The sequence below is a fragment of the Carassius auratus genome, chromosome 16 (genome assembly GCF_003368295.1).
Source record: "Carassius auratus strain Wakin chromosome 16, ASM336829v1, whole genome shotgun sequence".
NCBI lineage: Eukaryota > Metazoa > Chordata > Actinopteri > Cypriniformes > Cyprinidae > Carassius > Carassius auratus.
The window spans coordinates 18582905-18726651 of record NC_039258.1 but is presented as its reverse complement, the minus strand read 5'-3'; the positions used below and the strand labels follow the sequence as shown (position 1 = coordinate 18726651).

General features: G+C 36.9%; 8 protein-coding genes and 1 long non-coding RNA gene across 19 annotated transcripts in view; 7 read left to right on the top strand and 2 right to left on the bottom strand.

The window, feature by feature from the left end:
* The window catches only part of LOC113116450 (uncharacterized), a 10741-nt gene extending 233 nt beyond the window's left edge, over positions 1-10508 (top strand). The window contains exons 1-9 of one of the 3 annotated variants that reach the window (XM_026284626.1): positions 1-209; positions 282-1224; positions 4443-4597; positions 5007-5144; positions 5255-5279; positions 5468-5500; positions 8388-8493; positions 8641-8684; positions 8867-10508. The exon at positions 1-209 is cut by the window's left edge and continues 233 nt beyond it. In XM_026284626.1, the coding sequence (XP_026140411.1) occupies positions 1155-1224; positions 4443-4597; positions 5007-5144; positions 5255-5279; positions 5468-5500; positions 8388-8493; positions 8641-8684; positions 8867-8919 (624 nt within the window). In that variant the 5' untranslated portion in view covers positions 1-209; positions 282-1154 and the 3' untranslated portion in view covers positions 8920-10508. Of the gene's footprint in view, positions 1225-4442; positions 4598-5006; positions 5145-5254; positions 5280-5467; positions 5501-8387; positions 8494-8640; positions 8685-8866 lie in introns of all 3 variants that reach the window. The other 2 variants (XM_026284627.1, XM_026284625.1) reach the window with 2 other exon arrangements.
* Positions 10509-23407: 12899 nt separating this feature from the next.
* Positions 23408-50265, bottom strand: LOC113116449 (uncharacterized). Of its 2 annotated transcripts, none has more exons than XR_003294019.1 (3): positions 50127-50265; positions 41654-41851; positions 23408-24214 (listed from the first exon to the last, which is right to left on the bottom strand). It is a non-coding gene; the product is annotated as an uncharacterized LOC113116449 (long non-coding RNA). The 2 variants fall into 2 exon arrangements; XR_003294018.1 differs by lacking the exon at positions 50127-50265 and adding an exon at positions 48075-48765.
* A 192-nt stretch (positions 50266-50457) lies between these two features.
* Positions 50458-51539, top strand: riiad1 (regulatory subunit of type II PKA R-subunit domain containing 1). The gene is made up of 4 exons (XM_026284624.1): positions 50458-50596; positions 50805-50881; positions 51087-51133; positions 51424-51539. The coding sequence occupies exons 1-4, from the start codon at positions 50516-50518 to the stop codon at positions 51486-51488; spliced, it is 270 nt and encodes an 89-aa protein (XP_026140409.1). The 5' UTR covers positions 50458-50515; the 3' UTR covers positions 51489-51539.
* A 129-nt stretch (positions 51540-51668) lies between these two features.
* On the top strand, positions 51669-66132 carry otoa (otoancorin). Its single transcript, XM_026284622.1, has 30 exons — positions 51669-52475; positions 53610-53700; positions 53803-53894; positions 54524-54545; positions 54964-55000; positions 55118-55247; positions 55878-55946; positions 56145-56335; positions 56465-56625; positions 56841-56921; positions 57241-57365; positions 57525-57667; positions 58366-58474; positions 58568-58789; positions 58866-59027; positions 59171-59311; positions 59390-59445; positions 60103-60223; positions 60314-60432; positions 60567-60702; positions 61514-61707; positions 61931-62021; positions 62411-62576; positions 62686-62885; positions 62996-63148; positions 63775-63917; positions 64022-64158; positions 64260-64357; positions 65286-65496; positions 65663-66132. The coding sequence occupies exons 2-30, from the start codon at positions 53646-53648 to the stop codon at positions 65740-65742; spliced, it is 3645 nt and encodes a 1214-aa protein (XP_026140407.1). The 5' UTR covers positions 51669-52475; positions 53610-53645; the 3' UTR covers positions 65743-66132.
* Positions 66133-71424: 5292 nt separating this feature from the next.
* On the bottom strand, positions 71425-83444 carry znf687a (zinc finger protein 687a). 2 transcript variants are annotated; one of them, XM_026284621.1, is made up of 12 exons: positions 83360-83444; positions 80540-82607; positions 76818-76896; positions 76622-76706; positions 75413-75597; positions 75124-75315; positions 74826-74988; positions 74515-74742; positions 74211-74323; positions 74068-74099; positions 73991-74037; positions 71425-73028 (listed from the first exon to the last, which is right to left on the bottom strand). In XM_026284621.1, the coding sequence occupies exons 2-12, from the start codon at positions 82590-82592 to the stop codon at positions 72447-72449; spliced, it is 3759 nt and encodes a 1252-aa protein (XP_026140406.1). In that variant the 5' UTR covers positions 82593-82607; positions 83360-83444; the 3' UTR covers positions 71425-72446. The 2 variants fall into 2 exon arrangements, with proteins under 2 accessions (XP_026140406.1, XP_026140405.1); XM_026284620.1 differs by having other exon boundaries at positions 73991-74099.
* Positions 83445-88037: 4593 nt separating this feature from the next.
* Positions 88038-100993, top strand: setdb1b (SET domain bifurcated histone lysine methyltransferase 1b). 4 transcript variants are annotated; one of them, XM_026284612.1, is made up of 22 exons: positions 88038-88143; positions 89504-89735; positions 90424-90587; positions 90682-90725; positions 90935-91232; positions 91371-91572; positions 91643-91716; positions 91956-92146; positions 92317-92446; positions 93363-93498; positions 93595-93726; positions 94061-94349; positions 94658-95010; positions 95409-95525; positions 95656-95825; positions 96066-96308; positions 96854-97018; positions 99055-99227; positions 99397-99484; positions 99704-99942; positions 100072-100160; positions 100539-100993. In XM_026284612.1, the coding sequence occupies exons 2-22, from the start codon at positions 89506-89508 to the stop codon at positions 100654-100656; spliced, it is 3645 nt and encodes a 1214-aa protein (XP_026140397.1). In that variant the 5' UTR covers positions 88038-88143; positions 89504-89505; the 3' UTR covers positions 100657-100993. The 4 variants fall into 4 exon arrangements, with proteins under 4 accessions (XP_026140397.1, XP_026140399.1, XP_026140395.1 ...); XM_026284614.1 differs by lacking the exon at positions 88038-88143 and adding an exon at positions 88224-88560 and having other exon boundaries at positions 96066-96257; XM_026284610.1 differs by lacking the exon at positions 88038-88143 and adding an exon at positions 88225-88560.
* Positions 100994-101236: 243 nt separating this feature from the next.
* Positions 101237-106282, top strand: LOC113116443 (uncharacterized). Of its 2 annotated transcripts, none has more exons than XM_026284616.1 (9): positions 101237-101739; positions 102143-102457; positions 102571-102873; positions 103180-103227; positions 104188-104274; positions 104605-104633; positions 104728-104802; positions 104967-105035; positions 105253-106282. In XM_026284616.1, the coding sequence occupies exons 1-9, from the start codon at positions 101679-101681 to the stop codon at positions 105355-105357; spliced, it is 1092 nt and encodes a 363-aa protein (XP_026140401.1). In that variant the 5' UTR covers positions 101237-101678; the 3' UTR covers positions 105358-106282. The 2 variants fall into 2 exon arrangements, with proteins under 2 accessions (XP_026140401.1, XP_026140400.1); XM_026284615.1 differs by having other exon boundaries at positions 102565-102873.
* Positions 106283-121456: 15174 nt separating this feature from the next.
* Positions 121457-124568, top strand: LOC113116444 (contactin-3-like). Of its 3 annotated transcripts, none has more exons than XM_026284618.1 (6): positions 121457-121547; positions 122645-122959; positions 123063-123368; positions 123826-123885; positions 124064-124121; positions 124252-124568. In XM_026284618.1, the coding sequence occupies exons 1-6, from the start codon at positions 121487-121489 to the stop codon at positions 124310-124312; spliced, it is 861 nt and encodes a 286-aa protein (XP_026140403.1). In that variant the 5' UTR covers positions 121457-121486; the 3' UTR covers positions 124313-124568. The 3 variants fall into 3 exon arrangements, with proteins under 3 accessions (XP_026140403.1, XP_026140404.1, XP_026140402.1); XM_026284619.1 differs by having other exon boundaries at positions 124071-124121; positions 124252-124567; XM_026284617.1 differs by having other exon boundaries at positions 124044-124121; positions 124252-124565.
* A 5115-nt stretch (positions 124569-129683) lies between these two features.
* Positions 129684-137095, top strand: LOC113116778 (contactin-3-like). Its single transcript, XM_026285105.1, has 4 exons — positions 129684-129875; positions 130490-130804; positions 132791-133087; positions 136980-137095. Exons 1-4 carry the CDS (start codon positions 129815-129817, stop codon positions 137093-137095), a joined length of 789 nt encoding a protein of 262 aa, XP_026140890.1. The 5' UTR covers positions 129684-129814.
* Positions 137096-143747: the final 6652 nt, after the last annotated feature.

The window sequence follows — 143747 nt, the reverse complement described above, 5'->3', positions numbered from 1 at the left end:
GTTTTCAATATTTTATCTTTAAAATATCAAAACAGTATTTATTCATTTATAATTGCATGGTTAAGGTATTCCATATCCCACAGAGCTGCATTAAACAGTGTGTAAATGCATCTAAATGACACTTTAGATGCAGCTTCTGTTTTCTCTGCATTGCAATGATCAGTTTTGTTGATACTGATTACATTTGCTTGGTAACAACCCAAATACAAGTATTTGACCTAAAAGATGGTGCACAATTTTAGAAGAAAATGGCGTAAAGATAAACATAAAAAAAATAGGAGTCAGCTGTCAGTACAATTAGAAATAAGATATGAGCATAATAACACACTCAGCTAAATATTGTCTAATTACTGTTATCCACAAAATCCCAGAAATCCCAGATACTTCTTTTTTTCCCAATATTGCAAACCCTTATTTTTTTCTCTTTATTTTTATATGCCACCCCAAGATTTACTGTGGCCTCATCTGGCCACCCCTATAAAAAATTTCTGGGGGTGCCACTGGTTGTAATACTACAGAATACATGGGCATCAGTTTTGGACATGCTGATCTGTTGACAACAAACACCCGCTTACCCCCACTGAAAGGCTTGGAAGAGCAAGGACAAATTTTAATATAACTCCAGTTGGATTCGTCTGAAAGAAGAAAGACACATACAGGATACTTCAAGGGTGAGTAAAACATAGACACATTTTCATTTTTGAGTGAAGTAACCCTTTAAGCTCATGAATCATTTATGTAACCTGACACCAAAAGTGTTTCTGTGTCATCTATTATGTGTTTAACACTGTACATTGCTACTTTTAGCTCATCTTGGCTCATCCTGAATGTTGACTGATATACAATGTGGGCATGAGCAGGGCTGTGACACATCAATATTAGGTTGTCATGGGAAAATAACTGGCAAGGTCAAGGTGATAATTAAAATAAAAGTTATTTATAACACTTATTTAAAAAATAAATAAATAAAAAACAGTATGTGACTATTAACCAGTATCAGAAAACACTGCATAGCAAATGTGTTGTTACAATGACATATATACTTCAAACATTAGGAACTGCTTCAAGTAAATTTTTGTTTATTCTGGTTATTTTACACCAACTACGCCTACATTTCCTATGGGGCGTGGCGGCACGTGTCTCGAGCTGCCGGTATGATGACAAATGAAATAAGGAAGTCAATCCTGTCAACCGTCAACATGAGAAGTAGTATAGCTTTCCTCGGTAAGTTTTTGATAACAGATTATTATTTTTATATTATTTTTTACATCTCTGTGTACATCTTTTCATCTGTAGTTCTGCGTGAAAATATCATTTGACCTGCGGTTTAGTTTGTCGATTGATCGGTTTATGTCTGCAGATAGTTATTGTTATATAAACGTCACACTGTGAGATACAAGTCACACTTAATATATATAAAGTGACGGTATCATTATTGCTTTTTTACTCCGAGGTGGAATGAGTTCACTAGTTTCATTGATTAGTATCCACCCAGAACTGTTAATAACCCCAATATGTCAAGATATCTATTTTTACTGAAAGTTGCGTCTTTTATATTTAACGTTACTTGATGTAAATATATTTGATTCTGTCCTAAGGTGACTTTACCGTGTGTCGAATTATCTGTTTGGGAATCCCCCTCCAGGAAACCCTTCAGGCAATATTATCTGTAGCCTACTCAGGGTGAAATATCAGCACAGTTTTCTGTTGATTAAAAAACGTTTTGTTTTTGTGATTGGATGCAATAGTAGCTTGTGAGGCAATGTTAATGTGATAATGAGATATAAGAAATTGTAGCAGAACTAATAGCACTAATAGTATACTGTTTTGGTAGTATATTTTCATGTGCCATGGGCTTGTAATTAAATGCTTAAAAAGACATGGCATAGAAGTGACTGGGTTTCTTAAAAAATTAGGATGGATGGCTGACAGTAACATTTACCATCATCAGAAAGTGAATATATTATGTAGTAGAAGATGTGCCCAACTTTAATTTTCTTCTTGACATAAATCTCAATGCATTTATTGAAGGGTTGCACTTCTTCAGTCTAATCTGTTAAATACAAAAGTTTGAAAGACTTGTACTACAGAAAAAAGTAAGCAGTGTTATACAAAACCAACTGTTTCCTCTACCAAAGCAAAGCTGTTACTGTTTCAGATCATGTTAAAGCCCTGCATGGATTCACACACAACAAGGGAAAACACTTCCTTATCTCTGCTCTGGAAGTGATTTTTGTGAATCAGAGAAAGTGTAAAGTTGTCTTTCAGAAAAAAACAACGTTACCCGTGTGAGATGAAAATCTCCTGAGGGTGACTTTGTTGAACACTAAACTGGGGATTCCCAAACAGATAATGTTTGGTGCTGGGAAGTGGTTCACATTAACTGACCCTGTTAATCTAAGATGTAAGATGCAAGTGAAGGGTAAAATAGAGAGGCCTTCTTAGTCCTAAAGAAAATAATGTTTCATCAGGCATTCTAATGAGTTTATCTGATCTTTTACTTACTATTGAGGTTATTTGAAGTAGTTCAGCATGTGAGTGTTTTCCTTTTCTAAGAGAATGGTGACTAACACTTTTCTGTCTTCTCTGTTAATGTGCTTTTTATACAAACAAGGTCCCCCATTGCATTAAGTTTAAAATGATGCCATTACTTTTCCTCTGTTAGTAGTTCATTTTCAAACAGAGGTAACCCAGAGTTCATCCAGAGCAGTCAAAAATGTCTCTGTTGTGTTGCATCATGTTTGAAGTAATGACAGTTATTGAAAAAAATAAGGTAATGTTTCCTTTCTCTCTCTAAAATGGCAGTGAAAGTCCTAAAATGGACGTCATTTCCTCTGTCTTGCTTCAGCCCATGGTAAATAGTTCAGCTTTGTTTACATTCATAAATTATTAGAAAAGCATATAATCTCCTCACACCTGATCTGAGATATCTTCATTTAAAGCTAACCTTTAGAAGAGGTGTGTCATGTTTACATGCCTGGTTAAATAAACATTAAAAGACAAATGGGTTTTTCAGTAGCTAGTTTACTTTAGATGTTAGAGTTCTTTTCTTGGTATTTGCTTTTCTAAATGACTAGTGTCCTTTTAGAGTATTCATGTATTGAAACAGTATTGTGAAACAGTATCGTTTCTCATGACTAATTTCTGTGTTAATGTGTTTATACCATATCTGTAAATATATCTGCATTTGATGTGTTAGATACAGTTATATTCAAAGTCTTATATGAAATGTAAATGTGTATGACATGGCATTATTATAATTATCTTAATAACAGTAAATGGTGTTACAAGCAGTGCCACACAAAGTAGTAGAACTCAATATTGTAGTTCTGATGAAAAGCCTAGTTTCTTTCTTTCACATCCTCAGGAAATCGTTCAAAGATATTTTGTCAAATTAGTTATCTCTCTTTTTATATCTATACTTAATGACTAATAATGTCCCTGTGGATTACGTGGCCTGTAGTCTGGGCTTGTGTATTTAAACACTACTGTATGTACATAACAGTTACTCATCTCAATTTAACCTTTGTTTGTCTAATCACTTTATTTATGCTCCATTGACACAATCAGCTTTTTCAACTTTATTGTTGAAATGTGTATTACTATATAATAGAATATATAAGAGGAAAATCTGTTTGGTTTAAAATTCATGATTTTTTAAGTACAAGTAAAATGATCCCTAGTAGTAGATTTTAAATGGAAGAGGAAAGTAAGTGTGGTTTGAGGGAAAATAAATGTTAGTCATGGCTCGGTATGTTTAGAAAATCTTTCTTGATCTTGTATTAAATTATGTTTATCCGTGTCACAAAACAAGACACAATGTGTTTCTGTGTTTGTCTTGTACATGTCAAAATTGAGAAATTGATCTCTTTAGTCACGGAGGTTTCAAATGAATATTTCAGAGAAAGTGTAAACAAAAAAGCTTTTGTTGTGAAAACTAAATTATTTGAATTAATTTAATATTTTCCAGATACTGTATAATTAAATTCTAAATCTATTTCATTTGGCTTTAATACAATAAATACTGCTAATATTTATTTACCGTTTTATAACACAGTATATGGATCTTAAAATATGCGAGGTCTTTGTGGGGGGATCAATGACATTTGGGGGGTGTCTGCCATCAAAAAAGTGTGTAAAACCCTGTGTGTTAGACTATGATTTGTCTTATTAATGGTGGGGTTGACTCTTTTCAGTTTCAAAGACTCAAAAGTGTAAAAATGGATGCTGAAACAATTAGTATTCGATCAACAAAAGAACAAAAATAAAAAATCTGAAGGCATTTTCTCAGTTCATACACTGTCATACTTTCTTCATGATTCTTTATATATATGTTATTATTTTATTTTTTTTATATAGAATATATATATATATATATATATATATTTGCATCTGTTCAAATGAACCCAGTATACTAATTGTTTTGTACATGTCTCTTTCAGTTGTGGCCGTGCTGTTATGCATCATGCTGTCAGCAGAAGCATCGGATGTCCTGCGATGCACAGGGGAGAGACTGAGCGATGGCCAGTTCTACTTCAAGATGACATTTGATCTTAAAGAGGGTGTTGATGACTGCGAGACCCAATGGGTCATCAATGTAAGTATTTAAAACACTGAGTGATCATTTACAAGGCCGTCTGGAAAATTAAGTGTAATAAAAAACAGTAAATGTAAAAGTAATAAACCTCTGCTTCATGATTTATTCACAAGATATCAGGAGAGAGATATGGTAGTCATGTTAAAAAGTATGGGATGTTTATGTGCCCAAGCCTTTAAATAATAAAAGGAACATAAACTTACTCTTGCCACTGTAATTGTCTGTAAATGCCAGGTATTAAATCTTAAACTGTTTGTTAAACTATACTGTTGTTAGCCTAAACATAAATGACATGGCGTTATAAACAATACTTTGCACATAGCTTCGGTGAAAATGTAAATGTTTAAGCTTATTCTTAACCCTGCCCTCCTGCCATCCTTTATTCCTTGTCTCTCCATTTCCTGATTAGGGAATTGTGGCAGGATTTTCTGAAGCTGATGGACATACGGAGTGCAAGCTCCCTCTTCTAAATGCAACAGCAAACACAGCTGTCTTACAGACCTGCGATGAAAAACTGGAATGTTTGCTCATCTGCCCCTCCGCCAGTGTAAGTGTAATACTGTTTATGTGTTTTAGGTTTTATGGTCATCAAATGAATTGAATGGCATAACTTTGCACTAACATGCTTTCATTACGGACTTTTTATTTGGTTTTCAGATCAACAAAAGGGAACCGTGCTCTTGTAAGTAACTGACTTGCTAAATTATAATATGACAGACAACATAATCTTTCTAAACATGCCTAGTTATGTGTTTAATCTTCAGTACACACAGTTTAGCACATACTAATATCAAGTGATTAACTATAAGTTACTAAATATATTTTATTGCCCTTCTATGTGCAATAAAGTGAAATAACATTGTTTTGCAGGTGCTACCACTTCTTCAACTACACTTCCTGAAGGTAAAGTCAACAGCACTAACTTGTATTAAACAATTAACACTCAAGTTTGTACATTCACACATTTTCTGTTGGCAAAAATAGGCTTTATAGGCCAGCAGCTAGTATCCTGTTTCAGACAACAGAATGCTATGAAATACACATGCTTGCTTGTTTTCATTTTTGCAATTTTTTTTGCTTAGAAAATGTATAACCGTTTTGAACACGACACAAGCAAACGTCAGGATTTCTGTTGCTCCTTCAAAAGTCCATTCACCTAAATCTGTGACACTTGACATACAGTCAGAATTCGTGCTCTGCAATTAACCCATCCAAAGTGCACACACACACTGAACACACACACAGTGGGCAGCCATTTATGCAGCAGTGCTCCGGGAGCAGTTGAGGTTTCAATGCCTTGCTCAAGGGCTCCTCAGTCGTGGTATATTTGGCCAGAGACTCGAACCAACAACCTTAGGGTTAGGAGTCAAATACTCTAACCATTAGGCCACGACTTCCCCTTAAGACTTAAAAAGAGATTTAAAAACAACAAACAGTGTTTTCAACATTGCATTTTGTGCACAGAAGCTCAAGCATACTTGCTTGATGTGCAAGAAACAGTATGGTTAATTTTTGCCTGTTACACAAGCACATTTCAGCTTCTGCAAGAACCAAGGATCTTGTCCTCATGCGTCAATCAAGAATGATTGAGCTTATCAATGTTTATATGTATATAAAAGCAGAAATTAAACTTCTTCATGATGTAAAGCAACCATGTCTCTTCAGAAGACTTGGATTAATATGTTGTGGTTTTTTTGAAGCATTTGAGTTTTGGGTGAAGATACTTTCAATTGTGGGGCAGAAAGCGGATTTGATTAAAAATATCTTAATTTGTGTACTGAAGATGAATGAATTTTGGTAACACTTTTGGAAATAAGGAACACATATTAAGCATGAATATTTTCCCTGAACATTCTCCTAATTTGCTGCTTATTAATAGTTATTAAGGTAATTGTGAAGTTTAGGTATGAGGTAAAATATGGTCATGCAGAATAAGGCATTAATATGTGCTTTATAATTAATAATAAAATGCTAGTAATATGCATGCTAATCAGCAGCTGGTTAATAGTATTTAATAGTAAGTAAGGTAGTTGTTAGGTTTAGGTATTGGGTAAGATTAGGGATGTAGAATAAAGTCAAGTAGAATAAGGCATTAATATGTTCTTAATTAGCACCAATACATGGCTAATATTCTAGTAATATGCATGCTAATAAACAACTAATAGGTGTGACCTATTCTAAAGTGTTATCCAAATTTCATTTTGGAGTTAACCATCCTTTTAAGACTGTAGACAGATGCACATGAATGCGTGGCTTACAATGATTTATGGAAGTGGACTGTCACCACTGAGCTGTTTTGGCTGTTTGTTCTCTATTCCATGGTAAAAGTCTGTGGTTAGTGTAGTTGTTCACTGTAAATATACCTCAGTTTTATTTTCTTAATCACACATTAAAATTGCATTAACATTTAAGCAATCAGGTATTTTATCATAAAGTAATTTATATGGTAAATGAATGCTATTTTTACATCTGGAATTGGACAGCTGTTCTATGTTTCATCAGGCATTGTAATGAGTTTATCTGATCTTTTTCTTACTATTGAGGTTATTGGAAGTAGTTCAGCATGTGAGGGGTTTCCCTTTGTAAGAGAATGGTGACATTTTTGTACTGTACTTAAGGAAGTGGCTAACACTTTTCTGTGTTTTCTCTGTTAATGTGCCTTTTATACAAACAAGGTCCCCCATTGCATTAAGTTTAAAATGATGCCATTACTTTTCCTCTGTTAGTAGTTAATTTTCAAACAGAGGTAACAATCATCCAGAGCAGTCAAAAAATGTCTCTGTTGTGTTGCATCATGTTTGAAGTGATGAAAAAAAGAAAAGAAAAACAAGGTAATGTTTCCTTTCTCTCTCTAAAATGGCAGTGAAAGTCCTAAAATGGACGTCATTTCCTCTGTCTTGCTTCAGCCCATGTTAATAGTTCAGCTTTGTTTACATTCATAAATTATTAGAAAAGCATATAATCTCCTCACACCTGATCTGAGATATCTTCTTTTAAAACTAACCTTTAGAAGAGGTGTGTCATGTTTACATGCCTGGTTAAATAAACATTAAAAGACAAATGGGTTTTTCAGTAGTTTAGATCTAGTTCTTTTCTTGGTATTTGCTTTTCTAAATGACTAGTGTCCTTTTAAAGTATTCATGTATTGAAACAGTATTGTGAAACAGTATCGTTTCTCATGACTAATTTCTGTGTTAATGTGTTATACCATATCTGTAAATATATCTGCATTTGATGTGTTAGATACAGTTATATTCAAAGTCTTATATAAAATGTAAATGTGTATGACATGGCATTATTATAATTATCTTAATAACAGTAAATGGTGTTACAAGCAGTGCCACACAAAGTAGTAGAACTCAATATTGTAGTTCTGATGAAAAGCCTAGTTTCTTTCTTTCACATCCTCAGTCCCTCCACAAAGATTTCAGAAGTTATTTAATTACAAGCAAATTAAGTAATGAAAGGCTTGTGTGTATATTTGTGTAAAAATATCAGTAGATTGTAAATCTTAAATCAAAAACGTTCTTCGTTGTCAGTGTGTATTAATATGATGTATATATAAATGAACAGTAAGAAATGTTTTAACTAATGCATTATCTAATTAAGTTAACTAATAAATGTAACAGAATGGTATATTCGGCACACTCATAGACATGAGCAGATATATACTGAACACACTGATTCCGGTTTCACTGGCTAGTTGTTTCCTAACCTTTAGGAATCTGCACATATGTTTTTGCAGGGTTCATCAGATGATCCGAAATGTTCTTATGTTTGTTTTTTTCAGTGGGTTTGCCTGACTGGAGAGCTGGTGTTTGGATTGGAGTGAGTGTGGCTGGGATAATGTTGCTGTCTCTGATCGTCACCATGCTTTATAAGAGAAAAAAAAAAAGGTGAGGCCTTCTAAAAAAAAGTGTGAATATTAATTCATATACAGTGTTTTATTAAGTACTGGCATAAAAAAAAAAAAAAAAAAACATGGATTTGTATAACTATGTCTATTAATTTTTATGTAACCATGGATAATTGTGTGCTTCTAGGTCAGAATTTGCTCTTAGTGGCCCATGTCCTGATTCTGATTCTGGTATGTACTGCAGCATCAGTAGTATTCTATACCATAATGTGGAATGATGTGTAACAATTCCAATCATTTTTTTGGCCTTTTTAAAAAATACCACATTATACAGTATTAGGCAGTCAATTACAGCACAGACAGTGGTGAGTTCTTGCTAAAGCATTTCCCTTTCCTTTCTTTTTTAACCACAGAAGCAGCTGCATCATTGCACCTGGGCGTTCTTCAGTCTTCACACATTCATTAGGATATGCCTTCTTTTTCTTTTCTTAACCATGTCTTAAGCGCTGGAGGGGGTGGGCAAAATTTTTTAATGAAGGAATTAAATAAATGGGTAAAGGTATTTAAGTGAATAAATGTACATATATATATAAGCGGCTACATAAATCACGATAAGAAACTATAGCCTATATTTTCAGTTCTGAAGGTGGACTCGACTGAGACTGGTGGTTAAAGCCTCATTATAAAGCATTAGCTCTATGTTTGTGCTGAACATATTTAGCATGTCAGGATTTTATAGCTTTCATGATTTTGTGTTTGTCTATTTAATGAAATTATGATCATGACTCTTAACTCACCTAAATTAAGCTTCAGTATAAAATAATAATATTATTAAGTTATCTACTACAGAATTTTATATTTAAATATAAATTATGAAATATATTTTACACTTTGTGTCCTCTTTTGGGGCACAAATAAAAACTATTGAAATAATTTTATCATAAATACTTGTGTGTCTGTTATGCAAATGGACACATTCAGTATATACAAGTCATAAGTATATGCAATTATATCCATAAATAAAAATACATTTTTAATTATATTGTAATATACAACATACAACTTAGTAATATGAATTTATAGTATATACATTTAATTATATTATTTGTATTATTAATATATCTATCACTGGTCCAGTCAGTCTGGGGGAAAGAACTTGGTGGATTGCATGACGTTATAGTGAGCATAAAATGTGTGTGAACATAAAAATAACTGTATGTCCAGGGCATGTATTTTTCGTAAACTACTGCTGTGGAAGCAAAATTATATGAAATGCTGTGCCAGTGAGTACACACAACAAATATTATTACTAATGAAATCAACTCAGCACCTGCCACTGCTTCAGATCCAGTGTTAAAGATATATATATAAAAAATTATGTAGTTGATCCACAATAACTACATGATATGCATGTATTAATTTACATTACCAGGGTGTGAGGGGCAAAGTTTGAATAAAAATGGTATGTTATCTTTGGATAAAGTTCTTTCCCCATTGTACTGTAGCCACTGATTTATATTCATACAGAGTCCACTATTTCTTTGTGGGAAAAGAAAATGTCACTGCTAGATTTGAAACAGCGGTAACACTTTATTTTAGTGGCCAGTTCTCACTATTACCTAGTTGCTTATTAGCATGTCTATTATTAACATATAGGTTGTTTATTAGTACTTATACAGCACTACCTTAACTATTAATAAGCAGCAAATTGGCAGTTTATTAAGGCAAATTCATAGTTAATGGTTTGTTAATAGTGAGAATTGGACCATAAAATAAAGTGTGACCACAGCAAATGTCTGTTTAAAGCATTACACATGTCATGAATGTTGTTTAATAATATTTGCTTAGCTATTGTATTGCATTGAACCACTATATCTTCTTTGTGATTACTTCTTTCTCTTAAGCACTTAAACCCCTTCTGTCCAGGTGCAAAATATTTTGGGGTTATTTCTATTAATAAAATGCTGCACCACAATTTTGATTGTGTACCTGATTTATTTTTCAACAAATATTTTTCAAAAAGCAACAGCTGAGGAGAACTCTTTATATAAGTATTTAATTAGGGCCCGAGCACCGAGGTGCGAGGACCCTCTTGTATCTGCTTTGTTTTTTATTAGGGCCCGAGCACCGATGGTGTGAGGACCCTCTTGTTTCTGTGTTGTTTATTATTATTATTATTATTATTATTATTATTTTTCTGAAACTTTCTCGAAAAGTCATGAAACTTGGCACACACGTCAGAGCTGGAAAAATATTAGGTATGCAATGGTTTGCTAAGGTGGGTGTGGCAAAATGGCTCGACAGCGCCACCTATAAATTTTCAACGAAGTGCATCTTGAGCTACGTTTCACGTACTTGTATGAAAATCGGTACACACATGTAACACACCAATATCTACAAAAAAGTCTCTTGGTACGAAATCCAAATTCCAACAGGAAGTCAGTTATTATTTTTTTTCTCATCCAAAATTTTGTCATTTTTGCCATTTCCGGAGGTTGTACTTTAACGAACTCCTCCTAGAGATTTATTCAGATCAACACCAAAGTTTGTCAGTGTAATCTAAAGGCCTTTGCGATGTTAAATTGCGAAGATCTAGAGTTTTCGTTTGAGGGCGTGTCTGTGGCGGCTTGGTGAATTTCGATGTTTCGCCATGAAAAATGAAGTTGCTATAACTTAGACATAAAATGTCCAATCTGCACCAAACTTCACATGTTTGATAAGAATCCTGACCTGAACAGATCAACATTCCCAAATTTAGTTATAGTCATAGCGCCACCTGCTGGCAACAGGAAGTGAATGCCTTACGCTGCAATGAACTACTCCTAGAAATCTAATAAAATCTAAATTGTGTTATGGTCAGTTTAATCTAAAGGCCTTTGCGATAGTGAATTGTGATTATCTTGAGTTTTCGATAAAGGGTGTGTCCTTGGCGACGTGACAAAGTTTGATGTCTCGCCATGGGAATAAAATTTGTAACTCAGGCATAAAATGTCTGATCTTCCCCAAACTTCACATGTTTGATAAGAGTCCTGGCCTGAACACAACTGAAGGCCAATATTCCATTGGGTGTGGTGAAATGGCTCCATAGCGCCACCTATACATTTTCAACGGAGTGCACCTCGAGCTATGTTTCACGTGCATTTACAAAAATCAGTACACACATGTAACACACCAATACCTACAAAAAAGTCTCTTGGTACGAAATCCGAATCCCAACAGGAAGTCGGTTATTTAGAATTTTCTCTGCAAAATTGGCTTTTTTTTTGCCATTTTCAGGGGTTGTACTTTAACGAACTCCTCCTAGAAATTTATTCCGATCAACACCAAACTTGGTCAGTTAAATCTAAAGACCTTTGCAATGTTAAATTGCGAAGATCTTGAGGTTTCGATAAAGGGCGTGTCCATGGCGGCCTGACAAATTACGATGTTTCACCATGAAAAAGGAAGTTGCTGTAACTCAGACATACAATGTCCAATCTGCCCCAAACTTCACATGTTAGATAAGACTTCTGCCCTTAACAGATCTACATGCCCATATTCAGTTATAGTCATAGCGCCACCTGCTGGCAACAGGAAGTGACATGTTTTATACTGCCACAAGCTACTCCTAGAAATCTTTTGACAGAAATATAATTTTTTTGTGGTCAGTCTAATCTAAAGGCCTGTGCAATGTTAAATTATGGAGATCTTGAGTTTTTGTTAAAGGGCGTGTCCATAACGCCTTGGCAAAATTTGATGTCTCGCCACAGCAAGAGAAGTTGTTGTAACTCAGGCATAAAATGTTCGATCTTCCCCATACTTCACATGTTCGATAAGAGTCCTTCCCTAAACACATCTGAAGGCCAATATTCCATTAAAATGATAGCACCACCTGCTGGCAACAGGAAGATTGGAACATATATGGAATATAATTTGATATATTCCAATTATATTTATGACTTTAAATGCATATTTCTTGCCGTTCACCTTTTTACTAATGTCACTCGCTGGCGGGGAGCCCGGGTGCGAGGGCCCGTTCATCGCTGCTTGCAGCTTTAATTATTATTATTCTTCTTCTTCTTCTTCTCCCGAATGAATCGCATTTTTGAGGGCTTTAACATGCTCAAAAAGTCATGAAACTTTGCACACGCGTCAAACCTGGTGAAAATTTTCGTCTGATATAGGATTCAGAAGAGGGTGTGGCAAAATGGCTCGACAGCGCCACCTATACCAAGAAAATCAACAGCCTTCCAGCTATGTTTCACGTACATGCACGAAAATTGGCACACATATGTAACACACCAATACCTACAAAAAAGACTCTTGGAGCGAAATTCTAAACCCAACAGGAAGTCGGTTATTTTTAATATTATGAGCATATTTTGTGTAATTTTGGTCATTTCCATGTGTTGTATTTTAACGAACTCCTCCTAGAGAGTTCTTCAAATCAACACCAAATTTGGTATGCCTAATCTAAAGGCCTTTGCGATGTTAAATTGCGAAGATCTTGAGTTTTCGTTGAAGGGCGTGTCCGTGGCGGCCTGGCGAATTTCGATGATTCGCCATGAAAAATGAAGTTGCTATAACTCACACATACAATGTCCAATCTGCCCCAAACTTCACATGTTTGATGAGACTCCGAACCTGAACAGATTGACATGCCCATATTCAGTTATAGTCATAGCGCCACCTATTGGCAACAGGAAGTGACATATTTTACGCTGCGACGAACTACTCCTAGAAATTTTATGACATCAATGTCTTTTTTGTGGTCAGTCTAATCTAAAGGCCTGTGCGATGTTCAGTTGTGAAGATCTTGAGTTTTCGTTAAAAGGCTTGTTCATGGCGCCGCGACGAAGTTCGATGTCTCATCATGGGAATAAAAGATGTTATAACTCAGGCATAAAATGTCCGATCTTCCCCAAACTTCACATGTGTGATAAGAGTCCTGGCCTGAACAGATCTGCAGGCCAATATTCCACCGGGTGTGGCAGAATGGCTCTATAGCGCCACCTATACACTTTCAACGGAGTGCGCCTCGAGCTATGTTTCACGTACATGTACAAAAATTGGTACACACATGTAACACTCCAATACCTACAAAAAAGTCTCTTGGTACGAAATCCGGATCCCAACAGGAAGTCGGTTATTTTGAATTTTCCCTTCAAAATTGGTGTTGTTTTTGCCATTTTCAGGGGTTGTACTTTAACGAACTCCTCCTAGAGATTTATTCAGATCAACACCAAACCTGGTCAGTGTAATCTTAAGCCCTTTGCGATGTTAAATTGTGAAGATCTTTAGATTTCGTTAAAGGGCGTGTCCATGGCGGCCTGACAAATTTCGATGTTTCGCCATGAAAAAGGAAGTTGCTGTAACTCAGACATACAATGTCCAATCTGCCCCAAACTTCACATGTTGGATGAGACTCTTGACCTGAACAGATCTACATGCCCATATTCAGTTATAGTCATAGCGCCACCTATTGGCAACAGGAAGTGACATATTTTACACTGTGACAGACTATTTCTAGAAATTGTATGACATCAATGTCTTTTTTGTGGTCAGTCTAATCTAAAGACCTGTGTGATGTTTAGTTGTGAAGATCTTGAGTTTTTGTTAAAAGGCGTTTCCATGGTGCCGTGACGAAGTTCGATGTCTCGTCATGGGAATAAAAGATGTTATAACTCAGGCATAAAGTGTCCGATCTTGCCCAAACTTCACGTGTGTGATAAGGGTCCTGGCCTGAACAGATCTGAAGGCCAATATTCCATTGGGTGTGGCAAAATGGCTCGATAGCGCCACCTATAAACTTTCAACGGAGTGCATATAAAAAATTCAATGGAGTGTGCCTCGAGCTATTTTTCATGTACATGTACAAAAGTCGGTACACACATGTAACACACCAATACCTACAAAAAAGTCTCTTGGTACGAAATTCGAATCCCATCAGGAAGTCGGTTATTTAGAATTTTCTCTGCAAAATTGGTGTTGTTTTTGCCATTTTCAGGGGTTGTACTTTAACAAACTACTCCTAGAGATATATTCAGATCAACACCAAACTTGGTCAGTTAAATCTAAAGGAATTTGCGATGTTAGATTGCAAAGATTTTGAGGTTTCGTTAAAGGGCGTGTCCATGGCGGCCTGACAAATTTCGATGTTTCGCCATGAAAAAGGAAGTTGCTGTTACTCAGATTTACAATGTCCAATCTGCCCCAAACTTCACATGTTAGATAAGACTTCTACCCTTAACAGATCTACATGCCCATATTCAGTTATAGTCATAGCGCCACCTGCTGGCAACAGGAAGTGACATGTTGTATGCTGTGACAAACTACTCCTAGAATTTTTTTGAGATTAATGTATTTTTTTGTAGTCAGTCTAATCTAAAGGCCTGTGTAATGTTAACTTGTGGAGATCTTGAGTTTTTGTTAAAGGGTGTGTCCATGGCGTCATGACAAATTTTGATGTCTCGCCACAGCAAGAGAAGTTGTTGTAACTCAGGCATAATTTGTTCGATCTTCCCCAAACTTCACATGTTCAATAAGAGTCCTGCCCTGAACACATCTGAAGGCCAATAGTCCATTATAATGAGAGCACCACCTACTGGCAACACAAAGATTGGCACAAATATGGAGTAAACTTTGATATATTCCACTTATATTTATGAGTTTAAATGCATATTTCTCACCGTTCACCTATTTACTAAAGCCACTCGCTGCCGGTGAGCCCGGGTGCGAGGGCCCGTTCATCGCTGCTTGCAGCTTTAATTTTATTTACATTTACATTTAGTCATTTAGCAGACGCTTTTATCCAAAGTGACTTATAGATGAGGACAGTGGAAGCAATCAAAAACAACAAGAAGAGCAATGATATATAAGTTCTATAACAAGTATCGGTTAGGTTAACACAGTACACGCAGCATTGGCTTTTAAATAATATAATAAATAAAAAGAAAGAAAACAGAATAGAAAAAGAATAGAGCAGGCTAGTGTTAGAGGTCTTATATATACACACACACACACACACATAATTGCATAATAAATGAAAAAAAAATAGAATACAAAAAGATTAGAAAGGTAGTTTGATTTTTTTTTTTTAAAGAATAGAATTAGAAAAGTGAGTGCTAAAGTAAGAGGGTCAAATAAAGATGGAAGAGATGGGTTTTAAGCATTTTAGTATTTCTAGAATTTACATTAAGAAATGTTTTAAGCGTTTATGACTATATTAACTAATGTTAATAAATTGAACATGATGGTATAGCCTATTCAACACACAAATAGACAAGGCCTGATATATAATTATATATACTGACTAAACGCAGCGCTTCCAGTTTCACTGACTAGTCACAGTACAGGAATCTGCACAGATGGTTTTGCTGGGAAACTGTTGATCAGATGATCAAAATGTTGGAGTTCTGTTGATTTATGCATTCCCATCAGATTTAGCTGTCTCCCATTAAAACAATAAGAGCACAATTTCACATTACAAAATCAGATTGTGCTTTATTAATAATCACACCACCTTCTACTTTCTCCTCGTACTACATTTCTAACTAGCAAACAATTTACCAGAGGAAACCCACTCAACTTTGTGTAGATGTTGACCTGCATACTCATTACATTTACCCAGAGCCCTTAGTGAGTGCATCTTCATTTTCTAAGTTCTCAGTTACCATAATGTTCTGAAACAAAACTCTAATAAGACACTTTTGAGCTTACAGTTCACAGTACAAGACTACATACACACTTCATTGTCTGTGATTATTGCATTACCAGAAATCATGCTCTAAACTGAACCTAAATTTGGCTAATATTGCAAATGTTGAAAACGCAAAAAACTCCACTTGCCAGTGCTGAATAAAAAGCTTATAAATCAATCATGTATACTTATTTTATTCTAAAAATGTCCTACATGCGAAAGCCATTTGGATTGATTTATTGATGCAGTGTCAGCTAAGCTGCATGCATTACACTTTATGCTTTTGTAATACTCCATTAGTATCTTATCTTAGTAGCATCACTACAAAACCTCTGCCTTGAAAGCAATTAAACTTCTAATTAACTCACTTTTCTATGCCTCAGATCGTTTTACAAAGTAAGTTCTTCCTAAGGAGAAAATACTGATCATCCTCCAAGTACTAGTCACATATGTATGAGTCATATTCAAGATATTGTTTTCAGTTGTTTTCCTCGCTGGGCGTAACGTGCAATAAACCATTCAGAGTCTCATCTTCCATTCCCTTTAAGAGCCAGTGTGCTCGTGCCATGACACATTTGCTATTTACACGGCGGAATTTGACAAGCACAAAGAAAGACAGCACGCGTCTCCGAGATTAAACGGAAACGGAGCTGTTCGTGTGCGAGCAAATAGATAGCCTAATTCTCATGATGACATGTAGGCATATATATATATATATATATATAGCCTGCAAAAAAAATGCATTGCAAACCTTGAATTTGTAATATTTCGCATGTTTGTGTGCTGCTGTGCCTCCCTGTGTTTAATAAGCAGCGTGTACGCTCTTTAAATAACAAAGAAAAACATTGTGCCAGACTTTAGACCAGGTTTGAGCTGGTCTATGGCGCAGTCTGTTTTCAGCTCCTTAAAATAGCATTGCGCCAGAACACACCTCTTTTTAAGACCAGCATGCCCATGGGCACACAAATGAACGCAAATGCATTTGCTAATTAAACGACGTGGTGCTGGACGGGAAAATGCAAACGGCACCGGACTGAAACTACTGTAGCAAACACACTTGCATGGCGTCGGGTGTATTATAGGGCCCATTTTCAGGATTTTCTGTGGGCCCCTGCTGTGTTCAGTATACCAAACAACTATTGGCTGTCACATCTTAAAATGTACAGGTCTTCATTTCGTCTGTCTGAGAGTCACATGAGATTGCTCAATACCTCAGTGTATCAAAATAATGTTACACAACTTTAGTTTGTTGTTGAATGCATGTATATAATAACAATTAACAAAACATTGCCTAACTGTCCCTGCCGAAAACCAGGGCCCATAAACTTGCTAAACCTTCTGTTTTGTTACCTAACCCCTGCTAAAGGAAGGTACTTTCCAGCTGCCTTTAAAAATACACATACACACGCCCAAAAAAAATTAACATTCATTATTTCTTAAGAGTTTTGTAGATCAAAAGAAGTTACATTATACCAGATTGCAGTTCCCTTCAGACCAATTTGAGGTATAATATGGGTGTAGTGAACAAATAACAAAATTTAAATTCAACCACAAAACTTCAGAATTTACTGTCCTGTACTGTACTGATGAAAGACCTAACAATAGTTCAGTAATTAAGGCAATCAATTGTAATGGCTTAAAAATGTAATATAAGCATAATTCTGAGTGTGTCAGTGTGTGAATGGGTAACATTATGATGTATTAACATGTCATGGATGGATGGAGAATGGATGACTCCCATAACTATGCAACACTGTATTTGTATTCAAATGGCATGTGGTTAAATATCAGTGACAGGATCTTATTTTTATAATCTATACATGGTTCTGATGTAAAAAAGAATCATATTGTAGGGCTATTTAATATCCTATCAGCCTGTCACAAGCTGAATCCCTTTGAACACTCTAGAATCGTCTGTGTATGTATTTTGTTATTTTCCCAGACTGGGTTCTGTCTGTATCATAAAGCCACAAACAAGTTATTGGAATGGTTTGGCCTACAGTTTTAGGGCATCAAATTTTTGTGAAATCAATCAACTGTGTATGTCTAAAAATGGTATAAACTTAAAAATACATTCACACTGTGAGAGATTGAGTCACACTTACAAGAAATAAAGTGTCTGTTTCAGTTTCTTCATTATTTTTCCTTTTTGTTTTCAGTTGTGGAAATTGTCCACATTTGCCAGCACATCACAACAAAATTTCACTTAAATAAAAGTTGTGTCGTTTTGTATTTGATCTTAATCTATGTTCAACATATGTCGAAATGTCTTCTGGAAAGTCCCTCCTGACAATATCTGAGACAGGAAAACCAGCCTGGCCCCTTCGACAAGCAGCTGATTCTGGTCAAATATCAGCGTGAAATACAAGTGAATATAGGAAGATGTACCGCTTGACAATAGGTGCAATGAAATATAATCTCTACACATTTATTGAAAGGTTGCACTTATTTAGTCTAATCTGTTAGAAACAGAAGAAAACTCTAAGAAGTGTTATTCAAAAAAATGTATTTGCACTTTTAAAACTAGAACTAAAACCAGATAAAGTTGTTGCTGTTTTAAATAATGCATGGATTCTGTACCACCTTATGTTTTTTAGTTACACATCAAGGATAAACAGTTCCAACTGCTGCATTTGGAAGTGATATTTGTGAATAAGAGAATGTCAAGTCATTCAGAAAAACGTGTGATATGTATCAGATGGAAATCCCCGAGGACAGGAAGCTGGCCACCCCTCTAGAACAGGGTGCTGCACAGTGCACATGAATTCTTACTTCATTAAAAGCTTCAAATAACTGACACCAGCACAAAGGCCACGTACACACAACTGAATCTCTTTACCTCTGCTGCCTTCTTACTGTTGCTCTATTGTGTAGTAATCAGAAACAGTCCAGCATGAGAGTGTTTTCCCATTGTAAATACTGAAATATGTTTTGTTGCTGTTACTGAGTGGTATGTAAGAATAAAAAAGTGGATTGTGGTTTCTGTTTCCTTTGCTAATGTGACTTTATTGAGTTCTCTCTTTCACAGAACTAAAAGCAATTAAAAAAATTATGGCATTCATTTTTCTTTTATTAGTAGTTGAATTAGCAGACATGGGTAGAAAGCCGTTTAAAAATCTCGCTGTTGTGTTACATCAAATGTTTAAACTCTTGCCAGATGTTGATAAAAAAAAAAACAAGCCAATGTTTATTATCGCTCCCAAAGATGACGTCGTATGAAAGTCCTAATATGGACGTCCTTTTCCTCTGTGTTTCATCATATCTGGGAAAATGACTCAGTTTTTTACTGTAGTCACGAGTTATGGGAGGGTGTAGGTCGAACGGGTGGCAGATGAACTTTTTTGTGTTTATTAGCATCAGACAGTGATGAGACCAGATAAAGACTTGTAATTAAAGTAAGCATATAATCACCTCATAATTGATCTGAGATATCTGAAACTTGATCTGAAACATCTTCTTCTAAAACTTAACTTTAGAATTGTAGTGATTTGTTAGTATTTCAAGAACCAAGAGATGTGTCTCTTTGTTTACATGCCTGGTCAAATAAACATTAAAAGCCAGTTTAGATATTAGAGTACATTCCTTGAGCTTTTGCCTATTTCTATTTGCCGTAGAAAAAAGATGTTCAATATGCAATCACTGTCATTCAGTTTCACCTTATTTAATTTGTTGGTGATTTATGTAAATTATAGTGAGAGTATTATGCTGAGAGTGTTGTGTAGTGAAATCAGGATCATCAAAAAGAATCATGAAAGGAGTGCATTGTTACACTTTTCAATTGGAGTTAGAGAAGAATTAGTTTTTTTTTAAAATGCCTCATGTACAGTAAAAACAGTTTTGGTTTACATGACTGTCATTTCTATGTAAATGCATTTTGGGTTAAATAACCATATTTGCTTTTTAAGATTCAGTTATACACAATTTATAGTATAAATAACACATGTTGGTAAAATGTTCCCTTTTATGGACATGGTTTAAGCCTTACCGTAACCTAGCAACAGCATTGCAAACACAAACAAATTGGTGTGGTGAACAGAGTCACACCTGTTTAATGGAAATAGGATGTATTCAAAGCAGACAGTAGGGGAAACTCATCTTCAAGTTTCTCTTATAACCAATATTATGAATGAGAAATGAGATACTATATATTATTCTTGGTTATAGGCATGCTAGTTGAATAAAATCCATATAATGTAGATAGATCTTGACTCTATACTTTTATATCATGGACTTTAAATATGAAAGTGTATACCCTACACATGCCCATACTGATGCAGCAGTTATTTGTATCTGCCTGCATGTACGTGATTGTATTACCTCCATTTGTTACGTGGTGTCTGTTGTCAGAAGCTGCTACAGCTAAAGAAATTTGATATGGTCAGTAAAAAAAAAGTGTTCTAATACTGAGTCAAGTGTAAAGAATAGCTTGTTGTTTCATAGTAAACATTGTATTTTGCACTCATATCTGTAATCTGTAATCGGAAGTCTTTTATCTTAATGTGGCCTGACAGAGATGTCAAAGCATACACCTAAACAAATATCAGCAACCAAAGAAACCCCACACTATAATAAAATAAAACATAACTTGTATATAAAAATAAACAAACAAAAAAAATTATAAGGTATAACTGGTCTAGCAACACTATTATTTCTGTTTGTTTTTATAAGAATATATATATATATATATATATATATATATATATATATATATATATATATATATATATATATATATATATATATATATATATAAAACATTTTTTGAGAAATAATAAATATAATATGTTGACAAGCATGCGTAGAGTATCTCCTTGTTTAACTTGCACTCATTTATTATTTTTCATAGTCATCAAATTAGTGGTATTTTTCTATGGCTGCTTGCATGTGTAGGCCCTCCCCATTCTATAGGCTTGCAGCTACAGATTATGTCAAATACATTATGTTTTCAGTCAGGCTTATGTTATTGTTTTACACCCTACAATGGCATCAATGTTTGACTGATGTCAGTTCAGTAGGTCACAGTGCGTTGCTGTTAAAGCGGAAGCCTTTGTTCTCATGTAAGAGGATAAGTGTATCAGCAGAATACTGTTAAACTGAGGAGACTATAGTACACTCTCGAGGGATTAGTCTAATGGATTTCTATTAGGCTTAAACGATTCATGTCTGTTCTACTGCAAAAGAACTGACAAGAGTTGCCTAAACCACAGAAATGTTTGTTTTTGTTGAAATTTTGTTGCTTTTCTATTGAGCTGATGATATTTTATCTCCTCAACCCTCTGTGGGAATATTTGGCCCTACAATGTAAAGTTTGCACTCACACACATTTTACACTGTCCTGGTTACACACATGATATTATACCATAATAATTCACTTTTTGTGATCTAATTATTGTAACAGTAAATTTTTATAAGCAGCACTACACAGAAACAGAACTCATTTGTGTTGCAGTTATATGTTATTATGCCGACAGTTTTATAATTTAAATATATTTTGTCAGCATACAAATCTGTGTTTTCCTAAGTTTATAAAAGTGATGTTTCATAATCATTCGTAATACTCATGTAATTCATGAATTATTATGTCATAAGTAATCATGTGGATTACTTGATTATAAGCAGTATGTAAACAACATTTATTCATTTGAAATGAACCTCTATTTACTTCAGTTTCTTGAATGCAATTTTATCTGTCCCTCATTGGCACAATCAAGAGGAAAGAGAAATGTTAAACATTTTTGACATATTATAAATAATATCAATAATTTCTGATATTATTATAAATATAATAATAATAAAAATATTGAATTAATTATTTGAATTAAGTGAACAATATTAAATCTAAATATTTATTTTGGCATAAGCAGAATGACATCATAAAGGGCAGGTATTTCATTATCTTTTTAACATAATTTCTCACACAGTATAAATTAATCTTGAAATATATAGGCTAGTTAACTTAAAGGAAAAAAATCCTCCATTGTAGGTGGGGATCATGTCATCATTTGGCATAAGAAAAGTTTGAAAACCCCGGTCTTAGATCTGTTCTGTGACAGGTGGGTTTGGCAATGTTTAGATTTAGAGCAAAAGTGTGAGTTGACATAAAATAAATATTAAATCAAAAAACATTCTTTGTTTCTGTGCTATCATAATTCACACTTTGCATTTTGCCTTTATAGAGCATCATAGGCCTCTCTCAGATTATTTCTACAACAGTTCATTCAACAGTTCATTCAACAGTTCATATATTTATGTATTTGTCCTAGTAACTTCTCCACAAGCTAATTTGAATGATTTAAGGAATTGAGATTTGGAGTGTGGGTTGCTCAGGTGCCGTGGTTTTCATATAGGCCTAATAAGAGCACACAAGACCAATGCTTCAGTATTTTGTTTAAAGAAAAAATGGCTCAGCAACCTTATTCTAAAAATCTTATTCTAAACCTTATTCTATCCTAAAACAGTATTCTAAAGTGTTACCGGCTATTGTATTGTGCAGCATCAGCATTGTGCAGAAACTGTTGATCAGAATGCTTGGAAATAGCTCTGTTTACAAGTTACCAGCAGCAACAAAGATCAACTGTATAAATGTACTTTTGTTGACACTACTCCCGTGACCCTGCATACATGCTTAATATTTTATTTATGAAAGGAATATCACGGGCCATAAATACTGAAACAGATATTCTCTTCACACTTCTTATACTTTGTCATAACGGCAGTAGACATTCTTCACTACACTGTATATAGGAGTGCTGGGAATCCCCCATGCACAAGAGGTCACAGAAGGCTGTCTGACTGCTGGTGCAGCCAATCATGTGCCAGTAAGATCACCTCATATATCTCCAGCATGAAATGAAAAAGCATTGGCATAACAAAGCTTGGAATGTGTTGTTGGCACTGTGGTGTTTGCATGAAATTTGCTACAATTGTCAAAGTGACTTCTAAAAAAATACATGTAATGTTTTTAATTGTTACTTTTTGATCCATTTAACATTTTGTTTGCTGTTTTAAAACATTTCCTATACTATTTGTACTGACAATGATAGAGAACACATTTAAAATAATAGAACAGATTAATTAATCATCCTATTTTCTAGTCAAGGGTTTCAATTATGTTTACAATATTATTATTCATTACAGCACTGTAAATGTGTTTTATGATCGGCTGATAGAATTGCAAACATGCAGGCCAGTTTAGCATTGTAAGCCACGGAGAAAGTGAGCAAGCATTCGCGCACCTTAAATAAGACGAGAGGATTGAAAAGACGGAGCCCAGAAATGTGTGAACAGGCTTCTTTATTCTGTCCCTTTACCTTAGCGATGACTGCCATTTTAAAGCCAAAATCTCCACCTCTTAATTGATTTTCTCATAATTAACTCAGTCTGCTCATCGATTTTTGGCCATGCTGAGGCTGCGTGATGGCATTATTACAACGTCGTTATCAATGATAGGCCGCCAAACAAATATCGACCAGATTGATTACAAAGCTTCCCAAAGGAGTAAACAGCATGTCAAGATTCACAAGTAAGAGAAAAAGACAGAAGATGCACACCTATATGCGTGTAACTGCGCACAATTAGGCAGAAAGTTTAGAGACATGGACATTACATCATGTTCAATGAAAGCACAAACCAAATTAAATTAAGATTATACAAAAAAAAATAATTTGAGTTTATTTAAAAAGTCTTGAAGGTGGTTGCTTTAGGTTTTGAGTTTTCTTAACTTTTATTAGACAACTAATAAAAATTACAACTTTTAAATAAATGTCATGCATTAAGTTAGTACTTCTCAGTTGAGCTTTCAATTGAGTAAAGATAAATGCACTGGCCTGTTAATAGCACTGATATGGAACAGGATATTGATACTTGAATACACTAATGTTGATCAAGTCAAATGTTCAATAAAACTTACTATGCTGGTGTCAATCTTTTTGACAAGTACAGTCCATAGTTTTCTTCATCCAAACAGCAAAGTAATTCACAGTTAGGGGGAAAATAAAATATAGATGTTTTTTCTTTTGCAGCTCCATGATATTCAACAGAGTTGCACAAGATCTTCAAGCTAAACTGCAGGTTCCAAATCCAACTGAAAAATAAACAACAATGAATAGCATTAGCATTACAGTGAACCATATGTGAATGTCTATAAAATTGTAATACAATATATATATATATATATATATATATATATATATATATATATATATATATATATATACCGTATTTTCCGTATTTTCCGGACTATAAGTCCCACTTTTTTCATAGTTTGGCTGGTCCTGCGATTTATAGTCAGGTGCGACTTATTTATCTAAATTAATTTGACATGAACCAAGAGAAATGAACCAACAGAAAACATTACTGGCTATAGAGAGGGCGCTCTATGCTGCTCAGTTCTCCTGTAGTCTACCCCTGAGCAGCGTAGAGCGCCCTCTCGCGGCTGTAGACGGTAATGTTTTCTGTTGGTTCTTGGTTCTAGATGAATGCGATTTATAGTCCAGTGCGAATTATATATGTTTTTTTCCTCATCATGACGTATTTTTGGACTGATGCGACTTATACTTATATACAAGCTAGGAAAATAGAACTCTAACAATTGGCCACATCCAACACAAATATTTTTTGGTTAATTCAGATTCATTCAGAGACTTAAGAAAGGGGAAATAAAATTACTAAAGCCTCATATTTGCTGACGTTGGTTTACATTTTAACAACAAACAAGTATTATTATCACTCTTGGTCACCTGATTGGCTTTTACTCTATATTTAGCTATATTATACAAAATATTTTGCTCTCTAAAGAGTTAGTGAAAGATTTAAATGAACCATTTTCTTTTATTTCAAAGAACTTTGTAAAACAGGATGTGGCCCCATATTTTTCTCTCTCTGCTCCTGTTAGGGGTCACCACAGTGGAAGTATCCGATTAGATATTTGGTCTGTATAATCCATTTGTATCACTTTTGGATGTAAAGATTAAAGGTATAATTTTTTTCAAAGGAACACAAATCTGAAGTGCCATGAGGGGGAATAAGTGATAACAGAGATTTCATTTTCTGTGTGAACTTTAAACTGGTTTTTCATTTAGATCTTTCTGTGGTGACTTGCAGCCCACGTTCATAATGCAGCGGAACACAGTTATATACAGAAATCTTACACCTGTATATTTTTATGACTCAGAACCACACTTTCTCTCAACCCCTGCACTTTGGAACATAGTTATCAGCCACATTATACAATGGACAGGGCTGGATTTAGCTTGAATTGACTCACAAAAACAGGAGTTACTGTTAGCAGACATAAATGTACCTTAGCAGATATTAATAGACAAGTGATTTGTTTTTTGTGTAATGCATCCAGTAACATCTAACAAAACATCACCTAAATGACCATTTTTATATTAGAGATCTTTAACTTCCCCAACTCTATGAAAGGTACTTTCCAGTTGAAGACACTCACACACACACAATGACCAAGCAATATGACAAAATGATCACAAAGACATGCATTTTCCCTTCACTTAAAAGCAAATTATTTTAGAGATGGAAATGGATGTTTGTATTTGCTTTTTTTAAGAGCTGCATTTTTAGTTCATTATAGTACAATTCCCTTCAGACCAAGTTGAAGAAAAATCCATTAGCCCCAATATAAAAAGGAAAAAATAATTATTTACAAAAAAAAAGAATAAATGTAAATGTAATATTATAAATATATTTATTTATTTATTTCATACTAGTTCAAATCTATTAACATATTTACTGTCAGATAACTCAAGATTTACCAATTTAAAAATGATAAATAAACTACTGCTGCACAATGCACATTTCTTAATATTAAGTCTAAAATGTATTTTAATGTCACTTTGGATTATGATTGTATGATCTTTAAATATTTTGCATTTAAGGGCCCTATACATACGGCCGGCGCGACGCAAGTGTTTTTTGCTAGTTTCGATGCAGTTATCATTTTCACGTCCTGTGCCACGTTGTTTAATAGCAAATGCATTCGTCCCCATTAGGCGCTCATGAGTTTGCTGGTCTGAAAACAAGATGTGTTCAGGAGCATTGCTGGTGCAATGCTATTTCGAGGCAAATTAAATAAAAGAATAATGTTAATAATGTGTGAAAATGAATAATATTTATGTTTTTCAGAAATATAGCAGACCTTTAGTACTGATACAGATCTTCAAAAACCTAATATTTCTCAGAACATTAATACAGATCAATGTTACTGCACTACAGAAGGACACTGGGAATTCCATGTGGTTTCAGCTCATCTCAACTCCAGGTTACCAAATTAACATCATGATGAAACACTCTCCAACTATGAAGCCGGCCATGTGCTAGTGAGTTTACCTTAGCTTTTCACCTCAGAAAAGGACAAGAAAGTGTGACCTGCAATAACCCTCAGGTCATTTGACAGTTGTGTCAGCCACTAATATGCCAGAAAAACAATCACACCACTCTTTTGCTCAAGAGGAAAAGGGTGTTATTAGTGATTGCTCTGCTGCCTGGCTCCTCCTTTCCTCTGTTTGATGTAAGGAATGGCATCTTGTTTCACCCTCACCATTTTGCTGAATCATCCGTCATTTTCATACACTCCACCTCCCTCTTCACAAACGGCTCTACTTGTGGGTAATTTAATGACTTCAGAGAAGTGTTGGCTATTCCTACATAGATCGTGAATCTCAAGACATGCAGTTTCTTTGCTTGCTGAATGTTAACGTTTACTTTTAGCTTGAGCACTCAGAGCACCTTCATTTTCCAGTTTGATTTTTTTTGTTTAATTATTTTTCAAGAAGACAAGACATAATGGTACGTTCAATGAAAAATAATCAATTACAGATTGTCCCAATTTAAATCCTAACCCCACTCTACATGCAAAACAAGTAAATTAGCCAATGTTGTATTCAAGATTATATTTATCAGCTGACCATTTTATAATGTTAACCTCCTGTCTGTTCAAATTTTACTTGAAATTTAAAATTTACTTGAAATTTAGTGTCAGAGTCAGAATTCAGTTTTGATCACTCCTTCTCTTGGCTCTTGCCTTTGGTTTTGTTTTCTCGTCTCCTCTCTCCTCTTGAATTCTCAGCTTCCAATACATACTTTTTTCTTTGTTGTTTGTTTGAAAATGTGAAATTTGCTTCTTATGCTTGCAGAAGCCTTTCTTTCAACATGTCCAGTTAACCCATCTCTTATGCTAGTCTAGTTATTGTTTTGTTCATGATCCTTTCCTCTGCCTGTTAGTGTTGTGTTTACTGTTACAGTGAATGAACTGCCCACCACAAATCTGACTCTTGCTCTCATCTTAGGCCTCGGTCAAAGTTTGCTGAACTAGCCATGTTTGATATTTGTTCACCTCAGACTGCAACAGTGAACACCACAATAGATATACAAATGTACAAGAACTGTTGAATCAACTACTGGTTCTGTAGATCTCCATTTAAAATAATGTATACAAAAATCATATTTGCTCAACTGAGGTGAATATCTTTTTTTATAATATTATAATGACGACATGCACATGTACCCTCAATACACCCTTTTAGGTTATGTAGTTGCACCCACAAAACAATGAACGTTAGTCAAAAAGAAAAAAAAACTCCCATATCAAGTCACATGTTCTTCTGTGTGCACAAAAAGAGATTGGAGTTTTATGTACCAAATGACATCAACACAGTAATCAAACTAGCAATCCTCCATCTAACCCATTATTAAAACCCTAAAGATAGCAGTTTTAGAGGCACAGTCATGGTAGGAATGGGGCAGGCTAACCACAGAACTGTAAAGCAGACGGGCATGTATTGTGCTGCACGTGTTTAGCTCTAATTAAACAAATCTCAACTAGCTAAGAAAAGTATTTGGGAAGACGGGAAACTTTTAAGTGAATGTGTTTGGTCAGACTAAAGCTCAAAACTCTTTGGCCTCCAGAAACAGGATAGAACACCTTTGGTTTAAAGCATTCCTGTAGCATTACTCAATCGTTTTCCTGGACTACAAATGTGACATACTAACACACTAACACACCTGTTTTGCCCCATTAGTACTCTATTAGAGCAGACAGTCATTTTATCATGGGTGTGTCACATGGGTGTAAGCACTGCTTTGACTGCTTAAATGATAATAGTAAACACTTGCACTGTATCATGTATGTGGAATATTGCGTTTATCTTTTCCTTGATCATGTGACTAAGCCAAACCTGAGACGTTCAACCTAATCATTCTTGAAATCAAGAATCATATATAATACTTTGTGAGACATTACTTAAATGAAAGCTGCTGTGTTTTTACATTTATCAGGACAGTGGACAGGACATTTTCCACAACAGATGTACTTTCACCAAAGGGAGAATAAATCCAGTCAAGGATTGTATGTAACGATATGTGTTATTGTTTGCTTTACTGTCATCCCCACTTTCTCGTGCGGTCACACCCAGCACCATCCAACAAATTGATTGTTATGTTATGAGGGTGAGACAAGGAGTTACTTTACCTCTGTAAGTCTAAAATGCTTTAGCTATAACCTATACCCCATTACCTGGGTGCATTGTAATACTATAGAATACATGTACATCAGTTTAGTTTTTGCACATGCATTTATTTTCTTAACCAATATTACTTGTTGCAGGTAATATATTGAATACAAATTAAAGTTACTTTCAGAATTTTCAAATGCCAACTTATATATTTATTTCAGTTATTTATTACAGTTTATTTCTGCCTGTCCTACCCCCAGGTTCCCGCAGGTCACTGTGAGCGGGTGTTGTGGGGGGGGGGGGGGTATAATAGAGGGTGATGGGGATATGTGACTAGTGGGGAGGGGCCGAGAGCCGTGGGAACGTAGCGAAGCCGGTGGAGTAACTGGAAATGGGCAAAACCTGCGACCAGAGCTGGGTAGTAACGGATTACATGTAATCTGGATTACGTAATCATATTCCAAAACTCAAGTACTTGTAAAACTACATTTTAAAATACTCGTAATCAGACTACGGTTACTTTTTTATGGATTACTTTTACATTTTATTTACACAATGGTAATAAATCGTTCACAATTCATTGATTTTCCTAAGTGTCTTTTTTTTAACGTTTATATTTTTTCCTAATAAACCTGCTACTTATATACGTTCGTGATTCTTCGAGTTTTTCCGGCGGAGAGCAGGAGGGGTGTCAGAATCACACTCAGAAGAAATCAGCAACAGGATAATGTTAAATGGAGGGGAACCTGTTTTTATACAGTCTATGAGGGGAACGCTGCCTTTAATCACTGGATGTTCAGACATCATTTCATTTTTAAAGACTTCTAGTGTTTTTTTTTTTTTTAGATTAAATATTCTACCTAGTAGTGATATTGCTGTGAATTTTATGTTTTTCAATATTGGTTTTCTAAATGTATTTTATTATAAGTAAAAATATGTTTCAAAATCATAAAATGTGATTTTGTTTAATTCAGCGTTACTAGCAAACACTAACCGCAACTAATGTTAACTAGTTTTTTTTTTTCTTTTTGGTGAATTAAATTTTTTTTTTTTTTTTTTTAAATCACAAGATTAGGCTAACTGAATATATGTGATATCAAATAGGGGTTAGCACAAATGTAATCTAAATGTAATCCAAAAGTAATCAGATTACGTTACCAAAAATGTGTAATCTATGAGATTATATTACTGACTACAATTTTTTTAATGTAATCTGTAATCAGTGACTGATTACAATCCATAAGTAATCTCCCCAGCTCTGCCTGTGACACTCACTGGTCTCGAGTGCCACGGAGGAGATTGGAACTGTTGTAAATGCTGACTTATAAGTGCATAACCAACACCTATCTCTCAAGTGGACCATTGGCACTCCTAATTGAGATTGTAGATAGAGTGTCTATGGTCCACTTGAGACACAAGAGGTGGTAATGCACTTACAAGTCTGGATCCACCATAAAGCAAGAAGAAGAAGCCTCCTCACATGCCTGCTGCTAAGAGCACACTCAGGAGAGTTCTTACAATTCAGACATTACGTGAATAAAAAAATAAATAAACAATATAAATACTGTTCAGTTTCTTGACAGATCATTTGTGTATTTACACATCCATGTACTGTATCATCACAAGCCGCAATGGTTTATTTAGATTTATTTTTTTGATTTTTGTTATTTGTATGTTTTATTGAATGTTTTAGCAGTGATTCCGATCCACTTTCATTATAAGACTAACAGACTGCAACGGTTTGTGTTAAAAATCTTGGTCTGTGTTCTACTGAAGAAACAAATTCACCTACATCTTGGATACCCTGGGGGTAAGCAGATAAACATCAAATTTTTATTTTTGGGTGAAATATGTAATTTCTGTCATCACTTTATTTTTTCTATATCATTATTTAATATTTTTGTTTATCTTTTGCCTTTGCTATCTAGTTGTCTTGTTTCTCTTTTAATAAAATCTGATTGTGAAGTAAAGTTTTACACTTAAAACTGTAATGCATGCCTGTCTTTATTAAGAACAAATTAAGAAATTAAACATGTCTTACACCCACTATTTACATCCATACACCCCAATTTCTTCTTGCATATTAAGTTATTTTTAAAGATATCTATGATCACTCAAATAAAATAACAGCTGGGGATAAAAATCTTAATGTTCTTATACTGTTTGCTGTAATGGGGTTAGTGTTCTTGCTTCTCAAGGGACAGAAGCAAAACTACAAACTACACTTCAAAACTACTTTTAAAATAAATGGGGTTTTGACAAATTTAAACTCCCTGCCAAATTATTACTGCCCTGGTTGAAGCTCTGATCACTTAATCCTGACCCCAATATTAAGGAGCGAATCAAGATGCATGTACAGTATATGCAAGAACTAGTGGTATTAGTGGATTAGTGGTAGATATTGTCACATTCAAGTTTTGTAAAAATAATTTTTAAACCCACATTTAGAAAAATGTTCCTTTCTACAGTAGTTTTCATTTGAATTGCATTTGAATTAAAAAAAAAAAACTTTAAGATTCTAAACAGAACAAAACACAAACATGGGTGTGGTTGCCTGGACAACAGCTATGTCAAAGCAACACCCATTTCCAGGAAATGGGATGAATTAAAAGAAAACAGTAGGGGAATCAACTCTTCCGCTGTTGCGTATCACCAGTATTGTAAATAAGGAGCGAGAAACCATCTGACATTATTCCTGGTTATAGACATGTGAGCTCAAATACCATCATATCATATTACATCATAATCAACACAGGGCCAGCATTAAGCAACATATCTGAGGATCCGTTTAACTGACTGCCTATATGTAAACTTCTTTAAGCTTATTAGTTAGAAGTTATTTACTACTTACTCTGCACTTTAATATCACAGACTTTAAATATATGTATATACACTATACCTATACTAATGCAGCTGTATACATCTGCAGCAATGACATCTCGGTTTCTTTCTAGTTATTTGTATCTGTCTGCATGTACATGATTCTATTCTTCTGTTTCTTATGTGGTGTCTATTATCAGAAACTGCTACTAAATACATTTGAGATGGCCAGTTAAAAACAATTCTGATTATGACTCTGAAATTCTAATTAGCGAGTCTAAAAAGCTTCTTGTTTCATCGTAAACAATATTTTGCACTCAAATCTGTAATCAAATATGTGACAAAAGTACATTTCTAGATTTTTTTAATGTGACATGGCCTGACGCAGATGTGTGGCATATCACGAAAGCGTCAGTCAAAAATATGAATTGGTCCACCTAAACAGATATCAGTAACATATTCACTTTCTGTAAGGAATAATTGAACAACCAATACTGTATACCCTTATGAAAAATAACCATGGTTTTATTATAGTAAAACTGTAGTAACCCATGTGTTTTTGGTGTGTTGACTACCATTTGTATAAACACAGATTTACTACAAATACCATGGTTAAACTATGGTTGATATAGCAAAACCATGGTTAATTTATGGTTACCATGGTTTACCTATAGTAACCATGGTTTTCTGGTTTTATTTATAGTAAAACCATGGTTAACTTTCATAAGGGTAATATCTGTATGTAATGTGGGGGGAGGGGGGGTTGTGCGTGTGTGTGTGTGTGTGTGTGTGTGTGTGTGTGTGTGTGTGTGTGTAAGTAACACGTGTTAGCCCCTCCCCATACTACAGGCTCAAGTTTTGACAAGAGGGAAGTAACACATCTGGCAGAAAGTGCAGTAGTAAGAGTAAGACTATAATCTATTCTTCAGTTCAACATGAAAGCTGTTATGACTATGTTCGGTAAGCTTTTTAAATAATTAATTTCTATGTATGCTACTGCTTTACATTTTTTGCGGCAACAATACGTTTTGTTAAGCGAAATAGTGTTCCGTTGTTGTGGTTTTGGTAATTTTTGATCTGAGATGAGTCTTAAAAATCTTGAATAAGATAACAGATTTAGCTTCATTACACCAAATACGTCAACCACATTTTCACTCGGCGTTTTATTAATGTTTTATTGTCTAACTGAAACTAAGAATCCAAACGCGAACGCCACTTTTCTCTGTATTCTCTGGCTTTACTGTATCGAGTATCAGAGTTCCCATTCAAATCATGATTATGACACACAAACACACACAGAGAGAGAGAGAGATGGCAGTACTTTTTCATGTTTATTTTAATATGCTAGATAATGTTAAATTTTCATCACTGTGGATAACACAACTAGTTTGTTTACTTGAGTGTTGTTTTCCAATGCTGTTATTTTTGGACGAGGAGAAAGCCATTTCCTGTGGTGCGATTTCCTTTTGTCCTGCATGATTGGCTGCAGTAATCGTATGATGCAACATGTGACTTATGATATTTGATGAGTCATAGTATTAATAAAGAGGATGTTTTGAAAAGGAAGTTCCCCGAGTGTGCAGAGTTACGTCCTCGTGCAAGTGTATGAACATAGACTGAGGAAATGCACTCAGTAAAGACTCTCATAAAGATTGACATTTCCATAAATGTATGATAAATATAGGCTCAGATAAATTAATAAGCCAACCAACAATAAAAAAATGTTCTGCTGGCCAGTGGTTTTGGTTGCTGTTGTTTATAGTGTAGCTGTAATCTCCTGGAATGCTTTTGGAAACCGCTCGATTAAAGGGTGTTTAAACATGATTAGCAGTAAGCCGCTGTTGACAAAGCTTATCATTGTAGCAAACTGGTACTCTTTTTATGTGTAAACCCTTGGGCTGTAATTTAACTCTTATCAAATGTTGATAATACATGTGTGTATGTGTGTGTTCTGGTTTACATGGTCTATAGGGACAAATGTGAATAATAATGACATTGGTGCTACAATGTAAACATGGTTTATGAGGAAACTTCATGTGTCTCTATTAACCAAAAGGCTTAAACAAACCACTAAATGGTGTTTTATGAAATTCATAAATGGACAGTGTTTTCCTCCTGTAACGGTTAGGTTTTAGGTGTAGGACGATCGAAAATACAGTTTGTAAATATAAAAACCATTGCAAATGCGTGCAGATGCATGGTTTTGCCTACATACACTGAAGGGAACTTGTTGCTAGCTGTGTTTTCAGCCTCTACCGCCTCAATATATAAGTAAATAAATACATAAACAATCTCTAGAGCCACTCTGAGAATCACTTCAAGAGCATTTTAACATTTATTTTGAGAAGAACTATCGTTATATCATGTACAAACAGAAACTTTAAAGTCTTCACAGAAACCTGTCAAAATAAAAGTTTGGTTGCTTAAAGAAGCTGTCACTTAGGCCCTTAATTTAATGATTATATTATATTATATTATATTATATTATATTATATTATATTATATTATATTATATTATATTATATTATATTATATGAAATCAGCTTCTGTCCTACGTTGCATTGAAGCATATAGGCTTTTTTTTTTTTTTTTTTTTTTTTTTTTTTTTATGAACCAAATGAACAAGTTTACTGATTGTTTTGTGCATATCTTTTTCAGTTGTGGCCATACTGTTATGTGTCGTATTGTCATCAGAAGAATCTGATGCGCTGAAATGCACAGGGGTGAAACTGAGTGATGGACAGCTCTACTTCAGTATGCCGTATGAAGTTAACAAGGACATCAATGACTGCGACACCCAGTGGCTTGTTGATGTATGTATTTACGTATATATGTATGTACTTAAAGGGACACTAAGTAGGAATTACTCCCATCTAGTGGTGAAATTGTATTTTGCATTCAAACTAATTTTGCTCTACAGCGCCTCGCTTTTTCAAATGCGCGTTGCATCTACGGTAGGCGATTTGTACCAAAAAGCTTTGACAGGATGTCTTCTAATAGCACTTCGTCGAGTTTTCCTTCAGGTGAACAGGTGTGTTATTTCAAACAAACTGCAACATGACAACTAACAAACGAATGTTACAGTATGAATTACTGACTGTGGAAAACATGAAATATTGTAATTAGTAGTTATGTCTAATTTATTCGTTATATTTTCTGAATTATATGCATTGTTAGATATAAAAAAAATATTATAATATAGATTGTAACACTGACTTACCTGTCGAGAAGAAAACTGGCCACTTCAGCGTCTCTTTTGAAATCTTTATCAAGCATTAGCTCTTTCCACCTAGAAAAAGCTTCCCCGACATTAACTCTTGTTTTCTGTAATCTACGGTCACGTTTCCTTTTACGTTCTATTTTTGACTGTTTTGGCGACGATGTTTTCTTCTCCTGTGGCGCGGCATATGTATGGTCCATAATAAGAATGCAATCCAGACTTTTAAACTTGCCGGTGCAGTTTCAAGCGCCTCTCACTGCTCTGCACCTGCGCTTCTGGCTCTGACCGAAAACGCGTTGTGGAAACGCGTTGGCTTAGTACTTTTTGTCCCTCTCTGCTATTATAGTTTTGCAAGATGGCGGAACTACATGGAAGCCTCCGTCGACCTACCCGTCCCATGTATATAAAGATAATAAATTCTTCATTTACAAGGATTAGTTTAAACATTGGCATAGGTGTTTGTACACCATTGAGGGCATATTTATGAATAAAAATATTGATTTTAGATAATAAAATACCTAAAAAGTTACTTATTGTCCCTTTAAGTAATCATACAGATAAAAATATCTGGACTTCTGCATTGACTACTAGGTCAAAATCAAACAAGAAAACAAAGTCTGGCTTCGCTAATAACATAAAAACAAACGCCAAGCGATCATTGACAAGGCCAGTTTTGAGGAAAACCTCTAGCTATTTTACAGCTTCGCCACAAGTTAACTGATATCATTTAGGTTATGAGATTGGTAGAGGGGGGTGCTCGGGTGCAATGACCTTCAAAGGCACACAAAACCAACAATACTGGAAAAATGTTCTGTGGATAGTTCATGACCTTTATAAGGGTTGAGTGATGCAACAGGACAAGGCACAGTTGTTTCTTGATTTTCACAGTTGTTAATTCAGATTGTGTTTTAATTGTGAGTTAAATTAAAGGGATAGTTCACCCATAAATTTAAATTCTTTCATTAATCACTCACCTTCATGTCATTCCAAATCCGTCAGACCTTCATTCATCTTTAGAAGACAAATTAAGATATTTTTGATGAAACCTAAGAGCTTTCTGACCCTGCATTGAGCAACATAACTGACACATTCAAGGTAGTAAGGACATCATTAAAGTAGTCCATGTGACATCAGTGGTTCTTGTTTAATTTTATGAATCTATGGGAATACATATTGTGCACAAATAAAACAAAAATAACGACACGCCTTCATGAGAAACAGGTTTTGCATCAGAACGCCAGCTCCTGCATCGGCAGCACAGCATGTGTGTACTCTCATGAACACGTTTTGAAGACTGGCAGAGAAGAGGAGGAATTGTTGAATAAAGCTTTTATTTTTGTTTACTTTGTAAACAAAGAAGTATTGCCCAATTTTATAAACTGAAGATGAACCACTGATGTCACATAGACTATTTTAAGCATGTTCTTACTGCCTTTCTGGACTTTGAATGTATCAGTTGTGTTGCTGTCTATGCAGGATCAGAAAGCTCTCGGATTTCATCAAAGATGAATGAATGTCTTATAAGATTGGAATGACATGAGGGTGAGTAATCAGTGACAGAATTTTTTTATTTTGGGGTGAACTATCCTTTAAGATCAGATTACAATTTAACAGTTATCAAGCAGAAATTCAGATATATTCAAAAGGGTTTGGAAACTTATTCTTCTCATGGTAAATATCAAAAAGTACTAAAAACAATCTATTACAAATAGCATTAGTGAAAAAGTAAATGAACTGTATACATATGTAGATTCTTAACCCTTCCATCCTACCTTTCTTCATTATTTCTTCTCTCTCCCTCTCTTGATCAGGAGAAAGTGGCAGGGATTTTTGATGCTGAAGGAGAAAATCAATTCGCATTCCCAATTGAAAATTTGACTGTGAATGCAGCCATCTTGAAGACGTGCCCTGAAAGACTTGAATGCCTGCTCATCTGCCCCAGTGCCAATGTAAGTGTAATATTGTTGATGTCGTTTTATGTATCACTAGGTATTTAAGAAATTTAATAGCATAACCAAACAGACATTGATTTGCTCCATGCTTTAATTATGGACTCTGTTTTATGTCTTGTGTAGATCAATAAAAAGCAGCGGTGCTCTTGTAAGTAATACACTCACTACTATATACTAATCTTTATAAACAAGCCTGCATATCTTGACAGTAAAATACTTATTACCTAGTTAAGAATTAGCCATATGAATGTCTGCAATACAAGAATATTAATAAGAAAAGAAAAATCAAGAAAAATATTTAAAAAGTGTTTACACTTATTTTTATTTTATTTTTAACCATAAATGTTGAACTAGGAATACTCCCAGTGTATGGCCTAGCAATTTACATTGATTAAGAACAAAACACTAGAGAGATTTTTTTTTTCTTTTCGGCTAGTGTTCACAATGAATTCAATTATTGTTTTGCAGGTGATGCATCTCCTCTGACTATGCTTCCTGAAGGTAAGGTCAGCGCTAATTAAGTGCCCAAATAAAGTTTTGCCACTCTTCCACTCGTTTCTGTTGTCAAAAATAGGCTTTTTGCAGGATCTTTAGCATAGCAACAATTTGAATGTACCACCACCTTTAAGTCATAATACAATGACTCTGACTGTCTGCTTTTCAATGACTTTGGGAATATTTCTCCCATTCATTCTCGTCATAGGGATTTGTTAGAAATCTTCAAAAGTGAAAAGGTTCTAGCTAAATATTCAAATCTATGAGTAATTTACGAGTGTAGATAGACTCACTTGATTACACAGGGTACAGTGATTCATCGCAATATACTGTCACTGCTGTGGACATTTGGATTTTCCTTTTTTTCTCCATAGTAATAACTTTTGGTTAGTGTGTTTTTTCACAGGAATTTTGCCTCTTTTAAACTTTTTCTTCTTTAAAGGTGCTGTAGGGAACTTTTGTAAAAAAAAATATTTTTTACATATTTATTAAACCTGTCATTATGTCCTGACAGTAGAATATGAGACAGATAATCTGTGAAAAAAATCAAGCTCCTCTGGCTCCTCCCAGTGGTCCTATTGCCATTTGCAGAAACTCCATCGCCTGGTTAAAAATAACCAATCAGAACTGCGGTCCGTAACTTTGTTTGTGGTCAAAATGTAGAAAAATGTATATAATAAGCGAGTACACCATTAATCCATTTTCCAAACCGTGTTTTTGGCTTGTCCTGAATCACTAGGGTGCACCTATAATAAGTGTTTATATTCGGACTATTTTAGATTGGTTCGGGGATACCGCGGCGGAGTAACCCAGTACCGTTGTGATTCTTCATTGACATAAACAGAGAGAAGTAGTTCCGGCTACGATGTTCTTCCGCAAGACGCAAGCAGTTCTGTTTATTAACCGCTAGAGCGTCAAAAGTTCCCTACCGCAGCTTTAAATCACACTCCATACAATTATTTCTATCTTCTACAGAAGCATATATCATTACTTTGTTATCACATATATATTAATGTTAAAATCAGTGCAATTTAGTTTTTCTTAAAATAAAAGTTCACCCAAATTTGAAAATTGTTAACATTGACTCACCGTTAAATCTTTCCAAAGCTGTATGACTTTTTCCTCAGTGGAATGTATTAGAAGATGATCTGAACAATGTCTCTTTTTTTGTCCATACAATGAAGGTCAGCAGGATCTAATATTGTTTGGATGCTAATGTTCTTCAAAATATGCCCTTTCATGTTCTTCTGTTGTAAGGAAGTCACACAGCTTTGGACCAACATGATGACAAAGTGCATAAGAAAAGTTTGATGTCATTAATTTGGCCTATAATTTTGTCTTGTTAAGATGCAATGCAGTTCATTGTGTTTTTAGCTATATTCTAACGCCTTTCTGTTGTGCTTTTTTATGTTTGTTTGTTTCCTAGTGGGTTTTCCTGAGTGGAGCGTCTATATTTGGATTGGACTAGGTACATCTGTGGTGTTGGTGGCTGTCATTGTCATCATTGTGTTTTATCGGAAAAGACAAAGGTGCAGTCCTCTTAAAAACTGCCACAAATAAGCTAAACACATGGCTTTGTTTAATATTTGTATTTTAATGTCTGTGTAATTTTGTGCTTATAGGCCAGGATATGTTCTTAGTGACCAAGGTTCTGCTACAACGTGTGTTTGATTGTGGTATGTAGCATCGTTTTTTATATATATATATATATATATAAAATACTGCTGTTATGATGTAAAATAAATCATTATCTTTGATCATATCTTTTAAAATGCACCACATTATATAAGGCAGTGAATTACAGTACAAACAGCGGCGAGTACCACTAAAAGCATTTCCCTTTCCTTTTTATTTAACCACAGGAGAAGTTGCACCTGGGCGTTCTGCACTCATTCACTTTGCTCTTATCTTTTATATAACAACATATAAAACTTTTGCTTTTGTGTTTGCCTTTTTTACTAAACTGATCATGACTCTTAAGTGACCGAAATGAAGCTACTGTATATGATGAAATAATGACATTATTTAATTATATGTTATAAAACTATATATTTATATTTATTTATAATATATTTTGTCTGTTATGTAAACAGACAGATTTAGTATTCATAACTTTACATATGTATATGCAAGTAAAACTATAAATGAATAACTAAATTATAATGTAACTTCATATATGTATCTTATAGTATAACTATTGATATAGCTATCACTGGTCCAGTCAGTCTGGGGGAAAGAACTTGGTGGATTGCATGACGTTATAGTGAGCATAAAATGTGTGTGAACCACTGATCTATATATAGATCAGTGGTGTGAACATAAAAATAACTGTATGTCCAGGGCATGTATTTCCAGTAAACTACTGCTGTGGAAGCAAAATTATATGGAATGCTGTGCCAGTGAGTACACACAACTAATACATTACTAATGAAATCCACTCAGCGCCTGCCACTGCTTCAGATCCAGTGTTAAATATCAACGTATGTTAAAAACAAAAAACAAAACATGTAGTAAATCTACTATAATGATCTACATGTATTAATTTACTTTACAGGTTTGTGTGTGTGGGGGGAGGGAGGTTACTCTAAATGGTCATTATGGTCTATGTTATCTGCTGATAAAGTTCTTTCCTCCCTGTACGGAAGCCATTGATTTATATTCATACAGTGTCCACTATTACTTTGTGGTAAAGGAAGCAGACACTGCTAGGTTTGCGTCATGAATGATGTTTAGTAATATTTACTTCGCTATTACATTGCACAGAATCAGTATACTCCTTGTAATGATGATTAGCTTTTAAGCAATTTTTTAAGAACCCCTTCTGTCTAGATGCAAAATATTTACAGGGGATTTCTGTTAATAAAATACAAAAAAAAAAAAAAAACTGTTCAAGTGTGTGCCTGATTTGTTTTTTCTACTCTTCAGTTCATTCTGTTATTCACAGCAGATGAGAGGATGTGAAAGTGTTGACTGATGACTAACCCTTAACACTGAGCAAGACTGTGACTCATGATGTCATCATCAGACAGAGAGCTGTGCTCATATATACACAGACGGTGGGTCTGTCTGCCACTGAAGTGTTCTTAAAGGGTTTCAGCCCAGTCAACACAAAACTCCCAGTGTCAATCTAAATAGTGAATTTGATCTTGAATGCAAAATTGCAAATGAAATATTTAGAAGTTACATTCACATTACAAAACGTACAACATGTATTAATATAGTTTCATTTCCTCTCATTAAACAGGATGGTATATTCAGCACACCTGGGGTTGATGGCCAGGTATATATTTTACACTTAGATGACAAAAACCAGTTCCAGTTTCACTGGGTAGTTATTTCACAACCTTCTGCAATCTACACAGATGTTTTTGCAAGAAAACTGTTGATCAGAATGCTGGGAAATAGTCCCGTTTACATTTTACCAAGGCAACAAAAGATCAACTTACTGTGAAAGTGTGTTTTGTTGATCATTTTAGTGATTTAGTAATATTCATGTGACTTAAAGTGAATGCGTAATATGGCAAGGAATATGACCTTCAATACTGAAACAGATCTCATATTTTGTCACAACAGCAAAAGACAAACTTCTCTACACTAAATATAAGTGCGGCGAATTCCCCATGAATACGTTGCTTCCCATATTACCAGAAGTATTAAATGTTGCCCAACTGCAGTGCAGCCAATCAAGTGCCACTAAGATCACCTCACACATATCACCAGAGCAAGAAAGATGATGAGTTCAGTGAACTGAAATGTCACTGACGGTCACCAGCTTCAGCCACTTCTAAAATCACATCAACTTTTACTTTCTCCTCATACTGCATGTCTAACAAGCAAACAATTCACCAGAGGACAGCCACTCAACTTTATATGTGCAGGCGTACATATTCATTCATGTGCATGCCTACATATTCATTATATTTACCCAGAGCCCTTAGTGAGTGCATCTTCATTTTCTAAGTTCTAAGCAAAATGGAAGTGAACCTATTATTTTGACAATGGTTTTCTGTATTGAAAGAAAACTTTGTACAGTATATGGCATAGCCACAACAATACTAAATATAAAAAAACTGTATTAAAAAAGGCTAAAATAAATGACTTTTGTGTTGTTTCAACCTTGTATGACTTTTTTTCTGGTGAACAAAATGAAGATATTTTCCTCAGGATGTTCATATAATAGCTGGGTCCAAAACGTGAGTCATAGAGGAATACAGAAAGTGCCATTAAATAAATTTGAACATTACATGCAGCCAAAAAGCACATGAACACAGTCTACATAAATCCTCTGTCTCTGTTCAAACAGAAGCTGGGAAGCTTCATATGATGTGATTTGTACAAGTGTAAATACATAGTTACATAGCAAACAAACAATAGGTGAATATCTTTGGTCATTTACTGTAGATAAAATATTAAAAACAATTTGCTTACTATGTCAAGTAATGTCATCATAATTATTAACAGTGAATCCTGCAAGTGTTCTATATGAACATAAAAATTATTAATATTTGGGCTGACCTGTTAAGAATACACAGACGTACAGTAGCAGGATATTGAATATGTCTTACCAAACTGGTGTCCATTTTCAAAAGTACAGGCCACATTTTTCTTCATCCAAATAGCATAGTAATCCACAGTTCAGAAAAGTATAGATGTTTTCTTCTTTACTTTTTGTGTGTACAGGTTTGCAGATGTGTTATTAATGTGTAACTTTACTGAAACAGCTGACATGGTTCCAAGTCCAGTCCTAAACACCAGCTGCATTCCTGGAAATGAAACATCAGTGAACAGTATTAGACTACAGTGGAGGAGACTTGAATGTTTATAATGTTTTAGTACAGTTAAGAGAACAGAAATCTGTAAAATTTGATTTCACAGCTCAGATAAGTGCTAGAAAATAATTGTTGGTTCTCCAAAGAACCAGTGAAAGATTCTTAAAAAAAAAATTAATTAATTAATTAATTACATTTTGAATGAAATTAATCTCAGATTTTTTATTTGGCCAGATATCAGTGATTTACAGTGAGAACAGTGCTTGCTCAATACCTCGGCATATTTACATTTATGCATTTTACAGATGCCTTTATCCAAAGTGACTTACAGTGCATTTAAGCTATACATTATTATTTTTTTTTTTTATCAGTATGTGTGTTTCCTGGAAATTTAACCCATGACCTTTAGCATTGCTAAATGCACGCGGTACTCTACCACTGAGCAACAGGAACTCAAATGCTACTTTGGTTATTGGTTAAATGCATCCAATGGCAACTAACAAACCATTGGCTAAATGTCCCTGCTTTGTTTTTCAGAGGTCTGTGTGACAGAATGACAAAAGACGTATGAATGGTTTGTGGCTGTATGTCTGCTTCCCGAGATGTTAAGATATTTTAGCAGGAGATCAGCTTCATTAAAGCTTGCTAAACTTTCTCTGTCTTGTTACCTTCCCCCTGCCATAGGAAGGTACTTTCCAGCAGCCTTAAACGTCACCAAGGATGTGCAGCTTTCCATACACATAACATCATGTTACTTTAGAGAGGGGTGTTTATACATCTGGCTTATATTAATGTTTATATTTACCTTTATTATAATCTGCTTTTGTAATTCATTTTTGTAAAAGTAGTTATTATACCAAATTACAGTTCCCTTCAGACCAAATTGAGGAATCATGTGTTAGCCCTAGGGATAGTGACAGAACAAATCACAATATTAAAATGACACCACAAGGCTAAACACCTCACTGATTACAAGCAGTAGCAGCAGCATATATCTATCTATCTATCTATCTATCTATCTATCTATCTATCTATCTATCTATCTATCCCAGACTGTTGGTTTCTGCCTATTGGGTTTATTTTCAAAGTGTTTTAAAAGGGTAGTTTTGTATAACCCACTGCAGGGTTAGGTTTAGTTGACAATAGAAATGATTAGTCAGTAACTAACTGCTGTGTCACAACAACCATAGCGGCTGGTTTTGCCATGACCAGGTGTTGACATGAAAAAGGTGAGACTAAGAAACAAGCTATTTTTCTTTAACATCACTTAGAATATGTGAAAACTGTCATCTTTAGAACTGAAATAAAGCTCATAGTGTATTGATGCCAGTTTCCTTCCTCCCACAGATGGTAGAAGCACCCAGATTATTTTGACACTTCCTAATATTTAATGTATTAATGAACTTGCTATCAAAATACATTTTAAATGTTTTAAATTGTAAATAATTTAAATAAATGAACAAATATTTTACCTTAACTCAGCAGTGCTCTATTTCACAACCAATGATAATAACAAATGTGACTGATTTGCATCATTGAATTTAGAAGAAAAGCTTACATCATTTGATAGCTGAGACTGTTTCATATAGCAAGCAGGGTTGTCACTTTGGCATGAAATTTACATAGACATGTCATGGAGTGAGAGCATAAGACATGGCCTAAAAGTGTGTGTCTTGACAACGACTCTTAATACTTCCTTTCCAACTTTTCGCCTATTTTTTTGTAGCTGGATATACATCAATGTTGCGTCTAAATATAAATGAGGATATGGTTATTGATAAATCGAATTGTCTTTGACTGTCGTTCTTATTATCATTTAGGGGGGCTTAGGAACATCTTGGGGTGGCTTCAGCACCACTAAAATAGGCATAACGAGGTCCCTGGGAGCAGCACTTTGAGTTTAAAACAAAAGGATATTCTGTTTCTTTTAACTCTATTTTACATGCAAGTATAGCCGACATCAGTCACAGCACAACCACTAAATTTATCGTATGTGTATTTGATTTCATTAGACAATGTCGTAAATAGGATTTTAGTGCAGTCTTAATGGACCGCGTTTGAGTCATTAAAATATCAATTCCGTTGTCTGACAATAGAAACATTAAAATATATTAATAAAAACAGTTTTATTGATAATTTGGCTGAATTAAAATGCAGTATGTGAGCATAGTGAGGCAATACAATACGACGCACTTACGTTATGAATATGCTAATTCGCGCGTGACGTCATTTAGGCGGGGTTTAGCCATAGACAGTAAAAGAAACTTTCCAATGAAAGTAGTTCGAAACCTGAACACTTTAGTATCATCATGTATACCGCGCTATTGTTTCTTTCTTTGTTCTCGTGCTTTTCTCTCACAGCGGAAAGGTCGCTCGAAGGTACGTTTGTATAACTATAACGGTGTGCAGCGATAATTGATGCTGAAGAACAAAACTGTTGATGAGCTATTTGAGTTATTCAAGTTTGCATATGAAGTACCTTATTAAAAATTACTTGTGTTAAAAGGAGTTAATTCCCAAATTTAGTTAACATGCATTTTGTCAGATAAATATGATATGAGGATAGCTCAGTCCGATCGAGTAGGTGGGATTTTTTTATGCATAGGTTGTCGTTTTTAAAGTAGCCGTAGAGTACAGGTGACACTAAACTCCAAACCCCGTTTTAATGCTGGGATTATGACAGACAGATTGAATTAATTTGATGAATTTCGCACAGCAGGTGGAGCGTGTGTTGGGATTCGGAGAGAAGATTCCTATGACTTTGAGCTGCCCAGAGCTGTAGCGGTGCACGTGCAAGACCCTGTCTGTGATGCGACCTGGACCATTGACGTAAATATCAAAACCACTTCCTCTTACAGCCCATTCTCATTTCATTTCATTTCATTTTAAACTAAGTCTAATTAATAATTATTAGAGAAATGAAATGTCACCACTTTGGGTACTATATAAAGGCTTTTTATTATAATTGTATTTTCTCTCAAAACTCATTTTCTAAACATGTCACTGATTTGTTCAGAATTTTTTTTGTTTGCCATATCTTGCACAAGGCATCAGTTAAAAGAAGCAAAATTTTAAATGTGTGAAAGTTTCACCACGTTTATTGAATGTCTCAAAATTCTCCTCCAGCAATCCACAGCAATCCTGGATGGAAATTTAATTCACTGTTCTTATCCCTGCAAAAACGTAACTCGCCTGGGAATCAGTGTGTCTTATTGTCCAGCTTCGGTCAAATTCCACGTCACTTGTTCAGTAAGTTCAGTAACACTTATTCATCATTTCAGAACAGATTTACTGCTCTTTATTTTAAGGATTGTGTATACTGTACAAATGAATGCTTTTTAATTCTCCTGTAGATATACACCAACGAACTCACATGTTATTGTGAGTACTTTTTCACTTTGTATCACTTTGCTTTTTGTTCTCCACATTAACAAAACTATACAACAAATATGTATAAGTAAGATAACAGAGGAATCCAATTCTGTCTCTCAGGCACAAATTCCACCAAGAATCCAGTTTCTAGCACAATCCTGCCATCTACAGGTATTTTTGCAACACTACAATGAAATGCACTGAAGTCCAGTGTTGGAGTTTGCCTTAGAGTGTACAGCAAATATGCCTTCAAGAAATGGTGGTAGGAATAGAGTATGTGGTGATATTAGAAAAAGATTTAGCAAATGCATGTACTGACTTTTTGTGTAATATAACTGCATTTACAGATGTGTCTTCCTCTGCCTTCAAAACTGATTCATCATTGAGGACACACTGTAAGTATAGTCTGTAAAATAAATATAAATGACCAAGTACCCAGCAGTTGGAAAGTGATCAGGCACTAACCTTTTACTAGTTTACTCATTGGTTGAAATACAGTATGATAAATGGCAAAAATGTAGTGCTAAACTCAAAGACATTGCCAATCAGTATGATCACCATTTTACCCTCAAAATATACCTGCATAGCTAGCTTATTGCAAACAGAGATGTATAGTAACGAAGTAGAACTACTTCACTACTGTACTTAAGTACTAAAAGGCGGTATCTGTACTTTACTAGAGTATTATTTTTTTCTCCTACTTCCACTTTTACTTCGGTACATATTTTCGCTGAGTTTAATACTTTTACTCCGATATTTTTTTTATGTGCTGCATAGTTACTCGTTACAATTATAATAATGTTACGAATCATTCCATTACAAACCACTGCCAGAACTGTAGATGAGAGGTTTGATGACGCTGGCACATCATTGAGCGAATCAAGCGAGACTGCGCGTGCTGACTGAACTGCTGTGAAGAGAGAGATGAACACCGAGCCGAGCCAGATAATGACTCGTTCACGAGTCAAGAACCGGTTGCATAGGTTTTCGGATGACCAGTAACGTTAGTTCTTTCTGACAGTTCGATTCAATAAACCAGCTGAAGAAAACAGTTCACCGATTCTTTTGCGCTCGATGCAATGGCGTCATTGGCGTTTACTGCACCTGGGCTCATAACATTAACACAGAATTAGTTCAGAATCAATCACCAAAATAATCAGTTCGGTTCAGACGCTCTGTGTTTCGGTTTTCTTCACGCTAAATCTATGGCTAAATCACACATGCGCAGTATCATCAGCTCCTCGGTTCACGAATCGGACGCGTCTGACAGAAACGGTTCTTGACTCGTGAACGAGTCATTATCTGGCTCGGCTCGGTGTTCATCTTCAGTTCTCTCTTCACAGCAGTTCAGTCAGTGTACTGTTTGAGTCAATGAATTACTGCGGGATATTGGTTTGTTTTAACTCAGAGGGAGTGTCAGACACATTAAACAAGTTAACAGCTTAATTCATCTGTGGATTAATGCGTATTGGCGACGCGAACCGTTTAAAATGATTCAGTTCGATTTGGTGAACTGTTTCAAATATATCCAGTTATATCGAACGATTCGTTCGCGAACCAGATATCACAAACTGCTTTGTTTTTAACTGTCTTACAACAGACACGGAAGAGAAGACAATGCTGAATAAAGTCGTAGTTTTTGCTCTTTTTGGACCAAAATGTATTTTCGATGCTTCAAAAAATTCTAAATGACCCTCTGATGTCTTACGTGTTTGAAACAACATGAGGGTAAGTTATTAATGACATCATTTTGCAAATTGGGCTAACTAACCCTAGTAACCATTTTTTGTTTACAAGAAGTTACAGTCAAAGGAATTGTGATTGTCTTTTAGGTTAATCATTTGAAATAGTAAAAACAATATGTTCAAACTTTTGACTACTTTCTTTAAAGGGGGGTGAAATGCTAGTTCATGCATACTGAGTTTTTTTACACTGCTAAAGAGTTGGATTCCCATGCTAAACATGGACAAAGTTTCAAAAATTAAGTTGTACGTTTGAAGGAGTATTTTTGTTCCAAAAAAACCTCTTCCGGTTTGTCACAAGTTTCTGAAAGTTTTTTTCGAGTATGGCTCTGTGTGACGTTAGATGGAGCGGAATTTCCTTATATGGGTCCTAAGTGCGCGCTCTTCTAACGAGTAACCGAGTTACTTCTATCAAGTAAACAACATGCGATGTTGTCATCAAACTGCAGTTTCCACATGTACAGCTTAAAAAAAAAAAAAGACGACAAAGTGGAACTTAGTCATTTTCCAAAACCGCTAAGCAAATATATACAGTTTCAGTACATACCACATAGCATACCGCCTTTGCTGATGCTGCTCTTGTTCAATTTCAGCCTCTGGATCTGTGTCACAGCTTCCAAACGCTCTCAACTCAAAAGCCTACTGGCGCTCGTGATTCTTTAGCTCCGCCCACACGTCACGCCTCTAGGCGCTCCTGTTTTTCCGGGAAAAATCGGTACAGACTATCTTTCTCTTATAAATATAATAAAAATAAAGACTTTTTGGAGTTATGAAGGATGCAGTACTACTCTATAGGTACTCAAGATTAACAGGATATTGAGTGAAAACGAGCATTTCACCCCCCCTTAAATAGCTACATAACACAATACTTCTACTTTTACTTTCAGTACTTGAGTAGTAAATTTTAAAATAGACTACTTGCAATACTTAAGTACAAAACATGTTGAATACTTTAGTACTTCTACTTAAGTGTGGTGCTTAAAGAGCACTTCTACTTCTACTCAAGTCACTTTTTTGATAGAGCACTTGTACTTTTACTCAAGTATGGTTCTCTAGTACTTTATACATCTCTGATTGCAAACCACATGCCCACTGTTTCTTACCAGACTTCATTGTCTTTGTTATGGTTGCAGTTCAGAAGTTCCACACAAAACAGAAGAATATCAGTAGTAATCATTATCCTCATTTCATTGTCGGTCGATGTTATGGAACCACAGACTGCAAAAATAATGCAAGTTCTCTCTCTCTAGTTTTGCTAAACCTTGTAGAAATCACTATCCTGAAATTCCTGTTTCGCAAGCCACTCCTCAAACGTTTACTTTTAAGTTAAATGTCAAAACTCAGTTGAGCAATCTCAAAGAGCAGACAGGTCAAGTACACAACCAAAAACAACTGCACTGAACTAAGATAATTCTCTTAGGAAACTTGTAAAACTATGTAAACAGGAACAGGAAGCAATCTAGAGTTCTGGAGATAGGAGGAGGACCAACTTTACTGCAAGTGCTGTTGTAACAGCAAGTTTCCTGTAACTAAAACCATGTAGAAATGTTTTGAAAGAGAGAATATATGACCAAATGCAAAGGCAGCAAATCATAGATCTTTAGTATTATTAGTATAATTATCTTTAATATCATCTGTATAATCTACTATTATTATCATTAGAACTATTAGTATTATTACGTTGGCACGTGGCCTTTCCTACCTTGTAGTTGATATCAGTGTATGCATTTTTAATAAAGCAAATGTCAAGGAAATTTGTATTTTTTTCAGTGCATTGATATTTTGGTGAAATATTCTTCTCTACAGATTGTGCCATTGCTGTTGCAGTCACTTTTGCCCTAACCCTTGTCATTTTGGCTTTCCTCATCTGTAGGACAAAAAGGTATTTAACACATTGCATTTATACTAGGGGTGCTCCGATCACGATCGGCCGATCGTTAATGCGCATCTAGTCAGTAGGCTAAAGCCAGTTCTCTAATCAGCTGTTAATTCCATCAGGTGCGTGATTTCACATAGAGCAGCTGTTACTACACAGAGCCGTTGTTAACTGAGAAGATGCGCCAATAAACACACTGAAAATGAAGTGGATTTGCACATCTTCTCAGTTAACAACGGCTCTGTGTAGTAACCGCTGCTCTATGTGAAATCACTCACCTGATGGAATTAACCGCTGATTAAATAACCGGCTTTACTGACGAGATACGCATAACGATCGGCCGATCGTGATCGGAGCACCCCTAATTTATACCATAAGCACAAAACACTAAAACATTATTTTCTATTTTCTAGCAGTGTAAAATATGCTCCTAAAAGAAACTCAGCTGAGGAACAAAACCAGCCTGGTCCAGAATAATCCTGAGGAGGCAACTGAACTTACCCTAGAAACAACAACACATGGCGTGGAGTCATGACAACACATTATCATACAACCTAATATATATTATATTATATTATACCGGTATATTATATTATATTATATTATGTTATGTTATATTATTATATTATATTATAGTACATTACAGTAGATGTATATATTATATTATATGATATTATATTTTTAGTTAGAGAAACACCACTAAGTGCTATACAAGCACAAAGTGGATACAAACTGTAAAATATCTGAATTTGACTAAATATAAAAATTATATATATATATATATATATATATATATATATATATATATATATATATATATATATATACTAAATTACATTATATTATATTATATATTGATTACATTATGAAGGCTAATATGAAGTTTATAACTTTGTATTTTCTCCTAGAATTTACAATAACTCCGTCTCTGTTACATGTTGAAGTTCCCACATGAGGTCACTGTCTACAAACTTCATTTCATGTAATCGCGGTATTGTCCATTTTTCCATCCTTGTACCTCTTACTTAGTCTTTGTGTTAAATGATGCTCTGCAATGACCATTAAACCTATGACTGTTACTCAAGTCTTTGAAGAATCTGTCGAGTCACAAGCAATCCAAAACTGTAATGCCAAAGCTTGGATTTGTGAACGTGTGTTTAAACAAGATGCAATCATTTATTGAATAACGAGACTCAGCAAGCGGTTTTTGTTGAATTTCGCTTATGGGTTGATAAGCTAAAAAATATATAGCGTTGTAAACAAATAAAATCTCACTTACCAGTGGGCAACAGCTTCAACATGCCATCCGTTTAGGTTTGTAGACAGACTACATGAGTCATAGCCACCGCTTATTTGTTACCATGACACGTTGGTAAATGGAGACAATTATATGATCTTTTTTAAAATCATAAATGATATCAGCCAGCTCAGCCCATAAACGGAGATGTCTATTTATTTGCATAGAACTACTAACGTTATATTCAATTCACGCAAATGAGCACAATCAAGTTTAAACATAGCGTTAGCACTCTGATAATAGGAAAACTGGGGATTATAAGAAAAACGCAACAATAGAAAGCTATCAAATATGTGCATACGGAAGTGTCTGTTGCTTGGCAACACACGTCAACATCCGGTGTTTGGGGACAGTAGCGCAGAGACGCACAGATGGCGGAGAGAAATGCTCTGGAGAAGCTCGATGTGGGCGCTTTAAGCCTCGAGCAGCAGGAGAAGCTGCACCAGTTCAAGGTAGTTTATTTTCTTCTGTTGAAAGTTATCAACAAGTCTGCTCATTTTATTTGCGTTGGATAAAGTTATACTAATGAACTTAGTAAGTCTAAAGAACGGTAGATATATATGGCATTTATTAAAGACATTGTATGGGAAATGTGATTGTTTTTTTGTTTTTCTGAAACAAAACTTAAACTACACACATATGTGATTTCACATTATCCAGGTCAAGACTCGAATAGCTAATGAAAAATATTTAAGATCTCATCCAGAGGTGGAAATGTTACTCAGGGACTTCTTAAGGTCAGTATTCATGTTTCTTTAGCTATGTTTATGTTTTAACTAAAAAAATAAAAATAAATAAATGCTGGGTTAAATTACAAAATATGGACAAACCCAGCGATTTGGTTGTTTATACTGCCCAGAAGTTTTGGTTAAACGTTTACATCAAGATAATGCAACCTTTTTATATTAATCCATTCTCTTTCATTGTGTCTCTTTTTAATAGAGACGTGTTTCTGAAAAGGCCTACAGACATTCGTGAATTTGCAGCAGGTAATTAGTATCAGACACATTTGCACACTTTCTTGCAAGCCACTAAGACTATTTTGATAAAATGCTTCACATTTAGCTTGTTAATAGTCTTGCTCTTAAATTGAATAATTTTTTGTTCTTCAAAATATTGTTGAATATAGCCTATATAACAACATAAATGTGTCTTGAGTCTTCTGTTTAATCACGTAACACACATAACATCTATTTGATTTTACAATAAAAATAATAATGTGTAATTTTATGTGTGAAATTATACTCTTAAATTAAAGCCAATATCTCTTTTTTTCCAGATCATTTCAGTGACCCAGGACTGCCAAAGAAAATTCAGGACCAAATGAATATCCATAATAAGTGAAAAATGTGTTTTTGATTATAGTGTTTTGAAATAAAAGAGACAAAAATGATGAAATGTGTGTCAGTCTTGATCCATACACATGCATGAAAGCATCTTTGCTGTACACTATTATAAGCAGCAACCATTAGTGTGCAATCAGGGGACAGGACAGTCCAGGCTTGTTTGTTGAATGAGTCCACAGAGATTAAAGGCAAATTAAGCTGAAACTGAACAGCTCTTTCTGTTCTGTTAAGTATGTCCAGACATGCTGGGTCTAATTACTTGAATATTACTTATGTTATGTTTTATAGCATGTACTGTTTGGTAGAGCATTTTAAGCCACTTTTTTTCCATTCAGTTTTTTTGTTAGTTTTTTTTTTTTTTTCATGGAATTTTCCTAAATTTGTTTTTACCTCAAAGTCTAACTTAACAGTCCAACTTAGTGCTGTTTTTGACATTTGGCCATTAATTTCCTTATTTTCTTCTTTTTTTCTTCTTCTTTTTTTCACTACCCAAGGGTGAACTACTGTACAAGTAACATGTTTCTTTTCTGGACTTAACAAGCCACCAGGGACCAAATAAGTTACTGCTCATTCTTACAGAAACATCTAATTGTCCTCTTAAAGTAGCATCTGACTTCAATACAGTACATCAACTCATGACGCCTATACCAACATAATTCATCATGTACTTAAAAAGCAATGCGATAACATTCAGCCAAGCATATTATTTCCAATAATAATTTCAACTGCTATGAGAAAAGTCTGGGACTTCATGACTTGTATTATTTATATCTCTTTTTTTAATTTAAAAATGCAAGGGGATGGAAAGTCACATCTTGTTCCCACAAAACCACACATGTAATTTCATACATCTGACACACCTGGACAGACAGACTCCCATATTCTGTGTTGGGTGGGGCTGAGAGGAAAACCATGTTGAAATGAACACAGTGTGTACCTGCTGAGCAGACTATCTGCTGTGTCATCTCAAGATCGTCGCATCACAGTGAGTACCTCCGTTACATTTTTACTGTAAAGTCTTTGTTTTTGGTGAACCCTTAAATTTAACAATATTTAAATGTCTTTTAAATAACTTTTTTTTTTAAAGAAAAGCTTGTTGATTTAAAGTCTTATTTAGTATCAGATCATTGTGCATTATATATATAGGAACATTTGTTAAAACTTATTTTATGATTTTATTAGATGATTTGTACATTGTAAAAACTGGCGATGTCAGGATTTATTAAGAATCCATTTTTACTTGCACTAGGCCCTTAAAAAATGATAAATAGAATAGGGACACCTCAAAACAGGGACTGTCATTGTTTTGGGTTTTGCAGTAGAAATTGGGTTGAGGTTACCTGTGGCAGACTGAAGAAAAACATTTGTGCCAAATCTGTCGTAATTGTGTGCGCAGATCAATATATTCTTTGAAGCGACATAATACCGCAGGGCCAAAACAAATAAGCTATTCAAATCAGGGGAAACTCAATCATTATTTACATTGTACAGATTTTGCATTGTCATACAGCTATTCTAGATCAGAAATAAAGGCTGTTTTTGTATAGTTGTACTCCAGGGAGAGTGATCTGACACAGGCAGTATCCTAGCACTCACCCCACATCCTCACAGGGAGATGTGGGGAACGATCTGAGAGTCAGTTGGCATGACTACAAAAACCATAGGAACACTGGAACATAAGATGCAAGTTTATGCAATAACAACACAAATAGGACAGGGACACCGCAAAACAGCAGGAAACCATATGGTTCTGGTTTTTATCCTGTGTGATTTGTATGTATTTTATTGCTATTCAAAGGTTATCCCTATACATATTTTTTTACATGATGATTTGAGTATCTACCGTTTCATTTTGTTCTTGCAGGTTTAAGTAATGCAAAGTTTTTGTACTATGCAAACACTGATGCAATTGAATGGAACTGTTTTGCGTGTCATCAGATATGTCTGTATTGTCTGCATGTGATTTATTTCTGTTAGATGATACCATTGCAGATAATAAAGCTGCCACTCTAGATAAAGTATTTGCAGAAGAGAATTATGTAATATGGTAATTTTTATGTCAGTGTGCGGCCATTGCATTGTCATTGAAATTGTCTAAATCCATATTGATTGTCCGTAGAGCTTCATCTGGAGAAAGAGAACAGGGAACAGCAAAATGGGGTTGTATAGAGAGGTTTTGATCCTCTCATGTCTAGCCCAGTGGGCTACAGGTAAATGGTTTAATAGGCTATATCACTTTTTTTTAATTTCATGTACAATTAAAAAAAGTAACAAATTTGGGTATAAATGCCCTGTGTTGTTATAATTTACAGTAATGTCCCAGGGTATGATGGAGATGCCCTTCAACCAGTCAATAGGATTTCCCAGACTACCTGCAAACTTCAGGCAAATGGCCAAGGAACTGGTAACTAAGTACCGCATGATCTATAGTTATATATCAAACAGAAATTACATTGATGTACTAGGATAAAGGGGTTGTTTCTTATATACACCCTATACTGAAACACTTTTTCTAAATTGTAATTTTATATAACAATGTAACTGCCATAACATTACGTGGAAGTTATACTAATAAAAATGGCTAACATCATGTCCTGCTGAGGCTAACTTCATATCATATACAGTATATTAAACAGAGACAATTGAATATTTTTGAATGATATGCTTCTACCAATCCACTCATAGAAATTGATGCGTTTTGGGAAAATAAGTACGGTACATATTTTACAAGGTGGAAAGTTTGAATGAAACCTACCCCTCACTAAACACAAAATCAAGTGGGTTCATGCAAATACATTTGAATTAGCCTCCTCGTAAAATCAATTTCTGGGTCATAAAAGTAAAGAAACCAAAAAGTATGATATGCAAGATGAAACTATCACTGAATATGAATTTAGTTGATTTTAGCATTGTTCACTAGTTATTAATCAACCCTACATTTGCGTGCATGCAAGTCTTTTTCAGAACTAACTGCATGTTTTGTTTTATATTGTTTAGTAATATAATATTTACACTTCCTTTGTTTCCTGACAGATGAGCACATGCTTCAAGAAAGGTAACATTTGTACAGACACATTTTCATTATCTTAAGTTTAAACACATTTGACCTTATATAACCATGGTATCAAAATGACTTATATGTTGCACCTGTGTTTAATGTAATAAATTAAGGGAGCTATATTTCACAAACCATAAGCAAATACAAGAGCCCAAGGAAAGAGTGTCGGATATATTTGCATACTGCATCCATTCCAGCGCTGCCACAACCTGAACAAAATGTATTACTAATCTACCATCATAAATGCAGTATATATTATGAAGTCAGATTACAATTGTTCTATGGTTCCCATCAGTATGCAGTATACCAGCTAATGTTTGTTCCTTTTGTTTCCAGTCATAATAAAGTGAGAGTGGTTGTGTTTCTCAGTCATGTGTTGTGTCTTTTGTTAAATTATGTGGTTGTATTGTTTCAGGTCACCAGGTGCCTGTAATGAACAATTCACTGAACAGGTAGACTGCAATTGAGCTAATGTTATAGAGCAGCTATATGCCAGGTGTATATTTGAATACTAATGATAATATTTTATTGCATGGAAAACTACTACATTTTCTTTGTTTATCTTCCAGCTCATATGGACAGATGATGGAGAGCCCCATCTCTATTTTTCCAGAGCTTCTCTCCTCTCTTCCTCAGTCTTCCCCCTCTCACTCCAAACCACAGTTCAATGGAACAGCAGAAGGGCAGGACTCAGTCTGGGTAACTCTCAATATCCCAAACACATGCATATGGTTACCTACAGCTAAAGTAAGACAATTGACCCTTCGCAAAGACCCTCTTCCTCTTTGCTGTTGCTATGTTTGACAAGCCATGTCATTCTAATGCCACGCATAATTTTCTCACGTAGTGAAAAATAAGTCAAATCACTGTAGCGCCTCAGTTCAACCGGCACGTGAACCGATAATTTCTTCCTCTTTTCTTCTTATAGCATGAAATAAACATGAATGGACACCAAAAGGTATCCGTCTTTCAACCATGGAAAGACGTTGATACACACAATTTTCAAGGTCAACATTAATCTAGAAAGTAGATGTCTGGGTTTTTTATTTTTTTTATTTTTGGACAAACATGGCCGATTCAGCGTAATGATTGGTCAGCTCACCTGTCAATCAAACTCCCATTCTGCAAAGGGTCAATAATTCTTACCCAAAGCCGAACCCCAATCCAACAATACATTGTTAGTCTCATTTTGAATCTCTTGCAGGATTCTTTCTGATTTAGTAACGTTTTTGACTTATATAGAGAGAGATACACAGGAAACACACCAATATGTCCATATTTTGTCTTTATTTTATGTGCATCCTGATGGGAAATCTACATTAAATTTAGAACATTGCTGAGAAGATGCGGAACTGCACCCACATGGGCCATATGATTGATCTCATGAGGAATAGCACGGTTAGTGCTGGACTAACAGAAAAAACTAAAATATAATAATTTTGGTAGCACTTATCTATGTGGTGTTCTGTGCTTCATATATGTAGAACTATTCAAACTGTTCAATTAAAATGGCAATAACACACCTCTTTGGTTTCATTCTCTCTCTCTCTCTCTCTCTCTCTCTCTCTCTTTATTTATACATTTGCACGCACTTAGGAAGGTCCTGGTTGTTTCATGCGGGCATTCATGGCTCCTCTTTCCTGGATGACAATCATGCAGAATGGAACAGACCTCAATAAAGAAGATCTAACAAAGCTTTTATGGGCGGCTAAACCCTTCTTAGAAACAATGCCTCCGTTGAACTTTGTGTTGCCGGCATTTTCACAACGTTCTCACCTGGCTGAAATGTGAGCGTATTGTGTTTAAATAAACTGTGACTAAACACATGGAGTATCTTTATCTTACTCCCCAGTTCTGAAGTAAAATATTGACTCCTTGTTTGTGTCTGTTTTCTTTTCTCCCTCATGATGCTGAAGGATGACGGTGCTTGGTGAGGTGTTCAGTGTTCTGTCCGAGGAACAGAGGAAGGCAGTTATAGGGTGGATGAAAGAGAGAGTTGCACTGAATGAATATAAATGCCTTCTGAAAGCACCAGCCCTTAACATCCAGCCTCCTGGATCAATGGGAAAAATCATTCGTAAGTTTTGAGTGATCAGTGCGCTTTTTTCATCAAAACATACCTGATCATTTTTAATATAATATAATATAATATAATATAATATAATATAATATAATATAATATAATATAATATAATATAATATAATATAATATAATATAATATAATATAATATAATATAATATAATATAATATAATATACTATTCTATGCATCAATTCTTTTGACTAATCTAGAAAATGGCCCATTAGTCACAGCAGCGATGCCTGTGATGAATGTACCAGGAGCTCAAGGGATTCAACGTCCAATGATGAATGGTAAATATTAAAGAAGTCAATAAAAGAAGCGAAAACTGAAATGGAATGGCAAAGTGGTGGAGAAGGTGGAGAGGAAACATTGGAAAAGAAATCCTAAATACAAAGACAGACCAGCCTGTTTCAGAAAGAAAATATTTATACAGTAGATAGAATTGTAATGATACAATGGATGATGAACAGAAGAATGAAGAAAGAGAAACACCAAAGATAAACAATGCAGAAATACAAAGAGAGGAGATTAATTATATTTAGTAGTAAAATGAATTATTGATATTTAAATTTTTGTTTATTTATAAACGTTATTCACCTTTTCTTTTAGCTTCGACAGGGGTCCATATATGTCCTCCAAGAATGTCCTGGCTGAACGCCACTGTGTTGACAATGATGGGGCCTTTTCTATCTCGACTATCTTTAGAAGAAGCAAAGACCATCCCTAAAGAAGAGGTCAGAGTCTGTGACATGATATATGCAAGCCATTGCCATAATTCATATGTGTATTTTTCCATTGCCTTTTGTGTCTCAGAGCATTCCATGCTAATGTAATGTAAATACAGAACCACCTATAACTCAGCAAATAACTACAGTAATCTTTCTCTTTGTCAGCTATGTGAGTTTTTCAGGACTTCAGATTTCTCTCCGTCATTTCAAAATGTTAATGGAATCCAGCCTGCCCTTGGCCGAACACTTTTTCAACGCTTGAAACAAGAGTGCTCCAGCAGTGAAAATATCACTCAAAACCTGGACAGGTCAGGATCTCCATCATTAGTGTGTGTTTTGTGCATGTGTTTGGTAAAAGATATTTAGATTATTAGCATTAATACACTAGTTCCCCTGGAAGCCTGTTGCTGCTCTGTTTAAATAAATAATTAAAAGTGATTTAAAATATATAAAGAGAAATGTTCAAAATGAAGTCACGATTATGAGATATAAAGATGCATTGTGATACAGAAAGTCACATTGTGTGAGAAAAAGTTGAAATTTCAAGATATAAAAGTCAAATGTAAAATGTAAGTTGCGATTATAAAAACCAAATTCCAAATTGTGAATTTAAACCGCAGTTATGACAAAAAAAAGTCTCAAATTTGAGGTACAAAAGCCACAGTGTGAAATGTAAGTCGCAATTATACGAAAAAATATTTGCAACTACAAAAAAGTATCAGACAAAGTTAAATTTGTAAGAAACAAATTAATAATTGTGAGAAATAAAATCCTAATGTCAAGTAGGAGTTTAAATTAGTAGAAACAAAGTTGCAATTGCAAACAATGACATTGTATTTATAATATATAAAATCACAACAGTGAGATATGTGGTCACACTATGAAATATAATGTCTTAATTGTTTGAAACAGAGTTACAAAATATAGAGTCTCATTATGTGTTTAGTTTATTAACTCTGATGTGGAAACAGGCTCCAAGCATAACATATTCTCTTCTTTTTCACAGGCTGGGCTCTCTGGCTTGTTTCTTCGATGGTGCACAATCTCTGAATCTGAATCTTAGTAGAAAACTGCTGTCTCAGATTGAAGCCTGTAACAACCCTGAAGTAGACAAGGTCAGAACTGCCACTTTATTGAATCGCTGTTACTCCCAAATTCTTTTAGCATAACTGTAATGTTACTTTTTCTTCCACTCGACCCTCCCTCAGGTGAAAAGACAGCTAGTCCAGATCATTCTGGAGAAAGATAGCAGTTCCTCCTCTCCTGAGATTCTGCAGTCTCTGGGATCCGCCGTGTCTGCCCTTCCTCTTTCCCGGCTGTCCCGCTTCTCCTCTGAGGACCTGAACAACACCCTCACCAGCTTGAGTGAGGCCAGTTGGAGCCCCGCTCAAGCTAAGACTCTGGCAAAGAAACTGCTGGAAGCTGCCAAGGTTAGATTTTCACCTCAGTTTATGGAGATGCTTTTTATTAATTATACTGTTTTCACAAGAATGTTTTCTTCTGTAGAATATAAGCGGTGAGAAGTTGTTGTCTCTGGGTACGATGGTGAGAGGGGTGGCCAGTTCCCTCCTCAAGAATGTGAAGGCAGAAGGGCTGCTGGGAAATAAAGCCCTGAACACTATGAGCGAGAAGATGTCCTCCCTACAAAGAACAGCACTACTGGAAGCGGTAAGAATAAGATGAGTTCACTCAGAAAGAGATGGAAAAGCTTCCCCAAATAAGAAGGATAAAAAAGTGACCAAACTATCAGTGAAATCCCTCATCCTTGATTCTGCTTTCTCTTTCTCTCTCTTGTTTTATCAAACCCACAGTTCCGTCGTGATGTAAATGCATCTGAACTGGTGAAGGGGTTGCCAGATTCTCTCCTCTCTTCTCTGTCTCTGTCCACGCTGGAGAAGGCAGACCTCAGCTCTGTGGATCAGCTGCAGGGACGCGGCTGGACTCGTGCTCAGGTATACACTCTAGACAGTAATATAAAAATACAAATCCATTACTTCTACATTACCTAATTTCCTTATTTTTCTCTATAGTCGGCTTTCCTTCTGAAGAAGATTTTGGGTAACAAGATTAACCTTGGTGCATTACGGTGAGACTTTATACGACTGTAACAAAATACAGCAATGCTATACGTTATGTAGACAGAAGTTTTTTAAAAAAAATAAGATAGATAAGATCTTAATAAATAATTAAATGAAAAGGAAAATGGAACTGCTACTAAATTTGCTTTATTTAGTTACTACTTATTTTTATTGAATAAGATACAGAATTGCGTCTTAATGGAATAAATGTTGTCTGCATAATGTCTGGAATAAAGTGCATGACTTTTAACATTGGAGCAGATTCCAAAATTGGAGCAGATTTTAAAATTGGAGCATCATAAACTAAGCAACTGAGGATCACATATTACTTGATTTTTAGGTTGTCCTGACCACAAAAAAACTCAGAAAATGCAGAAATGTGTGCCTCATTGCTAGGAAATGCATGACAAACAAAAAACAATCATAAATGTTCTAAAAATTCTGAGGCTAAAAAATTGGAGTCTATATCTGTCATAGACTACACTATGCAAGGTTCTGTGAAATCTGTCAATACTGACTGCTTAGAAACTGCAGACTGGCTTTGACATTCAACAGCTAGTGTTGAGTTGTCCAGACTGCAAATCAGGGCAAAAATCTGCACATATAGTGAAGTGTAGTCTTAAATCAGTGTAGTATCCTGATCAAGCTCATGGTGTTGTCAACAGGAAGCTGGGTCAGGCTGTACAGGGTGTCACTTGTGAAATGATTGAAAAAATCAATCGAACTGATGCTTTGGAAATGGCACAGACACTTAACAAGTCCTGTGCATGGCTCTCCAGGGTTCAGGTAAACATTATATATTCATCATGGCTTCACACACTGTCTTCCATCAGCGATATATACGTATATCCCATCCTGATCTCTTTTCATTCTTAGATTCGCTGTACTGCTCAAAAACTCTTTGCAAGTCTGGAGGAGCAGAGACCAGGATATTTCAACGACATTAAAAACTCTGAGCTCCAGGCCATCCCTGCTGTGCTGCTCATCCATCTACCGTAAGAACAGAGCAGTGCTGTATATGCATACAATTAAAATGCATGTAAATTAGTTTCAGTTCATATGCTAATACAGTTCCTATTTTCTTAACTTGTCCCCTCTCACACTATCCATACTGTCATGACACATTCAGAGTGGAGAAGATTCAGAACTTGTCTGATGCTGTGTGTCCCGCTTTCATGGAGAAGATGAATCAAGTCAACCTGTCCTCTCTACCAAACAGCTCTCCAGCACGCAGTGCACTTACCAAAAGAGCCATCAGCTGCCTGGTAATATGTGCACACATATACACAGCTTTTCTTCTCCTGTCCAAAATAACCCAAACTTATCTAAAGTTAACATGTTTGCTAGCCATTTCAGTTCTGTAATGTGATGCATTTCTGAGTAAAATAGAATATTTAACAAGAAACAAATGCAGGCTGAGACTTATCCATCATGAACTGATTGGATGGTATGCATTACATACCAGAATCCAGTCAGACTTAATGGGTGTTCTCAGTATACTTTTCATTCCATTGACTTACAGTACATTCAATGCAAATGCAGTAGACGACTTACTGTACAATTAATGCAAATGCAGTAGACAGGAAACTCAGGGTTATGCAAATTTTCTGCTCTCCAAATCGATATTTCACTGCGTGAACTCTTAGCTGAATTAAAAGAATGCAAATTTTAAATCTGCAGAATTGCATATTTTTTACATTTACATGTATCATTTGTTGAAATATATTTGTTTTTTTCTTGTTCTAACTTCATATTATGACAATTGTAGTGCGTTGTGGGAATGGCCCCTCTTCAACAAAAAAAAAAAACACCTGGAGATCTTTTCTTTTTTTCTGTTACCCTGCAATTCTCTCTTTTGCTCTTTTTTCGTTGACTTTCTATGTAAACATGCGCTAGTTGGAAGCATTTGTACATGTAATTTTACATGGAAAAACAATAGAAAAGAAGCACCGTAGAGTTCAAGATAAAATAATAAAATTATCCAGTAGACAAAGCAGACCATGTGACACCAGCAGAAAAGGAAAAGGATTCTACTACTGCAGGCATTGTCCTAATCTGTATCCTGTATTTGTGCAGAAGAGGAACGCGTCTGATCTGTCTGCGGCAGAGGTTTTGACTCTAGGCTCTCTGGTGTGTGAGTTAGACCCAGCCTGGATTTCCTCTCTGAACCCCACGGCTCTGAACTCCACCCTGCAGGCTCTCGCCTCCTGTCAGTATATCCAGCAACAGCACAGAGAGCACCTGTTCAGACTGCTTACGACCACCTATGGGTAACAGCATGTGCAAAATCACACATAATAACCCACAATGGCTTCACACAACCCACCTCTGCAGACCTCAGATCCCACATCCCACATTTTCTAGTGGTTTCATTGTTCAAGTTGAAATATTAGAAAGATTCCTCACTTTAAACATCATTCTTCTCTAGCCTGAAGTGCTGCAATTAGAGATGTTGCATTGCTGTTAATGATATGTGTATTTTCTTTAACCAAGGGACACTACTTTATGGTCAGAGGAAGATATGAGGGTGCTCGGGCCACTTTTGTTACTTAATGACACTGCCATTGAAAAGCTGCCACCCAAAGTAAGAATCTCAGCAATGCTGTTGACCAGTAGATTATGAAAAAGTAGGATTAAATTATTAAATGTATACAAATGTTTTAATGTAAAATGAATTAAATTCATGTTGAAAACATTTAAAAAAAAAATCTAACAATAAATAATAAACTATTTTAATTCTTACATTTGTATTAATATTAAATTGCTATATTTTTGTACAAATAATTATATGTGTGTGTTTGTGTGTGTGTGTGTGTGTGTATATACATATATTGATTTTTTTTTAACTTTTGAATAAATAAATAAATAAATGATTAATTTTTTCCTAAATTTTATTTAAATGACCATCATTTTATTATTTATTGTTTTTTAATTTACCCATCCATTCCTCCATTCTGCTCATCTGTCTTGCAGAGCTGGGTAAAGTCATATCTGTCAGACCTGATGGACAGTTTGCCCAGTCAGCCTGTGGTTCCTCCTCCAAAGGAGTTCCGCTCTTGGTTTGACCTCTCTGCACTTCGTCGCAAACTGTTTGACCTCAAAACGAGTAGCACACTACAAAACCGCAGGAAGCGTGAAGGTAGGTGTGCTTAATAATCAATAGTGGAAATGTTAGTGATATGATATCTAACAATGAGCCATTTATCTTTCTTTCTTGCTTGCTTTCTTTCTCTCTTTGACACTGGTAGTTATTAGCACAGTGGTGTCCACTGTAATAGACCCCATGCTCACATATATTGAGGACCTCAAACAGGGGAATGTATACTGGACTCCCGCCGAATTCAGTAAAATGACTGTGCAGACTTTCAAAGATGTTGTGCCAACATTAGGAGAGATAATAAACTATAGCACAGAACAACTGGCAGCACTCAGAGCAAAAACACTGGAGGTACACACACACACACACACACACAACGCAAGTTAAATTCTATTATATACAGAAAAAACCTTTACAGTTTGACTTCAGTGGTCAAAGACAACGTCTATTGTATATGGCAGGCATGGGGGAGTGTGTCCGTGTTGAATGAGTCTCAGATTGCTGTTCTGGGCTGCATCTGCCAGAGCTTCAGTGCTGAAGAGCTGGGCAACCTCAGCATTGCCTCACTGGACACTTTGGAGACAATGACCACCTGCAGCTTTACCCAGACACAGGTAATATAAACACACACACAGTCACCAAACAGCATCTAGAGTTTGTATGTACAACTTAAAGTTATCTAAGAAACATATTTATTATTATTTTTCGTTATCTACTTCCAGTATTGAGCAAAGGTTTGGGGTCAGTAAGAAATGATCTTTTATTCAACAAGGATGCATTAAATTGATCAAACAGTAAATGTGTTTACATTACATTCATGTTTACATCTATTTTCAAAACAACAAACTTTGTATTCATAAATAATCTTTTTTTTTTAACTGTTTCCTGATTACATTACCAACACTGATAATAATAACAGGTGTTTCTTGAGCATCAAATCAGCATATCAGAATGATTTCTGAAGGATCATGACACTGAAGACAGGAGTAAAGGCTACTACAAATTTAGCTTTGCCGTTACAGGAATAAATGACATTTAAAATTGTTATTTGAAACTCTATTTCACAATATTACTGCTTTTACTGTATTTCTGATCAAATCAATTTAGTCTCAGTTAGCATAAAATACTTCTTTCAAAAACATTTAACATCTTACCGACCCCGAACACTTGAATTAATTAATTTGTTTTTAGCATATATTTGTTTTACAAAAATAAATACTGAAAATGCTGAACTCTGCAGAGGACAGCGGTCTGGCAGGCCTTTGAAAGAGTGGCTGGAATCAACGTGTCTAGATTAGGACAGCTGGAGATGGTGGGTCTGGGACAGTTTCTCTGTGGTCTACAGCCTGGCCAGATCGATCAGCTCAATCCCGTCAGCTTCAGGTTAGAAACACTTCCACATTCATGGTTATATTCTCAATTTAAAATATGTTTGTTTACCCTACAGCACAACAAAACTGATCAAAACTGTGATGTGTGTTTCTCAGTGAGTCAGTAGAGGTGGTGGGCCGTGCTCCTTGTCCTCTGAACATTAGAGAGCGTCTGAAGGAGAAGGCAGTGACTGTGTTTGGAAAATCCAACACCTGGACTGAAGCTCAAGTCAGCATTATGGGCAACATTATTGGTAAGATACAAAGGAAACCAAGTGAAAAACTTGAATATTTCCATGTGACAAGTTCAAACTTCAGATGTGAGAGCTGCGTTTGTTATTTCATGTGTTTCTAGCTGGTTTAAGTGCTGTCGAGCTGGGAAGTCTAAATTCAACCGTCCTGCCATTCATTCAGCCATCCGCCATCCCTCTCATATCCTCAGATCGCTTAACTGTAAGTGGAGGGATTCTTTACCCAAAAAAGAAAATTCTTTCAGCATTAACTCCCTCATGCCGTCATAGATGACTTTTAGAAAAATAATCTATTTTTGTTGAGTCCACATAATGCAAATGGATGGCTCCTTCAAAGTTGATGATTCAAAAACTGTCAAATAAAAACGAACACAACAGTATTCTATACAGTCCAAGTTGATGAATCAGTGTCTTCTGAAGTGAAACAATTGTGAGAGAAAAAAGTGATTTGGAAGCACAGAGGACTTCCACTTCACACAGATGCGAGATGCAATGGTTTATAGTGTCAAAAAGAAAAAAATATTGGTCTACAAGAGAAAATAATTCAGAAGTTTGCATGACCTTGATTGTTAATACTGTGCTTTACTTGAATGATCCACATTCAAGTAAAGTTTTGTTTTTTGTTTTGTTTATTGATAGTTGTTCATGAGTCCCTTGTTTGTCCTGAACAGTTAAAACTCCTGCTGTTTACAGAAAAATCAGTATTAAGAATCTTTGAACGGGGTCATTTTTATAAATTATAAGCTATTATTTTGACTTGTGGACTATACTATATCTTTTATGTGAAATATCTTATTAAGGTCAGTACTAAATAAACAATAACATGCATTTTGTATGATCTCTCTTATTTTAGTAAAATAATTAACATTTTGCAGATTCTGAAAGGGGGGATGTTAACTGTTGACCTCGACTGTATTGATTCATCAACTAGAGTCATATGGTTTACTGTCATGTTCGCTTTGTGTGGTTTTTGAAGTGTCAACTTTGGAGGTACCATACACTTACATTTTATAAATCCAGAGATTGAGGAGGGAGGGTAAGTTAATGATGAGAGAATTTTGAGTGAAGTATTCCTTTAATTGAGATGCTCTGTAAGTAAAGAAACAGTGACACTCGTCGTTTGTGATCAGGCACTGTCGGTCAGCCAGTTGAAGGCTTTGGGTCCTGACAATGCTGCCGCAGTAACAGAGGCTCAGCGTTCAGGGCTGAGGGTCGATCAAAAGGCTGCACTGGATGAAGCTGTGGGACTGAAAACTGCACGTGCTGAAGTGCCCATTGGAAACTCCACTGGAATCTCCAATCCAGGCTCTGGGGGATCAGTCACACTGCCACTAAAAGGAGGTAAGTGACAGGAAAAGGGTCAGGAAACCTGTTTGGTGATAGTCATCCACAAATTTAATCTTAATAATCTCAAGTGAAAATTCCACTAAATAATGAACATTACATTTGCAGGGATCTCTTATTCGTAAAATTGTATAAAACAAATATGTTTCTCTTCATACTCCAGGTGCGGCTGTAGAGAGCATGGCAGGATGTGTCCTCCTCATGCAGGCCATTGCGCTGCTGTTGTTTGGATACATTCTCTAAGGAGCAGAAGAGTCAAAGGCCATAGGATGCCATGCGTCTGATGTCAGATGCTGATGTATGATCAACCAGCAAACCAGTAGATTTAAGAAATGTTATAATTGCTTTGTTTCAAAACATTATTTAAAACTAAGTCACTGATTGCACATTTAAACTCAGTGATTAGAGCATAACCAAAGATAGTACAAGATGGTGAGATGGTGGTTTGATAAAAATTTTGGTCTAGTTCATCTTTAACTTATTAAATGTAGTTCAGAGAGAAAATATATTTGGTAATACTTTTTAGGTATTTTTACATGCACATCTATTGTTATTATATGGGAGACTTTAAACACTGTGTATAATCCATTAAAGTGTACACTCTAAAAATGGCTGGGTTAAAAATAACCCAATTGGCAACCCAGCGCTGGGTAAATATTGGACAGAACACGTGCTGGGTTAAAGTAACCCAACATGCTGGTTTACACATTTTAACCCAGCATGCTGGGTTATTGAGAAAACCCAAGTTAGAGTCAGTTTTACCATTTGTGGGTTTGCATTTTTATGATTCTGGGTTATTCTTGCTGGGTTATTCTCATAATTTTACTTTTGCTTAACAAAGCAATCATGGATTAATAAATAATGAAGAATACAGGTAATTTAGACTGTTAAAAAATAATTTTAATGCCATCTGACATTCAAAAATTTGTACCAATGACAAACAATATGGAATTTTTCCTTTTTTTTTTTGTTTCCAGCAAATGCAAAATAAATAAATAAAATAAAAATCACAGAATTACAGTTGCAATAAATAAGAAAATTATTTCTGAGTGACCTGTCTAGCTGTTTAACTATTGCATTTTGACATGTTTAGCTATTTAAATACACAGTGAAATGACATTGACAATTAACATTCTTTAAATTTAAATGTAAAATTATTTAAAGATGTCCTTAAATTTATATCAAGTATATAAAGACTCATATGTAGGTAGATGTGCACTGCTTAGGGTAGTTCAACATATAGTTCACCCAAAAATGAAAATTCTGTCATTTATTACTCAACTTCATGTCGTTACAAACCTGTAAGACCTCCGTTCATCTTCAGAACACAAATTGAAATTCGAGAGGTTTCAGACCAGGGTGAATAATTAATGACAATTTTCATTTTTGGGTGTACTATTGTCAAACACTTAAGCTCTGAAGCAAAGATCTACACCTGAGAGCAGTGTACTCTGCTATAGAGCCTGTCAACGGAAGGACAATTTTCAAAAGGAAATGAGATAAAGACACATTGTGACATAATCCAAACACAATTGCAAATATTGAATAAAAACACTGTTTCAAAAACACAGAACAAAAATTACTGTTTCAGTTTCAAAGTCCCTTTGCAGCTGTATTTTCCATGTATTATGAGTAATAATCCTGTCATATTGATCAAATACTGCATCATAGCAGCTTTACAATATTAAAAAGGAAAATAGTGTGTAATAATGTGAAGGGATAACAGTAAACACTCAGTTTTCAGTTAAAGTCAGTTCATCATTGATTCAGTGATGTATCGTCCCTCTGTGCGATCAAGTCGATGATATCGCTTGATCTTAAAAGTGAAAGTGAAAGTGAAAGTGAAGTGACATTCAGCCAAGTATGGTGACCCATACTCAGAATTTGTGCTCTGCATTTAACCCATCCGAAATGCACACACACAGAGCAGTGAACACACACACACACTGTGAGCACACACCCGGAGCAGTGGGCAGCCATTTATGCTGCGGCGCCCGGGGAGCAGTTGGGGGTTCGATGCCTTGCTCAAGGGCACCTAAGTCATGGTCCCCAACTTAGGAAAACCAAGGAACCGAAACTCCATCGGTGACAGAATGGAGAAAAAACCTTGGAAGAAACCAGGCTCAGTTGGGGGCCAGTTCTCCTCTGACCAGACGAAACCAGTAGTTCAATTCCAGGCTGCAGCAAAGTCAGATTGTGCAGAAGAATCATCTGTTTCCTGTGGTCTTGTCCTGGTGGTCCTCTGAGTCTTTACAGAGGATCTGTATCTGGGGCTTTAGTTGTCCTGGTCTCCACTGTCTTTCAGGGCAGTAGAGGTCCTTTCTAGGTGCTGATCCACCATCTGGTCTGGATACATACTGGATCTGGTGGCTACGGTGACCTCAGAATAAGAGAGAAACAGACTAATGTTAGCATAGATGCAACATAAGAACAAGTACATGAGGTAATTACCATGTCTGTTTTTTCACTGTGTCGCACGTTACCTGTCAAAACTCAAATGGAATCGCAATTACTTTAGCATCTGAATTTCCAATGATTCACATTGAAAACTGTCAATTTTGCCAGAGGTGGGACCATACTATGGAGAGTGTTTGTATTGGGAGGTGATGTCACTCAAAGACAATTGTGCCAAAATGCTTTGAACAATGGAGGTTAAGGCACTACTAAAGGATGCGTGTTAAAGAACAGACAGATGCGTGTTAAAGAACAGAGATGCGTGTTAAAGAACAGACAGTGCAACCCGGATCTCCTAATATTCTTTGCACCTTACACAATAAATAATTCTGTCATTTTTACCCCAAATGCAGCTACTATAGCCTGCTAACAGTTAGAGCCACATGGTACTAGTATTGGTCAATATTCACCATTAAACTTTTCACCTGAGGAATAAAATATAGGGTAAGATGCAAATAGGTAAATCGGAGTAGAACTGCAATGTTGTTTTGCTGATGTGCAGCAGAGTACAAACAGTGAGAGATTTGGGGTAAAAACTACAGAATATATCCCAATAAAAAACACGCCCCATAGTATAGTCCCACGCTTGACACAAATTGACAGCTTTCTGTGTAAGGCTTTTCAATTGCATTCGGACTATGTCACAATGTATGCGTCCACATGTGGAAAACTGCAATTAAATATACAATTTGCAATTCCTTTTGAAAATTGTCCAGAATATCCTTACCTGTCCATTGATTATGATCAATGCCTGAGAGATCTGCTGGCATTTTTAAATCGCCACAACAATTGTATGGGGTTTTGTGGACTCTGCTCGGTTAAGGAATTCCATGTTTGTTCCAACCTTTAAAATAAAGTAAAAAAAAAAAAATGGTTTTAATAACAGTGAATCAGTTCAATTAACTGTGTGAAGTTCATCATGAAATTGAGTCCATCATGTTTATGAGTTAAATTCACCTATGAGTTGGTCTTCAGAAGCAGAATATGCTCTAGTGATTGGCTGAAAGTTGTGCTTTCAAACTGTCTAATCAATGGGATGTTCCAGTCATTATAAATCACAGTTTTATGTTAATATCCTGGCTTTATCAAACACTGACAGTCGCTGGCACAGTAAGGGAGATCACACTGAAAGCGCTCAAAGACATTTCTATGACAAGTCACGCAGGTACTGGGTTACTCCGCAGCTTTAAAACAGTCCATATATAAACACTTATAGGTGTACCAAAGTGATAAGGACAAGTCAAAAACACGATCTGTATGTTTATGATGTTTACGCTCATAAATAATGTACATTCTGAACACAAAGTTACTAAGTGCAGCTTTAACTATAGCACGAAATAAAAATATATGTGCGTTTAAGTTACGTGAGGGTTAACGTTAGTTGATTATAACAGACAAGCAATTATGTAAAATGTATAATAAACATGAACTTACCGTTAGACGCCTCAATAAGGCTGCACTCGACGAGTTTTTCTCTCACAAATGTATCCATGTGCTTTTCTGACAGGAAAAAAAAACATTTTGAGTTATAACTTGTATGTAAAAAGACTTTATAAACCACAAAAGCATAAAATCACCTCACTAACGCGGCCTACCACACTCGCTGTGCATCTGCGCACTTTGAAATGCCCTGAGACGTCGATTATTTTCCGGGAATCACTTTGTTAGACTGAACCGGTTTATTTGAACTGGATCGTCGGTTCTCTTAGACCTGCGGTCCGACTATATTGCACGTAATTTGTATGATTTACATGTCGATATGGACAACTGCATGCGTTTACATTAGAGCAGAATGTCGTATTCACTTTTTGAACTCATTTGACTCACTTAAATGTCAAATTCGCTTTTCAGTGTCAGAAACTACTTTTTCCTCTATTTTCACAGTTATTCGCATATTTCAGCCATCCGTCACTGTCTGAAACTTAATAAAAACTGTATTAATATGTCGTCTCAGATATCTTAACATGATTATTCGAGTCACGTAACGTAGGTTGGCCGTTTGAGGTGAACAGTTCATCATTTAACGTAAATAATGTTGGCCTGTAACTGTTAGACGTTTAACAGTATTGTTTGCGCAAAAAAAGTTATAATTCTGCCAATTTAAAATAATTATTAAAGAAAAAATTAAATAAACTTACCTTAAAACAGTTGAAAGCCGTGGCTTTGCCCCGTTGTTCTTCCAAAGTGACAGTTGGGGAGCGATTTAAACATCTTCAAGGCGCGTTAAATAACCCAGCGCTGGCCTGAAACAACCCAGCGACGCAACCCAGCAGGTTTAACCCAACACCTGGTAAATTGAAACTACCCAAAAGTGTTTAAAAAGAAATAAAATAACCCAACAAAATGACCCAACATACTCAACCCAACATTTTGGGTTAAAAAATAACCCAGCCGTTTTTAGAGTGTATCTAAGATGTAGTTTTATTATGGGTTATTTAATTGCAGTTAAATGTTTGTATTAATTAGAGGTTGTGTTCTATTTCAAACCATTTATGCCCAAACATAAGGGTTAATAAAGATCTGTCTGTACAGGGAGTAAGTGTGTGATTTGAATAGTCAAACCTGAGACTTTCACACCCTCATGTGGTGTAGAAGCTCGCCATAACCAAAGTTAACCATAACTGATAACCTGAAGTTCATGCCAAGCTTTCATCAGATGCACAAGCCATCTACTTTGTCTTTGTCTGATGTTGTCACATAAAGGGGTAATGTTAATTATTCAAAACAGCTATTATACCTCATTTATTGTCAAAGAGTTTAAGCTAAATAAATCATAAAGGGGTAATGTTAATTATTCAAATTAGCTATTATACCTCATTTATTGTCAAAGAGTTTAAGCTAAATTAAACACATCTGGTGATATGCATGATATGCATTATACATTATCATTCAAGTCAGTAAGATTTAGTTTTAAAAAAAATTAATACTTTTATTCAGCAAGGAAACATTAATTTGATCAAAAGTGACAGTAAAGACGTGTTTCCATTTCAAATGAATGCTGTGCTTTAAGAACTATTTATCTATTTCCACTAAAATATTAAGCAGCACATTAAGCAGCCCATTTTTTCAACATTGATAAGAAAAGCTTACAGCTCACTCAGAGCGGGTCTAAGGTCGGAGGGCCTCGTCAATCAAACATTGTGGGCGGGGCCTGTGCAGAACTACATTATTCTGATAGGATTCTCAGAACAGCAGGATTTGAAAAAGGGGATTTTAAAATAGGGATTTATAAAAAAAAAAAAAAACACTGAGAGTATTTTTATTATTATTATAGGGTGGATGTGTAGACACACTTCCAACAAACATTAATGTTCAAACAACAACAAAAGTGAATTTTGCATCCGATGACCCCTTTAGGTTTTACATGACTGAACTTGAAGAAAAAAATAATATGGAAAAAAACATTTTTATTATTGATAGGTTTATCAAATGAGTATATACAGTAGACTACAAAAACGCACAGAGTAGTGATTAAGCCATTACAGTTTTTTATTTATCTCAACACAATCCATATGAAACTGCCAGAAAAAAGTCGGGTTACAGTAAAACAAATCTATATTAATCATCTTTAAAAAGAAAACCAGTAGACAAGATATACAAGGCACCAATAAAACATAATTTCAGCACAAACATAAAAATAACTCAACTCTTTCAAATCATCCTCAGCCTTTAACAGTAGTCTTAACCTTAGACTAAATAAAGAAGGCACTTTTTTTCTCATTTTAAAGATCAGCAACTATTCAGCAAGTTTCCTGATTTTAATGCCTCTGTGGAAACACAAATGGAAGAAATACAAACATTAAACATAAAAATAATTCAAGCACAAAGGAGTTACCTGATTCGGGAGCATTTGGCTGTTAGTAATTACAGTATTTCATCTATGTAAGCAGCTGCATTTTGCATTAGAGGAAACGGACTGTTGTACAATGGTATCACAGTAGGCAAAGGAATTTAGCAGGGCTGGTAAACGTGTGTGTGACACTCTGAATATGTCTCTCAGTGTCTCTTAACCTCTCAGATCAATAAAGAGCTAGTAGCAATCACTTTTTAGGTTGATCAAACCTAATCATTCATAGTATTCCTCTTCCATGTTTTTACAAAACTTGTCTAGCAGAGTTACTACATGTTGTTACAAACATGTATTGCCCTGATGCAGTGTTTTTCTCTAGTTTTTAGGTGAGAATGTAGAATGTGAAAAGCCTGTGGCAAACCCAAATGTTTAGAATTTGCAGACTTTCAATTACATACACGCTTTATGCTGAATCATACAAAAATTCCCCGAAAATAAGATGAAATTATATCTTGCATAAAGAAATTTAAATCTACTTAAATGAAAATTGAGAGAATTCCGTAATGAGAATTGGTGTGCTTAATTAAAATTGAAAAGTCACAAAGTAAAATAAATATCACAAAAAAAATTAAATTATGCTTGTTTTCATATTGTTGATTTTGGGGTGACATGTTCTTGACAGGTTTCACCCTTTCCGGTCTCTCTACGCTGGTTTGTCTGTTTTGTACGCGGTGATGAAGGCCATGCCGTGAGTTCTGAAGTGTGTATTAAGATCAGCAGGTTTGCTAAAGTAACGTCCACACACCTTACAGGTGTGCTTACCTTCCCCATCCTCCGCCTGTGCCCCCCCTACACTCGAGGGTGAGCCTGGGGACCCTGCTGCAACTGCCGAGTCAGAGGTCACAGAATTTGAACCAGTGACAGGAGACGCGTGTTTGCGCTCGGAGGGGGAATCACGCACTCGATGGCTGATGAAGAGATGTCTGCTGAGAGAGGAGGAGGATGCGAAACACGCACCGCACTGCTGACACTGAAAGCTGCTGCCCCCGTCACGGTGACAAACAATGTGCTGGAGAAACTCTTCCCTGTGCTCTGTGGTAAAGCCACACGGCATGCAGCGGAATCCTGTGGCTTCCTGCTCCTCAGCTGCAGTTCCTCTGCCAGGCCTGGTCAGGCTGCTCTCAGCCAATTGGCTTTCTGCTTCAACGGAGGCCCCGCCCAAAGTTCCAGGACCACCATCATGCTCAGACGAGCTGTCAGCTGCATCTGTGATACCAGGAACTGCCTGAAAGTGAGAGAGACACTGAAAGTGACTTGCTGTGCCATAACTACAGGAAGTCGTTCTCTTTCAATGAGCTTCACTATGGGGAAATTGTGTCCAGTTACTTCAAGTTGTAAAAAGTTTGACTTTATTTCGAAAAAATTATCATAAATGATTAATTTTGACTGAATCTGAATTAACACTGAATCAACATTGAATTGACTCAAGCTTCTGAAGAGCTGCTTGTGAATAAATGTCATGATTTACAAAATAAACTGAACCAACACTAAACTTACTGGAGCTGAATGATGACACTATTGTTTTTTTAGAGCTGTTTTACAGCAGAATTAGAATTTTCTCAGCTAATGAAGTTTGCAACATTGCTTCTATTTTCTTTTTTATTATAGTGAAGCTTCTTTGATTTTTTTTTTTTTTTTATCGGTATTATACAAAGCACTCTCTTCCTATACATGCATATTTGTTACCCTGGACGAAAAAAAAACGGGTATATTTGTAGCAATAGCCAACAAAACAATGGCAAAAATTATATAAACTAAAGATCAGAAATAGTACGATAATTTGAACATTTCCTACTGTAAACATAACAAAACAATTTTTGATAAGTAATATGAATTGCTAACTTAATTTGGACAACTTTAAAGACGATTCTCTCAATATTTCGAACTTTTGCACTCATTCCAGATTTTCCAATAGTTGTATCTCAGCCAGATATTGCCCGATCCTAACAAACCATAATCAATGGAAAGCTTATTTATTCATCTTTCAGATGACGTATAAATATCAATTTAAAAAAAATTGGCCCTTATGACTGGTCCAGTGTCACATACATGATCAGTGAAGAAACGAGGTGTAATTACATTTTCAAAAGCTGAATGTTACGGTGAACTCAAGCAACAAAAGTCACTGTCGGTTGATCATGGATTTGGATGTGTTTTGTTCATCATGGAGTGTATTTGGGCTCTTACCTGACTCTGACTCTTTGTGGCTGCTCCTCTGTCTCCTCCATGCTGAGCCTGAATATGTTTCTCAAGAATCAGCTTACTGCTGAAACTCCTCTTCCCACCTTTACAGAGTCTTCATAACAAGAAATGACAGTAAATGACTTCAAAAATAAGAGAATGTGTGTTATTTTAAAAACAAAAAAAGCCATAAAAGAAAAAATGTTGCTGAATACTTTTAACTTACTGGCAATAAAACGCTCTTTTGATGCCTTTGTGTTTGACACGGATGTGGCGTCTTAAACTTGATGATGAAGAGAAGGACCCTTCACAAAGAGTACATGGAAACTTCTTCAGTTCCTTCAACAAAACAAGATGAAACATTGTTTTTTTAGGTTTGTTGGTTCAGGACAAATTGCAAACAAGAATCATATATTTATATATTCGACAAATATATTCTTTCTTTCTTTTTTTGAGGTAGGAGTATTGAAACATTTTGTCAGTGCAAAAAAATCTCCTTATAGCTGAGTTCTGCCTGCTGAAGTCCTGACCTTGCCATGCTGCTCAGACATGTGTGTGATGTAGTTCTCTTTGTCTGTGTAGTGCGTCTGACACTGTGAGCAGCTCCATCTCTGGACAGCAGAGTTCCCATCCTCTCTCGCCCCTCTTCCTCTGTCCTCGTCTTCATCCTGTCCCTCCTGCTCCCCGTCAGAGCTCTCCATCTTTACCAAGTTGTTCTGTGCTGATGTGTCATAAACGCTAGAGTCCCTGTGAGAGTCCTAAAGACAAATTACAATTCGGTCATACACTCACAATGTCAATGAATAGAGCTTATTTTTGTCTAACTAAATAGAAAACAAACCTTAACATGCTCAAGAAGGGAACCCCTCTGAGTGAACAGCTTGTTACAGTCGGGACATTTAAAAACGTGCATCTTCTGCTTGGCTAAGTGAGTGTCGATATGGACACTGAGCAATGCTTTTTGTGTAAAAACAGTCCGACACATCACACATTTATAGATCTCCCTGTCGTAAAAAACAACGGTTATTAGCAACTAAAAAAAAAAAAAAGTGAACATACAAATTATTTTTTAGTTTTTAAAAGGGTTGCTTGACTGCAATTTCATGTAGCTCCAGTTTCAAGGTAGTTTCCCAACTTACTTGGACTGCCTTTCTGTCTCAGGGAGTTCGGGATGCTGGGAGACGCAGTGGCCCTCAGCACTAGAGGAAGATTTAAAAGCCATGGGGCAGGAGGGGCATTTATGGAAGACCTCACAGTGAGCCGTCTGCATGTGAGTCTTTACAGCATTCAAACTATTCGCTCCACCAAACACCAAATGACAACAAGCACATCTGCAATGAAAATTAGACAATGGGCATTAAAGTGCTCTTTTGAAAACAATGGATGAAACAAGGGTTTTATTAGTAGTCTGTATGGCTAGGTGGTTACCTATATCCAAGGCGCCGTGAGTAGTGGAGGCAGGTTTGATTCAGATGAGTGATGAGTTCATGAGACTGACAGGTGACACCGCATTCAGGGCAAACCAGCGGAGGGAGCTGCTGATGTAACCGCCGGTGAGCCGCAGCACTACATGAGTTCCACAGCGGCATCGGAGGAGAACACTGCATACAACACTAGAGAAAAATTCAAAATATAATATTATTAATAAATATTAAAGGAATAGTTCACACAAAAATGAAAATTCAAGTTGTGAGATTCTTTCTTCACTGAAAAAACTGAAAACTGAGTGATACATCACTTGCTTACAGAGATAAAAATAGCTGATAAAAACAATGCAATAATGCGCAATAATCCACAATGACTCCAGTCTGTCGATAAACATCTTGTGAAGTTAAAATCATCATGCTTGTAATAAACCATACTAATAAACCAATAATAAATGCTTGTAATAAACCAAATCAAAGACTTTTTAACTTTAAAACATTGTCTTGTCACATCAAAATCCACTAGCATACTTGTTAGAATGGTTTTAGACTGATTTCAGTTGTAAATGGTGCTTGATCTGTGCATATTTCTCTCCTGATTCAGATGAGACAACGTTTTTACTGGAGAAAGTAGTATTATAGATATAAGGCTCAATGGAAGCAATGATTTGAAGTTAAAAAATCTTAATGGTTTTTTTTATTGCAAACAAACTGCTTTTTAAATTCAAATTCATTAATCAAAAGACTGTAGTTGTGTAGATTATTGTGATGTTTTTATCAGCTGTTTACACTCTCATTCTGATGGCACCCATTCACTGCAAATTATCTATTTGTTGAGCAAGCAAATTCAAAGTTTCGACATCTACATTTACAATCTACATTTTGGATGGCCTGAGGGTGAAAATATTTTTTTAAGCAAATTTAAATTTTTAGGTGATATTAACTACTTGTAATAATAATAATAATGCTCATTTTATTATGTATTTTAATGTTAAACGATATTAAATAATAATAATGAAAAATGTTAATATATTTTTCCAATGCTAAAAGCAGGGCAGGGCGAATGCAAGTCTGAACTAGTGGTTGACCGATTTATCGGTAAGGCCGATAAATGAGCAAAATTAATGCCCCAAATAAACCACCAAAATGAAGAAGAAGAAGCAAAAGATAGCTCACGGTTATAGTCCTGACACCCACACGTGCACTCACTCACCGTTTCGGTGCCACCAGGCTCCACCTCTTGAAAGTGTGCCATTATTTCTGCCTTCCCTTTGAATGGACTCCAACACTCTGGACAGCTGAGAACAGGGAGTACACAAACATACCAGGCAGCATCTTAATCATTCAGTCTCCATTCATTTTTGTTTATTTCTCTTTCATTCAAACATAAAAATCAAATGTGTTGTTACCTGTTATCAGAAGATTGTGACAGATGGACCCCACTTTCTTTAATGGCAGACAGAGTGGAGGCAGCTGGAGAAAGCACACCTGTAAAAGAGACTGTACTGTGAGCACATATTACATATCAGCTAAATCATTCTGAAATGGACATGGGTTAATGAAATGTACTAATCTAGATAATCGTGGACAATTATCTACAGCACTGTAAACCAATGATTTATAGTTCAGCTCCCTAAAGAGTACGTTTGCAATGCACTGAGCACAGAGACTGCTCTATGAAAAAGTGTGCAGAAAGAACAAGCCCCAGATGAATTATTCGGCATCAATGCTTGAGTTGTTTGATTTGCAGTGCAGAGACAGTGACTGCTACTTGATCCCTGTGTGAACATCTTCTACTATTGAGTTTCATGTTTGTTTTGTAAACTAAAATTAAGAATCAAATTTCATCCATACAAGCATTTCCAAAAGTTTTAATAACAAGGACCCCAAAATATGATGATATATTTGCGAGGAACTTCTTTCTTAAAATATAAAAGCAGGTATGCAGACTTTTAAACACTAATGTTCAAAAGTTTGGGGTCGGTATCATTTTTTCAGTCTCTTATGCTCACCAAGATTACATTTATTTTAATATGAAAATATATTACTATTGTGAAATATGATTACATTATAAGATAACAGATTTCAATTTTAATATGTTAAAAAGCACTTTATTCCTTTTACCATTACCCCAGTCTTCAGTGTCAAAATATTCTTCAGAAAACATTTTAATATGCTGGCTATCAATATTGAAACAGTTAATGTTTCTGCAAACTATTTTCAAGATTAATTTATAAAAAGTTCAAAAGAACAGCATTTATATCAAAATGAAATCTATTTTAACATTATAAATATATTTCATGTCAATTGTGATCAATTTAGTGCATTCACACTGAATTAATAAAAATAAAAATAAAAATTAAATACTGACCAATCGACAATTGTGTCAAAGACATTTAAATGTCCACATCAAAAAAATTTGTACAAAAGTGATTTTATATTCATAGAAAGCCCATTAAATGCAAGTGAAGTGTCTGCTTTTAAAGGGGTCATATGATATTGCTAAACATAGCATTATTTGGTGTATTTGGTGTAATGAAATGTGTTTATGCTGTTTAAGGTTCCAAAAACACATTACTTTTAACATACTGTACATTATTGTTGCGCCTCTATGCATCTTTCTGAAATGCATTGATTTTTACAAAGCTCATCATTCTGAAAACCGAGGTGTATGCTGATTAGCCAGCTATCTAATGCGTTGTGATTGGCCAAATACCTCAAACATGTGATGGAAATGTTACGCCCCTCACCATACTGTGGTGGCATCTCCCGGCACGACCAGACAAAACCAATAAAACCCATTATAAACCAGGAATTTGTTGCATCCAGTGGGGACATAATTACTGATTATAATGACTTATACTGTCTTTTTATGCGTTGTGTTGTGTATCGCACTGTGTAAACATAAAACCATGTCTGAATTTGTGATTGGAGAAATGACAAACAACAAGCGCTACTCTACACTGCTCAAAACTCATGTTTGAATAATCAGTGGCAAATTCTTTAAATATGTAAACGTACTAACAGGCTATGAATCAGAAGCGTCAAACTGTCTTTGCAAAGTTGGAACTGTCCCACTGTATAGAACAGCCTTTGTGCACATTGTAGCACTGTAAGCTACTGGAAACAGTCCTCGTCCTCCGTAAAATGCGCTGCACACTAGGGCTGTCACTTTTTATTCGATAGTCAAATATGCATCCGAACATGACGTGAAATATCCATAATCGAACTATAAATAAAATATCAGTTTTTTAAAATGCCATGTATAGAGCATTTTTTACAGTCTATGATTAGACCGTTTGTTTTTTATTTTATTCTTTGCCATCTTATCCAATAGAGGGCACTTTAGACATATTGTAGCGTAGCCCCATGACCAAATCAAGCGAATAATAGCTAGTAGCCAGGCACGTCTGTGTGCTCCGAACGTTTGTTCTCCACTGCGGGGGAACATTGTAAATAAAAAGAGAGCCGCACTTAATCCAGATCAAGTTGATAGACGGGTGTTTCTTGCAAACAATATAAAAAAATATATATAATTTGGCTAGGCTATATGCCTTACTCCTGCTGCTGTTTTAAGTTGTCACGTTATTGTTTGTGCCTGGTCCTAATTTCTTTTTCTTTTTTTTTTTTCATTTAGCCTAATGTTGTGGGATATGCATAGTGGCACTTCATGTAAGTTGATCATCTGCTGTTTCAAACATTAAGTAAAAATAATAATAATCCAGATGGTCCTGTTTATGACTCACTGTTAATAAATTTGTGATTGAATCTCCATTAGGCTACGGTGTTTTTTTTGTGCGCGGGGGGCAGGCACGTAGATATTCAAATATATTTGAATATATTGCATTATATTCGATATCCGTTCGAATTAGATTTTTCTCAAAAGTGACAGCCCTACTGCACACAACTGAATTTATGGGTTGAACTATTCTGGAACAATGTTGTAAATATAACTTAACCACTGATTTCTGGTTGTGTTTTCTTTTGGAAGGCCAAACAAAGTAGTTACACTTTCACAACGGAACACAGCATCTCCACGGCATGGCGGCGGCAAAAGTGAGAATAAAAATTATGCATTCTTTCGTTGTGTGAAGATTTGGGAGGCATTACGCAAATCTACCCACATCATGACGTAGACATGGGGGAGTGTTTGAACGAGCCTTATTAGGGGGGCGTGGACCAGTCTACTTTTATAAAGAATATCTTTTTTTGAGACTTTAGTCTTTACAACTTTACATATCTTCTTTATGCACCAAGAGCTTTTCAACATTTCAAAGATAAAGGAAAATTTGAAATCGCATCATATGACCTATTTAAGGTTTCCAATATGTTTTGGGAGATTAAAATGTCACTCAGTGTAACACTTATAATTATGTTAAAATTTAAACAACATTAAACCAACTTATTCTGAACTGTACGCATTAAAATATATAAAAGAATAGGTGAGCATACAAAATTCTTGCATTTAAATTAGTAAAAAATTACTGCTGACAAATGGTCAAACTGGTATAGTGGCAAAGTTTAAAACCGTGAAATTACAAGTATTCTTTTGATATGTCATAAACTGATTCTTATGGTAAATATGCTGACAAGATTGTTACACTGAATGAGATCTTAGTGGCTGTTTTCTGTAAATCATGTTACAAATGTATGATATTTATTATATGTGCTAAAGAAATATAGATTTAATGAATCTAATGTATTGAAAAACAACAACAAAAATTCAAAGCTGTATCCTTATTGTACTTGAAACCCTTTTTTGTCTTTGACCCAACTGCAATTGCAAATGTCAGGATTTCTTACAGGTTTTTAAAAAGCAAAATTAAAAATGTAATAAATAAAAAGTGTTGAAATAATCAACTTGATCCTAATTTAACATTTAAAATACATTTTGTAAAACCTTTTTGGGTTCTTTCAAATTTTCCACAGACCCCCTATCATCCCCACGTGGACCATATTTTGACATCACCTGATCCAAAATGTCCAAATCTAAAATATTTACTCCCTTACTCACAAGTCTTGTTAGTTACGTATAAATGTCTAAAAATACTGAGAGATTTGAGAAAAGGCCTTATAAGTATTCTTTTACTACTGCATCTATAAATACACTAACAGTGACAGAGACACAAACCTATAGGCACGGTATCCTGCTGGCCAATCATCTGCTCCACACTGACAGGACTCATGATGAGGTGTGAGCACTGCATAACCAGCCCCTTCTCCTTGTGCTCTCGTGCGTGGAGCAGCAGGCTGCACTTGTTAAAGAAAGCCAGACGTTTGGAGCAGTGGTTACAGGTCACCTCGATCCTCATAGAGCGCCGATCGTAGTGCCTCGCCAGACTGCGCTCCAGAGCGAATGCATCACCGCATTCAAGGCAACGGTATCCCGTTGAGGGCACTCGAAGACCCCATTCTGGTGGAGGCGGGATGGAGAGGTCTGGATGATAACTTGGCAGTGGATTCTTACTGTTTAGGATTTTGTTGAAGGCCTCAACGAGGCTAGACTGGCTGCGTGAGATAACAGCTCCCGAGTTGTTCACAATGGAGGCTGGTTTGGCAGTCCCAGGATTCCCGTTCATCGTTTTCTGCCCCAAACTGCGAACCCCGGGCATTGGCGAAGAGGTGATGGATGGGAGGGTTGATGTTCTGGTGATCTTGACTGCAGTGGTGGAAAGACTGGTGGCCATCTGATTCTGTGCCTTGCTGGCTGCAAACAACATAGCTGTGCTGGCATCCTGAAGGGTGGACACTGGCAACATCGACAGCTTTGAACCCTGAGCTCGTCTTTGAGGAGCATCACCAGACTTCTGAATCCTATGGGCCCCTGCTTGAACTTTAGAGCCACCAAGACCCTTGGAGGTCCCTCCTTTGGGAGCCACTTTAGATACAGTACGTGATATGTTTCCAGCAGACGTTTTGACAGTCTTGATTCTGACTTTGAGAGGCTTGGAGGAGGTTTTGCCGGAGTTTGTGACATCTCCAGAGGGGGACTCTACCAAACTAGTCTTGGTGGATTTCCCTCGTGTCTCCACACCTCCACCAGCCTCTGTTTTTAGTTGGAGACCACTATTCTCCTGCACACTTATGCTCATGTCAATAACTTGATTTTGAGCAGCTCCTTCTTTTCTGACCTTCTGTTCTGGCTCATTGGCTTCTTGTTGATTTGACAGCCGAGGTTGAGGGATTTCTGGCTCAGGGCTTTCAGGAGAATCTCTCTCCTCGATTATGTGCTCCACATCTTTTTCTTCAGCTGGCAGGTCGCTTGTGGAGGTCAAAGATGTTGGGTTGACGCCGCTTTGTAGAAGTGTTGGATTCTGGACAGATGGCTCTTCAATTTGAGTGTTACTAACTGGTAAGGAAGGGGATGAGGGAGATGGTGGTTGAAACATGCTTGAAGGAGACCGCTTCAGGCGTGGTACCTTGGGAGCAGAGCACCGTTGGGAATCCGGGCTTTCTTGTATGACAAGCGCAGGGCTACCGAGGTCTGGTTCAGATTCTTCATCTTCAGATAAGTGTCGACGGACTCCTGCCCTCAAAGCGCCATTTAATGGTGGTGCTTCCTCACAATCAACTCTTGCAGGAAAGTCTGAACTAATTAAATGTGAAGATAAGATGGGAGGGTCAGGCAGGGGTAAAGACTGAGCTTTGGAGAAAGTGCTAGAAGGGTGTTTAGAAGAAGTGCCATCTTGGTTGTCATCAGTAGAAACACTAGGAGCAGAGAGAGACCAAAGCTGCCCATTGGGCTGCATCCGGATTAGAGATGGTGGCGTAGAGGGTTCTGTAGCCCCAACAGAGACAGTTTTGAGTCGATTAATGATGAACGGATCTGGTGGCACCAGGCTATCTTCGCTGGGACCTTGCTGGGGAGACTCATGTGAGGCATCAGCACCAGAAATGTCCCCTTCAGTTACATTCCCTTCAGTTTTGTCATCAGAATGTACACTGTTTTTTACAATCACACTGACCACGGAGGGGTCATTTTGAGGAGCTAAAGGAACAGGCTCAGGGCTTTCTGGAGGTCTTAGGCATGGACTTCCACTTCTCTCCTTTCCAACAACACCACTGCGCTCATTTTGATTGCCATCAGTGTCAGACTGAATTGCTTCTTTGGCGTCAATGTCTGGAATGTCAAATGCTGCCAGCAGGTCATCAAAATCTGGTGTCTTCATGTCCCCCATTCCCATGTGGATGACAAATACCTGCATTAAAAAAAAAAAAACATCACAAAAAGCACAGATGTGATCAACTGTTCTTAATGTAGAAAATAAATTATGTAGAAAATGCATTCAGATAAATTCAACATTTGGAAAACATGAGAAAAGGCTAATAATTTGCTTGTCAAACAATATAAATATAAAAAGGTGTGTGTGTATGTGTGTGTGTGTGTTTGTGTATAGCTAGATTATACATAGTTAATAGCTGCATTAAATTGCAGGAAAAAAACGAGGTTACACAGGAAGTAGGCTATCAATAACAATTGATCTTCTGCATGTGACATTTTACATGTATGCAGTAGCAATGCCCAGCTGCAATTTAATCTGTGAATGTACGGAATTCCGCGTAGCACATATAACTTGATCTGCAAATATAACTTCATAATAGTCATTTCATATGCTAGCTAAACCAAAAAATATTTAATATGTCCTTTGGGCGACATTACGGCTACATATTTCCACAGAGAATGTCGTTCTGCAATAAGTGACAGTCTGCAGGTCGCGATTATGAATTGTATCTGTCAAATATAATAGTCTTGCTAAAGTGTCTAGCCCAACAGCTACAACAGATTAGCTTAATGCGCAGCCTGCAACGTCTGACGTCGATAATACTAAAAAACAAGAAGTTCATATGATGATGATGGCCATTATTAGTCAGCTTCTATATTTATACTGACAGTAAAGCCATAAATGTGACTATTGTTGCTCTATGTGTCCAAGCATAAAACTTTCTTTACCTGACCAAATATTCTCGTCTACTCCTGGACTGACCCAGGACGGCGCACAGCATTTGCGTCACATCTGGAGAAAAACAAGTCGTACACATGCAAATGTTGAGAAGTGTAAATCGAAAAGAGAGCCGTTTAATTATGATGTATTTACAAGATGTATTACAACTTTCAGTTGTCTCGCAAACGGCCGCTATTATGAAACAAAGACGCAGCTATTTATCAAAGTGTAACGTTACGTTAGGTTACCTGTTGTGACAGTCTGCGAAAATGATTTTATGCTCATGATATTCACGAACACGGGCAACTTGTTGAATTTGACAAGCCTTTTACTACGGAAGAGTCCATGCTGATTTATACTACATACTACATCAAATGTATGACTGGGTGTTTGGGACGGAGCAAGACCACTTTGTTCAGCCAGCGTCTAACGTTACAGTAATCGTTCCATCGGTTGTTTTGAATTAATTGGTTTAACAGCTTCAAAATGTCTGATTCCAATGGTAAACTTTATCAAAGGATTACAAATCAAGTAAATATATAAATGTTAAATATTTAAAACACCGTTCAACATGAGTAGTTTTTTTTTTTTCAAATTGTTGTAATGTATGCATAACAGTTATACAATGTTTTAAAACCCCTATATTCAAAAAATATACATGTAGGTTATGTAATATGCCATGATATGAACCAATCTGATGACGTAAATGAACCAAATCCACTGAAACGAATTGTTCGAAAGAACCGATTCGCATAAACTAATAGAACTTCTCATTGGTGATGGGAAGTTTGGCTCTTTTTAAAGATTCGGCTGCCTTAGAACAACTGGCTTACGCCTCCCAAATGGCACTTTAATTGGTATCACTGAGCCTTCTATTTTAGCCCAATTTAGCAATTGTGAATGGTTTGTGTGTTGATCAGTGTTGGGGCTAGTTACTCAAAAAAGTAATATATTACATATTACATATTACTCTCAAAAATAGTAATGCCTTACTTTACTTTATTACTCCCTGGAGAAAGTAACTAGTTATATTACTAGTTATATTACTAGTTACATCTTTTTTTCTTAATTACTCTATGATTGCCTGAGATGCATCAGATGGAGGGAGAACATACAAAGGAGGAGTGTTCTTTAGGGTCTTTATCAGTGGCGGCTCCTGCCAATTCTCTCAGGGGGGACAAATGTTTGCTCTATTAATGAGGATAGGTCACCCATTCAATTGATAAATTAACGGGTAGTTAAAGATGTAAAGGGAACCGAACTACTATAGTATTAATTAAAAATAAACTGACATTAGGAATCAATCTCTTGCACTCCTTATTTTTCTATATCCGTGATAACACTATTTATCAGCATATGAAGACTAACACTAGGATGTGGTTTTTCCAAAAAATACTTTTTACTTTTCGATTTCAGTTTAATAAGAAATAATTGAAGTTACATAAATCACTGTTTACACAACTCACTTATATTACTGCTCGTCAGTACACCTGTTCTCTAATCAGCGGTTAATTCCATCAGGTGCGTGATTTCACATAGAGCAGCTGTTACTACACAGAGCCGTTATTAACTGAGAAGATGCGCAAATCCAGTTCATTATTTTAAGCGTTTATTGGCACGGTTGTATGAACATATGGTTCACGCACCTGATGGAATAAACCGCTGATTAGAGAACCGGCTTTACTGAGATGCGCATTAACGAGCGGCCGATCGTGATCGGAGCACTCCTACAAAATAATTACTGAATCTCCACCCGTCGAAACTAGCTTTCTGTTGCTGGGAACCTTCCTCTGAAAAAGAGCTAGCCATTGTTGACGCTTCCATTTTTCCCCATCTGTCTGAGCGTGCCGCTCTGCTGCCGGCTGTCGACCAATCAGTGATGGTAAATGATACCTCGTGCCAAACCCAGACCAATCACTGTTCCATTCACGCCCTCCCTTCTGTTCTCTGTGTTGTGTGCCTTGTGTGTGTGATGAAGGTGCTACTGGCAAATGTAACGCAAGTAACTAGCTTGGGAAAACTGTAATAATATTACCATTTTCAGACGAGTAATGCCTTACACTACTAGTTACTGAAAAAAGTAATATTATTACAGTAACGCGTTACTTTGTAACGCGTTACACCCAACACTGGTGTTGATAAACATATTTTATTCTGTTTTTTTTTTTTCATAAAAGCCTTATTTTTATGCTCTTTTTTTACAATACAAAAAATACACATATACTATTATTTAACATTTTATTAAAACTTTAATAATAACACTTTAGTACATAGTGCAGGTTGGAATTCAGAAATATCAGATGCCTCAGTTTTAAAGTCCTGATGCGATTTATCCTCTCTGTGATTATTTATCCTGTTTCTGAGAAGACTCGCTCTGAGGGGACCAGTGTTGCAACAATGCAGTGTCTTACCTTAACCAATGCTCTTGCGTTTAAATCCCTCGTTATCTTCGAAGCTTGTGTCCCCATTCCTTCTTTCACATAATGGCATGATCCTAATCAGTCCTCCTATGTGATCAGCCGCATGTGTATTTTATTATTATTAGTATTTTACTTTCTCATTATATTCAGTGCTGAAAAATACTTTCTCAGACTCAGATGGTAAAAGTGAGCTATCATTTATATTTTCAATGTATATATAAAAATATATATTTTACTTATCTTTTAATTTCAGATTTTCAGTCAGACCATCAAGAGAATAACAAGAAGTATACAGCTGTCATGACAAGTGTCAGTTAGTCTAGAGCAGTTCACATAGCTGTTTTATACATGAATAAATAATAGAATGGGATAGAACAGAACAGATTAGAATAGAATAGGTAAGTGCTAGTATTAGATGGTAAAGCGCCGGTGAAAAATATATATTTTTTAAAATGACTAAAGACTAAAGCTGTTCAAACTGAGACTGGGAGGTCATTCCACCAGCACAGTCCATGAAAAGGTCAGTGAGCGTGATTTTGAACCTCTTTTGGATGTCACCACAAGATGCCGTTCACTTGCACAACACATGCTTCTGGAAGGTGCATAAGTTTGAACTAGTGAATATATGTATATTGGTGCAGTGCCAGTGGTTGTCTCATTTGTAGGCAAGCATCAGTACCTTGAATTTGATGAGAGCGGCTACTGGTAGCAAGTGTAACCTGATAATGAGAGGAGTAACGTGAGATTGCTTTTTTTTTGGCTCACTGCTGCATTCTGGATAAGTTGCAGAGGCTTGACAGAACATGCAGGAAGGCCGCCAAGAGAGCATTACAATAGTCCAGTCTGGAGAGAACAAGCTTGGACAAGAAGTTGTGCGACTTGCTCTGACAGAAAGGGTCTAATCTTCCTAATCCTGTAAAAGGCAAATCTGCAGGATATATGTTAATACATAATATGGCAATATGCAATGCACGCAGCTACCATCGGGTCATCTGGTTGGAATGAAAAGTAGAGTTGATTGTCATCAGCATAGCAGTGATAAGAAAAGCCATGCTTATGAATGACAGATCCTAATGACGTCATGTAGATGGAGAAGAGAAGTAGTCCAAGCACTGAGCCTTGAGTAACCCCTTTAGACTTTAGAAACCTTTAGAACTTTTAGAAACCATGTGGCACTTTAATTAGTATCACTGAGCCTTCTATTTTAGCCCAATTTAGCAATTGTGAATGGTTTGTGTGTTGATAAACATATTTTATTCTGTTTTTTTTTTTTCATAAAAGCCTTATTTCTATGATCTTTTTTTACAATACAGATCCTAATGACGTCATGTAGATGGAGAAGAGAAGTAGTCCAAGCACTGAGCCTTGAGTAACCCCTTTAGCGAGAAGTTGTGACTTTAGAAACCTTTAGAACTTTTAGAAACCTCACTCCTCCAAGACCAACACCTACCTGAGAGTTAGGACTTGAACTACAGGAGTGCAGCTCCAGAGATGCCCATTTTTCTGAGGGTGGACAGGAGAATCTGGAGGTTAACTGTGTCAAAAGCAAGGTTTCTAAAGATCCAGCTAGATGAGTACTGAGGATATGGAAGCTGATTTTGCCAGTCCCAGGGCTTCAGTAACTGAGAACAGGGCAAGGATGGTAAGAGAGGGCTTTTTAAGCAGTTTGCTTACCTGAGCCTGCTTAAATGCTGCTGGAAATGTACGAGAATGAAGAAAGGTGTTGATAATGTGAGTAAGCGAAGGTATGACTGAAGAAGAAATGGCCTGAAGGAGGTGAGTGAGGATAGGATCAAGTGGACAAGTGGTAGGATGATTGGAAAGGATTAGTTTGGAAACATTAATCTTTGAGAGTGGAAAGAAGGAGAAGGAGGAGAGAGAGTATATTGGTAGTTACGAAGTTATCATCAGTTTGTGGTGTGGGGAATTGGTCAATGATGGTTCTTGTCTTATTTGTGAAGAAAACTGTAAAGTCATCAGCTGTAAGAGTCGATGAAGGAGGAAGCGAAGGAGGACAGAGAAGACAAGAGAAGAGAAAGATTTAAAAAGTGTGCAAGAATCAGAACAGTTGTTAATTTTTTTTGTGGTAGTATGTCGTTTTAGCAGTGAAGACATTTGCAGGAAAGGAAGAGAAGAGTGACTGATATACACTCAAGGTCTGTAGAGTTTTTTAATTCACCTCATTTACACTCTGCAGCCCTGATTGTAGAGCGGTCAGCAATGTTCAAGGAGAACATCAGACAGCCAGGGGGCAGAGGGGTTTGTCTGGATGAAAGTGGTCAAAGGTTGTCCAAGCAAGAGCGTGGAGTGTTTGTGTCCAGTGCTGAAAACTGAGAGGGTGAAGGAAGTGAGGATGAAACCATAGAGGATAGGTGAGAGGGAAAGTTTGAGCATAAGTTACGACGAAATGTGATCTACGGAGGAGCGTGTACTGTGTCAGGAGAGTAAATTGTGTTTGATTCACTTTGTGCTGTGCAGTCCTGCAGGTCACGCAGTGCATCGTAGGGGCGTGATCAAGTTTCCTGCTTGCATCCAATTGCTCAATTCAACTGCCACTCACTCGTCACGCAAAAGCCATTGGTCAGCTCGTAGAATTGTCATCGGCCAAACACGTTCATCGAGGTTCATCGCGCGGTGTTCGAGGACCGGGAAATTTATGTTCAAATAAAATTATATTGGAATGCATCTGGGATAGGGAAAATCTGTATACATTCTATAGTTGGTCTTCTGTTCATTTAAGTGAATGCACGGCGAAAATAGGATATCCGCAAAAGAGCTGGAGAGATAACGTAAGTTACACACGCTAGGAGAGGTAAGCTAACCCAGTTAGCATCAACACAATTGAATAAAGCTCACTCGATGCAGTATTATACAGGTCTTTTGTTTATATGTTCATATATTTACTTTTTAAGCCGCTAAAGGTATGCGTGGATATTGATATTTGTTTAGCCCTTTCATCCGTGTGTTGCGCGCCGTTTAGGGTTCTTGACTTGCAGGAATTGTGTTTGTTGAAGTGTTGTTACACATAGCGACCATTTTCACGTGTTATGAATATGAATGCAGCTTTGCTCCCTATCAGATTTTTGTCATTTTAAAGTGCCGTTTACAGCCGTGATATCCACATGATCAGACAGGTTGTGTTTACATATCACAGACAGAGTCATTTGACAGGAGTTCTGTGTTGCACTTTACAATCATTGGGAAAATATTATACTTTTTCTGAACTTGGCTCAGTCAGAAGATCTTTCTGAAGTGGCATTTAATAAAATAGTTTAATGCTGCTCAGATATAGCATTAAAACGCAGCAAACTACAACGGTATACTATTTTGTCAGTAGACACAAGAAAGTGTTTTTTTTTTTTTTTTTTTTTGTGCATTGTAACCTTACAATGAATTTTTAAAAGGCTCAGTGCTGGAGTTGGAGTTGGAGTTGTCAAAAATCTGTCAGATGCATTTTATGTCACCCAGATGGACTTTGCTAATGTCTTGGTGCAGGAAACTATTATGCAGTTGTATCTACCAACATTGTGATAATACCAAGCTGGCTGAAAATAGCAAACTTTAATAACTCTCAACTGAAAGTAGATCCTGTGGCAAAGAAGATATCTTGTGATCGAGATCTTGTTGAAGGTCCTGGATAGAGCATTTGTGCAAGGAAACCCGCCAACAAATATACATCTTTTCAAACCTTGTTTTGTGACATGTTAACACCGTCTTCCCTTTCTTTCAAAGTTATGGAGTTGGATTCCAGTTTGGCCTCAGGGATGGAGATGGAGTTGGATCCAGAGTTGGAGGAGGAGTTGGGAGTGTCTTTGGACGAGCTGCGCAAGTGGATCGAGGAGCAGGTGGACAGCAGCGAAGCCGTGCAGCAGAGGAAAGCCCAGCTGGAGCAGCTGCAGGAATGGGTCGAGCAGAGGGAGAAGGAGGTTGCTAATATGGATGCTCTTTGCTCTAATGCCTCAGAGTAAGTTTAAAGTGTCAGAGAGGATGCACTGAGATCAACACAGCTTAAATGAAAGAGACTTCAGTCAAAGTGCTGGGATAGTCGGTATTACCAAACACAGATGTTTATCAGCAGTTCCAGTGGTGTAGATGGTTAAGTGTGTGCTTTTTGACACAGTTCGACCCGGGTTCAAATCTGCCTTTCGTCAAAAAGGTGGCATCCATTTAATAATTTGAATTAAAATGATAATTTACGTTCAATATGTTATTATTGCGTTCTCTTTTATAATGTACTACAATACTGAGAAATTACCACAATTTGCCATAAGTAGTATAAATAGCAGAAAATCCTCCTATTTTAACATGGTATAAATAGAATCTGGCTATTTGCACTTAGTGTAGATATCATATCGCTAAAAAAATCCTGCTATTTTCACTTTGTGTAAATAGGACCAATTGCTATTTGCACTTTGCAAACAACCACTGCCCCCAAAAAATACAACACAAGTTCAGTGAGTGTAAGATTCTACTCCATCAATAGCTTTATTCTTTAAAGTACTTATGACTACAATTACTAGAACATCGATGTGAACTAGCCACTACTTCTGACAACATGATTGATTATCCAAAAGCCACCATTTTATGAGATAAAAAAGTAATATTTCTTAAATCCTAGAGGAAGAAGTACATAAATCTGTCTGTTTTCAAAGGTCTGTGGTTCAGTGTGAAGCTCTGGTGAAGGAAGTGTACAGTAATATGGGTCTAGTGTATCGTGAGAGCAGCTCGGAGGATGAGGGAGGAGGCGGAGCAAAACCTTCTGAGGTCATTGAGATTGATGATGATGACGACGATGATGTCATTGCTGTGGGATGTGGTACGTTAGATGCTATATTGTTATATGTTATTTAGTTATTTCATTTTATAGATGTCAAATATGTACAGTAACAGCGCTGTGACTTTCTTCACAGTGGTTCCTCCCAAGAAAGTTATCACTCCAGCCAAGGACTCAACGGTAAGAGAAGTGTGTCATCTGTATCACTAGACAAACCACTCGAAAGACACTGTGAAGTTTAACCTGATTTTAGCCATTTTTTTGTGGACGATTCCAGTAATTTCAGTAGAAGTACAGGAATTTTTTCGACAATATCACTAATGGGACAACACCTTAATGCTACACTGTTTCCTTTTCTGTGCTGTGTTGTGTCTGTATTGTATGTAAAGTTTAAGGAGGCTTCAGCTGCTCTTCAAAGAACGTCTCAGCAGGTGCAGAACCTGGCCCAGTCTGTCAACAGAACGGCCCAATCGAGTATCACACCAGCTAAAGCAGTGGCCCCTCCTCCACAATCCCATGGTGCTCTGGCTGTTCCAGCAGTGTTTATGTCCTCAGGTCCGAGGAACGCGCCCACTCAACCTAACCCTAATTTAAAACAGGATAATATCAAGATCAACATGACACTTTTGGGTAAAAAACGAACCAAGACGTGGCATCTTGGAACACTTGTTGCCATCAAACAAGTGGGTGAGTGAATGCAGTTTATTATCTGTATTGAATACTCCTCCTCTCGGATGGTGCTGTACATTTCATGGTGATGTGTATGTGAAGTACAAAATTACATCAAAAAGCTTGATCCATCCTTTTGATATCAAAATTCCCCAGGGAACAATTTCAAGTACAAGGTGAAGTTTGAGAATAAAGGGAAGAGTCTTCTCTCTGGGAACCATGTGGCGTTTGATTACCACCCAACACTGGAGAGACTGTTTGTTGGTGCTCGTGTTGTCGCCAAGTACAAGGATGGCAATCAAGTCTGGCTCTATGCAGGTGTAGTTGCTGAGATGCCCAACAGCAAGAATCGTATGAGGTGAGATGAACAGAAGATCTTGGGACCGTATGGAAGGATAGAATGGATCACTGATTGAATGTTTTTGCAGGTTCCTGATCTTTTTTGATGATGGTTATGCCTCATATGTGGGCCTGCCTGAGCTCTACCCAATCTGCAGACCATGTAAGAAACTTTTTTTTAACCTTCTTTTAGTTTCCAGTTTTTGTCTTCTCTTTTTTAATGTAATATTAAACACTGATGATATTTTTAAGTGATTCGATTTTTCATTGAAATGATTGAATCGTCTTTCAAATATAACAAATTGAATAAATAAAATAAAAAAATAATCAATAAAAAAATGAATACTAGTAATTGCGCTTAATAATTTGTTATAATGGATCTGTCTCTCAATCTGTGTTCAGTAAAAAAGACCTGGGAGGATATTGAGGATGCATCATGCAGAGATTTCATTGAGGAGTACGTCACGTCGTATCCCAACAGACCCATGGTGCTGCTGAAGCCTGGGCAGATCATAAAGACGGAATGGGAGGGAACGTGGTGGAAAAGCCGTGTGGAAGAAGTGGATGGCAGCCTTGTCAAAATGCTTTTTATGGTCAGCTCAGCAGCATGTGTAGCTAGAAGTTTCATGGTTAAAGATTTTTTAATTCATTTGTAGCTTGATTTCTTTGATCATCCATCCTTTAACAACCATCTTCATATGCAAAGTCGCCGTGTGTTAAATGACATTTGAATATGAGCAATATTGTTTGTTGAATGTTGCAGGATGATAAGCGGAGTGAGTGGATTTATCGTGGCTCGACAAGGCTAGAACCTATGTTTAATCTGAAAATGAACACGGCTAACAGTCAAGAGAAGAAAATGGCTGGTCAACAAAGACAGCGGCCTAATATGGGTAACAGATTACCATGTGCTTGTCTTTTATATTTTATGTCTAATTTTTATGTAAAATTGAATGCTCACATAGGCCTGGGCGATAAAACGATATTGGTATTTATTGATAGTGCACCTTCATCGAGGAGGTGCCTTAATGAGGAGATTATGAATTAAAAGGATGAATATTTGTCGAATTTAAAATAAAAATTTGCATTGAGTTTTATATTAGTGGAATTTTAATGTTTTATTGCGTTTTTCATTCAAAATATAAAAGAAATACAGAAGCTTAATGCAGAGAAGATCTTGATTAGGTTAAAAAAGGTAATTTTTATACGGACAACTATGACCGTTTAACTCCTGTCTCACACAAGAGATGTAACATTATAGAAAATTAAGAGGTTTAACTTTTAAATAGAAAGTTAAATTGAAATATTTTTAAATTGAAAACACGTCTTGAATTTGCGGGTGTTTATTCCATTTCACTCTGTCTCAATACATGATACTGTTTTGTTCATAATTGCTTATGCAATTTGCAAAATTGTATTTGATTTATATGTTAATTTAGATGTTATGCACTTTTGTTTTTTATATACTGTTATTTAGTTGCACTGAATAAACATTGCTCATTGGACCCTCCTGTGGCCTCAGGAGACAAGCCAAAAGTGTTCTTAACACTTATTTAATCTGCATATAAAACATAAGAAAGGAGATATTTGTTTACATTTAATTTAATAATTTACTTTTTTTTTCTATTGCTCATATATAAAAAAAAAAAGAAAAAATCAGTAATTATCTGTATCAAATTATATGAAACCATTATATTGTGAGTAATTTTCACCCAGCCCTATGCACACATTTCTTATTACAACTGCCCTTTTAAGAATGAACTGGTCTGTCCAATTCTTATTTGACTAAACCTGTGTATGTGCTTGTAGGAGCATTGAGGACAAAGGGCCCTGTAGTGCAGTACACTAGTGACAAGAGTGCTTCTGCTTCCAGTCGGCCTGATGCCCCACAGATCTCACCAGCTCGTCCAGTGGTTCCCGGACCCCCACAGCCTTCCCGCACAGAGTGAGTGCTTCAAGAGCTATTCTTCTTTCAATATATTTCATTTATTGATCCTGGTCAATGGTTATACCATGTTTATCTCTTTCTCTTCCATTTCAGGAGTCCGAGTTTAAAGAGTCAAATGGCTAAAAAGAGCACTGGTCAGGTTGCAGTGCAGCCTCGTCCGGCCGTGACCTCTGACCTCCAGCCCAAACCACTGATCGGCACTGTTCAACAAACTAATACCTCCAGGTTAGTGTGACACCCAATCACTCGGTACTTCTCACTACCTTGATCTATATATCTGCTAATCACTGCATATGCCCCATTTCTTTACTTTGCCTCCCTTTCAGTATTTACGCTTGATATCAGTATCTCAGGGGGTCTGACCAAGTGGTCCAACACATTTTTATACAAATCATTAAATTCAAATCACATTATTCAGAAATACATGGGTCCACATTGTGAAGACTGCCTGCTCAACGATCAGTCAGCCAGAATGAAAGTCACTGTTTTTATAGTGTAGATTAAATGTAATATATTTGGGAAACACAATGTTTTAATGTCTTGTTCTCTCCCTCTGCAGGCTCTTTCTTCTGCAGTCTGGACCTGTGCATACATTTACGCCAATCACACCAGCCCCGCATACTTTACAGACAACTGTGTCTACCTTCACAAGTGAGCGTATTCCCCAGGAGCCATCGTACCAGGCTCCGAATGACAGACTCTTCTACCTTACACACAACTGCACCCCAGACTGTCTCAAGCGCATCCGGCCCACTCGTCCCAACCTGCATCGAGGACGCAACCCACTTCTTACTCCATTGCTCTACGAGTTTCGCCGCATGACTGGCCGCAGACGCCTTAACCGCAAGGTTTGTGTGGCTTAAGATTGAAGTCAAATTTACTGATATTTGGAAACCTTGTGTGTTCAAAGTCCAGTCTATAGGATTCTGCATGATTTCATTTTTGAGTAAACCGAGGGTAAACGATTTCCCCATGGAGATTTTACATCAGGTTCAAGTTGTTCACACTGACGAACAAAAAGCTGCTTGGTTGGGCCTTTTGCCGGTGAAATTTGCCCGAATTAGAAGCTATCATTCAACTGTTAAGTGTTTTCAATGGTTTATTCGGTACTAATACACATACTAATTTATATTTACCCTCTTTCTCTCTCACTCAGATGTCATTCCATGTCATCTACAAGTCCCCGTGTGGCTTGAGTCTGAGAAATATGTCAGAAATCCAGCGCTACCTCTTCCAGACACACTGTGACTTCATCTTCTTGGAGATGTTCTGTCTGGACCCCTATGTGCTGGTGGACCGTCGATTCCAACCCCAGAGGCCTTTCTACTTTATCCGGGACATCACTGGCGGTCGAGAAGACATTCCCTTATCCTGTGTGAATGAGATCGACAGCACTCCTCCTCCCAGTGTGGCCTACAGCAAAGAGAGGATCCCAGAAGACGGAGTGTTTATTAACACCAGCCCAGACTTCCTGGTGGGCTGTGACTGCACTGACGGCTGCAGAGACAAGTTAGTATCATTGACTGGCTTTCAACAAAGTCAAAAATCTCAGGATAAAGAAAAAAGCTGCTTTAAAATAAAGAAAAGAAAAAGTAGTTTAGCATAGAGCTGCGATTAATTCTTTAAAGAGCGCAGTCTTGTGTTTAAAACCCACACGGTCGTATATCCAACAACGATTTGTCTGTGCTGTGAATGAAAAATGCGGATAATTTTTTTTATTAGTAGACCGCAGCAATGAAAATTTATCACAGCATTTAGTAAATTACACATTATTCTGCTTAGTTCAGAATCGTGATCTCTATTTGAAATGAAAAAACCTGATTCTCACTTGATCCAGAATTATAAATATGAAGATCTCCCTTCTAAAACCTTTTGTCCTTTGTTCTGTACATTTTGTTTGTTTCTAGATCCAAGTGTTCGTGTCATCAGCTGACTCTGCAGGCTACAGGGTGTGCTCCAGGTGGGCAGATCAACCCCAACGCTGGATACCATCACAAGAGACTGGAAGAGTGTCTCCCTACAGGGTCTGTTATATATAACCAACCCTCCATAGTGCCATTATCATGTTGATTTACAGTGAAACCATTCAACTTAATCTCTTCCATCTCCTTTTAATGGTTCGCTCTCTTTTTTCCCTCTCGTTTGCATTCTCAGGATATATGAGTGTAATAAGCGCTGCCGCTGTAATCCACAGATGTGCACTAACCGCTTGGTTCAGCACGGTTTGCAGGTCCGACTGCAACTCTTTAAGACCCAAAATAAGGGCTGGGGCATTCGTTGCCTTGATGACGTAGCCAAGGGCTCATTTGTTTGTATCTATGCAGGTAACCCACTCAGAACCTAATTTGGACTTTAGTTAATCAAAAGAAGATCAGTCCTGTGTTTGTTCTTACCTAAGCTTCTCCCGCTTAAGCCTAAAGTAGTTTGTCTGATGTCCTGATGTCCAGCACTGGGCATTTAAGGGGGTTATAGTAATTATAATATAGTAATGACATATTATATTTCTATAGATATATATAGGAATTATATATTGTAGTTCTAGTAATTGTTTATTTCTCTATTAGGTAAAATCCTGACAGATGACTTTGCCGATAAAGAAGGTTTGGAAATGGGTGATGAATACTTTGCCAATCTGGACCACATTGAGAGCGTGGAGAACTTTAAGGAAGGTTACGAGAGTGAGGCCCACTGCTCCGACAGCGAGGGCAGCGGGGTGGACATGAGCAGGGTTAAACTACCTGCTTCCTCCCAACACGGTAAATTCACCACCAAGAAGGAGGATCGTAACAGCAGCATTACCGGCAAAAGTGAGAGACCCATGCACACATCATACCTTTCGGCTTGTTATAAAAATGAGTGGCTGTGGAGATATCAGTTATAATGGGGGGAAGACTAACACCAGTAGTTTTTGTAATCTCCATTGGACCAAGTACAGTAATTGGGAGTCAAAATCCTGAACCCTCCTAACTTTTCAGAAAAACTTTTTTAATAATCACTTTAACATAACCGCTCTCTAGGTGAGTTAGTGTGAAGACCGTTCTTCTGAAGTTCACACAGGTCTCCTAGCAGGTGTAGTTCATCACATGAACATGATCCAGTAGTTTGTTTTTTATTATTCTTTTTGTGAAATATTTTGCAAAAATATAGTAAGGCCTGCTTATGTTTTTTTAAAATAAACAAGCGTGTGGTTTGATTTTATTTTTTAATTGCTGGTCACATGCATTTTATTTTTGGTGTCCCATAATAGAATTCGTTTTTTCAATCACAAGTTCATTATCCTTCAATGTATATCCAGCAGGTGAAGGTTAAATCTTCTCAAATTTACAAACTACTTTTTTCTCCCACTTGTTAGGCCAAGATGATTCATCTGAAGACAGTGACGATGACAAAGACGAAGAGTCTAACGAGGATGAGAGCGACAGCTCTGACGACACATTTGTGAAAGACACATATTACTCCACCAGCTCAGTGTGGAGGAGCTACACCACCCGCAGACAGGCCAAAGGAATAAAGGAAGGTGAGGAGAAGACTCATAGAACCTCTTAAGACCCGAGAAAAAAGATTTAGGAGAAAGTTACTTCTTTCCATGTCTTTGCAATGTTTAGAGAATAAAAATTTAAAAAAAGTAAAATTAAAAAATATATATTTCATTCATAAGTTATGCTATGTCCTCAGTTGAGGACATTGAGATTCAATTTCTTAAAAAAAATTAAAAAATTAAATTTTTTAATCACCAAGACATTGTTAGTTTTGTATAAAGATGATTCTCAGCTGTTATAATAGATGATTCAATATACAGTTTTTCTTTATGCAACATTTGTGTAAAATTGCCATTAACAGGTTTTCTCATTATATACAATGTATCTATAAAATACCTTTTATTTGCATATCTATGTATTTTTAGGTCAACATGTAATGAAAAAAAGAAGTCTAATAATGGGAGTAATAATTGACCATATTTTCATAATAATATATAATATTTCATAGAATATTGAAATATAATTTCTTTCCCTGTTCATTTGTTATGTCTCCCAAAATGTGTAATAAACATTATTTTAGTCCCGGTGTCCTCATATGAGGACCTGCATGAAATCAACGTCCTGTTTCTAAACAAAGTCATATTTTGATTTGAAACACACTTAAAAAATTTGAAAGATTGAAATAATAATTACAAAATATTCATATTTCCATAAGAGTGTCACTTAATTTCGGACACTTTTGAAGACCAAGGAGAGGGAGTGGTTATAGTTAAACATCCAAACATTTTGGTATTTCTGATACAGGACATCCAGAATTAAAACTGGCATGTACAGTCTCAGAGAAATTAACAAAAATATAATGTCCTCATGTAAGGCAGCAGGGTCTCATGAGGTTAAACACTGAGCGGGCCACGTGAGGGCAGGCTTGAGAAGTCGTCTTATAAATAGTCACAGAAACTGTCAGGGACAAGGCCTGAGTAGGATTTTCATGACAGTTACTATAATTATCATGAAATCTCCTGTTTCAACACTGGTTGGTTCTCACCAAAGATCTAAAATGACAATTAAAAAACGCTGAGTGGGCCGTGGTGTGCTGCGGAGGGGGACGAGGGCAGAAGGAACACAGACAACTTCAGTTTCCGACAGTTTCATTTCACTCCTATCAAGTTAAAAACACAAATAATTGCACAACTGTTTGAACTATGCTTCGAAAACATATATATGAACACACTGTTGCAACTCTGCTGACTTTTAAGACTTATTCTGCAGCCTTTTGGTGGGTCGTGCAACGAAGCTGTAAAACCGATTATACTCACTAGTTGAACAAACTGCGTTTGTGCCAAACTCTTTTTCCCTTCAAAAACAAACACTCTTCAATCCATGAACATTTCTCTCGGTTTATATGCACAATCTCACAGTCTGAAGCGTCGGCCATAGCAAATCAACTCATGCTGTTGTGAATAATTAAGTGAAGAGTCTTCTCATAGGATAAGCAATTAAAACTGATGGATGCTAACATTGTCATCTATGATGTGCAACACAAACACCTGTGCTAAAAGCTATGAAAAAATAGATTAGGATTTCATGATCCTTCAATAGTAATGTGTCATTCAGTATATCATTTATTAGATTTTAGTTTGTGGTAAATGTTTTGAACCGTTAATAATAGTCTTTATTATTATAGTTCATAAGCTATATATTATTTTGGTGTTGACATTTTTTGACAGTTTATTATTATCATCATCATTATTATTATTTTTATACTTCATATATTATTCAATATATTGCTTTAATTTTGAGATTAAATGTCTTAATGGTTACTGCTAATAATATTTGTTGTTGTATAACCAAATAATAATCTTATTTCACATATTAAATTAAATATATTGTTAACTTTCTGTGTTTTGTTTTGTGTTGAAATTTATTTTTAAATGTCTTTGTTAGATTTATGTTTGTATATATTTTGTATCATTTAAATTAATCTGCTGTAAAACCAAATTTGCTCTATACACTGAAATCAACTTTGTTAATTTCAGTAACAGTTGACTTTCTCATCTTTCTCTCTTTGCTGTAGAGAGTCAGGACAGTAAGGATGGACTGAGTACGTCCACAGGTGAGGACAGGAAGCCTCCTCCGATGCCAGAGGAGACTGGGAAGAGTAAAGTGGCGTCTTGGCTCACCAGCCAGTCTTCCACTTCATCAAATCAGAGCGTCAAGGTGGAGGGAGGGATGAAGACGGAGAAGAAGGTCAGTTATTTTCTCACACTCGGTTTTCTTTTTAAGTTTTCAGATGAAATGTCTCTTTGTTCCTCTTTCTTTCTGTCTCACTCTCTGATAAACACACTCTCTATTTTTTCCTTTTCTCTATTGATTCATCTTGGACTCTCATAATCTTTCCGTCTGTCTTTTTGTTTAGGATGTAATGACCCTCTCTGACAGTGATGATGTGCAAACTATAAGCTCAGGATCAGATGACAACAAGGAGAGAGAGAAAAAGACTCAGGGTAAGAGGACTTCCTTATGTCAGATGACTGAATCTGCTTGTACTAGAGGCAGATGACTAAAAACCATTTTTAACCCTTTATGAGTTGCTCACCATGGAGGTGTTGTCATATTAAAAGGCTATGAAAACCAAATCAGCACAATTAGAAGGTTGAATAGTCTTGCATTCATCAAGCCGTTATACAGAACATTGTTAGATCTCCTCTCTGTCTCTCTCTCAGCTGTGGTGAAGAGGCAGGTAGCGGTGAAGTCCACGCGTGGCATTGCTTTGAAGTCTCACAGTCTGATGGTGAAAACGGGGGGAGGGGGTGCAGGAGGAGGTGGGTCAGGCACATCTCATGGACAGGGAGGTGGCGGGGGTGAAAGTGGCCCTAAAAACACCCGCCTGTTCTTTGATGGGGAGGAATCATGTTATATTATTGATGCCAAACTGGAGGGGAACCTCGGACGCTACCTCAACGTGAGTAAAACAGACCCGGATATGATTGACTTGCATTAAACATTTACAGAAGTCTAAGATCTCAGGGTAGAATTATTTTAATTCATTGATAGTTTGTGTTTATATCCTTCCACTGTCTTCATCCCACAGCATAGCTGCAGCCCCAACCTGTTCGTCCAGAACGTGTTTGTGGATACTCATGATCTCCGCTTCCCCTGGGTGGCCTTCTTTGCTAGCAAGTAAGCATAACATATAACTATTTTATTGTGCATTTAAATGTAATATTTTAAATGTAGTAATTTTACCTACCAGTTATTGGCTGTTTTTTTTTATATATATACAGTATTGTTCAAAATAATAGCAGTACAATGTGACTAACCAGAATAATCAAGGTTTTTCGTATATTTTTTTATTGCTACGTGGCAAACAAGTTACCAGTAGGTTCAGTAGATTCTCAGAAAACAAATGAGACCCAGCATTCATGATATGCACGCTCTTAAGGCTGTGCAATTGGGCAAAACCATTAAGACCTTTGTGTATTTCAGCTATTAGTCAGAATATTTACAGATTATGCTTTTTGTAGCTGGGGTCTTGGTATTAACCCTTTGTTTCTTCAGGCGCATCCGAGCAGGGACGGAGCTGACGTGGGATTATAATTATGAAGTTGGCAGTGTGGAGGGCAAGGAGCTTCTGTGCTGCTGTGGATCAACAGAATGCAGAGGACGACTGCTGTAACACACAACACACTCACAAACTAAATATAACTTCAGTGAACACTTATTTGGAGCTCCTGGAAGTTGAATTGTCCGGTCTGTGCTACTGATGAGAACTGAGCTGATGCTGACCAACGCCCCCACCCACTTCTTTTTTTAAACATCGATCTCAATAGCCCATTTTGCTTTTATATATGTAGTTTTTTTTTTTTTTTTTTTTTTACACATTTAACTCATGGTTTTGTGATTGTCATTGTGTGCTACTATGTAAATGTGCTTTTGTTAGTCAACAAGTTTATGAAAACAGACAAAATTTTACTTTTGTCGCAACTTGAATTAAAGTTCTACAAAGACCAAAATTGTCATGCTGTATTATGACTCTTGGTTCACATGGTTAAATATAACATTTGTTGTGGATTGACAGAAAATTTGTGAGAGGAGTGTGTGATGAGTCACAAACAGATCTGTTCACTCCTTTTAAGTGATTTTTGAGTGCCTAGGTGACTAAAGCACATTGAAAATGTACATTATTGGAATCTGTCATGCCATATTATTTGAAAATGGGAATCTGATTCTAAGCTCAGTGCAATATGTTCATCTGACAACCAACAACACATTACTTTTTGCTTGCTCTGTCATGTGTTTTAAGAATTTTTATGGCCACTCAATTGCAGTTTAGGCTTTTGTTAAAGAAATTGTTAAAATTCAGAATGTTTACAGCGCTTGGCACATCTAACATTCCAGTAATAATTTAATGACTATATTACTAGGATCACATGGCATTCAGGAAACAGTTTAAAGAAGTGAAACTAACTGTTGTGCACTGTTGTCTCTACAATGAGACACGTTTCCCATTCGACAACAGTCAAGACTCTAGAGGAGATGTAAACTAGCATTGTAACAGAAAAAAAAAAAAAAAAAAACTTAATAGCAGGGTTTAAACATTCAGTTGGTCGGATAGAAGTTGTTAACAATCCCAGGGGCTGTTTAAATAAAGAGTTGTGATCCTATAATGAAGAGGAAGTGACTGAAGTTGATGATAAAATGGCTGAGAAGCGTCATCTGCATCACCTCGGACTGATAATCCTCTGGTCATTTGTCACAGGTAATGAATCCATGCTATAACAAATCTTTGTGATGTTGAATTAGTCTGGGAAAGAGTTTGGTTGAATATCAGCTCAGTTTAGTCTTGCAGCTTTTCATATTGAGATTTTTGATTTGTGTATGGCGTTACTTACTTTACATAGCCTACTCTATTATTCCTGAATGCACTAATAGGCTACTGGGGCATAGTGTCACATGCAGAAATATGATGCATATTTCCTTTAATATTGAGAGAATGTTAGTGATTTTAACAACTCTTTTCTCTGATGAGAGACTAGTGTTTTTTTTTGATGGTGTGCTGTTTGCCTTAAGCAAGGAAAAATAGTTTTAAATATTGCTTTGTATGTCATTGTGTTTGTGTTTTCATTCTGTATATTGATAACTCAACCACACTTGAGTTTCAGGTACCACTGGAGTGGATGAAACACACGAGTTCTGCAGTTCTGGTGGAAGTGTCCGTCTGCCCTGTAATGATGCTCTTTCTGACTGCACATCAACTACATGGATCTATAGCAGACATTCAAAGACAGTTGAACTGATCACTTCAGGGAAAAAGAAGACAGACACAGAGAGACATGAGAGACTGAGTCTGGGCTCTGACTGCTCTCTGAACATCAACAAAGTCACAAAAGAAGATTATGGATCTTACAGCTGCCGACGATATGTGAATGGACAACAATATGGAAGTGATGCACGTGTTTACCTGCATTTTCTTCATGGTGATTTTATGTTTATGTGGTCAATTTATAATAACATATCCTTCTTTTATGCTCAAATGAGCAATAAAAATAAATGAAGTCTGTTGGCTCATTTGTTTTATTTTCAGTTTCAGTCTCTCCATCATCCTCTCAGATCAGAAGCGGCAACTCTGTGACTCTCTTCTGTCAGTTGTATTATGATCGAGTCTCTTGTGATACATTGGTCCGTGCTGATGGAGTTCAGCTGATCTGGGAGAATCAGGCTGGTGTGAACCTACAGACAGACTCTAGATATCAGATATTATTCTCCTCAGGACACTGTAACAGCACTCTGACTACAACACTCCTGGATGAAGATAACAACCAAGAGTGGAGATGTCTGATTACTCAGAGAAATCAAGTGAAGACCTCAGCCACATATATTGTCAGGTATTCAGGTGAGGAGACCATCTTTAATCAGTTTAAAATAATCTCATTGACTGATTATATCATCAGAACAAACTGGGCAAACAAAAGCCTGTTTTACTCTGACAGAAATAATATGAACCCAAGCGTTGCTTCAAACAAATGAACTGTAGATAAGTGATAACAGCCCAACATATGCTGTACATAAGTTATTTAAACTGAACAGAAAGTATTTTTAACCTTTTATGTAATGTGAGGAAGTGTTCAAATATGATTGTAATTTTACAATCAGATGATGTAATTATATTTTCATCTGAACTATCTTTCATCCTGCACAGGAACATCAACTACAAACACATCAACTCCAAACACATCCGAATCTCAAGGTACATGATGATTATGCTAACTAAACCACATGACATTTTTCTAACATAATTCTACAGAAAAAAATAAAATAAAATTGCCATAGTCTACATCATACTGTTTTGCATTTTCTTAATGGCTGTGTTTATATATATATATATATATATATATATATATATATATATATATATATATATATATAGGGACATCAAATATCAAATAACATCAAATTATTTTTTATTTTATCATAAGAAAAAAACACTGTTTGATGATGTTTTTAAAACAATTTAACCATATTGTCATATAGCAACATTTCCTAAAAAGCTTTCTAAATTTAAAAATGTAACCTTGTGTAGCTTTTTTTTTATCCAAATGTGCATCATATGAAGAGTTACGGAAATATTAGTTTTTTCTCTTGTCTTTCTTTACTTTAGAATTATTATTGTTAATTTTTTGTTAAATCAGATTTTTTTTATGACTTAAATCTACATAACTTCTCATGTTAGAAAGTGAAGACTACTTTTAGCACTAGAATATTTAGTTTTGAAATGAAAACAAATAAAGCATAATAGCGTTCACCATAAATAGCTCAGATGGCAAATATTACCAATTCTATGTGGCTGATTCCAGACCTAAACTCTCTATAAAGCTAAAGCTAATTGTCATAGAAATTGATGCTGCATTTTATTAATGTTTTTGTATGTGTATAGACTTAGATTTAAGTTTTGAGTTTGAATGCATTTGCAGAATACATTTAAAACAATACCAACATGTAATTAAAAAATATATATCAAGAGCAATAAACCACAGGGAAAAAATTCAAAGTCACAGGTAGGGTTCAAATTTACTAGGTAACCCCAAAACAGGCAACCAGGGGGAAAAAAGCAGATAACCAGGACAAGACAAGGTAAAGGAAACACTCATTACATGTACATTATGTTTCCTGCACATGACTATGTCTGCCTGTCCTCTGTCTCCTTCAGTGACTGTGATCGTGATGTCTGTTCTGGCTGCTGTGTTAATTGTTGCCCTTGTTTCTGTTCTCTGGGTGATCTATACAAAAAGAGCTCGTAAGTTTTTCTATTTCCTCCTTTGTATAATAATAAAAATATAATCAAATTTCACTTTATCATTAGCAATAAAGCATCATTTTCAGGTTGTATAATTCATAGAAACATACAGATTGTATGAAAACATGTTGAACTATAAAGTTATGAAACAGTACTTTATTCCTGTCGAGAATATCAGTGAGATTGAGTTATCAAGTAAAAATAAAGACTCTTTTTCATCACTGATTTCAGTAGGACAACCAAATCCTTTTTATTTGAATGTAATTACCATTGGAGACTTTGTATTTTGCATGTGTGTTTTATAACATGAGCACAATTACATTTTCATAGGTAATAAAGGAGGAGCTGATATATCTGTGGTGAGTTCAGGAATGCTAGTAATTTGGATGTGATTACTGTATTTTAAGTTCAGTAAAGTGTGTAATTCATATAATAACTACTTGTTATCTAAAGGACAAAGATAGGGATGAAAATAAAGGGACCTATGAATTCATCAAAATATCCATTCCTACTACGCCAAACACCAATGTGAGTTAACAGGATGACTCCAAATATTAAGAAGTTAATTAATTATGTGTCTATTTGTCTATTTTATAATGCAATGTATATACTTTGTGCTACTTTAAGTACTGTACTGTCAGTTGTCTTTTTCTGTATTAAACTTCATTTGCCTTGTTTCTATTGATCTTTAGGTACAGACAGCTGATGTGATCTATTCTGAGGTTACCGCTTCCAGTAAAAAACAAGTAAATACGCATTATGTGAGTAGATACGGCACCATCACATTCACTTCCTTTCCTTGCATTTCCTTCCATCACTGCCCAATAACAGTCCTGTTCAGAGAAATGTACCTTCTCTCCTCTATATGCTGCTGATATTGAGCGCTGAATTTGCAGATAAATTTATCTTTAACAACAGAATAACTGGGGGTTGAAATGTACATGAACTGACAAAATGAAATGTGTGATGTTCTTTCAGATTGATTCTAATGATACAGTGACTTACGCTGCCATCAGAGGAACAAAAGATGCACCTCAGGATGGACTTTACGCCTCTGTGAACACCACCACCCCTCACAAATAAACTTTAATTATGCAAATCATTGCATGACCTCACATTATGAGCAGATTTGCAGTTTTTCACTCTGCAGAGATTTATGCATTTATGAGATTCATTGTGTTAATGGACAGAACTTTTATATGACATTTTTGAGGAATATACTGTGAAAATCTACAAACACAATTCTGAAGGAACTGTTAAAAAAAGTTTTAAATGCATATAGCAGAGAGATAATTTTTTAAAATAAAAATATAAAGCATTTTATCATCTGTAGTCTGGGTCAGTTCACTGTAACATTGGCTTGAAGGTTTTTCAGTTGAATTTCTGTCTTAAATAATTTTATGATTCTCGCACTCATTCTTTTTTCTTTGTATTGACTTCCTTTGGGCTCTATTGTAAGAAAGCATGGTGTATCATTTCACCGCTATGCAGATGATACCCAAATCTATGTACCTTTTGAAACATGCTGCCCTAGAATCTCCTTTTGCATGCCTTGATGAAGTAAAAACGTGGTTCTCTTAATTTTTTTATTATTTCTGAATGAATCAAAAACTGAGGTTATTGTCTTTGTCCCCAGTGAAAATTCAGGGAGCAGTGGTATCTGATCAACTTTATTCATACAATCCTACACGAAATCTGAGGTCTGGTGATCAAAGACTTCTCTCGTCCCCAGATCATGGATAAAGCATAGAGGGGATAGAGCCTTTGCAGTTGCTGGCTCTAAGCTGTGGAACAGCCTTCCAGCTTATATCAGACCGGCACAGTCGAAATGTTTTTAAATCATCTCTTAAAACCTATTTCTTTTCTTGGGCTTTTGATGTATTGTGAGTTTATGTTATGAATCTGTGGGTTGTCATCTGTTCTATGTCTTTGTTTGTTCAGCACTTTGTCATACGTGCTTGTATTTAAACATGCTATATAAATAAAACAAACTTGTAACTTCATCCTCCATGGAAAAGCACAAAATTGTTTGTGTCTTCAGTTCCAGTTAAATGAGAAGTAAATGAACTTGCTTTAGATTGAGGAAACATTTAAAATCAGAATTCACTTTTGAATGAATACTTGTAATACAATGTTATTTATGTTTAAAACATTAAGAAAATTTGCGATCAATAGGATTAAACTAATGCATTTATTATCTCTGAATTCTCAGGTGTATCCTGTTAGTTTTCTATATTCAGTTCCAAAAATCGTGTGAAATGATGTAATCAATGTATTTTATATACTTCTGTAATTTTTTTAGTATTAATGGTTTGACTTTTTTTGTAATTAACTTTTATTTCTTGTATTTAAGGATATTCTTGGATTTATACACTTTCTGTGCTATTTTAGCAATATAACACAGATGGCATAACATGTTGTATAATACATAGATTTTTCAAGATTCAATATTTTTATTTGTAACATACATGGGTATATGGAGAGCATATGACCAGCAGTCAAATGTAAGTAACCACCATCATGTTATATGTTTTCCAGAAATATGTTTATTTTTTAGAACTGTTTCAAATCATGTGACTGTTCTGTGTGAGAACTAGCGTGAGAAACTGTGTAAGTTTGCTCACACTGATTAAACAGACGTATATAGAAATGATGATCTGTGTGTGAATTCAGTTTAGACTGAATCATTCCACCAGCAGATCCTCTTCTTTCTTCTAGCAAGTTGCTCCATATCCTTCAATTCTATTTTGGTCTCAACATTTCAACACTTCATTGTGTTGGTGCTCTCATCTCACAACCCCCCACCCCCACCCCCACCCCCAGATACACTTCCTAGAATTGGCCACATAAAAACAAACTCACTGGCTGATGTGAGAACTGGCCAGTTGCGTAAACTTAGCCACCATCTTAAGTCTGTGTCTTAAGAACTAGTGTGACCAACTAGCAGTTGCCAAAGGATAATTTAAAGATTCAAAGGATTTTAAAAAGATATGAACAGTAAATATTAGTTGACTAACTTTTTAAGACTAGTGTAGCAATGAACAAATAAAAAATAAATGTAAATAACATTTTAATAACTACATAAAGTTTATGCTGTTGTTTCTCACGGTATTTGCATTTAAATGTAGAAACCCATTCGATGATGATCTTTTTTTTTTCTTCCTGTAAATGCATTTCAGGAATATTCATTGATCTCTTTTAAGAATGAACTGCATATTAAGTCTTTGCAATATCCCAATGACACATCGGCTGTCTGTTCTTCTTGCTTTTGTTATCTCATTATAATGAATCAATGCATTTGTTTCTTATTCTTAATATAAATATATATATAAATGATGTTTCACAGGACTGAATTGAATCTTACACCTCTGTAACTGAAGTGATGAATACTTTGTGGACTGGTACACACAATGTAATCATATGTCGTATGTTCAGCTGACTTCACATTTCTTCAACTTCAGTTTAATGTTTCCTCTACAGCTCTGCCGAGCAGAACACTTTCAAACATCACTGCGTTACTCACAAAAGAAATAGCGTAACTTTTAAAAACAGTTACTGGAAAATCAATTGTTGCACAAGTGGAAAATCAATTATTAAAATTGTACATTTGATCAACAAGCAGGTAGTTATTCTAAAATAAGCATTCCAAACTGACCAAAATCCTGCAAATAAATCTGATCAACACTTGGGTTTGTTTGTAAACATATAAAAGATTAACAATGTCGATTATAGGATCACATTTCTCAGGAAATTATATTATGAGATCTTTTTTATAATCATTGACTGTAAGAGTTTCTGATGGTTCTACACAGAGGCATAAAGTTGACTGCAGTTATCCTGAGATCCAGCTGTTGCTCCTCTGATGGCAGCATAAGTCACTTCATTAACCTGAATAAAAATCACCCATTTTTACATTTTGAAGAATTTAAAAAGAATAAAAGCTGATTTGGTGGCAAAATATCATGCTGAGAGAAGGTGGATGGAATCAGACATTGATGGAAGAACAAAGAAGTGTAATACTCTTTGTTCTTTTTGGCTTGAATTTTGCCGTATATGGCAACCTCAGCAAAAGTCACATCTCCTTTCTGCTCCTAAAAAACAATGCAAAAATTCAACCAATTAAAAAAAAAGAAAGAAAAACAATTTTGTAAAGTTGACTAATTTTTTTCTCTGCGGGTCCTGACTGATTGAAGAATTAAATACCACTGCTGCACAGTTTATCGTTGTGTCATGAATAAATGAAAAAGTTGCTGGAAATATTGGGGCTGAAATATAAATTGCTTAAAGGGTTAGTTCACCCAATATTGGAGACGTGAACCATTTTAAACGATTCAGTTCGTTTTGGTAAACTGGCTCAAGAAGATCCGGTTACATTGAATGATTCGTTCGCAAACCTGATATCACTAAACTGCAGTGTTTTGGACTCTCTCTCACAGCAGACACAGAAGGGAAGACAATGCTGAATAAAGTCGTAGTTTTTCCTATTTTTGGACCAAAATGTATTTTCGATGCTTCAACAAATTCTAACTGACCCTCTGATGTCACATGGACTACTTTGATGATGTCTTTCTTACTTTTCTGGACATGGACAGTATACCATACACACAGCTTCAATGGAGAGACCGAGAGCTGTTGGACTAAATCTAAAATATCTTAAACTGTGTTCAGAAGATGAACAGAGGTCTTAGGGGTTTGGAACGGCATGAGGGTGAGTCATTAATGACATTATTTTGATTATTGGGTGAACTAATCCTTTAATACTGAACTGTTGTATACAGAGAATGTCATGAAATAGTGCTGTCTATGGTGCTGTTATAATATCTCCTTAGAAAAAGTCCAAGACAATGTGTTGTGGCAATTTTCTATTTCAATAAAGTTATGAGACAAAAGTCTTTTGAAGATTTATTTTCTTCCAAGAAAGGTCAACAGTCATAAAGATCTCAACGCCCAACTCAACATCTATACCTTCATCAAATCCAGATGATTTGATCTCATCCAATCATAATGCATATTTACCATATGTCCATTTAAGGTGTCTAACTATGTCCTCCAGGTGCATTTTTCTAATAAGCCAGGACGTCTAAAAAGCTGGCATAACATTTTCTCATCTCACACTCAGATTTCCTGTTATGTCTCATCTATCTCATGACAAACTTAAGCACATGAATTAGACATTCATTTCCTCCACACATGGTTTCTAGCTACGTTTTCAAATTAGTAACAGAGGATAAACCTTAGGCTAGTACCGTATTAAATTTTTAGACAGGAATGAAAGTGAGGCTGTCAGGGATGGCCTACAGTGCGTTCAGTGGATTGTACAGTCATTACTGACATGCTGATTGTTTAGCTGACAAAACATCTGTCTGAAAAAGATTCATCAAATAGTTTACTTACATTAGTGCTGGGAGTAGGATATTTAGAAATGTTGATTGTATCATTGGATACATCATATTAATTCATATGTGTGACCTTTAGACAAGAAACTGTACAAATATGACTGATTTGACATTTAGCTGATGCTTTTATGCACATAAAAACAGTCCACACATAACAGGGACTTTGCCATAATGATATTTACCACAGTCTTTAATTAAGAATTACGTTTTTCTTAGTTTGTTAAAAAAAAAATAAAAAATCTTACATTATTCACTTTCCCTTAATGTTATTTTAAATAAGTATGACTTCAGTTCTTCTGTAGAACACAAAATAAGAAGTAACCACTTGATACCACTGACTTCCTCTGTGAAACAGTCCACTTTAGGCGTATGCAACTTTGCAACTGCATGTCGACATCTCAGCTAATATAAGTCTGATGATGTGTCAACACTTATAGTTAGTAGAATTCTAAATTAGGCTATAGAAATAAAGTGTAACCAAACAATTATATATATACACACCCACACACCCACACACAGACACACCCACACACACACACACACACACACACACACACATATATATATTTATATATATATACATTCTTTCTTATGAGGAACATGAATATATATATATATATCCACGTTCCTCATAAGAAAGAATGTCATATAGGTTGGGGACAAAACAGGTTAAATGATGGCAAATTGTTATTATTATTTTTAGTGGCCTGTCCATGTACTGTACCATGTACCATGTACCATGTACATTACTGTGTTAACCTAACTGAGACTTGTTATAGCACTTATATATCATTGCTCTTTTTGTTGTTTTTGATTGCTTCCACTGTCTTCATCTGTAAGTCGCTTTAAAGCATCTACTAAATGAATACATGTAAATGCATTCAGATTCAGATGAAAACAACAGCAGGACGTCTGTTGTATATTGATGTCATTTCAAGTACTGACAAGCTAAATAAGAAATTACACTTTTAATAGCATAATTATCTTTATGATAAAATAAAATTCAGATCTGTGGAGATTGATGTTACAGTCATCTCAATAATTTATTTCAGAGTTTATTACAGCTGGAAAGGGCCCACAATCAACTTAGCTATCCTGTTGTCACTTGCCACTTTATAAGGCCAGCTGCTCATTTAATAATAGAGCAGGCCAGTTTGTAGAACTGAGAAGTCCAGGATGTCAGAAAACCACAAGAGGACAGCAAGTAACCCATTTCCTGGGTGAGTAAACTCACATTGATGACAAAAGTGGAGCTTGGAATGTCACGCTCCCAATTCAGGGCACAGACATAGACTTTATAATTGACACAGGCGCAGACATAAGTGTCATTTCTGAGAAAACCTTCTCAGTTTTGAAGTACAAGCCAAAATTTACAGTTAATGTGAAACTTTAGTGCCCAAGGGGGTTCATTGCAATGCAATGGTCAGTTCAGAGCTAACTACCTTTAAAGATGAGCAGCATATTTTTGAAGCATTTGTGGTGACTGGTCCCTATGTAAACAATCTCTTTGGTCGTGATGCAGCAAGTGAAATGGGTTTAGTTAAGATGCTAGAAGAGCTCCAACCCATTTATTTTTCTGAACTGGGTTTAGTGAATATAAAACCCATCAAAATCTGTCTGAAGGAGGATGCTGTACCATACAGTGTGCACACTGCAAGACGGGTGTCCGTGCCCTTGCTTCCAAAAGTCAAGGCGGAGCTAGAGAGAATGGTACAATGTGGTGTTGTTGAGGAGATCACTGACCGTTCCAAAGAAGACAGGGCCAATAAGGATTTGTGTAGGTCTGAAAAAAAAAATAGAGAAATTTGTGCTGCCAACAATTGACGACATCCTTCCTAGGCTAGCACTTGCCAAAGTTTTTGCACTTCTCGATGCAGTTAGTGGCTTCTTGCTGATTCCACTGGATATGAACTGTGCTAAACTGACAACGTTCATTACACCTTTTGGAATATATTTTTTCAGCAGGCTACCATTCAGGATCACCAGCGCACACAAAATCTTCAAATGGGAAATGTTGGTAATCCTTAAAGACCTGGAAGGAGTTGCAGTTTTGATGGATGATATTTTAGTATTTAGCAACACTCCAGAGGAACATGAGCAGCGACTGCGGGCTCTGGAAGCCATGGACCGGGCTGGTCTCAAGCTGAACACGGAAAAGTGCCTGTTACGTCAGAGTCAACTCTGGTACCTGGGACATGTCATAGACAAGGATGGCATTATCCCAATCCAAAAATCGAAGCTATCACTCACCTTGAAATGCCAAAGAATGTCTCAGAACTACGGAGAATGCTAGGAATGATTCATTACCTGGGCAGGTATGTTCCTCATCTCTCAGAGGTTATTCGACCTCTCAGCGAGCTGTTGAAATGAGATGTAGTATGGTACTGGGCTACTGTATAAGAGGAGGCCTTTGAAAATATGAAACGCCTAATCACAAAAGCCCCTGTGCTAGCATTCTATGATATCACAAAGCCCACAGTCGTCAGCACAGATACGAGCAGCTACAGTCTTGCGGCCATGTGGTCCTGTGAAAAATGTGCACACTTTTTGTTAGGATTGGAAAGTTTAATCCTGTAAACTGACAATAAGCCACTGATTCCTCTGATCAATGCAAAGGATCTTGATTCAGTTCCCCTGAGATGTCAAAGGCTGTTGCTGCGGATAATGCATTACAATCCTGTCGCACAATATGTACCTGGCAAACAGCTGGTTGTCACTGATATACTTTCACGACACCCTCAGCCAACCATTTCATCAGTGGTCTCTGAATTAGTACTGAAGTGGAAGCCTATGAGAATGCAGTCAGTAGTGCATGGCCAATTTCTCCCACAAAGCTGGAATCTGTGAAAAGAGAGCCAGAGATGGATTTTGAGCTAGAAGTTGAGGCAGTATGTGACTGATGGATGGCCCAGGCATGCAGCTAATGTCCCTCAAGCCTTGAAATCATACTATCATACGTTGGTCAGGAATAAATTGTTAAAACTTGTATAAATTACTCATTCTTGACAAAAGGAAAAAGTGCTGTGTGTGTGTGTGCACATTTTAATGTCAAGCTATAAACGGGTTTGGGCTTTTAAAAAGCTGTCAATCAAAATGTACTTTTAAGGCCAGATTACAGCTCTAGTGTCAGTTGTAAATGCTGTTTTATTCCTGAATGCCATGATATTTTACCCTGAGTATGTCCTATTGTCACATTCAAGAGTCACTGATTCAAACAGTTCAATGCAAGCTAAGTATTTGCTTGTTAAGTCTGACGTCACGTACCACCGTTTCTGTGTCCAAACACTTTATCAGATACCACGAGAAAACAACAAAAGGTGCTAATATACACTCAAAATGTGATGTAATACTAGCAAAAAAAGTTATAATCCTAACCTTTAACTGCATACCGAAGTCCAAGATAGCCAGACAATGAAAATATATATTTTTAAATAATAAATAAATATAAAAATTATTTGTGTTTGGTACACCGTAAGGTTGAAAGCGTTTAGCTTAAATGATTAATATGAATAAACAGTGCTCCTAAACGGCTGCTGAGGTAGCATTCTCAAGTGAAGCGAGTTGAGGCTTGGACCCGGAAGCACCGTCATCACTTATAACAACCGTATAGTCTGGTATATTTAAGTAAAGTTCAAGTATATTTTTTACGTATGTATACAAATATCAGTGTACTAGTAGTACACTTGTAAGTGAACTATTTCAATACTCCTTGAGCCCACTTTTTTAGTATATAAAATATACTTTTGAGTATAGATAAGTGTAACAGTAGTAAACTTTGAGTACACAACTAGTATACATCTACATTTAAGTTTGTAATGCAACTATACTAAAGCGAACTTCTACGTATATCGATAGTTTAGGCTACTAATTAAAAATGTAGCATTTTTAGTACACTTACGTATACGTGAAGTATATTCTCAGTAAAGTACTAGTTTAATAGGTTACTTAAAAGTATACTAAAAGTAAGTTTTTTAAAGTGAACTCTACATCATACTTTAAGTATACTACTATGTCCCTGTTTATTCATTTGTATATATTTTGTTATATGAATCTGAACATAAATAAAAAAAACCTCAAAAGGAAGAACAGGGTATCTGCTTGTAAACAAAAACACTTTATTCAAGCTTCAAGCATTCTTTTTTTATAATCACTGGAATGTGGGTAAGTTTAATAAACAAAAAAGATAGAATATTTTGAACAAAAAGCTTAGAAAATTAAAAAAATCTATTCCATAATGTTATTCCATAACGTTACACAGTTTTAATGCTGTTTTATGTCTGATGCGTGTGGAAGAATCTGTAGTTTCGGTTTCTTTTTCTTATTTTTGACAAATAAAATATAAATTCACTAGCATTAGTGAAAGCAGCTGTTCAAGTGATCAAAAGGCAAATTATTATTTCTAACATACTGTTATAAATGCTTACATCAAGTGCAGTGGTGTCAAAAGTACTGGCATTCATTACTCAAGTAGAAGTATAGATACTAGGGTTTAAAAAGACTTTTGTAGAAGTTGAAGTATCAACTCAAGCTTTTTACTCAAGTAAAAGTGTAAAAGTACTGGTTTAAAAAACTACTTAAAGTATAAAAGTAAAAGTAATGTAAGGGGGAAAAAATGCCATTAAGAACAAAAGCTTAGGCCGCACCACAAGGGCCTATTGTGTACTACCCCACCGCCTCAAAAAACATTTTTCTAAAGGCAATAGGCCATAATGACTATAATGTTATATTAAAATTTTCATGTTGAAAAATTTGGGATGCACTAGGCTTCCTGTTTCATCCGCATATATGAAAATACAAAAATGGTGTGCACATCCCAAACATCCAATTAGGACGCAGGTGCAAGACAACTAAATGATATAGACAAATAAAGAAGTGAAGTCTGAACACTGAAAACTACTGCTCAAGAGGAATTTAATCAAGCAACGCTTCGACCTTCAGGTCTTCCTCAGCCGCATATATGCCCATTTAAAATGAACGCACTTTAGTACAATGCAAATACATTAAAGGACTAGAGATATGATGACTAGTTGCCAATAAGTATTGTTATGGTGCAAAAAGTCAAACTTCAGAGGCTTGTCATCAATAACTTTTAATGGAATTTAAATGTACATCCAAGCTTAGCTGCAGGAATCAGTGAGGGCAATGGACAAGAACATTGGTGCAGGCTTAGTAACAATTACACTTGTATGGTTGTCTATTTACAGTAAACATTATAGTGCTGTCAAAATGAATGATTACTCCAAGTGATTAATCAAAAACTAAAAATGAAAAAGAAATCATAATCCCGATACTTTCTTAATTGATAGCTTCTTGTATTTGGTACATACATCTGCTATGTCCATTGTTCGGGGGGTAACTAGTTTCAAAGTTGGTATAGCCTACTTATCACAACATTGTCAATCGCATCGTCAATCGAAAACGCTAATTTATTAAAATGTCTCGCTACCGAACTACCTACAGTAGCTTAATTTGTGGAGGACGAAGAAAAAGCACTCATTTGGTAAATGAGCCAGTGAGAAATAATAACTTTTAAGTAGGGTCCAGTGCCTTTTCAATACTTTTAAAACGGTACCGGCTCCTAAACGGTGCCTGAACCGATACTTTAAAAAAAAGAACCACAAAAAAAACTATGGATAACTTTAAAGAACATTACAAATATTTAAAATAAATCCATAGCTTGTTGTGCAAATTGTGCTTCCCTTAATCTAAGGCTAATAAATGTATTTCACAATCTGGGTCATTATTTAATACAAAACCACACATAATGTTTCTACTGTATCCCTGTCACTCACTCTGATATAAAAGTTAACATGAGTGCTGTCTGTCACTGTCTTAAATCAGTTCTGTGAATTACTGTATGCTCAGTCTTTATAAAGTAGCAACAGTGTCGTTTTTAAAATACAGTACTGCTCAAAAGTCTTATGGAAAAATTAGTATTTTCTCCCCAAAAAGGGTTTTAAGCCAGTTATTTATATCTTTTGCTGTAGTGTGTCAATAGGAAATATCAGTTTGCCATTAATTTTAATAATAATCTAGTGCGATTTTGAATGCACAAGCAGTCTGACAACGGCAAAATTAATGTTTGGAAATGTAAACTGATATTTTATACTGACACACTACAGCAAAATATATAAATAACTGTCCGAACACCATTCTTTTAAGTGAAAATACTAAAGTGTCTAAGACTTTTGCACAGTAGTGTATGTATAAAGTACGTATGATTAAATTAAGTATATTTAAGTAAGTGCAATCAAAGTATGTGTTCGTTCATATGTGTTAAGGGCTAGATTTTCGCTGGAGGAAACGGCTGTGGTGTGATGAGCGAAAACTTTACAGATGAGAAACCGACTGCTACCTCGTGACCTTTTGTAAACTGTATTTATGACAAAGAACTGCACAGATATGGATATTCTAACAATCTATCGATAAACACATACCTTGTGTCCTCTGTTCCCTATCATAGGTCAGATTTCATTCCTTCAGGAATAGCGAATCATCTGTGCCCTATCATCTCGCGTTCTCCAGCGATCTCTTCGAGCAGTGTTAACTCCTCTTCGCGGACGCGATGAGTTTTCGCAAATGCAAGGAGCCATGTACCAGGTACATCACGGCGGGGGACACTCATGACAGGTGCGTAGTATGTCTTGGTCTACATCACGCACAGGCGGCGCTTAGCGGCCTTTCTTCCTGTCCCCATTGTGATGGCCTGCGGCTCAGAGTACTGCGCTCTAGGGTGGAAGTATTCTCTAATGTCGCCCTCGAGTCTAACCCCCGTCAGGTCACCTCTGCGACTGCCGAGGCACCGCACGAGGCGAGGGCCTGGGGTGACACGTGCGACATGGACTTCGTGGACAGCGCAGCGCTGGAATATTCTCCACATCGCTCGCTCTCCCCTACCCTGCTGCAGAATAAAAATTATACTGAGCCTGTCGTCTTCTCTAATGAGGATTTACTTCCCACACCGGAGGCATGCGCCGCCATCTCCTTCGGTTGTGGACGCTATGACGACGATGTTTTATCCACCGCGGCCTCGGGGTCTGAGGACTTCGCGACCGACACTAGCCCTCTTCCTCCTAGCGGACAGGAGAGGCGTGTTTCCCCCTCCTACAGTGAGCTGTTGGATGTGGTTTCTCGTGCGGTGGGTAAATTGGGGCTAGACTGGGAGGTTGACAAGGCCGAGGCCCAACCTTCTTCTAAGCTGGACGACCATTTTCTAACTAGTCGGACACCTACACAGCCCCGGAGGCCTTTACCTTTTTTCCCGGACCTCCACCAGGAGGTTTCGAGGTCCTGGAAACAGCCGTTTTCGGCGCGGATCACTAATGCTGCGGCCGCGGATTTCACCACCGTTTCTGATATGGCGAACCATGGCTACACTATGATGCCCCCGGTGGAAGAGACTCTCGCCGAACACCTTGCGCCTAGTTCGGCCGCGGCATGGAAGTCTCGCCCCCTTCTTCCTTCGAAGGCGTGTCGAGTCACGTCTAGTTTGGTGGGTAAATCCTACATGGCGGCTGGTCAAGCGGCTGCTTCACTCCACTCTATGGCGGTCCTTCAGGCCTACCAAGCGGAGTTATTGAAGGAATTGGATGAAGGTGAGGGCATCACACCGGAGGCAGTGAAAGAACTTCACAGAGCTACGGATTTGGCACTTGAAGAGTCATGAAGTCATTTGAAAAACTGGTGCTGGCCCACCTGAAGGACATCACTGGACCCTTGCTGGATCCTCTTCAGTTTGCCTACAGAGCAAACAGGTCTGTGGACGATGCAGTAAACATTGGACTGCATTATGTTCTGCAACACCTAGACAGACCGGGGACTTATGTGAGGATCCTGTTTGTGGACTTCAGCTCGGCCTTCAACACGATCATCCCAAACCTCCTCCTGCCCAAACTAACTCAGCTGTCCGTGCCCACCTCCATCTGTCAGTGGATCAACAGCTTCCTGACAGACAGGCAGCAGCTAGTGAGGCTGGGAAAATACACATCCAGCACCCGTACAATCAGCACCGGAGCTCCCCAGGGCTGCGTTCTCTCCCCACTGCTCTTCTCCCTGTACACTAATGATTGCACATCTAAGGACCCCTCTGTCAAGCTCCTGAAGTTTGCAGACGACACCACACTCATCGGCCTCATCCAGGACGGTGACGAGTCTGCTTACAGACAGGAGGTAAAGAGCTGGCTGTCTGGTGCACTCTCAACAACCTGGAGCTTAACACGCTCAAAACAGTGGAGATGATCGTGGACTTCAGGAGAAACCCCCCTGCACTCCCCCCACTCACCATCATGAACAGCCATGTGACTGCAGTGGAGTCATTCAGGTTCCTTGGCACCACTATCTCTCAGGACCTGAATTGGGACATTCACATTGACTCCATCATAAAAAAAACCCAGCAGAGGTTGTACTTCCTTCGCCAGCTGAGGAAGTTTAACCTGCCACAGGAGCTGCTGAAACAGTTCTACTCCACCATCATTGATTCTCCAATGTAAGAATAAATCACTTTATCATTATCATGAACAAGTTTGTAATGTTGGAAAATAAGTTTCATCCCACAATTACTTCAGCATGCTGTAAGTGTTTATTTCAAGGTATACATTTTGAATAACTGCAAGTAAGAATTAAACCGATTTAGACAACTAATCTTAAAAATTAAGGATGGCATCAGTTGACACTGGAGAAAGAACAGGAAAGTGGTTTACTTTCCTCATTCTTTTTGGCTTAGTATAAGTCACATCATCTTTCTGGTCCTAATAAGAAATCAATTTTAAATATGATAAACCAAGCCATTAAGATCAGTGCATCCAAAATGTGTATTTACATTGCAAAAAATATTTTCCATGCTTCAAAATATTAATTTGCAAACTCCATAGACACAGAAAGCTCGGATTGTGTAGGTTCAAGCCTTACAGACATACTGTTGAAGATATTTTGACATCTATATGTCATATTTGAGTGTGTTAATCTGTTGACGTTAATCTGCTGAATAGTGCAGGGAAATGCTGTCAATGAGTATATATTTTTTTGCATTTCATTACCGGTTGTTTTCCAAACTTGATTCTGAATCCTGATTCATGTCATCAGCTCAGTAAAAGAGACTCCAAGAACTGGAAACCACTACTCAAGTGTACAAATGTAAAAAAATATATGCAATCTAACTGGATCTTTTTTCAGTTTGTTGGATCTAAACTTGGAATTGAACATTTGATACTTTGCACCAGGGGCGATTCTAAGATTTTCTTTTTAGGGGGGCTCAGCCCCCAATAAGGGTATGATTAAAAAATTCTATTTGACTATTAGGGTAGGGTTGTATACTACTAACCTTATTGCAATCCACTATTCCATTGTATTCCCTGTATTTCATATATGGGAGTAGGAGTACTGACTGAGCCATATACAACACTGTAAAAAAAAAAACTAATACAGTTTTTTAGATGTGACCAGTCACTGGAAAATTTTGAATTGGGAATGTAGATTTTTACAATAAAGACTTCCTGATTCAGTATTAGGACATTCATGTTTATCCTTTGATGATACCACAGCTTTTTCTTATGAAATGTACGTGGAAATTGGCAGAAAATTAAAACAACATAAGGGTTCAATGACTGCAATGAATCTTGGGAATACAGTGGTATTGTGTGTGTGAGGCTGTCTGTTCTATTCTCACCTGACTGTTGCTCATTTGCAGACCTACTAGCGCACGACAAAAAAATGTTGTATATCCATCTACAATGAAAAATAAATTATTATATTTTATTATTATTATTAATTTTTAGCTTTTTAGCCTTTATAATCAACAATACGGTTGGTTATACATCAAGTCAGCCCCTGGAAATTTATTTCATTTCAAATCATTTAACTAACCAGCTAATATTCATTAAGAATATAGACAAAACATGTATTAATGTAATTGTCTATTGGCAATATGTTTAATCTGTTCTATATTTATTTCTATTTATTAAAAATAACACCATTATCAATTTGCCACTTCTATAAATCAATTACTTAAAAAAAAAAAAAAAAAAACTCTTACTCTAATATATGTATCATGATACACTAATGATTCATTATTACTTAATACAAAATCATATTTAATAATACAAAACAAAATAACTCCACATGATGTTTCGCTCTCTGTGACATTTAGTGCTTTCAGACAATGATGTGTGTCTTTAATCATTTCTGTGAATGGCTGCATAATGTAATGCCGAAATACACAATAATATGTTTTGAATTTTGAAAAGTAAATTAAAATAAATCATGATCGTTTTCTAAAGTATGTTTTCATGGGTGTTAATCGCTTCATTTTTGTTGGAAGAAAAAACAACTGTCACACCGTGATAAAGGCTGAAGGTGAGCGCAGCGAAGACTTATTGGTATGGGCTAGTTGCATATCTCCGCCATCTTGGATTTCCGGTCTTGCGAGTGTGTGCGTAGGTATTTCCGGTTGTGCTTAAAGTCAGTGCAGAGAACCAGAGAAGTCCATTTGTTATAATTTCATAATTATTTGTTTTGTGAAAGATCTGCAGCATAAATCATTATCTGTCTACCAGTAGCCATTGTTATTGTTTTGCATTAATTATCAGATTAAACAGATATTAAAATTAGTCACGCCGAGCAGAACACACACACACACACACACCTTGTACTCTCTGATGTTCGCTCTGCTCGGCGCCCCTGTGGATTGAAAAACGCGCTGAATCCGTGCAGACTCAGATCAAGGGAGGAGCCGGAACTTGATGCAGCTTGCCACCGTTTCAAATGAGTTTTTAAATGGGACTGAAGCGATCACTAATTAATTAATCAAATAATTTTTTAGGGGGGCTGGGCATAAATTTAGGGGGGCTGAAGGGCCTAGCGACGCCCCTGCTTTGCACCATTGAAACAGAATGATTTGTGAATCGTTTATAGCAAAAAGGGAAACGGCAAACTGAAAACTATTTAAAGAAAGAAGAGGAACTGACTGAAAATTGAAATTCACACCCATCAGTCTAAACTGAATCACACTGTTCTCTCTGTGGGTTGAACCAGAGTGGTCAAACTGAGCTCTCACACTCTGTAGTAAAATGTTTCCAAACTTCAAATAAAATGAAAAATAAGTTAATAGTTTTTAGTTACACAACAATTTACAAGCAAGGCAACATTTAAAGCTTGTTAATAGATACAAATATTGCTGATAATAAATTTTTTTTAAACCTGAATGTTTTTGTAGTCCTGTTGTGTGTTTTGAGATCTGGTGGATGGTTGAGTTATTGATGTAGATACATTGTGTTTATAGCATTTACATTTTTAATTGGTCCAGTTATACCTGGTTCATTTATTTCAGTTCGCTTTGGAAAATAGCAGTGTTGAATTTAAGTGTCACTTATAAGGTAGAATCAAAAAATATATATATACATAACTGCTATATTTTTACGTCTGGGTAGTCTAAACATCAAGAATCGCATGGTAGACTATAAATAGTTTAAGTAACAAGCCTAAACAATCAACACCTGAACTTGACCATGATAAATGATGAGAAGGGAGTAGCACGAGAAGAATCAAATTAACAGCAAATACTATATCAAACAGAAAAACAAGGAAAATGCAAAACATGAGAAACATGAGAAACAGACCACATGTATACAGTATACTGTATATATATCAAACAGGCACTTCTCCATCAGTGAGTGAAATGCAGCTGTATCATAGTGTCAGGACTAAACAGATGGTGAAATCAGACTGCAGCAGAGGAAGTGAACACTGACAGGAGGAGTCGATGATGTTTAAGGGAAGAGCTGTAACCATAAAATGAAAATAAAGACTGACAGAAACAGACGATGGCTGAGAAGTGTCACATGTGTCTACTGGGACTGATCCTTTTCTGTTCACTTCTCACAGGTAAAGGAAATCTGCATATGATCTATAAGAGAAAAGATGCATGATGTGAACAACCATCTATACAAACAATTTAGTTAAATTATTCTGACATTGTGTCTGAAGTTTAAATATGTACAATTATATTTTGATGAAATTTTTAATTCTTATTGTATGTTTAGAATTGTGCATATACTACTGTCACACTTTAAATTCTCTTGCAAAGCTCTATTTATGTTGATAGAATTATAAAGTAAACTCTGGAGTATTCCAGGAAGCAGGTTATGTGGCATATCTGGGTTAGTTTACGAACATATGAACACATAATTTTGGATCCTATAGCTTTCAGAGTATGTAGCCAGCAACCTATTCTCTGAACAAAATTTGACCAGAGAAGCTGGTCACACAATATTATATTATATATTTTATCTATATTTTATATACAATATATTTTTAATTCTAAAGCTCATTTTACACAGCATGGAACTGCATTTAAAAGGATTTTTGCTTGTTATAATTTTTTATTTCTAAAAAAAAAGGTCATACATCTCGTAGCCATATTACCTTTGCAAGCACATAGGGCTTAATACAGTTCATTTCATACTAACGAATTACAAACAATACAATTTGTTTCGTAGTAATAATAAAACTGATTAATGAAAAAGGTTTGGGTTAATCAGCATGGAGTTCAGGGTTTGTGTGACAGTTAGTTAACATTGCTTTCTGCAATACTGAACTCATGTGTTCAACACCAGTTGCTCTGCCTTAATCATCTTTTTTACAAGACAAAAAAGAGTGTATTAACAGACTGTATTTCATCAAGACAGTGTCTGCATAAGTAATTAACACAGATTATTATTATTATTATTATTATTAATAATAAGTTGGCTTGAGAAAATGAACTTACTAAAATGCTATTTGAACTTTTTATTATTCTTATTCTATCTATCTATCTATCTATCCATCTATCCATCCATCCATCCATCTATTATTTATTAAAACTTCAACTCAACATCTTCAAACTACAAGTTTTTTAAAACACTTAAAATAGGCTTTCTAAAGCCAGCTTCAAAGTTTGTTTACAATCTTTAATGGTCTTTTATTATTATTATTATTAATAGGTACCATTGAAGTGGATGACACTCACGAGTTCTGCAGTTCTGGTGGAAGTGTCCGTCTGCCCTGTAATAATGCTCTTTCTGACTGCACATCAACCGTTTGGACCTATAGCAGACATTCAAAGACAGCTGAACTGATTGCTTTAGGGAAAAAGAAGACAGACACAGAGAGACATGAGAGACTGAGTCTGGGCTCTGACTGCTCTCTGAACATCACCAAAGTCACAAAAGATGATTATGGATCTTACAGCTGCCAACAATATGTGAATGGACAACACTATGGAAGTGATGCACGTGTTTATCTGCATTTTCTTCATGGTGATTTTATGTTTATGTGGTCAATTTATAATAACATATCCTTCTTTTAAACTCAAACAATACAAATAAATGAAGTCTGTTGGGTCATTTGTTTTATTCTCAGTTTCAGTCTCTCCATCATCCTCTCAGATCAGAAACGGCAGCTCTGTGACTCTCTTCTGTCAGTTGTATCATGATCAAGTTTCTTGTGATACTTTGGTCCGTGCTGATGGAGTTCAGCTGATCTGGGAGAATCAGGCTGGTGTGAGCCTACAGACAGACTCTAGATATCAGATATCACCACCAGGAAACTGTTACAGCACTCTGACTACAACACTCCTGGATGAAGATCACAACACAGAGTGGAGATGTCTGGTTACTCAGATAAATCAAGTGAAGACCTCAGCCACATATATTGTCAGGTATTCAGGTGAGAAACTACATTTCTTTAATCGGTATTTGAAGATTATCCATTAAGGAAACATGACGTGATTGATTACTAATGTTATAAGTTCAGGACAAACCTAAGGTTATGGGGTGCAGCTCACCGTGTTTTACTCTAATATAAATGATAACTTTGTTTATAATATATGTAGTATTATATATAGTATATATAGTATTTATATTGTAACCAGGGCCATTTCTGTGCATAAAGGGTTCCTCAGCAAAGTACTTACTTCCATTATCACTGGCAGAATTTTTATTTGAAGGCAAGATCCTCAGTGATGCTTTCATTGTTTATTTATATAGATAAATAGATCATTACCTCAAACACTGAGATGACTTCAGCTGCACACACACACATGCTGTTAATAACACAATGTATTTATGCATGTCTTATTCATGTCACATTATGTTTGAACTGAACTAATTACAATGATACACAGATCCAGCTGACAGTACATCAGAGACTGTAGACTTTATGACTGATGGATCATTATTCAGAGGTATGGAATGGGTTTTTATGCACTAAAACAAACATTTGAATTTGAAAACAGCTTGTCAGTAATTGTTAATTTCTTTATACTGTTAATAAGCTATTTACAGTTTCACAGATTCATTCTCTGCTTTCTCTCTATCATCTGTCCACACATCTTTCCTGCAGTGATTTTAATTATTGTTGAGATTGCAGTGTTTGCGGCTCCTACTGTGATTCTCCTTCAGAGTCTCTGTACAAGAGCTGGTGAGTTTTGAACATCACAGAATCTGATGATCCACATTGATCTTTAACAATCTGCAAAATAAATTGATAGATAAATAACTTATTGGAGAGGTCAGTAAATTATTTTTATTGATTTATTTCATTTATTTAGGAAGGAAGAACTCTCACCACCCAAAGGAAATAGAGATGTCTACAGTATTACAATGAAATAGCCTTTATAAATGTACTATTTATAAAAATATTCCAGCACAATTTATTTTAAAGCTTATGGATATTTTAGATATTTGCATACAGCTTTCAATGTCATTTTCCATTGCTCTATATTGTACAGACTGCTTTTAAATATGTTATTAAATACAGTAATCAACAAAGCGAGACAGGTACCTTAATAAACGTATGATTGTTTACACAGAAATCATACTATAAATTTCTATTTTATTTTTGTCTTTAAAATAAATTCAACTTTTACAAAAAAAATTAAATGTTTTAATAGTCCAGTTTATTTCTCACATGATACGGTATATTTACAGATGTTTTATTTTTCCACAGATCATTTCAATGCAGAGACAAATCCTTACCTATGTTTCTTTTTAACCCTTAATAAGAAAATACAAAATAATTGTATTCCCCACCCACAACATCCTTCAACGTGATTTTATTTAAGTTTTAAAAATATAAGTATTTATCATATACCAGAAGCCACTGGATAAAATGAAAGACAGAAAAGGTATGTTCATCATACAACATTTACAAGAAAAGCAGAAACCCACTCATATCTCTCGGCAGGATAACTTAATGGAACTTAATGGAAAAGCTGAAAAAAGCCATCTAAAACTGATATACATGTAAAGGAAAAAGGAAGAAAACATGATTTTTGTTTGTCAAACTCAGACATCCTGGCCTGCAATTGAGAAATTCACTTGAAGAATGAATGAATATTTCTCCTTGTCCTTGAAACCTAATTAAATAGTGGTTCATATTATTATGATGTGTCCTTTAGCAGACACCGCTGTAAAGCTCAGAACATCTTTGTTATAATCTGATCTTTGATGACTGAGATATCCCATATGTCTCAAATCTGAGACGTTTGCATTGCAATGTCTCCAAAATGTGCAGCTAACTGCACTAGCGTGTCATTGATTGCTCGTGTTGAACTCATACGAGCAGACAGAGAGAGGATCGCTGTTCATCCCGTCCAGATAAAGTCCTGGAACCAGAGTAAGACAGCAAGGCTGCTTTGAGCTGTAGTTTATCTGGGCCAAGCGAGACATGTTGTCAGCGTTATAAAACGACACCTGCTTTCTGTCACAGTCCAGATACAACCCTATTTTCTGTGGTTTGTCTCGAGTATTCAGTGTAGTGTCCTTTCCATCACAGGACAGAACGTATCCTTTACTGTGTTTAAGGTGGAGCAGGATCTCACTCTCAGCTGACTTTGCTGCACTCAGCTCTTTCTCTAATCCCATCTTAACTCCCACAGTCCAATCTAGCTTTTCTTTTTTTTCTCTATTTCCCAGTAGTGCTGTCCAGCTTGGAAGTTTTCCTCTGAAACTGTCCCAGGGTTTTTATACAGACCAGTGGCTCTGTCAGCTTGTCGGATTCTGGCGCCCCCTGGAGACACTTTTAAGTATGACTGTCCAGGATTTTTCAAGGTCAAACTCTCAGAAACTATATGGAATTACATTTGCTTCAATAATAATGAACGAAACTTTATAAAACTGAACATAACTTTTTCAGAAACTATCAAAAATATGCCATTACAAAAGAAGAAAAACACAATAAAAATAAACACAGTTGCACAAATGTAACAGGCTCTTCAAATATGCTTAATTTTTGTTAATGTTTTTCAAAGATTCATTTTTGCTAATCGTGGATTCTGAATTCATTGCCACAGATTTAGCTTATGCTTCGCAGTTTTTCGTTTGGAGTTTTGACACAAACTTCTCGTGGGGGCGGGGTTAACAGTGATCTACTCTGATTGGATAGTGAGCTTTTGATGGACAGGTGCTCTCTGACCGGGAAATACAGATGCCACGCCAGAGAGTGGCGTGCATACTGGAAAGCTCTTGTGGTGATTTGTATTACTAAATATGTAAATAATATTTGACCTTCGATCATCTCAGTCTGTGAAATGAGCTCTTGTCCTTCAAGGCAGCTTGAAGTAAGCTTGTGTTACTGAATGACAACAATAACCCACAACAAACTGTAGCACACTGTTACATGAAAAACTTGTATCAATGTTATTGGTTACTTCAGTAACACAAGCTTACTTCAAGCTGCCTTGAAAGACAAGAGCAAGGCACTACTTATTGCATGCAAATCACAGTGAGAGTTATTTTTATTTTTATTTTTTTATTAATGCAGAGAACAAAAACATACAAAAGTACTAACATACATCACATAATATCAACCACAAAAAAACAACAATAAAGAATAAAATAGAACTAAAGAAAAGAGGGACAAAATCTAAACAAAATCACACATGATCAAAGGCAGAGCAAATTCTAACAGTCCTTTCTTATTAGTAAATACTGAGATTACATTCAAATAGTTTTCCATTTCTTTTAGAAAAAACAGAATAGACATGTTTACAGTTGGAGAATTTGCATTTGTGAATGTGAAAAATGTTTAGGAAAAAAATTTAATTAATAACAAAACTGATATTTTCATTTGTGGGGTCAGAGTCATAATAGCCAAATATAATGTTTTTCATATGTACTGAGAAGCCTGGCAAAATCTTACACTTGACAAACACACCAATGTCATCCCAAAGTTTCTGAGTGTAGTGACATGACCAAAATAAGTGTACAGTTTCTTCAAAAGTCGAACAAAAAAAGAGTATGTTAGATCAATGTCAGATTTAAATTTTGTATAAATTTATTTACCGAGTAGAATCTGTGTAAGAGCTTAAAATAAATTTCTTTCACTTTGTCTGTGAAAAAAAAATTTGCAGAAGAGACCAGATTTAATCACCACAAGAGCTTTAATATGCACAGCGCACGCCACTGGGTGACGTCTGTATTTCCCGGTCAGAGAGCACTTGTCCATCAAAAGCTCACTATCCAATCAGAGTAGATCACTATTAAGCCCGCCCCCATGAGAAGTTTGTGTCAAAACTCCTGACGAAAAACTGCGAAGCAAAATCGAAGTCTGTGGCAATGCATTCAGAATCCACGATTAGCAAAAACGAATCTTTGAAAAACATTAACAAAGAATGAAGCATATTTGAAGAGCCTGTTACATTTGTGCGACAGATTTTCTTCTTTTGTAATTTTTTTATTTTTGATATTTTTCTGAAAAAGTTACATTCAGTTTTATAAAGTTACGTTCATTATTATTGAACTAAATGTAATTCCATAGAACTACAGCACAGACACAGACAGAAACATTATTAAAATTGATGAATGGGAAGTTTTAGTAATTCTTACAAGACAGCACTGTGCTACATGTCCTGGTTACAGTTTGTGTTATACCCATAATCATAGAAATTCCTCAAACCAATAAATGTCCGGATTTCCTCAATTGAAAGTTGGTTTACATTTTTGAAAAAATTAAGGTTAAAGATTGAAAATCTCCTGTCGATTTACATTATTAAAATGTTTGAGGTTCAATATTTGAATGTCAATGTGATATAATTTGCCTAGTTTATTTTATGTATTTTTAATGTAGGTCTCACACACAGCTGACAGAAACAGAAAAGACAAGCACAGGGTCGTGACAAGCAAAGTACCAAAGTCTAAAATTTAACCTCACATAAAACTTTAGCACGTTACTTTACAAGTGCTGGCATTTGGGCATTTTAACACGGGGAGTCTATGGGATTAACTCCCTTTGCAGCCAGCCTCAAGCGGCCAGTCGATGAATTACAGTTTTAGTCACTTCCTTGTTGGCTTCACAAGGGAGAGCAGGAGGTTGCCGCTCGGTTTAGAGCCACCACAGACTCAAAACCTGGATGATCTGTTATACAGGCAACACCATTCATCTGTTCGCATCTGTGCATAAATTTGCAAGAAAACTCACTTCAGTACTTGTTGGTATAGGCTAGAACATAAATAAGTTTAGGTGATATTGCTTCACAAACCATTCAGTGCATTAGTAGTATTACCTGTGTTATGTCTTTATAACATACTCCCCGGGACCGAGTCTGGAGCAATTACCACACGAACACCTATTATAAGATTATAAAGTGATGCACATGTTTTACATTACTTTAAAACAGGACTTATAGTTACGCCTATAGTTTAGAAAATGGTAATAAAATATGACAAGAACTCAGAGTTAAACGATATTTTGACATAATTTTGTATGTATTTGTTGGTAAAAGAGCAAGAAGAGGCAAATTCAGTGTTCAAGCACTTTGAGATGTGTCTCCCTGCATATGCCCTGTGCGCACAGTACACAGCACTTGGCTGCTGAATTGGGCTCTTTTACATATTTGTATGTTTACATGATTAAACTGACATGAAAGAGAGCTTGGTTCAGTGGCACAAGTACTCAGTTGAGTTTTTCCGCGTCTCGTGTTGAATGCTTTAAACTCTTTTGAATGTTTAAATTGGCAAGGCTTAAAAGCATGTGCAAATGATATAGCTTTTGTGAAGATGCACAGCAGTTGCCCGTCAACTGTCCTGAGCATCTTTTTAGGCTGGCCTCAGCCAGTCGGTTGAGATTGCTCCCGTTTTATGCAATCTCCACCTTTTCCCCACACCTTACCCCCAGTGAACAACACGCCTTTTCAGAAAGTTTTTCAAACCGGAGGTGTAGAAAAAGCACCTCTGAACTAGGGGGGTTTCATGACCCTTTAAAGAAAGAAAAGGAACTGACATCAGAATGTGTGAAAATTCACACCTATCAGTCTAAACTGGGATGATAGGTGTATCAGTCTAAACTGGGATGATAGGTGTATCAGTCTAAACTGGGATGATAGGTGTACACACTGTTCTCTCTGTGGGTTGAACCAGAGTGGTCAAACTGAGCTCTCACACTCTGTAGTAACACGTTTCAAAACCTCAAATAAATAAATAAAATGAAAAAAAATTACATTACTGCTTTTTAGTTACACAACAATTAACAGGCAAGGCAATATTTAAAACTTGTTAATAGATAAAAAAAAATATTGCTGATAATAAAACGTTTTTGTAGTCCTGTTGTGTGTTTTGAGATCTGGTGGATGGTTGAGTTACTGATGTAGATACATTGTGTTTACAGCATTTTTGTTTTTAATGAGTCGAGTAATACAGTGTCCACTTACTTCAGTGCCCCTTTGAAAATATCAGTGTTGCATTTCAATGTCACTTATAAGGTAGAATAAAAAAAGAAAGAAAAAAACACCTCACTGCTAAATTTGTTACTTCTGGTTAGCCTAAACGTCAACGGAAGAGACAGAATAAACAAGCCTAAACAATCAACACCTGAACTTGACCATGATAAATGATGAGAAGGGAGTAGCACGGGAAGAATCAAATTAACAGCAAATACTATATCAAACAGGAAAACAAGGAAAATACAAAACATGAGGAATAAACCACATGTATACAGTATATCGTATAGATACTTTTCTTCATCATTATGTGAAATGCAGTATCATAGTGTCAGGACTAAACAGATGGTGAAATCAGACTGCATCAGAGGAAGTGAACACTGACAGGAGGAGCTGATGATGTTTAAGGGAAGAGCTGTAACCACAGAATGAAAATAAAGACTGACAGAAACAGACGATGGCTGAGAAGTGTCACATGTGTCTGCTGGGACTGATCCTTCTCTGTTCACTTCTCACAGGTAAAAGAAATCTGCATATGATCTATAAGAGAAAAGATGCATGATGTGAACAACCATCTATACAAACAATTTAGTTTAACTATTCTCACATAGTGTCTCAAGTTTACTTATCTACAATTTCATCAAGTCGTTTTCTCAGAGTCATGTGGTGCAAATACTGTTTTATTCCTTAATGCATGTTTAGAATTGTGCATATACTGCTGTCACACTCTTAATTATTTTGCAAAGCTCTATTTATGTTAAAAGAATTATAAAGTAAACTTCATGTAGCATACCCTGGTTAGTTTATGAATATATGAACAGATAATTTTGGCTCCTAGAGAAAAAGGTTTGGGTTAATCAGCATGGAGTTTGGGGTTTGTTTGACAGTTAGTTAACCTTGCTTTCTGCAATACTACCCTGAACTTGTTTTCAACACCAACTGCTCTGCCTTGATCATTTGTTTGACAAGACAAAAAAATCTATCTCATTTATTCAAACTTCTTTAACTCAACACCTTCAAGCTACAAGCTTTATAAAACACTTCAAATAGGCTTTTTAAAGCAAGCTTCAAAGTTTGTTCACAATCTTTAATTGTCTATTATTATTATTATTATTATTATTATTATTAATAGGTACTATTGAAGTGGATGCCAATACCAAGTTCTGCAGTTCTGGTAAAAATGTAAATCTGCCCTGTAATAATGCTCGTTCAAGCTGCACATCAACCGTTTGGATCTATAGCAGACAGTCTGAGACAGTTGAACTGGTTCATGGAGGGAAGAAGAAGAATGATATAGAGAGACATGAGAGACTGAGTCTGGGCTCTGACTGCTCTCTGAACATCAAGAATGTTACAAAAGATGATTATGGATCTTACAGCTGCCAGCAATATGTGAATGGACAACAACAAGGAACTGAGGAACGTATTTATCTGCATTTTCTTCATGGTCAGTGTTTCTTTGAATATTGTGATTATACAGGTGCATCTCAATAAATTAGAATGTTGTGGCAAAGTTAATTTATTTTCATTAATTCTACTCAAATTGTGAAACTCCTGTATTAAATTAAATGCACACAGACTGAAGTAGTTTAAGTCTTTGGTTCTTGTGATGATATTGGCTCACATTTAACAAAAACCCACCAATTCACTCATCACAACAAATTAGAATACTTCTGACCAAAAAAAAAAAAAACAACATAGTGAATTGTTGGCCTTCCGGAAAGTGTGTATTTACTGTACATGTACTCAATACATGGTAGGGCCTCCTTTTGCTTTAATGCTTCAATTCGGTGTGGCATGGAGGTGATCAGTTTGTGGCACTGCTGAGGTGGTATGGAGTCCAGGTTTCTTTGACAGCGGCTTTCAGCTCATCTGCATTTTTTGAGCTCTTGTTTCTCATTTTCCTCTTGACAATACCATAAAATACTTTTGGTGCATTTGGCAGTGTGGGCATGTGCCAAATCCAGCTGGAAAATTAAATCAGCATCTTCAAAAAGCTGGTCAGCAGAAGGAACCATGAAGTGCTCCAAAATTTCTTGGTAGGCAGTGACTTTGGTATCCAAAAAACACAGTGGACCAACACCGGCAGATGACATTGCACCCCAAATACACAGACTGTTGAAACTTTACATACTTCAAACAACTTGGGCTATGAGCTTTTTCAGCCTTCCTCCCTGGTTTCCAAATGAAAAACAAAATTTTCTCTCATCAAGAAAAGAGGACTTTGGATCACTGAGCAACAGACCAGTACTTCTTCTACTTAGCCCAGGTTAGACACCTCTGATGTTGTCTGTGGTTCAGCAAATTCCTTGTCACATCTGTGTGTGGTGGCTCTTGATGCCTTGACCCCAGGCTCAGTCCATTCTTTGTCCATTCTTCACTCAGATTCTTGAATCAATTTTGCTTATCAATCTTCATAAGGCTGCAGTTCTCTCTGTTGGTTGTGCACCTTTTTCTTCCTCACTTTTCCTTCCACTCAACTTTCTGATAACATGCTTAGATACAGCACTCTGAACAACCAGCTTCTTTGGCAACTAATGTTTGTGGCTTACCCTCCTTGTGTTGGCTATCAATAGTCCGTTTCACACGTCGGACTTCTGTGTGAAAGCAAACACATCCCGGGATTGATTCTGAGACTGATACCAGATCGGGGACCAAGTAACATTGCCAGGTTCAGTCCCGGAACAAGCTCTGTGTGAACAAAAGATCTAATGTCGTGTCGTAGTGATGATGCACGTTATCACGTGACTCTTTCACCTGGTGTTTTGAAGGCAGATCAACATTCGCGACGAAAAAATATGTGCAAACTGTAATGAAGCAGAGATCAGTTAGTTCCTCAGTCTCCTGATGTCACGTGTCGTTACGGGACCTTTACGGGTTGTGTGTGAATGCGCTGACATATTCTGGGTAATCACCGGCAGTGTGAAAGTGCAAAATCTAGCTACCCTGGAACAATTGCCGGGACACATTACCCGTGTATTTGCCAGAAACGCAGTGTGAAACGGGCTAATGATTGTCTTCTGGATAACTGTCAGATCAGCAGTTTTCCCCATGATTATGTAGACTAGTGAACAACACCGAGAGACCATTTTGAAGGCTCAGGAAACCTTTGCAGCTGTTCTGAGATGAGTTGATTAGCTGATTGGCATGTCATCATATTCTAATTTGTTGAGATAGTGTTTTTGTGAAAATGTGAGCCAAAATCATCACAATAAAAAGAGCCAAAGACTTAAACTACTTCAGTCTATGTGCACTGAATTTTTTAACACACAAGTTTCACCATTTGAGTTGAATTACTTAAATAAATAAACTTTTACACAACATTCTAATTTATTGAGATGCACCTGTATGGTGATTTGGTATAACAGTGGTATTGTTGTCCCTAAAAAGACTGAAATCAGGCATTTAATCTCTGTTTTATTTTCTGTTTCAGTCTCTTCATCATCCACTCAGATCAGAAGCGGCAGCTCTGTGACTCTCTTCTGTCAGTTGTATTATGATCGAGTCTCTTGTGATACTTTGGTCCGTGTTGATGAAGTCCAGCTGATCTGGGTGAATCAGGCTGGTGTGAACCTACAGACAGACTCTAGATATCAGATATCACCAGGAAACTGTAACAGCACTCTGACTACAACACTCCTGGATGAAGATCACAACACAGAGTGGAGATGTCTGATTACTCAGAGAAATGAAGCGAAGACCTCAGCCGCATATATTGTTAGGTATTCAGGTAAGATACAGAATTTCTTTAATAAGTATTGGAAGGCTCTCCAATGAGGAAACATGACATGATTGATTAATGTTCCTCCAACCTATATAGATAAATATATCATTACCTCAAACACTGAGATGACTTCAGCTGCACACACACACACATGCTGTTAAAAACACAATGTATTTATGCATGTCTTATTTATGTCACATTATTTTTTAAATGAACTGATGACCAGGATACACAGATACAGCTAACAGTACATCAGAGACTGTAGACTTTATGACTGATGGATCAATATTCAGAGGTATGAAATGGCTTTTTTATGGACTAAAACTAAAATTTGAATTTGAAAACAGCTTGTCAGTAATTGTTCATTGCTTCATACCCTGTTAATAAACAATTTACAGTTTTACAGATTCATTCTGGGCTTTCTCTCTATCATCTGTCCATAGACAGTGATTGTGCAGCAATTCTTAGAAATGTAATATTTATATAATATCTTTTTTATTTAATCATTTGTTGATTGATTTATGGAATTACATTTGTTTCAATAATAATGAACGAAACTTTATAAAACTGAATGTAACTTTTCAGAAACTATCAAAAATATGCCATTACAAAAAAAGGAAAAAAACAATGAAAATGAAAAAAGTGAACTCAGTTGCAAAAATGTAACAGTCTCTTCAAATATGCTTCATTCTTTGTTAATGATTTTCAAAAAGATTTGTTTTTGCTAATCGTGGATTCTGAATTCATTGCCACAGATTTTGCTTACAGTTCACAGTTTTTTGTTTGGTGTTTTGACACAAACCTCTCATGGGGGCGGGCTTAACAGTGATCTACTCTGATTGGATAGTGAGCTTTTGATGGACAGGTGCTCTCTGACCGGGAAGTACAGACGTCACTCAGTGGCGTGCATATTGAAAAGCTCTCGTGATTGTGATTTGTATTACTAAATATGTAAATAATATTTGACCTTGTCTCAGTCTGTAAAGATGAGCTCTTGTCCTTCAAGGCAGCTTGAAGTAAGCTTGTGGTACTGAATGACAATAATAACCCACAACAAACCGTTGCACACTGTTACATGAAAAATTGTATCGTTGTTATTGGTTACTTCAGTAACACAAGCTTACTTCAAGCTGCCTTGAAGGACAAGCGGAGGAGGAAAATGATGCCGCTCCGTGTCTCTGTCTTCTGAAAGCTCATCTTTACTGAGACGATCGAAGGTCAAATCTTATTTATATATTTAGTAACGCACGACGTATTGCATACAAATCACTGCGAGAGCTTTTTTTTTCTTTTTCTATTTTTATTAATGCAGAGAACAAAAACATACAAAGGTTTAAACATACATCACATAATATCCACCATGAAAAAAAAAATCTAAACAAAATTAAACAAGGAGTTCAAACAGAGGCAAACAGAGAAGACATGTTTACAGTTGGAGAATTTGCATTTGTGAATGTGAAATTTGTTTAGGAAATTTTTTAATTAATAACAAAACTGTTATTTTCGTTTGTGGGGTCAGAGTCATAATACCCAAATATAATTTTTTACATATGTACTGAGAAGCCTGGCAAAATCTTACACTTGACAAACACACTAATGTCATCCCAAAGTTTCTGAGTGTATGACATGACCAAAATAAGTGTACAGTTTCTTCAAAAGTCGAACAAAAAAGAGCATGTTAGATCAATGTCAGATTTACATCTTTGTTATAACTTCTTCACAGGGTACAACCTGTGTATGAGCTTAATAAATGTCTTTCACTTTGTCTGTGAAAAAAAAAATTTGCGGTAGAGACCAGATTTAATCTCCGCGAGAGCTTTGCAATATGCGCGCCACTGAGTGGCGTCTGTACTTCCCGGTCAGAGAGCACCTGTCCATCAAAAGCTCACTATCCAATCAGAGTAGATCACTGTTAAGCCCGCCCCCATGAGAGGTTTGTGTCAAAACACCAAACTAAAAACTGTGAAAGGTAAGCAAAATCTGTGGCAATGAATTCAGAATCCACGATTAGCAAAAATAAAACATTAACAAAGAATGAAGCATATTTGAAGAGCCTGTTAAATTTGTGCAACTGAGTTCACTTTTTTCATTTTCATTTTCATTTCTTTTGTAATAGCATATTTTTGATAGTTTCTGAAAAAGTTACATTCAGTTTTATAAAGTTTCATTCATTATTATTGAAACAAATGTAATTCCATATTGATTGATTCATGAATTATAATATATTTTATACACTAGATTTTTTTAAATTATCATTGTAGTATTATTAGTACATTAGTCATTTACTGATTGATTGATTGATTGGTTCATGAATTATAATATATTTTATACACTAGATATTATAGTATTATTAGTATTCAATGTATTTTTTAATTGTTTAATAGATCTGGCCAACAAAATAAATAAATAGGCATGTAGTTCTCACACACAGTTGACAGAAACAGAAAAGACAAACACAGGGTCGTGATAAGCACAGTATCAAAGTCTAAAACTAAACCTCACTTAAAACTTTAGCATGTTACTTCACAAGTGCTGGCATTTTCCATGAATGCAAATCTTGTTTCACTTTTGCTGAATTTTACAATGTGTGTTTTGTCATATTCTTCACCTGGTTTGATGGATCCCAGCATCTCCTTCCACACAAAGAACTGCAGGTGAGTTTCATGAGGGCCGAGAAAGAGAGAGTCGATTAAATGAATCATTATGACTTGACTATGCATGGTTTTTGCATCTCTACAATACGGTGCATCTGAACTAATTTCCTCCAGCCTATATAGATAAATAGATCATTACCTCAAACACTGACAGGGCTGGACTGGGACAAAAAAAGGGCTCTGGCATTTTTGCTCAGACTGGCCCACCACAATCGGTCAGACACAACCAACCAGTACACCATCCTTGCGGTCGCTGTAGATATGCATATCTACCGTTCTATTCCCAAAAACCCCTACAAAGCTGAGAACTAAGTGCCATGGACCAGTGTACTCACTCTCTCTTGACTGACTCCCTGGTGATCAAAGGTGCTCTCCTACACTGCTAACTAAACCTGGGTTGACTATAGAGAAGGACAGAGAGACAGAGATAATTAAATTGTTGGAAGAGTTATTAAAAGTACACTTAGTAAGAATCCATTTTGGTTATATAGTCCTGTATTCTTGAAGAGCAGGATTTCTAGATGGACAATGTGCTCCATGTTATAAAAGCTAGGTAATCCTTTAGAACCCAATAAAATGTGGATGTAGAATTCTGCTAATTCTAAAAAGAAATGGTTTTTTTCCCAATGAACCAGACAGCAGAAAAACTAGTTTCCAATTGCAAGTATAGGCTACTTTGTTTTAAAGAGCACAAACCCCTCTTTTATATGACACCAAACAACAATACCTCTCATTGTTGAGATACTTCCCATAAAAAAAAAGAAAATGAAACTATACTACCAAATTACTCATACAAAACGTCCTAATAATATATATGATATTCATATTATTCACTCACCATTAATATTGCATATTAATGATATTGTAAATTAATTAGAAACATGAGAAAATATCTACTTCGTTGAATATACAGCTAAACTGTCATGATCCTGGTCTTTTCCTCTGTCTCTGTCTCCCTCTTGTGATCACTTACTCACTCTATCACGCACACTCCTCCGCTCATTATCACTTTCAGCTGTCTCCCCTTTCATTCCCTCACCTGTCCCTCTTTTGCCCTTGATTGTCTCTGCTTGTTATTCTCTCTTTCTAGCCCTGTCTCATTGTCGGATTATTCGATGACCTTTCGTGAGACACGTCTGTTTCCTAGTCCTGTCCTGTCTTGTCCGTGGATTGTTTCGTCATTATTGCAACTGTGAGTTATACTGTCATTGGACTGTGTATTATCCGGCTGTGCCTGTTTGCAGAGAACCTGTGCAGCACCTGCCCTTGGCTTTTCACACCGCCGGCGGTCTTCTCTGTTTTTGGACTGGGAGTTGGCATCCCGGGATCCCTGCCTCTCCTCTCATGGAGATCTATGTAGTTTTTTCCCTTAGACCCGGTCGTCTGGCAATTTCTGTTTTGGCTGAAAGAAGTCCGTGATTTTTGTTCTCTTTATGCTGTGAAAGACTATTTTCTTTATTAAAGACTGTCAATTGCACCCCGCCCTGGTCTACCATCGTTCTTAACCCCTAACAGAATAATCCGACCAGAAGATGGACCAGGCGAGTGGTAATCCCCTCCAGCGTGCGGTGGAGCTCCAGGGTGCTCTGCTGGGGAGACATGAGGGGGATTTATCCACCACGAGACGAGCCGTAGAATCCCTGACCGCCCAGCTCTCAGGTCTAACTCAGCAGTTCCATCACTACCGTCATGAGGCCACTGCAGCAGCCGGACAGCGCGACCCTTCTGAGCCACGCATAAACAACCCTCCGTGCTATTCTGGTGAGCCTTTACAATGCCGAGCCTTTCTCACCCAATGCGAGGTTGTTTTTTCTCTCCAGCCGTCCACCTACGCCAGGGATCGATCTAAGGTGGCCTATGTGGTTTCTCTTCTCAATGGACGGGCTCGAGAGTGGGCAGCGGCGAACTGGGAGGCAGAGGTAGACTGCGTCTTTAAGTTTTCTCTGTTCAAGGAGGAGATGATCCGAGTATTCGACCGGTCTGCACATGGTGGTGAAGCGTCCCGTCTCCTATCCACCTTGCGCCAGGGGAGGAGGTCAGTCACAGACTTTTCTATTGAGTTTCGTACTCTGGCCACTACTAGTGGATGGAACGGCCCGGCACTAATCTCCCGCTTTCTCGAGGGCCTCAACGCTGAGATTAAGGATGAGATCGTTGTCCGAGAGGTTCCTGACAATTTCGACTCCCTAGTCGAGCTGGCCCTTCGCATTGAAAGACGCTTCGAGAGGCGACGGTGGGCTCGCGGATTGGAGGCTCCGTTACTCCCCTCTTCCACAGCTACTCGTCCGCCACTGCCCTCTGCTGCTAATTCTGAGCCTATGCAGCTAGGGGGGCTTCACATATCTACACGGGAACGCCAGTGCAGGATTATGGATCGTCTATGTATGTACTGCGCTGCCGCTGATCATTTTGTCTCCAGGTGCCCAGTAAAAGCCAGCGCAGGGTTGCTGGCGAGCGCTACATCATGGGTCTCTCCGTCTAAGTCCTGCACTTCCCTTCCCGTTCACCTCCGGTGGCTGGGATCGTCTGTTTCCTGCTCAGGATTACTGGATTCGGGGGCGGTGGGGAACTTCATTGATGAGACTTGGGCTTTAAGACAAGGTATTCCCCTCTTAGATTTGCAAGACTCCACCCCCCTGTTTGCCCTAGATGGTAGTTCCCTTCCTAGGGTACAGAAGAGGACTTCACCATTGACTCTTACTGTTTCTGGAAATCATAGAGAGACTATTTCTTTTTTTATTTTTCATTCCCCTTTTTCTCCCGTGGTTTTAGGCCACCCGTGGTTAGTGCTTCACAACCCCCAGATTAACTGGGCAGAAGGCACTATTCTTTCTTGGAAATTGTCCTGTCATGTAGATTGTCTGTCTTCTGCTGTGCCCCCTGTCTTGCCCGTAACTGTTTTTCAGGAGGAGCCAGGTGACTTGTCTGGGGTTCCGGAGGAGTATCACGATTTGCGGGAGGTCTTCAGTCGTTCCCGGGCCACTTCTCTCCCCCCTCATCGCCCGTATGACTGCAGTATAGATCTTCTCCCAGGTACAACGCCCCCCCGTGGTAGACTATACTCATTATCCGCCCCCGAGAGGGAGGCGCTCGAGAAATACCTTTCTGAATCACTCAATGCGGGTACCATCGTTCCTTCCTCGTCTCCAGCGGGAGCCGGTTTCTTCTTTGTTAAGAAGAAGGATGGCTCCCTGCGTCCCTGCATAGACTATCGGGGTTTAAATGATATCACTGTGAAGAATCGTTATCCATTACCCCTGATGTCCTCCGCCTTCGAGGTCTTGCAGGGAGCTAAGATATTCACTAAGCTCGACTTGCGTAACGCCTATCACTTAGTACGTATAAAGGAGGGGGATGAATGGAAGACCGCGTTTAATACGCCCCTCGGACACTTTGAATACCGGGTTCTTCCCTTCGGATTGGTTAACGCCTCCGCGGTTTTTCAAGCCTTAATCAATGATGTCCTACGAGACATGCTCAATGTTTTTGTATTCGTCTACCTAGATGACATTCTGATTTTTTCGCCGTCTCTCCAGGTGCACGTCCAACATGTTCGTCGTGTTCTTCAGCGTCTATTAGAGAATCGACTTTATGTTAAGGCCGAGAAGTGTTCTTTCCATGCTCCCTCAGTTACGTTTCTGGGCTCTATCATCTCGGCAGAGGGGATTAGTATGGACCCTGCTAAGGTCCAGGCTGTTACCGACTGGCCCGTGCCCGATTCCCGCCTCGCACTACAACGTTTTCTCGGGTTTGCTAATTTTTATCGTCGTTTTATACGTAATTTTAGTCAAGTAGCCGCACCCCTTACAGCTCTGACCTCCGTCAAGTCCCAGTTTAGATGGTCCGCTTCTGCGCAGACTGCGTTCGACACTCTTAAATCGCTTTTTACTACCGCACCTATCCTTCTCACCCCTGACTTCTCTAAACAATTTATAGTCGAGGTCGATGCCTCTGAAGTAGGGGTCGGGGCGGTGCTATCCCAGCGCTCCTCTGCTGACGGCAAGATACACCCCTGCGCCTTTTTCTCCCACCGTCTTTCTCCTGCTGAGCGCAATTACGACGTAGGCAACCGCGAACTGCTCGCCATCCGTCTAGCGTTAGGCGAATGGCGACAGTGGCTAGAGGGAGCTCCCGTTCCTTTTATCGTCTGGACAGATCACCGAAACCTAGAATATATCCGCAAGGCCAAGAGACTAAATGCTCGTCAGGCCCGCTGGGCGTTATTCTTTACCCGTTTCGATTTCACCATCTCGTACCGTCCGGGTACCAAGAACGTCAAGCCTGATGCACTATCCCGTCTTTTTGACTCCTCTGCTTCTTCTGAGCCTGAGGAGATTATTCCCCCGGGTCATGTTATTGGCACGGCCGTCTGGGGAATAGAGAGGCTGGTTAAGCGTTCCCTTTCTCGTGTCATAGTTCCGCGCAACTGCCCTAGGGGGCTGCTTTTTGTCCCTGTGTCAGCGCGTCGGGCAGTCCTTCAATGGGGACATACCTCTAGATTGACAGTCCATCCCGGCGTCCGGGGCACCATCGCTTTTATCCGTCAGCGTTTTTGGTGGGCCTCTTTAGAACGGCACGTGCGACGATTTATTGCCTCCTGCAATACGTGCGCTCAAACTAAGACTGACAGTTCTCCTCCGGCCGGTCTACTTCGTCCGCTACCGGTTCCGTCTCGACCGTGGTCTCACTTAGCACTCGACTTTATCACCGGTCTTCCTCCCTCAGGGGGTAACACCGTTATTCTAACCGTGGTAGATCGTTTTTCTAAGTCGGCCCATTTTATTCCTCTCGCCAAACTCCCTTCTGCCAAAGAGACCGCCCAGATCATGGTTGATCATGTTTTTAAGCTACATGGGTTACCCACTGATATTGTGTCTGATAGAGGTCCCCAATTTTCTTCTCAATTTTGGAAAGAGTTTTGTCGTCTGATTGGGGCATCCGTTAGCCTTTCGTCCGGGTTTCATCCCCAGACGAACGGTCAAGCTGAACGGACCAATCAAATTGTCGCCCGTATGCTCCGCAGTCTCACCCATCAGAATCCCGCGTCATGGTCACAGCAACTCTCTTGGGCCGAATACGCCCATAATTCGCTCCCCTCCTCTGCTACGGGTCTTTCGCCCTTTCATTGCTGTCTCGGTTATCAACCTCCGATATTTGCGTCCCAAGACTCTGAATCTAATGTTCCGTCCGTGCAAGCTTTTATTAGCCGATGCAAACGCACCTGGAGGAGAGTGCGATCTGCTCTCTGTCGAGCTAGAAGACGCATGACTGTTACGGCCAATAGGCGCAGAGTTAAGAGCCCTCGTTACGTTTGCGGCCAGAGAGTGTGGTTGTCCACTTCAAATTTACCTCTCCGGTCCGATTCACGTAAATTGTCTCCCCGCTTTATTGGACCATTTCGCATTGTAAGAGTCATTAACCCCGTCGCAGTAAAACTTCACCTTCCGCCTAATCTGCGCCGGGTCCACCCCGTGTTTCACGTCTCTTGCATTAAACCAGTCATCCGTCCCCCTTCTCGCCCTGTGCGCGTCCCTAGTCTTGTCGATGATACCCCTGTCTACAGGGTTCGCCGCATCCTCGACATGCGCCGTCGGGGACGCGGTCGTCAATATCTGGTCGATTGGGAGGGGTATGGTCCTGAGGAGAGAAGTTGGGTTCCCTCCCGGGACGTCCTGGATCCTTCACTCATTGATGATTTCCTCCGGTCCCGCCAGTTGTCCTCAGGAGCGCCAGGAGGCGCTCGTTGAGAGAGGGGTACTGTCATGATCCTGGTCTTTTCCTCTGTCTCTGTCTCCCTCTTGTGATCACTTACTCACTCTATCACGCACACTCCTCCGCTCATTATCACTTTCAGCTGTCTCCCCTTTCATTCCCTCACCTGTCCCTCTTTTGCCCTTGATTGTCTCTGCTTCTTATTCTCTCTTTCTAGCCCTGTCTCATTGTCGGATTATTCGATGACCTTTCGTGAGACACGTCTGTTTCCTAGTCCTGTCCTGTCTTGTCCGTGGATTGTTTCGTCATTATTGCAACTGTGAGTTATACTGTCATTGGACTGTGTATTATCCGGCTGTGCCTGTTTGCAGAGAACCTGTGCAGCACCTGCCCTTGGCTTTTCACACCGCCGGCGGTCTTCTCTGTTTTTGGACTGGGAGTTGGCATCCCGGGATCCCTGCCTCTCCTCTCATGGAGATCTATGTAGTTTTTTCCCTTAGACCCGGTCGTCTGGCAATTTCTGTTTTGGCTGAAAGAAGTCTGTGATTTTTGTTCTTTTTATGCTGTGAAAGACTATTTTCTTTATTAAAGACTGTCAATTGCACCCCGCCCTGGTCTACCATCGTTCTTAACCCCTAACATAAACAAAAATATACAGCTTTCAAAATGCAAGGCGGGTTTTATTCCCCAAATATCATGTGTTAGCAACCTCTATTCCAACGTGTAACTCGTCGTGGGCGACTCTCTCTCAGCCATATGCAGCCATTTTGATTAATAATGAAAATAATCAAATGGCATAATTTTAAATTTTTCACACTATCCTACTGCACCCGCCCTGATTAACACTCCCTCCCTGTTAATGAAGTGAAGTGACATTCAGCCAAGTATGGTGACCCATACTCAGAATTTGTGCTCTGCATTTAACCCATCCGAAATGCACACACACAGAGTAGTGAACACACACACACACACACACACACACACACTGTGAGCACACACCTGGAGCAGTGGGCAGCCATTTATGCTGCGGCGCCCGGGGAGCAGTTGGGGGTTCAATGCCTTGCTCAAGGGCACCTAAGTCGTGGTATTGAAGGTGTAGAGAGAACTGTACATGCACTCCCCCCACCCACAAATCCATCCTGCCCAAGACTAGAACCCACAACCCTTCGATTGGGAGTCCAACCGTCTAACCATTAGGCCACGACTTCCCCAAATTAATCATGTAGCTACCATGCTTACCGTTTCTATTACACTCTCCTGCTTACTCTGTCTCTCCTTGACTTCGCTATTAGACACCTGCTCCTCCTGCTCCACCTGCTGCCATGGCTAGTCACCTCCATGTGCTATATTCACCTGTTTTTGTAAAATGTTGTCTGCTACTGTAATGTATTGTGTTGGTGCTTTTTGTATACAGATCAGTATTATCTGCTTTTCGGTGCTGTTCAGTAAAATCAGCTATCGTGCAGTTACACTCGCTGACTTTATTGTCTCCAGTATCTTACATGGTGTCAGAAGTGTAACATGGCTTCCCCACAATTTGAGCACCCAAAGATTGAGTGGGAGGCTGCAGATTTATACCAGGAATTCGACCGTTTTCGGAGCCATGTCACGTTTGTTTTTGATGGACCACTATCCGAACTAACCGCAAAGCAGCAAGCTGGCTGGCTGGGTACGTGGATAGGCGGTCAAGGCAGAGAAATTTACAAAACGCTCAACTGGGCTGAAGGTGAGAAAGAAGATCCCGGTAAACATCCCGATCACAAATGGAACGAGGACAAATGCCCAGCCAAGGGCTCAACGTGCTCATACTGCCACAAGCCCAACCACTGGATGGCAGTGTGCCGTAAACGTGCTGTTCACACACTGAATGTTGAAGAGCTGGAGGAGTCTGATGATGAAATACTGAACATTAGCCTAACAGACGTTGTCCATCCAGCAGCTGCATTAACTGTGGACAAATGGTCCGTGCATTTGATGATACTTTCACAGAGAGTCCAGTTCAAGATAGATACTGGAGTCAAGTGTAACACATTGACTCTTGACAGCTACCAGAAACTTATGCACACGGGTGAATTAAAGCGTTCTAACAAGCTGTTGCGCTCCTACTCTAATCATAAGCTCAAACCAGTCGCAGCTGCAGATTTATCAGTGCACTATAAACAGTGTGTCACTGATGCAGAGTTTGAAATTGTGGATATTGCACAGGAAAGTGTGCTCAGCGGGGCCACGGCTGAAGCTTTGGGTTTGATAGCAAGGCTGAGCTCTGTAAAAAATGTTGCTGAGGCTGACTCACCTCTGGA

Excerpts from the sequence above, each read along its gene's own strand:
- LOC113116778 (XM_026285105.1), top strand. The coding sequence starts at position 129,815 with ATGGCTGAGAAGTGTCACATGTGTCTGCTGGGACTGATCCTTCTCTGT. Across the intron at positions 130,805-132,790 it reads TTATCTGCATTTTCTTCATG|TCTCTTCATCATCCACTCAG; the intron begins GTCAGTGTTTCT and ends TTTCTGTTTCAG. Across the intron at positions 133,088-136,979 it reads ATATATTGTTAGGTATTCAG|AGAACCTGTGCAGCACCTGC; the intron begins GTAAGATACAGA and ends GCCTGTTTGCAG.
- riiad1 (XM_026284624.1), top strand. The coding sequence starts at position 50,516 with ATGGCGGAGAGAAATGCTCTGGAGAAGCTCGATGTGGGCGCTTTAAGC. Across the intron at positions 50,882-51,086 it reads TTACTCAGGGACTTCTTAAG|AGACGTGTTTCTGAAAAGGC; the intron begins GTCAGTATTCAT and ends TCTTTTTAATAG. Across the intron at positions 51,134-51,423 it reads CATTCGTGAATTTGCAGCAG|ATCATTTCAGTGACCCAGGA; the intron begins GTAATTAGTATC and ends CTTTTTTTCCAG.
- LOC113116443 (XM_026284615.1), top strand. The coding sequence starts at position 101,679 with ATGGCTGAGAAGCGTCATCTGCATCACCTCGGACTGATAATCCTCTGG. Across the intron at positions 101,740-102,142 it reads CCTCTGGTCATTTGTCACAG|GTACCACTGGAGTGGATGAA; the intron begins GTAATGAATCCA and ends CTTGAGTTTCAG. Across the intron at positions 102,874-103,179 it reads ATATATTGTCAGGTATTCAG|GAACATCAACTACAAACACA; the intron begins GTGAGGAGACCA and ends CATCCTGCACAG.
- LOC113116444 (XM_026284617.1), top strand. The coding sequence starts at position 121,487 with ATGGCTGAGAAGTGTCACATGTGTCTACTGGGACTGATCCTTTTCTGT. Across the intron at positions 122,960-123,062 it reads TTATCTGCATTTTCTTCATG|TTTCAGTCTCTCCATCATCC; the intron begins GTGATTTTATGT and ends TTTTATTCTCAG. Across the intron at positions 123,369-123,825 it reads ATATATTGTCAGGTATTCAG|ATCCAGCTGACAGTACATCA; the intron begins GTGAGAAACTAC and ends AATGATACACAG.
- otoa (XM_026284622.1), top strand. The coding sequence starts at position 53,646 with ATGGGGTTGTATAGAGAGGTTTTGATCCTCTCATGTCTAGCCCAGTGG. Across the intron at positions 56,922-57,240 it reads TCAACGTCCAATGATGAATG|CTTCGACAGGGGTCCATATA; the intron begins GTAAATATTAAA and ends CTTTTCTTTTAG. Across the intron at positions 61,708-61,930 it reads CTGCTTACGACCACCTATGG|GGACACTACTTTATGGTCAG; the intron begins GTAACAGCATGT and ends TCTTTAACCAAG.
- znf687a (XM_026284620.1), bottom strand. The coding sequence starts at position 82,592 with ATGGGAATGGGGGACATGAAGACACCAGATTTTGATGACCTGCTGGCA. Across the intron at positions 76,897-80,539 it reads GCAGGATACCGTGCCTATAG|GTGTGCTTTCTCCAGCTGCC; the intron begins GTTTGTGTCTCT and ends TCTCTTTTACAG. Across the intron at positions 74,324-74,514 it reads TGTCTGAGCAGCATGGCAAG|GAACTGAAGAAGTTTCCATG; the intron begins GTCAGGACTTCA and ends GTTTTGTTGAAG.
- setdb1b (XM_026284612.1), top strand. The coding sequence starts at position 89,506 with ATGGAGTTGGATTCCAGTTTGGCCTCAGGGATGGAGATGGAGTTGGAT. Across the intron at positions 99,228-99,396 it reads GGATGAAGACGGAGAAGAAG|GATGTAATGACCCTCTCTGA; the intron begins GTCAGTTATTTT and ends CTTTTTGTTTAG. Across the intron at positions 99,943-100,071 it reads ACCTCGGACGCTACCTCAAC|CATAGCTGCAGCCCCAACCT; the intron begins GTGAGTAAAACA and ends TTCATCCCACAG.